The 130189-nt window shown below is 55.2% G+C and overlaps 17 protein-coding genes and 1 long non-coding RNA gene across 49 annotated transcripts in view; 7 read left to right on the top strand and 11 right to left on the bottom strand.

Moving 5' to 3' along the window:
• Positions 1-10190: 10190 nt before the first annotated feature.
• Positions 10191-12281, top strand: MARCKSL1 (MARCKS like 1). The gene is made up of 2 exons (XM_040535413.1): positions 10191-10355; positions 10921-12281. Exons 1-2 carry the CDS (start codon positions 10260-10262, stop codon positions 11545-11547), a joined length of 723 nt encoding a protein of 240 aa, XP_040391347.1. The 5' UTR covers positions 10191-10259; the 3' UTR covers positions 11548-12281.
• Positions 12282-14364: 2083 nt separating this feature from the next.
• Positions 14365-28942, bottom strand: HDAC1 (histone deacetylase 1). The gene is made up of 14 exons (XM_040535388.1): positions 28792-28942; positions 25196-25308; positions 24660-24777; positions 21952-22026; positions 20703-20841; positions 19974-20115; positions 19079-19171; positions 18667-18775; positions 18349-18489; positions 17749-17857; positions 17513-17643; positions 16603-16749; positions 16448-16496; positions 14365-16071 (listed from the first exon to the last, which is right to left on the bottom strand). The coding sequence occupies exons 1-14, from the start codon at positions 28838-28840 to the stop codon at positions 16044-16046; spliced, it is 1443 nt and encodes a 480-aa protein (XP_040391322.1). The 5' UTR covers positions 28841-28942; the 3' UTR covers positions 14365-16043.
• Positions 28943-29225: 283 nt separating this feature from the next.
• LCK (LCK proto-oncogene, Src family tyrosine kinase) lies at positions 29226-37150 on the bottom strand. 2 transcript variants are annotated; one of them, XM_040535399.1, is made up of 13 exons: positions 36913-37150; positions 34409-34515; positions 34232-34310; positions 34066-34156; positions 33853-33951; positions 33611-33714; positions 33366-33515; positions 32999-33151; positions 31766-31945; positions 31272-31348; positions 31038-31191; positions 30498-30629; positions 29226-30198 (listed from the first exon to the last, which is right to left on the bottom strand). In XM_040535399.1, the coding sequence occupies exons 2-13, from the start codon at positions 34508-34510 to the stop codon at positions 29996-29998; spliced, it is 1524 nt and encodes a 507-aa protein (XP_040391333.1). In that variant the 5' UTR covers positions 34511-34515; positions 36913-37150; the 3' UTR covers positions 29226-29995. The 2 variants fall into 2 exon arrangements, with proteins under 2 accessions (XP_040391333.1, XP_040391332.1); XM_040535398.1 differs by having other exon boundaries at positions 29227-30198; positions 34232-34313.
• A 1394-nt stretch (positions 37151-38544) lies between these two features.
• On the bottom strand, positions 38545-40083 carry FAM167B (family with sequence similarity 167 member B). The gene is made up of 2 exons (XM_040535414.1): positions 39606-40083; positions 38545-39073 (listed from the first exon to the last, which is right to left on the bottom strand). Exons 1-2 carry the CDS (start codon positions 39885-39887, stop codon positions 38810-38812), a joined length of 546 nt encoding a protein of 181 aa, XP_040391348.1. The 5' UTR covers positions 39888-40083; the 3' UTR covers positions 38545-38809.
• On the top strand, positions 39841-44860 carry LOC121059042 (myotubularin-related protein 9-like). Of its 8 annotated transcripts, none has more exons than XM_040535392.1 (12): positions 39841-40038; positions 41248-41490; positions 41682-41741; positions 42054-42162; positions 42432-42557; positions 42650-42823; positions 42910-43127; positions 43259-43420; positions 43524-43665; positions 43767-43987; positions 44143-44294; positions 44452-44860. In XM_040535392.1, the coding sequence occupies exons 2-12, from the start codon at positions 41294-41296 to the stop codon at positions 44613-44615; spliced, it is 1725 nt and encodes a 574-aa protein (XP_040391326.1). In that variant the 5' UTR covers positions 39841-40038; positions 41248-41293; the 3' UTR covers positions 44616-44860. The 8 variants fall into 8 exon arrangements, with proteins under 8 accessions (XP_040391326.1, XP_040391324.1, XP_040391329.1 ...); XM_040535390.1 differs by lacking the exon at positions 39841-40038 and adding an exon at positions 40234-40348; XM_040535391.1 differs by lacking the exon at positions 39841-40038 and adding an exon at positions 40524-40794.
• A 790-nt stretch (positions 44861-45650) lies between these two features.
• On the bottom strand, positions 45651-50061 carry EIF3I (eukaryotic translation initiation factor 3 subunit I). Its single transcript, XM_040535410.1, has 11 exons — positions 49951-50061; positions 49312-49404; positions 49108-49195; positions 48476-48541; positions 48058-48207; positions 47823-47950; positions 47443-47553; positions 46942-47031; positions 46651-46724; positions 46401-46493; positions 45651-46069 (listed from the first exon to the last, which is right to left on the bottom strand). Exons 1-11 carry the CDS (start codon positions 49951-49953, stop codon positions 45988-45990), a joined length of 978 nt encoding a protein of 325 aa, XP_040391344.1. The 5' UTR covers positions 49954-50061; the 3' UTR covers positions 45651-45987.
• LOC121059051 lies at positions 50004-52117 on the top strand. Its single transcript, XR_005814419.1, has 4 exons — positions 50004-50069; positions 51035-51101; positions 51232-51324; positions 51763-52117. It is a non-coding gene; the product is annotated as an uncharacterized LOC121059051 (long non-coding RNA).
• Positions 52118-52252: 135 nt separating this feature from the next.
• On the bottom strand, positions 52253-58743 carry DCDC2B (doublecortin domain containing 2B). 11 transcript variants are annotated; one of them, XM_040535404.1, is made up of 10 exons: positions 58079-58743; positions 57485-57542; positions 56988-57058; positions 56431-56562; positions 55743-55889; positions 55552-55588; positions 55055-55123; positions 54641-54830; positions 54270-54370; positions 52253-54054 (listed from the first exon to the last, which is right to left on the bottom strand). In XM_040535404.1, the coding sequence occupies exons 1-10, from the start codon at positions 58354-58356 to the stop codon at positions 54046-54048; spliced, it is 1092 nt and encodes a 363-aa protein (XP_040391338.1). In that variant the 5' UTR covers positions 58357-58743; the 3' UTR covers positions 52253-54045. The 11 variants fall into 11 exon arrangements, 10 of the variants coding, with proteins under 10 accessions (XP_040391338.1, XP_040391334.1, XP_040391336.1 ...); XM_040535400.1 differs by having other exon boundaries at positions 52253-53002; XM_040535402.1 differs by having other exon boundaries at positions 52253-52904.
• A 168-nt stretch (positions 58744-58911) lies between these two features.
• On the bottom strand, positions 58912-61959 carry IQCC (IQ motif containing C). The gene is made up of 5 exons (XM_040535412.1): positions 61723-61959; positions 61383-61526; positions 60498-60837; positions 60165-60283; positions 58912-59938 (listed from the first exon to the last, which is right to left on the bottom strand). The coding sequence occupies exons 1-5, from the start codon at positions 61957-61959 to the stop codon at positions 59897-59899; spliced, it is 882 nt and encodes a 293-aa protein (XP_040391346.1). The 3' UTR covers positions 58912-59896.
• Positions 61960-61997: 38 nt separating this feature from the next.
• On the bottom strand, positions 61998-63700 carry CCDC28B (coiled-coil domain containing 28B). The gene is made up of 6 exons (XM_040535415.1): positions 63622-63700; positions 62844-63298; positions 62584-62741; positions 62357-62511; positions 62226-62248; positions 61998-62137 (listed from the first exon to the last, which is right to left on the bottom strand). Exons 2-6 carry the CDS (start codon positions 62987-62989, stop codon positions 62086-62088), a joined length of 534 nt encoding a protein of 177 aa, XP_040391349.1. The 5' UTR covers positions 62990-63298; positions 63622-63700; the 3' UTR covers positions 61998-62085.
• Positions 63701-65466: 1766 nt separating this feature from the next.
• TXLNA (taxilin alpha) lies at positions 65467-73461 on the bottom strand. Of its 2 annotated transcripts, none has more exons than XM_040535044.1 (11): positions 73269-73461; positions 72683-72832; positions 71293-71631; positions 70695-70786; positions 69529-69699; positions 68619-68813; positions 68310-68429; positions 67935-68009; positions 67293-67385; positions 66806-66901; positions 65467-66663 (listed from the first exon to the last, which is right to left on the bottom strand). In XM_040535044.1, the coding sequence occupies exons 2-11, from the start codon at positions 72798-72800 to the stop codon at positions 66313-66315; spliced, it is 1650 nt and encodes a 549-aa protein (XP_040390978.1). In that variant the 5' UTR covers positions 72801-72832; positions 73269-73461; the 3' UTR covers positions 65467-66312. The 2 variants fall into 2 exon arrangements, with proteins under 2 accessions (XP_040390978.1, XP_040390979.1); XM_040535045.1 differs by lacking the exon at positions 73269-73461 and adding an exon at positions 73145-73164.
• Positions 73462-74492: 1031 nt separating this feature from the next.
• Positions 74493-92394, bottom strand: KPNA6 (karyopherin subunit alpha 6). Of its 8 annotated transcripts, none has more exons than XM_040535002.1 (14): positions 92253-92394; positions 83814-83947; positions 82989-83084; positions 82593-82692; positions 82192-82286; positions 81110-81241; positions 80795-80883; positions 79674-79773; positions 78508-78671; positions 78043-78121; positions 77514-77639; positions 76790-76917; positions 76104-76282; positions 74493-75144 (listed from the first exon to the last, which is right to left on the bottom strand). In XM_040535002.1, the coding sequence occupies exons 1-14, from the start codon at positions 92254-92256 to the stop codon at positions 74960-74962; spliced, it is 1611 nt and encodes a 536-aa protein (XP_040390936.1). In that variant the 5' UTR covers positions 92257-92394; the 3' UTR covers positions 74493-74959. The 8 variants fall into 8 exon arrangements, with proteins under 8 accessions (XP_040390936.1, XP_040390941.1, XP_040390937.1 ...); XM_040535007.1 differs by lacking the exon at positions 92253-92394 and adding an exon at positions 87746-87764; XM_040535003.1 differs by lacking the exon at positions 92253-92394 and adding an exon at positions 86700-86782.
• A 721-nt stretch (positions 92395-93115) lies between these two features.
• On the bottom strand, positions 93116-94114 carry FAM229A (family with sequence similarity 229 member A). The gene is made up of 3 exons (XM_040534671.1): positions 94010-94114; positions 93439-93564; positions 93116-93317 (listed from the first exon to the last, which is right to left on the bottom strand). Exons 2-3 carry the CDS (start codon positions 93543-93545, stop codon positions 93203-93205), a joined length of 222 nt encoding a protein of 73 aa, XP_040390605.1. The 5' UTR covers positions 93546-93564; positions 94010-94114; the 3' UTR covers positions 93116-93202.
• Positions 94115-94157: 43 nt separating this feature from the next.
• TSSK3 (testis specific serine kinase 3) lies at positions 94158-95886 on the top strand. The gene is made up of 2 exons (XM_040534669.1): positions 94158-94452; positions 94851-95886. Exons 1-2 carry the CDS (start codon positions 94308-94310, stop codon positions 95510-95512), a joined length of 807 nt encoding a protein of 268 aa, XP_040390603.1. The 5' UTR covers positions 94158-94307; the 3' UTR covers positions 95513-95886.
• A 96-nt stretch (positions 95887-95982) lies between these two features.
• BSDC1 (BSD domain containing 1) lies at positions 95983-103865 on the bottom strand. 2 transcript variants are annotated; one of them, XM_040534667.1, is made up of 11 exons: positions 103749-103865; positions 103360-103420; positions 102792-102908; positions 102017-102187; positions 101859-101913; positions 101029-101144; positions 100679-100747; positions 100398-100479; positions 99670-100209; positions 98549-98652; positions 95983-97964 (listed from the first exon to the last, which is right to left on the bottom strand). In XM_040534667.1, the coding sequence occupies exons 1-11, from the start codon at positions 103757-103759 to the stop codon at positions 97932-97934; spliced, it is 1359 nt and encodes a 452-aa protein (XP_040390601.1). In that variant the 5' UTR covers positions 103760-103865; the 3' UTR covers positions 95983-97931. The 2 variants fall into 2 exon arrangements, with proteins under 2 accessions (XP_040390601.1, XP_040390602.1); XM_040534668.1 differs by lacking the exon at positions 102792-102908 and having other exon boundaries at positions 103749-103782.
• On the top strand, positions 102915-112923 carry ZBTB8B (zinc finger and BTB domain containing 8B). 3 transcript variants are annotated; one of them, XM_040534665.1, is made up of 5 exons: positions 103360-103419; positions 103748-103872; positions 104114-105069; positions 107616-107794; positions 108104-112923. In XM_040534665.1, the coding sequence occupies exons 3-5, from the start codon at positions 104124-104126 to the stop codon at positions 108419-108421; spliced, it is 1443 nt and encodes a 480-aa protein (XP_040390599.1). In that variant the 5' UTR covers positions 103360-103419; positions 103748-103872; positions 104114-104123; the 3' UTR covers positions 108422-112923. The 3 variants fall into 3 exon arrangements, with proteins under 3 accessions (XP_040390597.1, XP_040390599.1, XP_040390598.1); XM_040534663.1 differs by lacking the exons at positions 103360-103419; positions 103748-103872 and adding an exon at positions 102915-103252; XM_040534664.1 differs by lacking the exons at positions 103360-103419; positions 103748-103872; positions 107616-107794; positions 108104-112923 and adding an exon at positions 105646-107603 and having other exon boundaries at positions 103956-105069.
• Positions 112924-119559: 6636 nt separating this feature from the next.
• ZBTB8A (zinc finger and BTB domain containing 8A) lies at positions 119560-125728 on the top strand. Its single transcript, XM_040534666.1, is given in 5 exon segments — positions 119560-119609; positions 119611-119960; positions 119963-120493; positions 120993-121162; positions 121566-125728. Coding segments are annotated over 5 exon segments (1434 nt in total). The 3' UTR covers positions 121899-125728.
• Positions 125729-127844: 2116 nt separating this feature from the next.
• Positions 127845-130189, top strand: part of LOC121058741 (zinc finger and BTB domain-containing protein 8A-like) — a 4080-nt gene continuing 1735 nt past the window's right edge. The window contains exons 1-2 of one of the 3 annotated variants that reach the window (XM_040534659.1): positions 127845-128182; positions 129171-130158. In XM_040534659.1, the coding sequence (XP_040390593.1) occupies positions 129201-130158 (958 nt within the window). In that variant the 5' untranslated portion in view covers positions 127845-128182; positions 129171-129200. Of the gene's footprint in view, positions 128183-128360; positions 128480-128785; positions 128953-129170; positions 130159-130189 lie in introns of those variants that run through there. The other 2 variants (XM_040534661.1, XM_040534660.1) reach the window with 2 other exon arrangements.

Here is a 130189-nt window from a genome sequence, read left to right as displayed (position 1 = left end):
CGAGGGCTGTGGGATGGGGATGGGGACGCCAATGGGGACAGGGACAGGGACTGGGGTGGGGACAGGGACAGGGGTGCTCTGGGAGGCCAGGGGTGGCCGGTGCCAGCTCCGTGCGGCTGCGGAGCTCCCACCCGCCCCACCAGGCAGCGAGGGCTCGGCTGCCTGCTGTTCCCAGAGATGCAGCACGCAGGCTCTAATGAGCTGGGACGGCTAATTAGTCAGTGTCAATTTATGTTAATTAGCTGGAGGAGCCGAGAGACTGATCCCTCTGCCACCTGGCTGGCACCGGGAAGTGCAGAGCCCAGCTGGGGGCACAGGCACGTGCGCACGGGGGTGCACGTGGGGGTGCAGAGGTGTGCGCGCACCTGGGGGGCGTGCACGTGTGTGTGCACATGGACGTGTGTGTGCGCATGCACAACGGGAGCAGGACCGGGACAACTGAGGAGGCTGTGAAGCGGTGCTGGGCTCCGGCCTCTGTCTGCCTGCTGCTGGAGGGAGCTGCCGGGCCTCTGCTCACACCGTGAGCTGGAAACTCACTCTTCCTCTTCTCACCCACATGTGCACCCACACACTTGTGCACCCATGCACAGGCGCACCCGTGCACCCAAGCACCCGTGCACCCATGTGCACCCATGTGCACCCCTGCGCCCCCGCAGCCCCGCACCGCAGCAAGCTGAGCCCACCCCGACACCGTGGCCCCGGTGACGTGGGACGGGGCAGCCACGTCCCGGGGAGGACAGGAGGGCACGGTGCGGTAAGCCCGGGCGAGCGCGCAGGCAGGGATGAGCGGTGCGCGGCTTCCTGCGGTGATTCACGCTCTTCCTCGGCTTTGCTGCCGTACGAGCAAGAGTTGAAACCACACAGGAAGCCGCAGGGATTTCCAAAAGGGCTCAGTGAATGCTCCCTCCCCCCGGCCCCGCTGCCATTTCCTCTCCGTGTCTCGGACCCACCGAGACCCTCACCCGACCCCCCCCGGTGCCGCAGGATCCGGCCCTGGCAGCCCTCGGTGGAAGCCCCCGGCTGCCCCTGCCCGGCCCCGCACCTTGCGCTGCTTTCCCACGGCTCCCGCCCGCTGCTGCCAGCCAAACAAATCCCCTCTCGGGGCTTTTCGGTTTCTTTTATTTTGTTTTTCTCCCCTCCCCTACAAATCACACGATTTGCTATCACGGAAGCACCTCCGCGGGCTGCCCGAGCACAGCCACCAGCATCGCCCCGTGCGCAGCTGCCCCCAGATCCCAAGAGCCTGGGGGGGCCCCGGCCGCGTGCACCCATGGGGGTGTTCAGCACAGCACCGGGCTGTGCTCAGCTCTTCAGCCTTTCCAAAAAGCTCTGTCCCTTGGGAGCTGCGCACACCGAAGGGACGGGGACCCTGGGACACCGGCTGCTGCTGGCGGCGCTGTGCCGGCGGGGCTCTGTGCGGGGGCTTTGCTTCGTTTTGGAGGAAAGGGTTGTGCCGCCACGGGTGGAAACGCAGCCGCTTCGGGGGCAGAGGAGCAACGTGAAGAGGTTGCAGCAGGAGCAGGCAGCGAGGGGAGCAAAGCTGGGCTCTGGCTGCGGGGAAGGAAGAGGACGGGAAATGCGGTGCGGCCGCATCCAGCCCGGGGAGCGATTCCCTCTGTGCTGGCAGGGGGAAGCTGCTTCGTCTCGCGCCGTGCCGCAGTGCATTTAGTCCAGGCCAGCAGGCACTGGGAGGTTGGCTGCTGTTGGCTTTTTTTTTCTTTTCTTTTCTTTTTTTTTTTTTTTTTTTTCAAAAAAAAAAAAAAGGATTGCAACCACAAAAGGAAGGCAGAACCTCGATCCCCGCAGCCCTGCAAATCCCCTGCTGCTCCCACTGAGAGCCGTGGTGCTGGTGTGGGCTGGATGTGCCCGTTCGTTCCCTGAGGGGCCCCCCGGGCACCCCCCAGGCACCCTCCGTGGGGCCGGATCCGGACGCTGTCCTGGGCCACCCAGCAGTGAACATCCTGCCGGTGTCTCTAGCACACCAGCTGAGGTGTTGCAGCCACGAAATCAGCTATGCAAATGCGACCAAAATTCACTCAGCCGACCAAGGCACAAACCCGTTAACCCCTGGCGGGGCGGCGCCAGTAGCGCCCAGCCCCAGGAGCTCCCTGCAGGGAGGGGGGCACCCTGGGGCAGCCCGGTGGGGCTGGGGGCAGCAGCAGCAGCAGCAGCAGCAGCAGCAGAGCCCTGAGCTGCAGCCCCCCCGCAGCCCCTGGCCCCCCTCGTGCTGGGGAGGCACCGCCGGGAGCCCCCGGCTCGCAGCCATCTGGCCGGGGTGTATTAAAGGAATGGAGAAGCCGGAGAGAAATGAGGTCAGGGCTGCGACGCCAGGGCTGCAGTGGTGGCCGGGGCGAGCTGGTGCCCTTCTCCCCTCCCCGGCAGCGGGATCCAGCCCTGCTCAGCCCCAGCCTCAGCCTCCAGCTCGCTGGCACAGCTGGGGACGGCGGCGTGGACTTTGCGCAGCCGTGACGTTATCGCAGCCGAGCGGAGAGCAGCGGGGCCAGCCCCGGCTGCTGCAGCAACCTGCCGTGCCCTCGCGTGGGCTGGGGATGTGCAGGGCACCGAGCAGCAGCAGCAGCAGCAGAGGGGGAGCAAGTAGACATTGCTCATACCCCAAAATCTGGAGCAAGGCGAGCGCAGCGCTCGCCCCCAGCCCAGTGCACCCCAGCCCTGCTGGGGGTCTCCAGTGCCGCCGCCTGGCCCAGCCATGGGGGGTACGGTGACGAAAATCTGCCCCCACATGCGTGAGCAGCAGCGTGAGTGCGCGAGTCCCCGTAGGCAGCAGCCTGCATTTCATGCATTTTTCAGAAGAACAGGGTTAGTGGGTCACTCCAGCGCCAGAGGCTTTGCTCCAGCTGAGCTGCTGTGCTGCCAAACCCACCGGGGCTGGCGGTGAGGGGCCGGGCGCGGCGGTGAGGGGCTGCCCTCTGCTCCCAGGCTGCGGCTCCCAGGGCTGCAATGTCCCCGCTGGCCCCACCAGCCCTGGGAATTCACCGCCGGAGGCAGCAGCCAAAAGCCACGCACCCGCAGGGAGGCGAGGAGCAGCGGCAGCGGGACGCAGCCGGACAAATCCCCAGCGGGCAGGGAGCGGTGCACAATGTGCGGGGGGAACCAGAGCCCCCCAGCGGGGTGGCAAGGTGTGGGGGTCCCCGATGCGAGGGGTCCACGCACAGCCCTAAGCAATGGGAGCCCCGGTGCACGATGCCGGCAGGGCGCGGCACGGGAAGGCGGCCGCGGTTAAAAGTTAACGCGGAGACAAAGCGCGGTGGCGACGGCAGCCCCAGCCCGCGCCTCTGCAAACAGCCCGGCTTTATGGCAGCCCAGCCCTGATAACGGGGGAGTGTGCCCCAGCCACCCCCCCCCCCCCGCGCTGACGCCCTGCTTGCACACGCGTGTGCACGGCTGCACGCATGCACGGGTGTGCCCCAGCCCTGCGCGTGAGCTCTGCGTCGGCGGCGCTGCTGGGAACGGGCTGTGCCCGGGGGGGGGGACACGGTGCAGCGCCACGACCCCATCCCCGTCCCCGTCCCCGTCCCCGTCCCCGTCCCCGTCCCCGTCCCCGTGCCCGTGCCCGTGCCCGTGCCGCGCATCCCGCCGCCCCCAGCCCCGCGGGGATCCCGCTGCCGCCGAGCAGCCGTTGCCATGGTTACGGCCATGCAAGTCTGGGCGAAATGCAGCTGCGGCGGCGGTGGGGGCGGGGAGGGCCCCCGCTGCCAGGGGATGGCGGCCACCGCACGGCCACCGCACGGCCACCGCACGGCCACGGCACCGCCGGCCCGCAGCCGCTGCCAGCCTTCTCCTCGCACCTCTGCCCAGGGCGAGAGCCGTGGCAGGAGAGTGGGGGGCACGCGGGGGGGTACTGGGAGTGTTGTCCCATCCCTGTCCCCCCCCCCCCCCCCCCCCCAAACAGGGGCTGCATCCCCGTGGGACGCGGTCACGGCGAGGTCCCACCGCGCTCCCACGGCCCTGAAAGCTGAGGTTTGGTGGCGCCGGGTGGTGCTGGGGGGCCGGGGAGCTGCGCCCACCTCCAGCACGCACACAGCCCTGCTGCTCGTGCCCAGTGCGGGGGCTCCGCAGCAGGACCCCCCACGGCACATCCCCACGGACCGAAGCAGCCGAAGTCTGGGGGCACGGCGCGGGTGCTCCCCATCACCCCCGAGGGGAGCAGCCCCCAAAGCCCTCGCCAGGGTCTCGGGGCTCCGCCGGCACCCAGGCAGAGCCCGGTGGGCGTCCTGCCGAGCCCTGAGCCGCGCTGCGTGGCCCCGGGGACACTTTCGGTTTTGCTCTGCGGCGGAGGGGAATTCTGCTCCCGGCGGTTGGGCAATCCAGGCCAGGACAGCAGGGGACAGGGAAGGAGGGGATTTCTGGTGGAAAGTTGCAGACAATCCCGGCGCTGACGTGTGAGTTCCCCGCCGAGCTCCGGGGCCCCCGCTCCCCCCTGCAGCCCACCCGGGGGCTCGAGCCCCTGCCCTGGTGCTGCCCGTCCCCATCTGCCCGCAGCCTGTGGGGGTCACGGGGGGGGGGGGCCTGGCAGTGCTCCTGGCCTCGCCCCCCCCGGATTTATTGAGGACACAGCCCAGTCTGGTGCTGTGCAGAAACAGGGGATGCACACGCACACACACACACACCCATCGCCCCACAAACTAGCTGGGATTTCTGGCAGAGGACAATGGTGAGGTTAACGGCACGGCACCCACAGCCTCCTAGCGAGGCCGTAACATTAGGACGAGCGAGGCTGGATAGGATGAGCGAGACTGGAGGCTCGTCCCCCCCCCCCAGGGCTGGGTCCCAGAAGCCCACCGGCCGGAGCAGAGGCTCCCAGCACTCCTTCCCGGTCCCGGTCCCTCGAGCAGAGGCTCGGCGGCCTCCCGGCCTCCCTTCCCCCACGGCCTCCCCATGTCCCCCCCCCGCGCACACTGGCCTCTCTCTGCCCAGGCCGTCAGATGTTGCTGAAAGGGAACAATGCGACGTATTGTCTGCCCTGCTCGCAGGCATCAAAACCCAGCAGCGCAACAAAAAGACACATTGACTGCCCGGGAGAAAGGGGCCCATGCAGCCCGGCGGCGGGGGGCTGGGACCGCTGCAGCCCAGCGCCGCTTTCCTGTCCCGGGTCTGGCCGCCACCGGCCCCGGGGGGCTCGGGCACAGGCGGTCACCCCGCCGGGCTGTCGGGAGACGGCGGAGGTCGTGGGGCTGCATCCAGCCCCTGTGCCCAGCGGTGTCCTTGGGGTCTGCGTCGCTCCTGGACGTGCACGAGGGGAGGCTGCACGGGAGGGGAGGCTGCAGGTGTGCAGGATGCGCAGGACCTGCTCTGGTGCACCCACGGCCGGGTCCCCTCCAGCCGCACCCCAAGGAGACGCAGGGCTCGGGTGCCCTCCATGAGCAGCGGTGGCCCCACACAGCCCCAGAAGGGACATGCTGTCCCCATCCCATCCCCACCTGCAGCAGAGGCCAAGGCGAGCTGCTGTTGTGCGGCCCCATCAGGGCATTGCCCTGCTGAGGGGCAAGGGATGACCCCAAACCGTGTCCCCCGATCACACAGCTCCGCTCCGGGCACAGGCAGGTCCGGAGGTGGAGGGAGCTGAGCCCTCCCTGGGGACAGCTAGAGCGGGAAAACGCCGTGCTGCCCACGGTGAGGCACGCACCCGGCCCCAGCTTCCTCGCCACGCTGCGGCCGTGGCGGTGCGCGGCGCGTGGGCACGCTCCCGTGGCACCTCCGCAGGCGGCTCCGGAGGAAACGGGATGGGAAAAGCTGCACTTGGACGGAGAGCCGCTTTTGTTTCCATTATAAACTTCCCTTCCAGCGAGGAAGGAGGCTCGGAACGCTCCCCGCTCAGCCCCCAGCTGCAGGACCCTGCCAGCAGCCCCGGCCAAGGCAGGAGGGAGCCCAGCAGCACCCAGCCGCTCTCCCGTCCCCGCTGCCAGCTGGACGCTGCGGCCCCTTTTCTCTCCGGACAACGTCTGGCAGCCGTCCTGCACTCGTAACGTGACCGAACCGGCAGCACACGGCTTGGTCAGGGTCAGGGAGCCCTTTATCAGTGCTGAAATGTAGCCTATGGCGGGAGGCAGGAGATACAGTGTGGGGGACGCGCGTCCCGCCAGGGCACAGATGCTGAGGCCGGTTCCTGTTCTCCCACCCGCCGTGGGGATGCGGTGCGGGGCACGGGGAGGCACCCGGGGGCCCTCGCTCCCCATCCTGGGGTGAAGCAGAGCCAGGGCTGTCCTCTGGGCCAGCCAGCCCCAGCAAATGCTCCAGCTCCTGGCCAAAAAGCAGGGCAGATGGCCTGCGAGGGAGGAGAGGAGAGGAGGTGCAGTGCTCGCCCTGCTCCAGCTGCCAGCCTCTGCCCGCAGCCGCCCGGGGCCGAGCAGATTGGGGTGCCGGGGGTGCGAGCAGTGGGGAGTGCATCTCGGCCCTGGCTGTATCACAGCACCCGTCCCGTGCCCGTTCTGGCTGAGCAGAGCTGGTGCTGCCCCTGCGCAGGACGGGGGGATGTGAGAAGGATGTTACCGAAGTGAAAAGCAGTCCCAGAAATAGAAAATGCAGTTACACAAGGCACTGGTTGCCATGGGATCTTCACAACCAAAAATGATGGGCCTCTGGCAAATACAAGAACGGGCCCTTTTATGTGTTTCTATGGGAAGTCAGCGCCTTGCTGCAGCCTCCGGGCTGGAGCCTTTCCCAGGGCAGGACGGATTCGGAGCCGCTGGTTGCGGCACCGGCCCCAGCCCCGCGGCTCTGCCCCTGAGCCTGGCAGGGAGCAGGGGCTGGGGCTGAAATCCCCCAGCGCAGCGCGTTCCCACCTGCCCACGAGTGGAAGCAAGAAACCGCGAGGAGAACGGGGCCCGGCTAACCCAGCACAGGACAAGAGCCAAGAGAAAGCCTCCGAGGGTGCCCAGGACCCCTCTTTGCGGCACAGATCTGGGCGGGCGCTCGGCAGCGACCCACCAGGCCCAGCAGTGGCGGCACGGCGTTGGAGGTGACTTCTGCTTGCACGAGGGACTGGAAAAGCCCCCTCCATCACCACGAGGCCCTCATCTTCCTCCTGCGCCCGGCCAGACCTCTTCCCCCCAAAATCCCCTGGCATGTGGCTGGAGGTTTTCCTCCTGTACGCGGGGGTGGCCCCAGTCAGCCCCACAGCCTCAAGCCTTCAGTCTCCCAGTGCAGCACGGGCAGGGTGCTCTCACCCAGGGACTGGGCAGGGAGCAGCAGGGGACAAGGGGATGGGGGGGGCATGGCGGAGGCAGACCCCAGCCATACCCCACAGCCGCTCCATTCAGCCGAGGGCTGTTTGCAGGAGCTGCTCGGTGCCGGAGCTGCCGCGGTGTCAGGAGCTGTCGCCATCCGCCCGTCCCTCTGCGTGCAGCCCAGCCCCGCACTCTCCCTGCTGGAATTCTCTCCCTGGAGAGCTCTAATTAGCTAATTCCTTTGCTATTTATAAATCAATATGGAAATCCCTCTGCTTTATTCCCAGCGCCATTGGCTGCCCTGGCTGGGCCCCTGCTAACTCGGTTAAGATCCTGGAGCAGATGATGCGAGGCTGCTGAGTGGCTCCAGAGACATGAATAAATAATTGCAGCAGTTCCTCACCGGGGGAACGACGTGGGAGGCAGAGGCAGGGCACGGGCAGGGGCCTGCATCCTCCTGCCCTGGCTCCAGTGCAGGCGGGGGCTGCCGTCGCTGCTGCGTCCTGCGGGCTGTCAGCGCTTAACACCTAATAAATTAATAATCAGCAAGCAGTTTAAGTAGGTCTGGAAAGTGGAAAATAACATCAGCAGAGATGTCTCATCCCCGAGGCCCTTTAGGCAGGAGTGGCGCACAGAAAGGCAGACAGATTTGTCTGCCTGTCCATCTGCTGGAGAGGCAGACAGCCCCGTAATCTGTCCGTCTGCCTGCACCCTGCAAATCCCCACTGCTTCCCGAGTGGCCCAAGCCCTGGGAGCCAGCAGAGCCCTCACGGGGTTCAGGTTTTGGGTTGTGCTGTGAATTCTGGTGCTGTGCACCGCAGCCGGCTCCTGCCCCCACCCAGCTGTGTGCACACCCCCGGTAGCGTCACCCTGCGTGGCACGGCGTGCTCCGTGCCACCAACGCACCCGAGAGCAGCCTGGTGACAGCACGAGGGCTGCTGGCTGCACCCCAGGGCTCTGGAGCACAAAGCACCACACCAGAGCCCACCGAGAGCTTCTGACCCTGCTGCCATCAGCACGGGCAGGGCAGGCATCGCGGGGAAGGTGGCCCTGGGAGGGGGAGGCACGTTGGAAACCCACGGGGAAGGCATCTATTTATAAACACATCCCCTGCGCAGCCTTGCAGGAGAAGGAGGCTTTCAAGAAAAGCTGGGATCAGGAGCGATGTGGCAAGCAGGGATGTCGCTGAGATGAAAGCCACTAAAAAAGCACACGTGAGCTTTGCGGCACTGCTGCTGATGCCAAGAGGGGGGCTGCCCCCCCAGCAGGGCTGCATCTTGACCTGTCTAATCATGCTAAAGTTTGCCCTTTAGAAACATCACATCTGCCTCCCTTCACTTCAGCTCGGCCCTCCGATCGCTGTGGCAGGGGAGCAGCGGGGTGTGAAGCACTTTCTCCCCTCCAGCAAAGCGTGGAAGAGACCCGGGCTTTGCGTGGGGGCTGAGCTGAGCCGAGTGAGCAGCACAGAGCGTGGCAGCAGAGGCAGCCCCAACAGCCCCGACCCTGTCCCCATCCCTCCCACCTCGCACAGGGACCCTGCCACTCCTCCGGCCGTCCCTGATGGGAGCAGGGCAGCCAGGCCGTGCTCGTGCCTGGGACGTGGGGAGAGGAGTGGGGCTTGGCTCGGATGCTGCCCAACACCAGGCGGCCACAGGGGCAGAGGCCGGGGCTTGCCACCCGCGGCTCTGCCGGGTTTTGGACCCAGCAGGTACCAGCGGGGGCACTGGGCACCAAGTGGCGGAGACACGGTGTGTTTATCGTGTTTATCGACTGATTTAATGGACTCGCTTGGGCTGTTTGTCTCGCCAAAGCAAACAGCCTCGCTGTGCTCTGAAAACCGAGTGCTTTTCGACCCAGGACATCCTCCACGGCCCTTCTGCAGCCCTGACGGCCGCTGCCCACCTCGCAGGCAGCTCGAGGAGCGGGCGGGCAAACCAGCAGCCGGGCAAAGGCTTTATCAACTGGCAACCAAAAGTCAATAAGGAAGATGCCGCCTGTTTTAATTAACAGCGCAATTTCTCTCCAATGGGGGTGAGATGATGTGCGCTGGGGGGGGGGGGGGGGGAGGGAGGACGGAGACAAAACATGACCTTGTTGGCGGAGCGCACACAGCCAAGCGTTGTTTCCCCCCCCCACCCCGGAGACGCTGGCCTTGATGCTGCACGGCCGCTGCGGCGCGCAGCTGGGTGCTGGGTGCTGGGTGTCGGGTGCTGGGTGCTGCCTGGAGCTGTGGTGGCATTGGCAGGAGGGGGCTGCAGACCCCGGCATGGTGCTTGAAGGCACGGGGGCCATGCCGGGTTTGGGGCTCAGGCCCCCATTCTCGGAGCGTGGATGCTGCTGGTGGGGTGCGGGCTGGTCAGGGAGCGCTGCCAGCACCCACTGGCACAAGGGGGGGGGGGGGGGGGGGGGTCTCGCTCTTGGGACCCTCCTGGGGGGGGTGCCAGGAGGGCTGACCCCAGGACACTCTCCCACAGCCACTGCTGGCTCCCTGCTGCAGCTGTGGCCTTGGGAGCGCGGGCAAGCCGCACGTCCCTCCTGCTTGGCATCGGCCTCGCGTTAGTCCCACTTTCCTTTCTCCTACACTCTTCCTTTCCAGGAAAGCAAAGGGCTGCGGGGCAAAGCTAACGAGCTGCGTGCCGGGGGGGGGGGTGTGGGGGGGGTGTGTGCCACAGCGAGGCGGGGAGCTGGGTGCAGCCCAAGTGCCACCGGCCTGCCCCAGAGGGACCTTCCCGGGGGTGAGCGGCACCCTAGGGTGAGCGGCACCCCAGGGTGGGCGACACCCCAGGGTGCCGGGGCTGGGGGCAGAAGCGTCTTGGGGTGCCGGGGGCGGCACCGCTCCCCGTCCGCCTCCTCCCCATCCCCAGCGGGGGCTCCCCGGCCGTCGGGGGAGGGGGAAAACGGCAGAAGGCCCCCGGCCCCGACGGGGCGTTGGCTGCAGCCCGGTCCCCCCGCCCCGGGGGCGGTCTCGGCGCCGTCCCGCCCCGTCCCCGCGCCTTATCAGCGCCCCGCCGGGGGGCTCTGCCCACTGCCTCTCGGCGCCGAGCGCAGCCGCCGCGGCGGGGTGGGCGCCGCACCATGGGCAGCCAGGGCTCCAAGGCGGCCAAGGCGGAGGGGGGAGCCCCCCCGGCCGGCCACGCCGCCGCCACCGAGCCCGCCAAGGCCAACGGGCAGGTGGGTACCGGGCACCGGGAGGCGCCGGGCGCCCCGCCGGAGCGGGCGGACAAAGGCGGCGGCCGCTGCTCGGAGGGGAGGGGGCGGCCGAAACCCCGTGGCGGGGGAGAGGAGGGAAGGGTGGGACGGGGGGGGTCCCGCCCGGGGGCTCCGGGATGCGGAACCGACCGGCACCGGGCCGCGCCCCGGGCCCCCCTCCCGGCACTGGGCGCGGAGCGCGGGCGCCGCCCGGTGGCAGCGCGGGGATTCCCCCCCCCTTCCCCGCCCGGTGCGAACGCCCCCGCCCCGGTGGCCCCCCCTTTTCCCGGCTCGGTGCCCCCCGCATGGCTGCGGGTTGATTTGGGGGGACTTGGGGTTTTGGTGTCCCCGTCCTAGCAGATTACGGGTTTGGGGGGATTTGGGGTTTTGGTGCCCCCGCCCCACCTGGCTGCGGGTTTGGAGGGATTTAGGGTTTTGGGGTCCCCACCCCAGCTGGTGGTGGGCTTGGAGGGTTTTGGGGGGATTTGGGGTTTTGGGGAGCGGGTGCCGGATCTTGGGCATGCATAACGCGGAGCTGCTCCCGCAGGAGAACGGCCACCTGCGGCTCAACGGGGACATGACGCCCAAGGCGGGGGGTGAGGCGGCGCCCCTCAACGGCAACGGCTCGGCTGAGCCCCCCCAGGAGGACAGCAAGGGCGAGCCGGGCGCCGAGGATGCCATCGAGCCAGCCCCCGCAGCCGAAGGTGGGGATGCGAAGCCCGAAGGCGCCGCAGCCCCCAAGGACACCCCCAAGAAGAAGAAGAAGTTCTCGTTCAAGAAGTCCTTCAAGCTGAGCGGGATCTCCTTTAGGAAGAACAAGAAAGAAGCCGGGGACTCCTCCGCGTCCTCTCCTACGGAGGACCAAGGCAAAGCAGAGGCCAAGGGAGAGGAGACCCCCCCTGGCTCCGGCAGCGGGACGGAGCCCTCGGCCCCCCCCCAGGAGGGGCAGGCGGAGGAGCGGGGCAGCGCGGGGCCGAGCGGGGCCGGGGCCGCTGCCGAGGGGCAGCAGGAAGCCGAGCCCAAGAGGGAGGATGCAGAAGCAGGGGAGAGCAAGGAGGAGGAGAAGCAGCAGCCGGGGGACCCCCAGGGGGATACAGCCAAACCAGAGGAGCCCTCGAAACCCGCGGGGCCTGAGCCCACAGCTCCTGCAGCAGCGGAGCAGAAGGAAGAGTAGAGCCTGCTTGGCATCCACCTAACTTGAGACTCTTGCGCCATCCTCTCCACCCCAGTAACACCACGGACTCGCTGCCTTGCCCACACACCTCCCCTCTCCGGTGTAGAACTGACAGCGCTTTCTAAAACCCAGCCCTGAATTATTATTTCTACCCCACTCCTGTTAGGAAGCTGGTTTGGATTCCCACCACCATCACAACTCGGAGTAGTTTTACCTGAATCCTTTAAAACTGTGGAGGAAGACTATCCTGGACATAACTGGAATTTACAGTTTGTAAGACCCCAGAGCCCACGTCCTGCTCTGGTCTCTGCTGGCCTCCCGACCGTCCCTGCGCTCCTATGAGCCCAGCAAGCCAGTGACTGTTCAATGGATTCTTTTTCTCAGTTTACATTCCTGGTTCTGACTTCATTTAAAGTATTTTGTGCTTTTTATAGAAACCAGTGGTTTAAAAGCTAATCTGGTTAGTTTTTTTTATAAAGTCTTACTATTGGCTTAAAACCGTAAAGCTTGTAAGTCCGCTGTGTTTAATTCTGCTTCTAGGGGATAACTTTTAGGGTCTGGGGTGGAGGGAGGGGGCCTGCCAGCTGTATAATGTGAAGCAACATTGTTTTCTCTGTAAATAATTTTTTAATGGCCAAAACACTTGATTTGCAATTTTCTAACTTCTAAAAAAAAAAAAAAAGCTGTATGGGTTTTATTGTAACATTTGAAAGGAATAAACGGTGACCCCTTTATGGGTGAGCTTGAGTCCTTCTTGTCCTGGATGCCAGACAAGGGCCAGTGAAGATAGCAGTTGCTTATTTAGTTCAACAGCTGCTGCATTTAATCACCCCAGCCCTGGCTCTGCTCGCAGTTAATTGACTTGCAGCAGATGTAGAGCTACAGCCACAAAGGACTTTCTCACACCAGCCTCTTGTCGCTGCTGCCTCAGGATGCCCATTGGCTCTTTACCTGATTTTGGGAGACCTAACCACAATACCTGGGGGGGGTGGAGGGGGGACTTCTCACCAGGGATGCCCAAGCAGACCCAGTGTAATTTTGATTTAATGTTTTTGTGGCTTTAGGAAGGAGCTGATCCTGCATTATGGAGATGTGCCTGATTGTAAGAGCTAGCACCTGGGAGCAAGGATTTTTCCTTCCAAAGAGAAAATGAAGGCATTTTGGATGCCTCCGTCATTTCTCCTGTGGTCTGCCTGGGGACAGAGCTGTGTCTTCCTGGGGCAGGCCTGCAGAAGGCAGGAGCAAGCACTGCCCACCTTAGAGAAGCTGCAGAGCACAAAGGCAGCAGCCTCCAGCAGCTCATCCTGCCCCCTCAGGCTGTAGGACAGCACAGGGCCCCCTGCAGCTAATGGCCTGCTCCTAATCCCCCTTTAATCACCTGCCCCTGCTGTTTTGGCTGGCAAAGGGGAGCCCGGAGAAAAGCAAGGACCAAGGGCTGCTGGGGCACCACCCTGCCAAGGTAGGGCCTGGGGCAAGGCCACCAGAGCTCCTCTGTGGTCCTTTGATAGAAACATGAATGCTGGGCTTTATGCAGCCCATCCTCCTATCAATAACGGGAAACTAAAAGCAAATAACCTGCTTCCAACTGCAGAAGGTATTTATTATCATCAATAATGGAAAACTAAAGCAAGTAACCCGCTTCCAACTGCAGCAGGCATTCATCCCCATTAACCTGGGGCAAAAAAAAAAAAATCGAATGCAGGCACTGCAATCTACAAATTATTTCTGAGCTGGAAGATGGCTCCTGTGTGCCCCGCAAGGCACAGCTGCAGCAGGCCCAGCTGAGAGGTGCTGGGCTCAAGGCATCTGCTGGAGCCGCGGCTGCGGCAGCCATTTTAAGACAGGCTGGAAGGGAGGAAGGCTGCAGTTGCACATTGGCATGCATGATATAGTAGGGGTGACTTGAATTGTACGGTTGTTTTTGTTCGAGGAGAAGAGGATTTTAATTGTGTGCTAGGGTGAGAAGGATAGCTAAGTTTCCTGGAGTATTATTACAGCAATGAAAGGCAACTGAGCCACTCAAAGCTTTTCTTTAACTACCTAAACAACAGATTTGGCTTGGGAACCTTCCATGTGCATTTCAGCTGTGATCAGCACTCAATGCAAAATTACCCTGCTCCTAATTTTATTTTTTTTCAAGTGAATACCAGATTAAAACCACTTAAACTCATGCAAAAAAATACATAATATACTCCCTTCCTGTAACTTTTTTTTCCCCTTTCCAGACTAACATTGCTTTCAGACCAAGAGTCAGTGCATGAAGCACTGTACCCCACCAAGCTGCAACCTCAATTAGCATCAGCAATGCTGCTGGAGGAGAACCTGGCTGCAATTTCAGGAGGACAAGAACTACCCCTGTGATCCTCAGAAGAGGTGTGAGCACACAAAATGTACAGCATTTCAACTTACCTTTTCCAGAGAGAAGGGGTCCATGAGAATTTCAAGGCTATTTTGTAAAATGCAGGGGAACAAAAAAAATAAATCAAGGAAATTTCAACATCTACCAAGGGAACTGAAGTGTTCTTTTACATGCAGCACGGAGCATGTTCCATATACAATGCTACAGGCTTCAGTAGATGCATTTGAACCAATATACCTAGCCACCACCCCCCCAAAAAGAGGGGGAAAAAAAATCATGCCTTACCTTTTCAAAACCTTATTACAGCTGTCATTTTTTGTTGTAGGGCTCTACACTACACCATGATCGTGACCAAGCCACTGCAACATTTTCCAGTAGCGACTCTGAAAACCAACCACACTCCCACTCTAACCAAGTATTTCCTCTCAGCAGAAAGCAGTACAAACTCAGGCCAACCATAGAAATGTACCAGTTTTATTACAAAGGTTCTCAAAATTCAAAATAAAAGCATCTTTAAAAAACCACAATATATTTCCCCCCCCAGACACAAAGATACATTGATCTCTCTCGCTTCACATACAAACACTGAAAAGCGGGAGTGAGACGTCACTCAGATTCCAAGAGACTAAAAAACTTACGGTGGAAAAGGGAAAAAAAGTATTTAAAAAAATAAAACATTTTAAAAATAACCTGTGTTAAGTTAGCAGCATTATTAGAGTTGAAACCATCAGCAGCACTCCGTGGGAGGTACAAATCCTCTTATGGACAGAGGAATCCCCCTGAGAAAGGAGAGCAGCGAGTCAAAACTGCCTGCAAAACTTCTGCAAAGTTGGAGCTCAGCAACGCATTTCACAGAAAGCTCATCTAACAATCAGCTGTACAAAACGAGATGCAAGAGAAAGGCCAGTTCTGATCACAAAAGACCTTCGGGTGTGAGATAATGTGTGGGAGTAGGAAGAGGAGTAGTTATAAAAATGTACAGAGCCCCATCTGCTGTTCCCTTGTACAGATAACAGCTCAGACTGCTGATAAAAAGTTCTCCATATTTACTGGCCTTGAGAGCAAAGAGAGGAGAGGTTCAACCTGAAAACATTTGTATGCTTCACTTCAGAGAAGTTTTTCAGTGAGCGACACATGTCGACAAGACGCTTCAGCTGGGCTCGGTTTGTCTGGTCTTTACACGACTTGGGAATTTCTGCCATGCTTTCAGCTAAGATACAGATCAGGACCGAGAAAGCACATTACAGCAAACGTAGCTGAGGGCAGAACAAGCTGGAAAAGCGAAGCAGGCGGCCAGACGGGCAGTAACTCACTTCCCCCCTGCAAAGAGGGGCATAAGTATAGAAAAAAATGTATAAAAATTTCATCCCTTCTCTTACTCGAGATGCATAATGCTGCCACACTAACTGGATCTGCAAGATCTTGGAAAATGTTAACCACCACATTAGGGTGATTTTTGTTTTGCATTTTCCAGATCTGCACCTGCAGGGCTCTTGGGCAGATTCACTCAAGCAATTTTCAGATCTGCTTTTAAGCTGCTTCATCTCTTTCCACAAGTTTGCTGCAGGGAGGTAGCCAACTCTATTCAAGAACTGCACTATTTGACCCTGAGAAGTGGCACCAGCTTGCAGTTACTTGCCATGGTGGAATCAGACTGAAGACCAAAGGAATAGTCAGTCTCTCACAGGCTTCGTTTGGGAATTCATATCTCCCATCAAAAAAAAAAAAAAAAAGAGAAAGAAAAAAAAGTTTCATGGCCATCTTTCCACCTAACCTGAAATGCAGATACTACTTCTACTTAAATTATTCTTTTCCAAGGGTGGTTACTTCAGAGGAGAGTAAAGAAAGGAAGTGATTTTTTTAAAAGACACACTAAGGAGGCAGTGGAAGGCAAGAGTGAAACTTCCCAGTCACCAATCCTGGGCAGTGCAGGTCTCTCTACTCCGCAGAATCCTCCCTATCTGCTCCCAGAGGAGTGCAGCAAGGAATAATTTACAGTTCTCATGTCATTTATATATTTATATAGAAATATATACAGAAACATATATAAAATATAAATCCTGTGGAATGGGAGGCAACCGGAGAAGCTAACCTATGGTAACTATGCACTGACAGGTACTGTCCAGCTGCAGCCATCTTAGGTAGATTTCGTCTCTTCCTTCACCCTGTGGAAGGAAATAGTGAAGAATTTGGTTTAAAAAAGTACCTCAGGCTGTACCCAAGCTAGAGCTGCAGCCTTAAAAAGGCTTCTTAGATGGCCCATCTTAAAAACACTTACCGTACTCTGATGTCGATCTCCCCCTAAAACTAGTAATGCTGTACTGAATACACAGTATTTTTGAGCCCTTTTCTTTGAGGGCTTTCACAGCGCTTTATCAGGTGCCCTGTTCTACCTATGCAAACTTCTCCCCATGACAAAGCCATCCAAACTACCACATCTCCCTTCCAACCCCACAAGTTACACAATAACCCATCGGGGGAATGCACAAGGAAGTACAAACACAGCCAGTTAATTGCCAAGCCAAGAGACATGGGGCTCACCCTTTGGGTTCTGGTTTCTCCTCTTTTGGTTTTTCCTCTTCTTTTTCCTCTAGAAAGGAGGAAAAAAAAAAGACATGGCAGAACAGTAGGAAAGCACACACCAGGCAAAGTTCCATACAGTTGGGAGGGCTTCCAGTCCTAGCTTTCATTGTTACCTTTCTTCTCCTCTTCCTCCTTTTCCTCTTCTGTTTTCACACGCTTCGCTTTCTTAAAGTTGGCGACGTTTTTGCGCCCTCCTTCCCCTTCATCTTCGGAGTCAGAGAATTCTTCATCACATGATATTCTCTTATCAGAATTGCGAACTGAGAGTGAAGGGGAGAAGAGGTTGTTTCAGCAGAGTTAAAAGTCAGAAGACACCAAGCACTAACTTCTCCAAGGGCATCTACACACGTAGGAAGGAACTAATAAACCTACCTAAGTCACAATTAGGCCACAGCGAAAACACTTCATCTTTCTACCTGCCATCTCTTTTAACTGATCACTTCTGACTGCTCATGCTTAAGATCTAAGATCACATGTAGGACTTGGATTAGATACAGCGTGATGTCTAGACTTGACAGCATAAGCAGGTTAACCAACTTCACACTGAGAAAATCTGACTGCCAGATCTAAAGGCCATCAGCCAATCTGGATAAAAACTAGCATTTTCACTGAGGCAGGCAACTTCTGGGATCAAACCCGATAGAATACTTTCTGGGAGACTGTCATAGCACCTACATCACAGGAACTGTTTAAATTCTCACATTAAGGCCTAAGTTCTTTCTTTATGGAAATTGTCTCCCAGGGAGACATTTCTCCCAGGGAGAAGAAATCTACCAGCCCCGCAGTACTCAGCTTCATTGCTTCCTTACAAAATCAATCAGAACACTGGAAAGATTCAAACTGAATGACTCCAGAATTAAAATAAATCTGAATCATATATCCTCCTGTCTTTAATAAGGTAATTTGGTTTAGTGCCTGCACAGTTCTCCAGCTAACTGATCCCGTTCAGCTTTGGCACCCACAGGCCCTGAACTGTACACTTCCCAGCAAGGCAACGCCGCTATGCCAGAGGCAAGTGCCTACTTGAAATGCGTTTCTCAGGATCTTCTTCCTCTTCATCTCCACTGTCTTCCTGAACAGCATCTTCGGGAATTGGCTGCATCTGGACACCAGGGGCATGAGGCAGCATGCGCAGATTCTCAAAGAGACGTTGCCTAGAGCCAGCCAGAAAAGGAATACCTCCGTCAGCAAGAAGCCACCCACGGCTCTGAAGCCCCCAGTAGAAGGTGTCAGTCTTGTGAAGAGGAGCAAACACTTACTTGATCTTCTCGAGATACTCGTTGGTATTCTGGTTAGTCATGTTGGAGGGACTGATGTGCAGCTTAAAGTCTGGTCCAAAGTACTCAAAATAGTCGTTATATGGAAGTTCTGCAGGCAAGTTAAAATAGGACAAAAGCACAAATTAACAGTGGACCGGTACTGAAATACCTCATACACAGTGGGCTTCAGTGCTACATAAGAGCACAACTGCATTTTCCTAGGGGTAGGAGCTGACGCTTTCGTAGCCCAAACTCAGATCAAAGCAGATAGCTTAGCAACAACAGAGCCTAAGCTTACTTGGCAGTTAAACACTATCAGTGCACACAAAAGTTTTCAGTCGAAGGTCATCTCATTTCGGTACGACAGCAAGCCTGCTGGGTACCTTTTGATGGAGGGGAGACCTACAGAACTGTAACGCAAACAGGAACAGCTACTGCAAATCAGAGAATCAAAAAGCTCCTCCCAAGTAATAATCAAGAGCTAATGAAACATCTTAGGGTTCCTGCCTCTCCTACAGCAACGTTACTTCCCTGAGCTCTGTTACCAGATAGTCATTGTCCCTTTGTCTTGCCTCAAACATTTCAGGGGAGAATTATTACCATTTGGGATTTCAGTGTCCAAAGCCACAGCAGTTTCGTAGGTCCAGCATCTAGCCACGTTGCGGATCGTATAGCCACCTCCTCCCAGCATCAGCATAGGCAAATTAAAACTTTTTACAAACTCCACACACTTGGCATGACCTGAAGCAAAGGCAGTGGGGAAAAAGGTCGTAGCTTCATGGCATAAGGACAAACTTCTCAGTGAAAATTAATTAGATTATTTGTGCCAGTTTAACACAGGCACTGTACCATACAGTTCTGGCCTCTCAGGATCACAGACCCGGCCTTGCTATTTTGATGGAAACACTGTACTCTTACCTTTGATGGTCAGATTAAAACAACCCAGCCTGTCCCCTGACAGAGAATCCGACCCGCACTGCAAGACAACTGCGCTAGGCTGGAACGTCTCCATCACTTTAGATATCACCTAAACAAGAAACCCATTGTTACGCTTTCTCCACAGGACAGTGTCACAACAACACAGTAATGTCCATGTCAGCAAGCGACAAGAAGACATTCCTAGTGTTCCCACAGCTGTTGGCTCCCCTGTACTGGTAACACTGGGGCTCTTGCAACGAAAAGCTTACTGATGACAGGCTGCGATTGTTAGGGAGAAATATAACCCCTGAAGAATCTCATAACTGCAGTCTGAGTCTCCCCGAAGAATGGCTCCACAAGTACCCAACGACAAAGTATGATACACAAAGAATCACCCAGCAAAGACACTCACCGGCTTGAATATCGCCTCATAGGACTCATCATCGATTCCATCACGGAGGGGGTAGTTGACAGCATAGTACTTGCCTTTGCCTGCACCAATGTCCTGTTAAAGACAGGAGAAACCATAAGGTCACCAGAGAATCAGCTGCAACACACAAACTGCACCACAATTATGAAGGGAAGTCTGGGATTTCATCAGCATAATCTGACTATAAGCCTAAACTCTCATGGAAGAATACTGTCCTGGCATCAGAAGGCAAGAGCCAGTTGACCCCAACAGCAGGGTATTTAGCCTAAGTGGGTGCATTTAGCCCTCTGCTCAGGGAACAAGAATCTACTACTGTCACCTTAATGTTATTCTGAGCACACAGCCTCCCACTCCACTGGCAAAAGCCACTCTCTTACACAGCAGTAAAACTGGTGGTCAAAATTCTAGTTCCAACCAGATACCACACCTGTATCTGACTTGAAAGAGTGCCACCGTGAACACCACGCGATTTCTTAACACGCAGAACTGACTCAGAGGAAGAAATGCCAGCAAGATGCACCAACACACACAAAGGCACTCCCCGATAAACTTTCACAAAAAGCTTGCGTGACCAAACTGAGCTTGGAAGAAGCTGCAGGTGACCAAGACGCCATCTTCAGTCACTTTTCTGAGAATAATTCCACCAGAAGGCTGCTAAACGACCAATATCACAGCCTTGTTTTTATGGCTATATAGACCATGATCACAGGAACAAAGCACCCACTCCAAGAGCCAAGCCAGCTGCCTCACATATACACCTTTTCTCTCACTAAAAGGATGCTACTTTGAGAGCATTATTTAAAGCAGGAAAACCCAGGAGAGCAGTGATTTTAGTTAAGAATTTCAGGAGAATTTTCTGCTAAGCCTTCGTTCTCACCCGTAGGTCCCCCGTTCCCGGGAAGTATTCTCCGTACTTATGAAAGGACACGGTCATCACACGGTCTGTCGTATAGAAGGCTTCCTCCACACCATCCCCATGGTGAATATCAATGTCAATGTACAGCACTCTCTGGTGATACCTAGGATCAGAAAGGAGTCAAAATGCTGCGTTTCTTCCGAGCAGAAAGTGCCCTTCCCAGCAGAGTATGTGGGGAGAGGACAAAGAAGCTGATCCCGAGGCTGCACAGCTACCAAGCAGCTGTCTCTCTGGTGTCTACAGGCACAAGAAGTGTGGAGAATGGGCACGTGCCTCAGTCAGCAGTGGAGCAGAATCACCAAGGAAAACAAAGTGGCTTTTACTGCTGCAGCTGATCTTTGAAGGCAGACTTGACTCAGTTTATTCAGATTCAGCCAATGGACTCTGCATTTTTATGGCCAAGCCTCCCACTGAGGTTTGCCTTGAGCCAAAAGCTGTCAGGGTGGTAACCAGCAGACACATCTTACAGCTGTGCCCCCTTTCTCTCGGGGGAAGGAGGAGGGCCTAAGAGCAACCACACAATGCTCCAAGCCTTCTGCTTCCCGCACAGAGCCACAATGGGACACAGCCCTTCTGCAGAGAGGGCACCGCATCCCGAAGAGGTAGCTCAATAAAACCCCCCTGGAAAACACAGTTGAAAAAGCAACAAAGAGTGGTAAGGGCTTAAAGAGTGGTAAGGAATCCACCTACTTCAGGAGCTCCAAGATGGCTAGGACAATATCGTTGACGTAACAGAAGCCAGAAGCCTCCGACTTCTTAGCGTGGTGAAGGCCCCCTGCCCAATTCACAGCGATATCTGTCTGCTGCTTGTTCAGCTTCACAGCACTGGCTGTTGGGAGAAGAATTACAAAACGTTAGCACGAGGGCAGAGTACCCATGGCAGGGACGCAGGGATAAAGCACAGGTCCCCTGCCATCACCTCGTTGTTTCTGTGTGCTTTTGGGCACAAGCCCAAGCCAAGGGTTTGAACAGTGGCTGGCTCAACAAGCTAACAAAGACAAGGGAAGAGCAACGCAGCCACTACTGTGCCTGCACACACTTTTGACCGCTTCCCACTTACGCCTCAGAGCACAAAATCTGCACAAACAAGTCCGCAGCATTTAGCTTGGGGCAGAGTTGAAGACAGTGGAGATTTCTCAGGGCCACAAGCAAGAGACTTTAACGAACGGTTTTATCTGATACATACTTGGGTCAATATGCATTTAGACAAAGTTCTCTCCCCCCAGCTCCTTCCTAAACTTTCTGCAATTTTGCAAGTCTCCAAGGATGGAAACAAATGCTACATTCTGTGGAACGTACAACCTTGGGACCACAGAGCACAGTCACTTAAAAAAAGCTGCAGTCAGTCCTTGTAGGTACTGCTGAGCCCTGTTACAGGAAACAAAGATTTCTAGATGTCACTGCGGGAGTAGCGGCCACAGAGCTTTAACGCCTTTGCACAGCAACACAGTTTGGGTAATACCAATAGTTTCTGCAACAAAGTATTTGAAAACAGAGAAAGCATTTTCAATGTTCCAGCTTTCGATCCCATTTTGCCTCAGGGCCTGAGCCAGTGGCTTTAAGTAACCGCTTTCTGCTTTCCAGGCTACACCTACTCAGAGCAATATTTTTACAACTTTTCTTCCTGTAAAGCTCACATCGATTTTTTTTTTAAATTAAATCCCTGTTGCAGCTGGGGTTTTGTCTATCACATGCAACGCTGTTCTATCACTCACAGGTTCCTTCACACAGTCACTGAAGTAACTCCAACTCGTGAAGCTATGCTTCACAAACGTAAAGGGATCTGTCAGTGTGCAAGGCTTGAATTGTAACATAACAAGAAATCTGGGTCTAATTATTAAAGAAATCAGAAAGAGTCCCAGGGCTTCCCCACCACCACCTACAACGATTACATACATCTGCTGAGGAGAAGAAAAGAACAGATGAGGTGCAAGCTTACCAACGGAGCCTCCAGCAGAGAGCTGACAAAACTCAAATAACCCATCAAACACAGGGCAGTCTTCCCCAACGTTGACTTGAAAAGAATACACAAGAATTAGTAAGACAAAGCCACAAATAAATGGTAAAGCTTACGCTACCGATCTGATTTTAAAAACTAACCAGATATGCATTTTAATCAACAGAAAAATAACCACAAAGAAAGCATTATACACGAGTGCAATCAGCCTGAGGTTGCCTGATGAGCCAAAAAGGTTGCTGCTGCCGGGAAGGTGCTCCTGACCCTCGTGCACGTTGTAGGAGCACAGGACAGCAGGTGCCAGGGGCTGTGCTGAGAGAGGCACGCCATCTGCTGGGGCGTGCCACGAAGGGATGCAGAACCCAGCCCATCACCTTGGAAGACGAGTGGGCAGCGGGGAGATGCTATCGACCAGAGCTGCGTAATACCAGCACACGTCCTTAGCAGAAACTCCCGTGCCCCTCGTGAGGCAGCACATTTACAGTATTTGGCTCTGCTCTGGCAGCGTGTGCTGGTCAGCACAGCCTGTGCGAAATGGAGGCCAGCAGCCCTCACGATTATACATAAAGACAGTAACAGCAGGCTTGGATCCAAGCGAGATTTTGCAAGGTTTGCTTTCACAAGCAAAAAGAAAATCTGTATTTTTGTGGCAATATCTCTAAAATGTTTTTTTTTTCTGTGCTTAATGGGAAAGGCACAAGCTGCAGATCTCAGCATTAGAAACGCAACAGTACGCAGTCTTTTCACAAAGACGATGCAATAAGGGGATCTGGATGGTCTCCGTTCAGGACACAGACCTCTGAAAAGGACAATGCCCATCAGGACACTCAAAGGAAGTAATTGTTCCCCCTTTCCAATTGTTTCAGCAGGGCATAGCAAATAGCCGAATTTGAATAATTAACTCAAAGAAGCTTTTCCTGTGAAGTGAGGAGAATTTAAGTCATCAATTTCTGCATGCTTCCCATTGCAGCAAATTAAACGCTTTGTTTTTCAGGCTACGGAGTAGTCTTCTCAAGTCCTCAGACAGGCAACATGGCATTACCAAATTAAATTAGAAACCGTTCATTACCTTTGCTGCCCCTCAGAACTTTGTGGGCAGCACTGACAGTATCTGAGGGTTTTCCTCTGCTATCCTGGCAAAGACAGGAGGAGCTGCTGTATAACAGAAGCCTGGGAGGCTTTTCCTACCATGAGATTCGAAGCAGCCAGGACTACCAGGGAGGGAGGGATATTAATAATGGGGGTCAATCACTTGGCTAGAGGCATAAAGCGAGACAAGCGGTGCAGATGCTCTTTCCTCCTTACAGCGGGTGGGTGAGGATCTTTGTATCCGAGACAGAGTCCAGTATTGACGTGGAAACATCCTTGAGGACATCACAGCCCCTACCCTTTCCTGAAAGGAAAGCTAAAGCAGGCTACAGAGAGCTGTCACTGTACCGAGGAGCAGTGACCTTGTCTCCTGTACCACTAATCCGTTCTGAGCCTCTCGTGCTAGCTCTTTAGCTAGGCAGAGGCTTGCACCTTACAGGTCTTGTTGAAGAAAAGATCTGTCCTATGCGCGTTTGAGATTAATTTTCGTATTTTGCCTCCTTCAGGTAAATATAGTTCTGTGGAAATGCAGTACAGAAAATGTGGACTACCAGAGAGCAGAGTGGGTGTTTATGAGCCATATCAGCTCCAGGGGTAAACAGCTCACTGTGTAAATATGTACTTTGGTATATTAAGACATATTATTTACTGTAGGAAGTCTTTCAGTATATATTAGTCATGTCTCTTACCGTGCCCATGCCTAAATATCTATTTCAGCCGTGAATATTTCAGCTCATACCAGATTTCCAAGTGCCCCTACTTCAGACGTGAGACCCGTATTTCTTTTAATTTGGAAATTACGCTTACTTCACATAAATGAATCCCATGGGCTTTTTTTCTGCTCTCGAGGAATGCAGCGTGCATCATCAAAACACTTTAAATGAACCCCAAGCCTTCCCCATCTATTTGTCCTTACTAGCTAGAAACCTAGACAGTCATTGCCAAAGGACATCAGCTCAGAGCTGCGCATAAACCGAAAAAAGATTTCGTTAAAGTTGCCAAGACGTTTTACTGCTTTCATGGACTGCAGAGGTTAGAAGAAGAGAATGGAGAATATCTCAAGAAAAAAAAACAAAAGAAGCAGCATTCCAACACAAAGTGGACAGGTACTGTTGTGCATCTCAAACTTTCCCCACTTTCAAACTGCTGTTGCTCTGAAAATCCTTCAGAATAACTGCAGATTTTGGACATGATTGATGAGCTTTTTTTTAAAAAAAATAAAAATATGTAACTCTTTCCCACCCCAAGACCTTTGGTTAAAGTTAAACAATTACACAAAATGCATGTAGCTCATAAATAGCATAGTTCAGTCATCTCTGAGCCAGGAAGGTAATTTAGAAGAATTTCCATTAAAACATAAGATCAAAAAAGACCACCAGGCCAAAGGGTTCTCCTCAGCTCTTTTGGCATACTGCCTTGAGAGAGGGACCCATTTTTAAAATGCTTGATTTACCAGCTAAAGAAAAAACTAAGTCAGGAGGAAGACAGCCTCCAAGGGTTCCTCCTGCTCTGTTTATCACAACCTTCTAAAGCTCGCCCAGGAATCCCAGACGCACAAATTTAGCACTGTCAGGAACTACAGCACTGCACACGCAGCTTACATCTTTGCATCTGCTTGCTGTACTCAGACATGTTATCCGGGCGGATAGACCTCAGAAACTTGATGTAGTCGTCGCTGTGGTACTTGGTCATTTCTTCTGCGTTTGCCTTGTGAGGGCGCTGCAAGGACAAAGAAGAGCAAGGCTTGTTTTGAAATACGTCTCTCCCCTGAAGCCCATTTCCAGTCTCAGATTTACTCCCAGGGAAAAAAAAAAAACAAAAAACAAAAAACAACAATCAAACCAGCAGCAATAGACAAGAGGAACTTATTCTCAAAGGCAAGAATGCCATTACCACAGACTGGAACATATTGCATATCTAGACAAAGAAAATATTTAAGTTACAGAGAGAAAACCAATTTTCCAGTCTCCAAAGCTTATCTGATGCAAAGAACATCTCAGTGAAATAGAAATGGAAGAAAGGAGAAATACATCAGAACAACCATTTAAGTTTTTCTTTTCTTTCATTAAACTAAAAGCTGACAGTTGAACTAACACCTCCCATACACATTTCTCTTCACGACCAGGCCCACGCTTACATAGATCTCCATCTTCCTGTAGAGACCATAGTTCAGCAGCAGGTTGTGGGTCATCCGGATCCTGTGGGGCTTCATCGGGTGCCCTTGGCCATAATAATAGTTTCCAACATCACCTGGGGACAGAAAGGATTTTGTTACGGCAGGGAAAAACATGAATTCCTCCAGACACGACCACAGTGAAGCCGCAGGGCCGTCAGTCGTCTGTGGGTTTATCCCAGGCCACCTCCCCACCCCGATATTCCCCTGCCTCGTAAAGCTGAACTCACGCTGCTCTCTCTCACAGTAGGCGCCGCTGTTTTCCCCCTCCTCTCCCAGGGTACTTATTTTCATGAAATTTTTCACAAGGTTTAACTTTCGGATTTTGCCATTTGGCTGCGGGACGCACAGACCGAGAGCTGCCAGGAGCAGGGGACGGCACGCGCGGCAGCAGCACCTCCCAGCCCTCGGTGTGTTGGGAAATCACGCCGGGCTGTGCACGTAGTTTTACAACTCGCAATCAGTTTAGGAAGCAGGAGACCCGATCCGGTCTGGCTGGTGACTCAGCTGGGAGCATTAAAATTTCATCACCGGTCTCAGCGCTCAGGAGAAACTGCCACTTCCTCACAGCACGGCTCTAAGTTCTCCCCGGCGGACACGGCACTGCTTGCTGCTGAATTACACGTGAACGGCGCAAATCCCAAACCCAAACAATTCGGCTGGTCCTACAGCGAAACCGGGCGTCCTTTGTCTGCACCGAGGTGTTTCACTCGGGTGACGATTCCTACAGCAAAATCGGGTTAAATCAAGCTCTGGGGAACTCGGTAAGAGATGCTCGAAAGCCCATCTAGAAGATACAAACGCGAAGCTTTGGAAAGCGACCCCCTGCCTTCTCTACCCTCAGCTCGCAATGCTCTGAGCCCCCCACACTGCCGGGGGGGGGTCTCTGCTGGGGACACCCCCCCCCCGAGCCCTGCAGCCCAGCCCGCAGACCTAGCGGCTCGCCGGCGCGCGGAGGCGGGTGTGCGATAACCGTGTGGATTACCGGGCGCCTCTTCCTGTCTGCTGGGGTTCTGCAAGACCCCGCTAATAAAGGAGAAGTCACCGTCGGTGCAGTTCTAACCCTTACACACCCGCCGTGCACCTCGGGGTCCCCAGGAAAGACCCCCGTGGTTCCCAGCTGCTTTATCCCAGCCTCTCCCCTGTGCCCTGACCCTTCCCAGCAGCTCAGTGATGACCCCCACTGCGGTTTCCTTCCGCCATCGGAGTTTTACAGCTCAGGGAAGGGCCCCAGGCGCTGCCCAAACAGCTCCCAGGGACCTCGCTTTGGGGCATTACCGCGCCGCATTGCCCGGCCCTGAGCTCCCTGCGTGGCACACCAAGGACCCGACCAAGCCGGCCCCCCCCAAGTGCAGACTACGCCTTCCCCGGCAAAGAAAAGCACACTTTCACCCTAGGACGCGCTGTGGACGTTTGCCAGCCCCTCATAAAAGAGCAGAAACAAGGCACTAAAACCTCCCCACGGAGTAAATTAGGGGGGACAGCGCCAGCCAGGAGGGCACGGCGCTCATTTCACGGAGCCACCGCGCAACGGAAACGCCAAGGGCAACCTCTGCTCAGCATTTTACAGCGCGACGGCTGTTTTGCGTTCCGGACATCACCTCGTGCCTCTGAAGGCTCGAGGTCGTTCACGACCCGAGCGGCTTTCCTCGCGGCCACGTTACGTTCTCGGGGCAGGAAGAAGTTTGGAGGTGGTTTTGGTTCGTGGCGCAGGCTGCTCGCACCCGGCCGGCGCGCTGGTGCTTCCTGCGAGTGCTCCTGCAGCGCCCAGGGCCCCAGCACCCCGCTGGTTTTGACACGGCGGGTGTCACACAGCGGGGCACAGCCAGAGACCCCCCCCGCCACCCCGCCGCGACTCCTCGGAAGCAATTAAAGCCCTCGCTGCCCGCCTGACACACAAAACACCCCGCTCGGAGGCGAAGCGCGTCCGCTTATGAGGGAAAAACAGCGATGAAAAGTTTTTATTTGACCTCACGGACTGAAAGCCTCCGCGGAAGGGGGGGGGGGGGGACCCCGCAGCACCCCCACAGCTCGCCCACCGCCCCCAGAGGGCAGGGGGCTGCAAACGGGCCCCGAGAGGTGGGACAGCCCCGGTTTCTGCCGAGCAGCAGAACGTGGGGAAAGCGCCCGAGGAACCCAGCGGGGGCTCCGGGCAGCTCCTGCACCCCGTTACTCCCCTGTCCCACCGGGGGGGGGGATTACAGAGCCAGAAACCAGTGCCTGCCCCCCCCCCCCAGCCTTGGAAAAGAGAGAAGAAAGAAAACCGCCAGCCTGCAGCCCAGCCAGCACCGAACAACACTCTGGGACGTTGGAACCCCCCCAAAAAACCACACCGTGGCCCCGTCGGTTGTCCTTGGCTCCACGGGGCCGCCCCCGACCCAAGCAGGAGTTCCCGGAGAGCCTCTTTGCCCCCCTAACGGAGGCTCGCCCCCCCCCCCCGGGCCCCCCCGAGCCCTTCGTCGTGGCTCCCCCGGCCTTCCCCAGCCCCTCCTGCCCCCTCCTCCCCACCCCAAAGCCCTGGGATCACCCCCGGCCCCTTCTCCCTCCTGCTCCCCCTAGGGCTGCCCCCCTGCCTTCCCCTTACCCCCAGCCCTTCTCAATTCCCCCCCCCCCAGCACCCCCTGGCCCTGCTGTGCCCCACACCCATCCTAACCCCCCCCCCCAGTGCCCCCCACCTTCCCCTCACCCCCACCCTTCCTAACCCCCCCAGCACCCCCCCTTTCCCAATCCCTCTCTCCAGTACCCCCCTCCCTTCCCCTCACCCCCCCACTTTTCCCAACCCCCCATCACTGCCCCCCACCCCTCCTACCCCCCCCCAGCACCCCCCAGCCCTGCTGTGCCCCCACTCCCCAACCCCCCCATGCCCCCTACCTTCCCCTCGCCCCCCACCCTTCCTAACCCCCCTCCCCCACTGCCCCCTGGCCCTGCCATGCACCCCCTTCCCCACCCCCCAGTGCCCCCCACCCTTCCCCTCACTCCCCCCTCTTCCCAGTACCCCCCCAGTGCCCCCCCACTATTCCTAACCCCCCCCCTCAGCGTCCCCAGCCCCCCCCAGTGCCCCCCCACCCTTCCTACCCCCCCCAGTGCCCCCCCCCCATTCCTACCTCCCCCAGTACCCCCCCACACACCATTCCTACCTCCCCCCAGTGTCCCCCCCCCCTCCTAACCCCCCCACCCCAGTGCCCCCGGCCCCCCCATGCCCCCCCCGGCCGTTCTTAGTACCCCCCCAGGGCCCCCCCCCCCATTCCTGCCCCCCCCCAGTGCCCTCCCTCCAATTCCTAGACCCCCCCAGTACCCCCCCCCAATACCCGCCCCCCCCCCACAGTTCCCCCCCCAATTCCTAACCCCCCCCCCTCAGTGCCCCCGGCCCCTCCCAAGCCCCCCACCCTTCCTAACCCCCCCCGATCCCCCTCAAACCCCCCCACTGCCCCCCCAAACCCCCCTCACGCCCCCCCAACCCCCCCGTTACCCCCCGTTACCCTCCGCCCCCCGCCCCCCCGGCCCCTCCCGACCCCCCCCCGTTACCCCCAGCCCCCCGCGAGCCCCCCCCCCCCCCTCACCGTCGTAGTAGTAGCACACTTTCCGCTTGGTGCCCTGCGTCAGCGCCATTTTCCTGCCCCTGCCCCTGCCCCTGCCGCCGCCGACCCCGCCGCCGCCGCCGCCGCCGCGCAACCCAACCCGCCCCGCCGCCGGGGCCTCGAAGCCCCGCCCCCCCGCGCGGCCTCCGGGCCAATCGGCACTCGGGGATCCGCCCCCTCCCGCCCGCCGGCCAATGGGGAGCCGCGACGGCGGAGGGGGAGCGGGTGCCAGCAGGCTAGGCGGAGCGGGGGGGCGGGGGCGGGAGGGGGGGGGGCGCCTGGGCCGTACCATTATTGGGGGGGGGGCTCGCGGGACGAACCATCGCTGGAGAAGGGGGGGGAAAGCGCCGTCGGATGAACGGGCGGGGGGCAGGTGGGCGGGACGGAACCATTGTGGAGAGGGGAGGGGGGGAGGCAGGTGGGGATGAACCATGCGTGAAGGCGGGGGGGGGGGGGGGCCCGGTGCGGGACCCCCGGTGGGGGCGGGGGGGGCACGGCCAGGGCTCCGGGGCCGCTCTGCCCGGTCCCGGTGGGGCTGGCGGCGGGCCCAGGGTCCTGTATTGCCCGGGGCAGGCGCGCTGCGGGCGCGGGGGGGGCCGAGGCCGAAGCCCTGAGCCCCTGCGGCCCTGCCCGGGGCGGTGCTGGGCTCCCCGGCTGCTGCCCCCCGGGGAACCGGGGGCTCCGCGCTCCCCAGGGGCACCCCTGTCCTGAAGTCTCCCCGGTCCTGAAGCCCCTTGGGGTCCCCGCACTGTCCCCAGGACCCCACAGCCACCCCAGGGGCTCCCCGGTCCCAAAGCATCCCCAGCCCTGAAGCCCTTTGGGGTCCCCAAACAGTCCTCGGGGCCCCGCAGCCACCCCAGGGGCTCCCCGTCCTAAAGCCTCCCCAGCCCTGAAGCCCTTTGGGGGGCCCCACACGGTCCCCAGGACCTCACAGCCACCATCGGGGCGGACGGCAGAGGTGGCGTGCAGCTGGGTGGGCACGGCGGTGCATGGCATGTCCCCTGGGCCCGCGGGCCCTTTGCCTTCTGGGGGGCGATGTGTGCCTTCAGGTGCACCCCGAGTCTGTGCTGCTTCCCCCCCAGGTCCAGGCGGTGCCCGCCGGGGGGTGCAGAAGGAGTCTGCGGGGACCCACAGCACGGGGAGCAGAGCGGTGCCCCCCGCCGCGCCCCCGAGGCTGCTCGGGCCCTCAGGGCTGCTGCTGGTACTGGCCCTCGGTGGCGGTGAAGAAGTCCTCCAGCACGCTCTTCATGTAGTCAAAGGTGGGCCGCTCCTCGGGCCGCTCCTTCCAGCACTGCATCATGAGTTCGTACAGCTCCTCTGGGCAGTTGTCGGGCTGCGGCATGCGGTAGCCGCGCTCCAGGTTCTGGATCACCTCGGGGTTGGTCATCCCTGCGAGGACAAAGCGTGTGGCACTGAATTTGGGCCACCCCCTTGCTGCGGGAAGCCCCCTACATTAGCAAACCCCATGGAAAACCTTCCTCCCCCCCCCCCCAAACTCCAAACTCCCCCCTGATTTTTGGGCCCGGCTGGCCACGTGCGCTGGGAAGAGGTCGAAACCATCGCGGGCTGGCAGGGAGCGGGGCCAGGCGGAGCGTGTGTGCGTGCGGGAGTGCATGCACACACTCACACGTGTGCGCCTGCGTGCGTGTGCGAGCCCGTCCGCCCCGCAGCTGCTGGGAAATCCTGACCTGGATACGGGATCCGGCCGTAGGTGACAATCTCGGTGAGCAGGATGCCGAAGGACCAGACGTCCGACTTGATGGTGAACGTCCCGTAATTAATCGCCTCCGGCGCCGTCCACTTAATGGGGAATTTAGCCCCTGAAAAAAACAGCGGGAGGGGAAAAAATAAAGTGCTACGGCCGAGCTTTACACCCCTCTCTGTTTAACCTGATGTGACAGCCTCGAGTGAGCCTTTGTCCCTGCCGCAGGCCTGGGGACGGGCTGGGTTTGGTGGCTGCCACCCCCCGGCCCCCCATGCTCGGCTGCCCACGTATGCCGGCAGGGACCCCGCAGTGGGGCTGCACGCCTGTTCCTGCAGCAGCCACCAGATAGGGCTGTCAGCCCACCGAAAGCAGGGCTGGGTGGGCTTGTGGGCTCTGGCAGCCCCCTCCGGCTGGGGGGAGCGAGATGAGGGAGGAGATGGGGTGTGAGGGGTCCTGGCGGAGGACGGGGTTTCTTCCTCCAGCAGCCCCAGAGGGGATGCGCGTGGGGCCGCGACAGGCGCACCCTCGCGAGCCGTGTACTCGTTGTCCTCGATGAGGCGAGCCAGCCCGAAGTCGGCGATTTTGCAGCACAGGGTGTCCGACACGAGGATGTTGGCAGCCCGCAGGTCGCGGTGGATGTAGTTCTTGGCCTCGATGAAGGCCATGCCTTCGGCGATCTGCAGGTTGGATTAATCGCATTAATAGGAGGAGTGGGAAAGCCTCATCAGATGCCCCCCGTGGCTCCGTGCCCCCTGACCTGCGCAGCCATGTCCAGCAGCTTGTTGATGCTGAGCTTCACTCCCTCCGAGGTCTTGAGGAAATCCACCAGGCTGCCTGCAACGAAGGCGCAGGTCTCAGCGGCTGCCTCCCGCTGGCTGCCATCGTGGCAGCGGCTTTGACGGGGCACCGACCCCTTCAGTGCAATGTCCAGCATGAGACTGGGGGGCTCACAGCGCCCGGGAGGGGGGCAGGAGCAGAGGGGCAGGACACCACGCTGCCTGCAAGGTCCTTGCCCCCCCGGCTCCAAGCCAGCACAGTGCCATGGTGTGAAAGCTCAGCACAGGGAGGAAAAAGTCCCCCGGAACAGCTCAAAACACAAAAGCCAGCACCGACACGTGGTGCCCTGGTGGGTTTCCTGCACCTGCACTGATGGGGACGGCGGTGGGAGAGGAAAGGACCCCGGCTCCGCACGGCCCCGAGCCGCCCCTCTGGGTGCCAGCCCCACAGCGGGCAGCACCCTGGCGCCCTCACCCTTCTCCATGTACTCGGTGATGATGTAGATGGGCTCCTTCGTCACCACGGCGTACAGCCGCACCAGCCGCGGGTGCTGCAGGTTCTTCATGAGGTTGGCCTCCGCCAGGAAGGCGCTGGGCGACATGCTGCCCTGCTTCAGGTTCTTGATGGCCACCTTGGTGTGGCCGTTGTAGAAGCCTGCGGAGAGAAGGGGCACAGCGTGACGGGGAGAGGGAGGGTGACCGGCAGGGGAGGCAGGGCTGGGGGCTACGTCTGTCAATTCAGGGCATCCCAACCCAAAAGAACACAAGGAAGGTGTTTGGGCTGTAAAGGCTGGATGAAGCCTGGCCCCAGGGGCACTGGGAACAGCAAAGGCCAGCAAGGGACCCTCTGGCCCCAGGCTCTTGCAGCAGGGCCAGGCCATGTGGGGACAGTCACAGCCCCGTGTGTGCTCTGGCCACCTCCTTGGCAGAAGTCTGTAGCCACATTTTAACCCACCAGGCGGAGATTTTTACGTGTGGCTTTTAGCCACCGAGAGGAAAGGAAACTTGGTGCTGGGCTTTTAACCCTCCAAGCGGCTCCCAGCAGGGCAGCTGGCGGAGCCGGGCAGCGCTGCCACAGCCCAGCCCCTGCCAGGCACCCGGAGGGGATTTTTGGATGCTGCCAGCACCCATGGGAGCAAGGGCAGGGACCCCGCTCAGGGCCGGATGGAGGCAGCGGGGCAGCGCTGCGCCCTCCCCACCACGGCACCGGGACAGCAGGAGGAGCTTTTGTGGCTCAGCCCTAGCGTGCTGGAAGCCGCACGCAGCCACCGAGCCCTGGGTGCTCCCAGCGTGGCAGCAGCAGCCACCACGAGCTCTGCTTCCCCCGCAGAGCCACGCACGGTGCTTCTGTTCTGGTGCCAAGCCCCAGATGTACATAGGGCGAGTGGAGCCGAGGGCGCAGCCCCCGTGCACAAATGCCTGCAGCCACGTCCTGGCGGCGGGTGCCTGCCCGGGGAGCAGTGCAGGGGTTGGGATGGCTGCGGATGGGAGAAAGGGGAAGTTTGGGCTGCTCTGGTTTATCTTCTCTCGCTGCTGGTTTTCTCCCTTCTTCCAGAGCCCTTTGAAAAGCCCATGTCCCACAGCTGGGCAGGTGCCGGCTGCGCCGTGCGGGGCCCCGGTTTCCCCCTGCAGCCCCGGGCCTGTGCTGACGCCACCCGCAGCAGTGCCCTCGTGCAGGAGGAAGCGCCCCGCTTTCGCCCTGACTCACCCATCCAGACTTCTCCAAACTGCCCCGCTCCCAGCTTCTCCACCAGTTTCAGCGACTCCCGCGGCACCTCCCACTCGTCCTGCCACCACGGCTTCTGCGGCTTCTGGGTCCGGCAGGGCTTGCCGAGGCGGGTGCACAGCCCGTCCGAGCTGCCTGCGGCACAGGGGGAGGCAGAACCAGCATCAGCGTGCACAGGGTGCCTGGGTGTCCTGCTGGTCCTGACCCCCATCCCACCCCATCCCATCCCATCCCATCCCATCCCATCCCATCCCATCCCATCCCATCCCATCCCATCCCATCCCACCCCATCCCATCCCCATCCCCATCCCCATCCCCATCCCACCCCACCCCTCAGGCCAGCACATACGTGTGTAATACTCCACCAGCTCGTGCAGGCTGCTGAAGGTGACGCGGGGGGAGATGTAGTACCCCCCGTTGTCCATGTTGCGGATCTTGTAGTGCTTCACCGTCTCGCCCTGGTTCTGATCGAAGTCCCTCACTGACAGCGAGTAGGAGCCTGGGGAGGGGGGGCGCGGTGTGGGCACGGGCCCCCAGCACTCCTGGTGCACTTCCCGGCGCAGGAGGTGCCGGCGGGGCCGGTGGCACCGGTACCTTTGGAGGTCTCGCTCTCCCGGATGAGGAAGGAGCCGTGCGTGTTGCCCGAGGCCAGGAGCTGCCGCTCAGCATCCTTGCGGCTGAGGTTTTTGAAGAACCACCTGGGGACACAGGGCAGGGTGAGGGCTGGGGGGGGGGTGTGCAGGTCACATCCATCCCCCTGTGCTGAAGCCCTTGCGTCTTTCCCCTGTGCCGGCACAGCTCCGTGCCCGCACGGCTGCTCCCCGGCCCCTACTCACGGCTCGGGCTCCAGGCTGTTCACCATGGCCACGAAGTTGTAGGGGATCAAACCCTCCTGGCCCGTGGTGAGCGACTGCGCCCTCCACCACTCCCCGCTCCTGCAAGGACACGGCCACGTGAGTCCCCCCCCCACTGCCGGGACCACCGGTGGCACCGGGGCACCGACCGGGGGGGGACGTGGGGACACGGGGACCCCCTCAGCGCTCGCTCACTCTTCCAGGATGCGCAGCTTCTCGCCCTTCTGCAGCCCCAGGTCCCCGTCGTGGGTGGGCTCGTAGTCGTACAGGGCCACCACCAGCTTGTCTGGGGGAACAGGGGCAGGGTGGAGGCGGCGATGGGGGCAACCGCAGACACCCCCCCTCCGCGGCCAGGCCTTACCTTGCAGGGGGGAGCACGGCGGAGACGTGGCCTCGTAGGACACCAGGGGATCGCGCACCTCGGAGCCATTGCGGATCAGCTGCTGTGCAGGGACAGGGGGGGCCCGTCAGCGCAGCCCCCCTCAGAGCCCCACGCCACCCATGGGGGTTTTTTTGGCCGCTCTCCCCCCCCCCTCACCTGGCGCTTGCTGTCGGGGTCGATGGGGTAGTTGCAGTGCTCGCAGATGTCGATGTTCTCGATCCAGTCGTCGTCGTAGTCCGAGCTGCAGCAGCAGCCCATGGTGGCTGCACGGGGCGCGGGGCAGTGAGCGCAGCCGTCACCCCCCCAGCCCCTCCAGCCCCATCTTTGCACCCACCCACCCCAGCCCCGCACCCATCCGTCCCACCGCCCACATCACTGGGCCCTTCCTGCACGCCCCTGAGGGCATCCCCCAGCTCTGTCCCCAGCCCTGTTTCCTCCTGGTGCTGTTCTGGCTTTGGTAAGCACGGAGGGCGATTACTCTCGAGACACCCCCACCTCGAGCACCAGCCCCAGTGCCCTGTGTGGGCAGAGGGGGCCTTCGTGTCACTTTTGCCTTCCTGCAAAAGCCGGCGGAGCCCGGCACTGCGTCACATGGAAATGGCAGCCCACAGCCCTGGAAAAAGCTCTTCTGCAGAATCCCCCACACCCACGCTGCCAGGATCTGCCCCCCTCCCAGGTCTAGCCCCAAACCCATTTCCCCAGGCTCTGCCGGGGAACTCGGGGGCTTCGGGGGCCCCGTGCGGTTTCTGCAGGCGCCAAGCTCTCGGAGCCTCTGCCAGGAGCCACCCAGGTGTCCCTGCCCAGGAACCAGTGGCTGCTTTTACAGGCGCTGGGGGGGAGAGCTCTGGCCTGCGGGCAGGCGGTGCAGCAGTGGGGATCCCCAGGGATGGCTGAGCCCAGAGCTGCCTGGCTGGGGGCGATGACCACCAGCGCTGCCGTCACTTTTTCCTCCTCGGTTTCCCAGCTGGGAGTCACAGCACAGCTGTATTTTCACAGGCACTCATTAAAATCTGGGGTGCTGCTGGGGAGGGCAGCGCTGCAGCTGTGCACGGTGCTTCCAAGGGGCACGCGCCCACCGTGCAGCTGGGGACACAAGGAATGTCCTCTGTCAGGACAAGGAAGGCCCTGAAGGGGTCCCTGGGGGGGTGGCTCGGTGTCCCCTGGGTGCCACCAGCCCCAGCCACCGGAGCCAGCTGCCACCGGGAGAGGCACAGCCCCGTGTTCGGAGACCGGGAGCACCCTGTGCTCACCTCCCCATGGCGGGGGCAGCAGGACAGGGGCAGTGCCACCCGCTTGCCATGCCTGGGGGGACACAGGGGACATCGTCGCCATCGCCACGGTGCTACCTTGGGGTGCCCACCACCACGGTGGCTGATGGGAGCCGGAGACGAGTGATTGTGGCAAGGAGAGGGTGGACGAGCGAGCCCACCCGCACAGTGTCTGGGGCCTAGAAGCCGCCCTGGTGCCTTCGGCTTCCGCCGCCGCCTCTTTGGGAGCGCTCTCACAGAAGCTCGGCCGCCCGCAGGGTCTGGGTCATGCAGGGCACGGGCAAGGCCCCGGCGATGCCCCAGGACACAGTCCGGACCCGGACCCGAGCCTGAGCCTGGCCCCATGGAAGAAAAGCCCCCACGCTCCCAACCTGCACGTAGCACTTCAAACGCCCATCTACCGAAGGCGAGTGGGGCCGGGAGGTGTTTTTTCCTTTCTGCAAGAAGCCGGGGTTCAGAGGGAGGTGCTGCTATCGTCGTTTTTTTTTTCTTATGTGCTCAAGCCACAGCGTAATTTCCACCGAGCAACCGTTTCACCTGCTCGGCGCGAGGGCTGTGCCGCATCTCGGGGCGTTTGAAGTCAGGTTTTGTGCCTGCATCTGTGCAAACGAATTTCTGCTGCGAAGGTTGCTCGAGAGCGCTGTGGCGGTGCCCCTGCCCTGTGCCTCGCCGTGTCCCCCGGTGCGTGGCTGCGTGTGCACGGGGCTACACGAGCAGCCCCCGGCCTCCTCCTGCCTGTGCTGGCCCTTCCGCGTGTGCCTGTCCGGCCAGGGCTGGCTGCTTTGGTCACGAGCGTGGGCGGGCGCCAGCAGGGCTGAGGCTGGGCTGGCCCCGAAGCTGGGTGTCCCCAAGTCATCTGTGACCCAGCTGGATGCTGGCCCCGTGCCTCGCTGAGCGCGGGGAGCTGGCCCCGACGCACCATCACGGCGGGCAAGGAGGCGTTTGATCCAAAACAGCACCGAAACCGGACACATCACTGCCTGAAACTGTCCTTAATGGGGCCATGATGGACCGGGACTAACCCGCTGCTCTTCCCGCAGCTGGGCGGACAGGGCCTGGCGCTGGGGACAAGTCGCTCGTTTTGCCCCGTAGATGGGGGCTCGGGGCCAGCACTCCCAGGGGGCAGCGCTCGCATCCCGGGTGGGCACAGGGCAGCGGGGCGGCCGCTGTCACCCTGGCTGGGTGGCTGCAGCAGGACGGGGAACACGGGGCTGCTCCCCGTGTCCCCTCCTGACCCCCTGGGGAACCAGTGCTCCCAGCCCCGCAGTGGTGAGCCCCCATTAACACCCCTCCACGGGACCACGTTGGAGGGCGCAACACCCCCTGCTCCAGGCACCCCGCGGGTCCCAGCGCCCATCCAGGGGCGCAGACCCCTGCCCCGGCCCCCATTACCTGTTGGCAGCAAGGTGAGGACCAGCCGCTCTCAGACTCCCATGGCCGGGCAGCAGCAGTGACGGCACCGTCCCCGCTCACGTCCTCCCCATCACCAGCGGGCACGCGGTGACCGGCTGGCAGCGCAGCCACGACCCCGCACGCGGGCGCGCGCTCCCTGCTGCTGCCGCCGCCGCTGCTCGCTCTTGCTCGCTGCCTGCCCTGGTTTCCTGCCTCATGAGCAAACTCTAGAGAAGCTGGTTCGCAGCTCGCACACAACCGCAAAGAGCTAGTGACAAACCCTGAAGCTTCCTGCCAGCCCCAGCTGGGCTGCGCGCGGGGGGTCCCTGCTCCGGGCGCCCCCAGCCCCAGGTGGGCGAGGGGACACGGAGGGACACGGAGCCGTTTGGTCAGGGGGAGCGGGGTCCCACGAGCTGGGCATTGTCAGTGTGGTGCCAGCAACGGCTGGGATTTTGTCACCCACTGCCCAGACGGCCCAGGCTGCGTGAGCCCCCCCCCCCCGTCCCCTCTGCAGCCCCCTCCCCAGTGCTCGGTGCCTGCAGGCTCAGCGCTGGCTTGGGCCGTGCTGGACCCCGTGTGGGCTGTGTGACACCGCTCGCACCCGCAGCCCCCGCTTTGGCTGTCACCACTGCATCACCCAAGGCCTCAGCACCCCGAGAGCCATGGTGCCGGCCAGGCTGGGGACAAAGCCGAGGGGACACCTCGTGCCCAGGCTGTGCCACGCTACCAGCCCTGGGTTTTTGGAAACAGCTCAGAGCAGAGCAACCACAAAGCTATTGTCTTGGCTTCTGCGATCAGACATGAAGCCGCAGGTACCTGCCGGCTGCTCTGCGGAGGCATGGGCAGGAAGCCCAGCCTGTGCTGGGGGGGAGCTGCGTCAGCGGGGGGAGCACTGCGGTGGCAGCACCAAACGCAGCACCCACCCTCAGGGACATTTCCCAGGGGCAGCCGAGCCCCATTGTGCTCGCCAAAACCAGGGGTGCCCCAGGCAAGGGCTGGTGTGCCGCAGCCTCGGGGGGCATGTGCAGCTCTCCCCGTGTCCTGCTGCTACCCCAGGAAGGGGAAGCAGCACCCAAAAAGGTCCCTGAGGCACCCCCCATCTTCCCTGCGCCATCCCGCGTCTCCCCTGACACTGCTTGCGAAAAGCATTCTGTGAAAGTCGCACCCCAGCTGTGACAACTTCTCCTGCAAAGGGTTTGGCATGGATGGAGGAAGGGAACAAGCAAAAGCAAAGCCCTCCAGCCCAGCCAGCACCACCCAGGGCCCCTCTCCTACACTAGGGGCTGGGGTTGGGGCAGGACAGGGTCGTGGGGGCCCTGAGCGCAGCCCCCAGCACCTCCTGGCCTCAAGACCCAGCTGCTGGCCCACAAGCAGCCCGGTGACGAGCATTTCCTGCGGTGGCACAGCCCCAGCACCCATCGCAGCTGGTGCCTGGGGAGGGGCTGGCAGCGGGGTGCCCGGAGCAGAGCCCCATCCCTCCGGCATGGGGTGAGAAAAGTGGTGAGAAGCCCCCCAGCCTGTGGGACAGCACTGGGAGCACGGCCCCTCCGGCCACCCCACCGCAAAGGGCCGGGAGCCACATCTGGAGGCGCAGGCAGGCGCCTGGGTGCACACAACAGAAACCACTGGCTCTTACCACCGCCTCCTTTTATTCCTCCTCAAAGAGCTGCCCCCACATCGTTCACCTTGCTGACCCCGACATCCCCAGGGACAGGGCTGCGGGTGCCCCAGGACACCCTGTGTCCCACGGGGACAGTGGCATTTCCCACAGCACTGAGCACCTCCTGCAAGAGGGAGCTCAGCCCCAGCCCTGCCATCCCCACGGTGCTTCAGGAGGCACCCGCGAGCCCCACCGAGCCTGGGTGCACCCATGGGTGCCCGCGGGGCCCCGCCACGCTCAGCAGAGGGAGAACCGCCGGGAGTTGATGTTCATGCGGGTGACGCCGATGTGCTTCAGCGGCATGGAGAGCAGGAAGGCGGCCTTGGGTGGGATGTTGCAGAGCAGGTCCGAGTCCTCCTCGCAGCCCTCGAGGCCGAAGGTGGCGTCGTCCAGCATCTCCTTGTGCTGGTGGCAGGCCTGCTCCACCTTCAGCCGGTGCAGCTGCGCCCGCAGGCGCATCAGCTGCTGCGCCAGGCGCTGGTCCGCAGCCTGCAGCTCCTGCTGCGGGGACACGGGGCCGTCAGCACCGCAGCCCCCATGGGGCTCAGCCATGGGGCACGGCCGGAGGGGGCTCAGCAGGGTGCTGGGGTGGCGGGGCTGGGGCTTGGCCGGGGCACAGACCCACTGGGCACTGGGAACGTGTGGTCCCGGGGTCAGCGCGGAGCCCACGCACAGAGCCCCGGGCTGGCGCGGGGGTGCACACACACACACACACACAGCCTGGGGGGGCTCAGGAAGGTTTGTGCCCACACGGCTGCTGCCTCTGCTGCACCAGCGAAGGTCACGCAGCCGTGCCCCAGCAGGGAAGCAGGAGGGGGTGGCAAGCGCGGGGCCATGACTCAGAGAACTGGGCAGGGGAGATGGGCAGAGCCCCAAGCACCTGGCAAAAATCCACATCCAGCAGCCGTCCTGGCAAAGAAGGGGCGAAGCTGGGGGCTGCGGCTGGAGCCGCCGTTATCCCCTCGCCCTCCCCCTCCTATGCCAGGGCTGGGCACGACCCCGTGCACCCCACGTCCCCCCAGCTGCTACTCACCAGCTCCGTCCTGAGCCACTCCAGAGCCGCCCCCACGGTGGGGAAGCCGCAGACGCCGCCATCCCGCTCGCCCCTGGGGTGCCCCGGGGTCCCCTCCGCCCCGCTGGGGGCCCGGCTGCCCCAGGGCTGCCCCCGCACCCTGGCCTCCCACTCGAGGTAGGAAGGGCGCCGCGTCTGCAGCTTCAGCTTGGCCGTCAGCGCCTTGAGGCCCGCCAGGCTCTCCTCGCCCATGGGTGGCTCCTCGGCGCCCAGCTCGCTGAAGCTCAGCTGCCCCAGGGCCATGGCTCAGCCTCCGGGGGGGGGGCACCGGCCCCAGCCCCAGAAGGCGCCCAGCCGCTGCCCTTTATCCACCCCCGGAGCTGGAGCTGGAACGCCCGGGGACACCAGGATGATGATAACGGGCAGGAACTTTGCCGAGCCAGAGTGCAAAGAGGTGGGTGTGCTTCGTATTTTATTTTTATTTTTTCCTTTTCGGGTCCAGCATCATCGCCTCCGGCTGGGAGGAGGCTCCCCGAGCTGCGGGCCGAGGACTCAGCCCGGTTATCGGCACGGGCTGACCCCGGCTTCCCGGCCCGGGCTGGGCGCGGGGGGGGGGAGGTTGCTAAAAAAAGGGGAAAGGAAGGAAAACGAGCGGCTCCGCGTGCAGCGGGAGGGGGGGGGGGGGGGCGCGGGGCTGAGCTGCGGTGGGCGCCCGGCTCCTGGCACAGCTGGGCACCGCTGGGCACCGCTGGGGGGCCCTTAAGGTGGGACCCTCGGGGGGGTACAGCGATCCCGGCCCCCCCGGGGCAGCATTCGGCCGTTCCCCGCCCCCCCCTTTTTCTCCCTCCCGGGGCCTTGGGAGCGCTGCCCGGCCCCTCAGACCCCCCCCCCCCCCCCGCCTTGGGGCCACCTTAAACCCGCCGCCCCCCCCCGCCCAGCCCTGCGCGCAGCGGCTCCGTTCCTGCGCTGCGCGGCCCCGCGCCCTCCGCGCCCCCGGCCCCCGGGGCTGTGAGGGCACCCCCAGCCCCCCCATTTCCCCCCTCCCATGCACCCCGAGGTCCCTGCTGGCACCCTGATGTGCCCCGCTCGCAGCCTGAGCTCCCCGGCTGCTGCCCCGTTCCCCCCCGCCCGGTCGCCCCCCGCTGCCCCCTGCTCGCCCCCCGCTGCCCCCCGCTCGCCCCCCGCCACAGAGGGCCGCGGACCGGAGCAGGTAAGCCCGGGGGGGCCGTGACGGGCACCGCTGCGAGCCGCTCACCGCCCCCTCCTCCTCCTCTTCCTCCCCCCTTCTTCCTCCTCCTCCTCCTCCTCCTCCTCCCCGCCCGGCAGCGCCCTGCAGCCGCCCCCGCCCCGTGCCGCGGGGAGCCGGGGGGGCCCCAGGACCCCGCACCGCCGCCAGCCGCCCCAAATCCCCCCCCTGCAGCCGGTACCGGCGCTGCTGGAGTGCCTGCAGGCTGCTCAGCCCCTCGGCCCCGTGCCTCAGTTTCCCCACCTGCGGTGACAGCACTGCGGGGAGGAAACGAGCGAGGCTCCCCGCGGGGAGGAAGCTGCACAGGCTGTAGGTGACAAGCAGAGGCTGACGGGCCCAGCGTGGCTCGGGGAGGGAAGAAGAGGGGGGTTTCCAGGCCTTGCTGCGCCGCTCACGATTTCCCCTTTCTCCCTCCAGCCCTGCCGGAGGCAGCCGCAGCGGGACCTGGAGCCCAGCCGCCGCCATGGAGTTCTCCGAGCTGATCAAGACGGCGACGGTGGAGAGCGTGCTGCTGTCGTGCGTGGGGCTGCCGCCGGTGAGGGGCACGCTGTGCATCACCAGCCACCACCTGCTCCTCTCCTCCTGCCCCGGGGGGGACGGCCAGCCCGGCACCGTGGAGCTCTGGCTGCTCATCCGCAACGTGGACGCCGTGGAGAAGAGGTGGGTGCCCCCCGCTGCCGGCCCCGAGACCCCCTTCGTGGCGTCACCCCATGTCGGCGGGGGGAAATTCCACCCCTGCTGCCCTCCCAGCGGCTGCGGCCGCGGAGCCTCTTCCCTCCTCTTCCCCACGGCCCACGCTGGGGATGCTTGCAGCGCCGGGCATTGACCTCTTCTTCTCCTCCATGCCTCAGAGTGCAGAATTTAGGCTGGTACCAGCCCCCTCGGACTAACGACTCCCCACGAGACACCAGGTTTGGCTTTTAGCGCTCTCGGCTCTGCTAAACCCGCCCAGCAGCGCCCGGCTTTGTGCTAACCACAGCGGCTCCGCGGGGCAGGGGCAGCTGCTCTGAGGAGGGGAGATGATGGAAATCGCACCTCCAGGCACACGTGCAACCGGTGCCGGATGAGAACCAACGGGATCCCGGTCACCTCGGCACAGCGCTTTGCCCTGCTCCATCCTCCCGGGGAGCGGGGGCAGCTCCCTGCTGCTGTCTGTCTGTGTGCGCAGCCCCCTCCTGCCCACGCAACCCCGCTGCCAGCCCTGACCCCGCTGCCTTCCCCAGGCTCGCCGGCTCCTCCGGCACCATCACGCTGCGGTGCAAAGACCTGAAGGTGCTGCAGCTGGAGATCCCAGGCATGGAGGAGTGCCTGAACATCGCCAGCTCCATCGAGGTGAGCCCTGGGCCGGAGCCGCTCCGGGCTGCAAAGGGTTGGCAGGAGAAGGTGGCTGCCTGCAGTGTTTGCTCTGGGTCCGTCATTAACGTGGGTAAACACTCAGCTCCTGGTCTGTGTTTGCACGGGCACTTTGTGATGCCAGCCCTTGCTTGCAGCTGGGACGTGGCCACAAGGAGGGAACAGGGATGGGGGCTGCAGGGGGGGGGCGGTGGGGACGTTCCCAGATGTCCCCATGTGCCCCAGCTCCAATCTTCGCTCTGCTCCAGGCCCTCTCCTCGGTGGACTCCGTGATGATGATGTACCCGTTCTTCTACAGACCCCAGGACCTGCGGCTCGAGGAGGGGTGGCACCTCTTCCCCCTCGAGCAATACTTCCAGCAAATTGCTGCGCAGGTGAGGCGGGGGGGGGAGACCCAGCTGGCGGGGGGGGGAGAAGCGACTCCCCCAACCCACACCCTGCTGCCCCCATCCCGCTTCTCCCCCAGACGAGCCAGTGGCGGCTGAGCGACTTGAACAGGGATTTCACCACCTGCCCCACGTACCCTGCGGACGTCATCGTGCCGGCGGCCGTGAGCGATGACACCTTGCGGAGGGCGGCCCGATTCCGGCAGGGCGGGCGCTTCCCCGTCCTCAGCTATTACCACCCCAGGAACGGGACCGTGAGTCCGTCTCCCCAGCCCTCTCCCACCGCCATCCCGCCCCGCCGTGCCCCGGCTCCGGCTGCCCGTAGCCCCTCGCCCTGCAGGTGATGCTCCGCAGCAGCCAGCCGCTGACGGGCCCCAACCGAAAGCGCTGCCCCGAGGACGAGGTGCTGCTGGGGACGGTCCTGGACGAGGGGGAGCGGGGCTTCATCATCGACACACGGTCGGCCCAGGCGGCGAAGCAGGCGCGGATGACGGGGGGGGGCACGGAGCCCAAGTCCTCCTACCCGCAGTGGAAGCGGCTGCACCGGCCCCTGGAGCGGTGAGGGGCTGTGCCGAAGCCTGGCTCCTGTAACTGGGGCGATTGCGCTGCCCTGCAGCCAGCACAGCAGCCCCAGCCCCCCAAAACCAGACCCCCCCCAAGCCCCTCACCCCGTTTTCCTTCCCGCCCAGAGGCCGCCCGCTGCAGGAGAGCTTCATTAAGCTGGTGGAAGCCTGCAACGACGCCTCGCTCAGCATGGACCGCTGGCTGAGCCGGCTGGAGAGCTGCCGCTGGCTGAGCCACGTCAAGGCGGCCCTGAGCACGGCCTGCCTGGCCGCACAGTGCCTCGACAGGTAGGGCTGCTGCCACCCCACGGCCCCTCGCTGCGGCCAAAGCACCGTGGCACCAACCACGGGCACGGCCAGCAGCGCCCCAACCACCCGTGCTTGCCTGCAGGGAAGAGGCCAGCGTGCTGGTGCACGGCGCGGAGGGCACGGACACAACGCTGCTGGTGACGGCGTTGGCGCAGGTGATCCTGGACCCGGGCTGCCGCACGGTGGTGGGCTTCCAGGGGCTGCTGGAGCGGGAGTGGATCGAGGTGAGAGCGGCAGAAGTGAGGGGTGGGGGCCCCCAGCCTGTCTGGGCACTGCTGGTCGCCTTCACCCCTGTTATCTCCCCCACTTTTTCGGGGTCCCGCAGGCCGGCCACCCCTTCCACCACCGCTGCGCCCGCTCTGCCTACTCCCACGCCCGGCTGAAGCAGGAGGCGCCGCTGTTCCTCCTCTTCCTCGACTGCGTGTGGCAGCTGAGCCGCCAGTTCCCCTTCTCCCTGGAGTTCGGCGAGAGCCTCCTCCTCGCCCTCTTCGACAACGCCTACGCCTCCGACTACGGCACCTTCCTCTGCAACAACGAGAAGGAGAGGCGAGTGCTGGGAGGTGGGGATGGCAGCGCCCCGTAGGAGCAGTGCCACGGCCACCTCCCTGTCCCTGGGCAGGGCCAAACCCTCACGGTAACAACTGGGGTCAGCCCCAGCCCCGCGGCCCCAGGGACTGAGACGCTTCTCAACGCTCCCGTAGGTGCCTGTGTAAAGTGAAGGAGAACACGCACTCCCTCTGGGCCTGGCTGAACCAGCCCGAGGAGAAGAAGAAGTACCTGAACCCCCTCTACTCGCACAACCCGCTGGTCATCTGGCCCTCCGTGGAGCCCCAGAGCATCCAGCTGTGGCAGGGTGAGCTGGGGCCAGCCCTCAGGCAGCTGCCTTTTTCCAAACCCAAGGCCGGAGCCGTGCTCGCTCGCAGACACCACCTCAGCTGGGTCGCATGCGGTGGCTTAGGGAAAGCTGCTCTGCTTTTCCCTCACGTGACACACAACCCCTTGTCTCCTAGGCTTATTCTTCCGATGGATCCGTCCCTCCCAGTACCTAGATGAGGCCCGGGCAGAGATGCAGCGGTTGGTGGAGGGCAACGAGGCGCCTGCCAAGGAGAGCGCAGGGAGCAGGCTGAGCCGGTCGCTCTCTGACCCCGCTGCTCGGACGGAGAACGAAAGATGAGCAGCAGCACGGGCACTTCGGTCCTGGCAATCACATCCCGCTCACCCCATCACCATGGGCTGAGGGGTCAAGGCGATGCAGCAGTTTTCCACGGGACGTGTGCAGGACACGCGGCCTGTGGAGCCCAGGGAAGCCTGCGCGTACCAGGAAGGTGGAGGACATCCCAGGGAGAGGGGGGACAGATGCACTTGAGCAGCCTCTCAGCCACGCAGACTGAACGTGGCGCAGTAAAGTGGTCTCTCGCAGTCTGCTCCTGCGTTGTGTGGTGTTCCTCGGGCAGGAGCTGGGCAGCGCAGGGCTCTGCAGCGCCAGGAGCAGCCCTGCTCCCTCAGGCAGGTTCCTGCTCTGTTCCCCAGGGGGATCGCAGCAGCTCTCGGACCTGGACCACCCGTGGAGTAGAGGGCAGGAGGCCGACGTGCCCAGCAGCTCCCCTGCAGCATGCCGGCCCTGCTCCGTGACCGAGGCGTGGTTGGCACAGCTTCTAAGCAGCAGAACACGCTAAACTCACACCAGCCTCTCCACAACAGGCACGCTGGCTGCAGCGTAAGCGTTGCATCAGTCACTTCAAGCTGGGAGCCAGCCTAGGAAATGGGTCCTTGAACCCAGTTTCAAGGAAGGAAAGAGATAGGAGCCACCCTCCCAAGCAGGCAGACACAGGGACAGAGGGCTAGGAGGAGGATTTGCAACACAACCTTCCTAGCGCAGGAAATAACTGTTCCATGAGGAAAGTTGGCTCAGGGTCAAGCCAGCAAATAAACAAAGCACTACAACTGAGCGCGCATCATCTGGAAAACAATGACTGGCTACCGCGCTTCCAGCCCGTTCACGGATCCAGCACTGCTAGGGCTGGACCCCAGCAGCTGCAGATCGTTGCTGGGAAAGAGTTAACCTGGGCCTGGGCGAGGACAGAGGCGCGGGGAGCAGCAGCACCGCTGCCTGCCGAGGGGCGGAGAGCGAGGCACTGCCAGCAGAGCCGGGAGAGCAAAGCAGCCAGGTTAATTTTGTCCCAGAGCACAAGAATAGAGGCACTTTTTCTGGCGTTTAGAAAAGATTTTTTATTTATTTCCTGCCGATTTTTTTTCTCCACTGATATATAAATATGCCCTGCAGGCCAGGAAGTTAGCATCCACAGGGGCAGGCAGGCAGCCAGCCCAACTCCTTTCCTCACCCTCACTCTACCTCCTGAGAAAGCCACAGGTTGTGCCATTCTGAGCTGGCTGGGGTTCTATATCCCCCCCCTCCATACAGCCCCTGAGTTTGCTGCTGCCTCCTGCGGAGCAGACCAACTTCAGGCCTTACAACAGTTCTGCTCAGGAGCCAATGGGCTGGGCAACGGATAGGAAGAGGGAAGAAGAGGAGAGGACGTCCTCCTTTAGGCTTCAAACTCAAACTCGAAGTACTGGGGATCAAAGTAGTGGATGCGAACGTAGCCATCCTCACCACCACTGCTGTAACTGTGCGGGAGAAAAGATGAGAAAGTCATCAGTCCTGTCAGGAGCTCAGCTTTGTATCAGCAAGAGACAGAATCTGTTCTCAGAACACCCTCCAAAAGCTAAGAAATAGTCACAAGATGAAAAAAATATCAGTAACACAGCAAAACGTGCAGCAGGGCGTAAATGACCCCCAGAGCCAGCCTGACGGGAGGCAGCAGGGTTGGAATGGGGGAACTGGGGAAGGTGCTGGCTTCATTCCCACTGCAGAGCTCCTGTGAGCCCAGCCATATCCTAACCAAAGCACAGGCTAGGTTTGATTTGAGCATGCTGGAAGATCTGCAAAAATCCTTACCTCTTTCCATCGGGGTGAAAAGCGACACTATTTATCGGACCAAAATGACCCTTCACTCTGCCAAACTCTTCTTCAAAAGCCAAGTGGAAGAACCTGGGAGAAGGAAGACGTCAGGAGCCCGGTTAGGGACACAATCAGGGTCTCCTCAGAAAAGCTCTGCAGTTGTAATGACTCCTCCAAACGCTGCCTGGGGCAAGATGTCAGGAGTACTCTGGGTGAGGACTCAGCCCTGCCAGAGGAAAGCACCAACCTCGCCTCAAATTTGCCAATCCTGGTGGAGGTCGTGGTCACATCCATGGCCTCTTGCCCACCGCCAAGCACAACCTGCAAAGAGCAGAGGCCACAACACTGCAGGACTGCGCGCACCACGCGCGCAGCAGCAGGCAGGGAAGTGCTCCCGTACTAGAGAGCGGCGAAGCTCCCTGGGCCCATCCCACAGCCATGTTTATATCACAGGCTGGTCTGGTGATGCCGTGCCTTCCAGCCACCTGGGACAAGGCAGGAGTCGCAGTAAGACCATTACGAGTGGGATCATTCTTACGTGATCAAAAATGGGGGAGAGGGCGGCAGAGTTCACTGGTCGCTCTGTCCGGAAGGTCTTCAAGTGTTCCAGTGTCGTGCAGTCAAAGAGCTAAGAGGCAAAAGGGAGAGAGTTAGAGAGTTGTGCTGCAGAAGGACGTGCAGCCCAATTAACTCATGCAAACCCCAGCCCCAGGCTGCCAGTCCTCACACAAGTGGATATTAGCACTGAAGCTGCTCAGGGGCACCCAAAACCCAAAGACGTTTCTCCAGAATCCCCAAATACCTGCCCAAGGTGAACGTCACCTTTACACCTTCTGCAGGTAGCACGCCGCAGCCTTCATTTTGGTGTTGCTGCTAATTTAATGTTGCGATGCCTCCCCGTTCCCACTGAAGTCTCCCACCCAGCTTTGACTTTACACCCACTCAAATTTCCAAGGAGCAAACCCCTGCGGTAGTCTCTGAGCAGAGGCGCTACGAGCAGACACCAGCGGACCGCTGCGTTACCAACAGGAGGCCTCACCTTGGCTGTGTTGTCCTTGGAGGCGGTGATGAACATGGTCATGTCCCTGGAGGTCTGAATGTCATTGATTTGCTTGGTGTGCTCCTTGATGTTTGAAAGCTGCTCCCCGGACTGAAGGGTCAAACAAGGCAGTTTCAGTGAGCAAACAAAGTGAGCACGCTTCCCCGATAAAAACAGCGTAGGAGATATCACTGTCAGCAGTAGGACGGGCCTTTCTGCGTCAGCCTGGCTAAAGGGAACCACATATTTTCACTATCCTTCCACGAGGCTGCTGGTTCGAGCCAAGAAGCCCACGTTCTGCCCCGTGACCACCGAGGAATGCTGCAGCCTCCTCCCCACGCGCTGCTGCCAGAGGAGATGCTGCCCCTTATCGCACTGACCTTGGCGCTGAACTGGTTGAGCTCCCCACTTTCGTGCCCTGCGATGATGAACTCCCCCAGGGGGCCCCACACAGCACTGGTGATTTTAGAGTCACTGCAGGGGATTTTCATGTAAGGCTCGTTGTTCTCTGCAGGAAGGAAGGAAGGAGACGGACAGACAGACAGCATGGCACCAGCTCTGGCCGCCAGTGCTTCCCCTTATTCCCTGCTGCAGGCACAGGCTCAGAGTCCTCACCGATCTGGCTGGGGTCCCGCAGGTCAAAGAAGCTCACGAAACACTGGTAGCCCATCTGCTTGTCCGTGGAAAACATGATGATGTTTCCTCCGAAGTCAAAGCCACACGTCCTCACCGCCGAGCTGGTCTTCACCAGGGCAAGCTGCTTTCCTGCACACAGAGCAGAAACCGTCACTCACTGGGGCCTGCACTGCAAAATTAACGAACGTGACCGAGTGGGCAGGATACCAGGCAGAAGTGAGGAGATGAGCAGGCCAGTACGCTTGGACTAAATAGGAGGTGAGTAAATTGGCCCCGAGTGTTCACTAGAAACTGGGCACACACACACACACCCCCGTTAGGATTCAGACCTCTCACAAACTCCAGAGCAGGACAGCGCCGGGAGTCAGAGCTGGCGGCGGGGAGCCGGGAGCCGTACCTGTTTCACAGTCCCAGAGCCGACAGCTGTTATCTGCAGAGCCAGTGAGCACGTGTCGGGTGTCCCCTAGGTCACCAGTTAAGGAACATCAGCGTGTTTGTAGCCCCCAGAAGCTGTTTAGATACCCAGAAAGTATTTATACACAAGGTCAGAAGGGTGCATTGCAGCGAGAAATTGCTGAGACTGAGCAAATTCCGTTATAGGAGTGGCAATACTCCAGTACAGACAACGAGTCCAAGCGCTCCTACTATAAAACCCACAACTTGCCTCCTGAAATGGTGAGAAAAAGGCTACAGTTCTTGCCTTAACACAACCTTTGTACATTTTCACCTCTGCTACGTCCTACCCACATTGGAGAGGGAAGATCTTGTTCAACTTGGACGCCTTCCTCGAGCTGCCTGGGCCACCTCAGTCACAAATGTGGGCAGGTGTCACTGCACACGTTATCCCAAACAACACCCCCAGAAAGAAAAAGAAACAAAAATATCCAAGAGATGGAGTAAGGGAAAGTTAAAAGCACCACGTGGCCTCCCCGCCTGTCACACGGCAGCAGCTGAAAGGAACGGCTGAGCTGAATCACTCTAAATAATAAGCAGAGCACAGACAAACTGGTTTTGCCGACCAAAAGATACAGTCTGCGTCCACGCACCAGACGGCTCCCGTGTGGCCATTGTACGTGCCGAGCCGCTCCCCGTTCACTGAATACCAAACGTTGACGATCTAGGAGAAGGGGAGAAGCCCTCACCACGCAGACCTCCTCAGGAGGCTCCGCTAACCCACCGCCGCCCCTTCCCTGCTGCCCAAGGAGGACAGGGGCCGATTTACGCCGCACTCACGGGGTCCTTGGCCACAGTGAAGAGCAGGTCTCCCTCGCGGTTGTACTTGATCTGCGTGATGGAGCGCTCGTGGCCCTGCAGCAGGATCGGCTTCTGCAGGGGGAGAGGTGACAGCTGGGGTCAGAAAGGGCCGAGGGACCCGGCCGGGATCCCCCACACGGCTGTCATGGCCCGGGAGCCCCCACCCGGGCCTGCACCGCCTGAATAAGCCCTCACAGCCCCTCAGAGCCCCCTCAGAGCCCCCCATAACCCCTCACCAACCCCTCGCCGGCCCTTGCAGCTCCCTCACAGCCCCCCAGAGCCCCCTCGCCACCCGAACAACCCCTCACCAACCCCTCGCAAACCCCTCGCAAACCCCTCACAGCCCCCCACAACCCCTCACTGCCCCTCGCCGCTCCCTCACAGCCCCTCACCAACCCCTCACAGCCCCTCACCAACCTCTCACAGCCCCCCATAGCCCCCCACAACTCCTCGCAAACCCCTCACAGCCCCTCACCAACCCCTCAGAGCCCCCCACAGCCCCCCACAACCCCTCACTGCCCCTCGCCGCTCCCTCACAGCCCCCCACAGGGCCCCCACCACCCGAACAACCCCTCACCAACCCCCCGTAGCCCCCCACCGCCCGCTCCCCGCTCCCACCATGGCGGCGGCGGTGCCGAAGCCGAGGCCCGACAGACAGCGAGGCCCTCGCCACCGCTTCCGGGTCAGAGGGCGCGCGGCCGGCGGAAGTTCCGGCGCCGTTGCTATGGCGACCGCGGGTGCGCTTCCGGGATGGGGGACGAGGGAGCCGGGATGGCGGCGGGCGGCTCGGGCCTGCGGCCCCCGGCAGGGCCGGGCCGGGGCTCGGGGGGAGGCGGGAGAGGGGCACGGGGGGGCTGCGGGAAGGCGGCGGGGGGGGGGACGCGGCCGTGGGTTCGGGGCTTTGGGGCCTTCGCCGAGGGGGACGCAGCCTCAGGCCCCGGTGGCCGCGGGCAGGGCCCTGAAGGGGCCGGCCCCGGGGGGCTGGGGGCAGCCGGCCCGGCCCGGGGCTTCCCCTGAGGGGAGGCTGCGGAGAGCTGGGGTCGGTCGGGGCCCCCCTGGGCAGGGCAGGCCCCGTGCGGGGGGAGAGGCTGAGCCGGGGCGGGCCTCGGGGCCGCGTCCCCCGGGGCTGCTGAGCTGAGGCCGTGGCGCAGGGGAGGCGGCGGCGCTGGTGCTGGTGGCCGCGCTGTGGGGCAGCACCGGGCCCTTCCTGCGGACGGGCGCGGCGGGGCTGGAGGAGCTGCGGCACCGGGGCCGCCTGCGGCAGCTGCTGGCTGAGATCAGCTTCCTGGGCCTCAACTACAAGGTGCGGCCCCGAGCCGGGGGGGTCACGGGCTCGTTCCTGTGTGCTTCTGCACTAGATACCGTTATTTAAACTGTTAAACATCCCTTCTGTTGGAAGAATTAGTTATCCTCTGTAATATTTCATTTACTTGCCTATAGTGCTGTTCTTCCCGTGCAGAATTCAGACCGCTCTGTAGAAAGCAGGTCGTTAATCCTCACATTTTACACGAAGTAAGCCCCGCCTGCCACCTGCAGACCGGGGAACCAAGGCACCGAACAGCTCGTGACTGGCAGCAGTGAGCGGCGGGCTGCATTTCCACTCCCAAACATGGCACAGAACAAGGGGGTCGGGGCTCCTTCGCTGCTGCTCACTGCGGGGTGGTTTCCGTGCCGTGACTGACCGGCTGTGCTCTTCCTGCAGTACATGGTGCCCTTCCTGCTCAATCAGTGCGGATCGCTCCTCTTCTACCTCACCTTGGCATCTGCAGGTCAGCTGTCGTCGCTTTTGTGGAGCGGGATTTTGGGGAGGAGCCATGTTACTGATTAGTTCGGTGACCTGCTCGACGTTTAGTCAGATGTCTTGTAATAAGCTGTTTGTGTTACACTGTTCATTTTCAGACCTGTCCCTGGCGGTACCGCTCTGTAACTCCCTGGCTTTGATTTTCACTCTGGTGACTGGGAGGATTCTGGGAGAGGATATCGGCGGTAAAAGTAAGTTGCACTTAAAGCATTTTGGCGTACCGTCTCCTGCATCTGTTTGCTAACTTAGAGTTGTGTGCTCCCCTCCGCTCTCCTGAAAACCAGCAAACGTGGACACAAGCACTGAAACTGGTTAAGTGGTAGTTCTGGCTAGGAAGCTGGAAAGGAAGTGAGAGTGACTTGTACGTGAGTAGGGCAAGTGAATTTGAATTGGCCTTTCTAAGCTAGCAGAATTTACAGGCCTGAGCCTTTACCTAACTATTTAACTGTAAGAGAAACATTAAGGAATATGCCTGCTTTGAAACAGGATGCCCCGTAAGCCCAAGAACGTGACCACTCATACCCCTTCCCATCCCTCACTCCATACTATAACGTCATCCTGCTCAGAAAGTCAGAAAATGGCAGGAAACTGAAAACTTAAAACCCCAGAGCCTGGCAAAATAGCTGTAGGCCCACACTGCGCTTTGTCTCTGCAGGGGCCGTGGCAGGAATGGCGCTCACCCTCCTGGGTGTCACTCTCTGCGTAGCTGGTTCGTGACCAAGGCGCAGCGAGCAGAGGAAGAGAACGCCTTTAAACGCGACCCCGTGGCGTGAGGGGAGCTTCTGGCTCAGCAGCCGACCGCTGGGCTCTCATTCTGACACCCGGCTGCCTGGAAGCAGGGATTGGATTCCCCAAGCACCAGGGTGGAGCAAGGCATATCGCAAGGACATCCTGTTTAGTGTCTTAAGGAATCTTTTCCTGTGGGTGTTTCAAAGCAGGGGTGGGAGGAGGGGTAATAAACGGTTAATAAATAATTCAACTGGATCTTCTGGGATCGACTGACTTTGTGTGGAAGGAACCTATGTAGGGACCTGGGCAGTAACACCACTGCAGTTCGTTGCCATGGAAGGAAGGGGCTTCTTCTTTTCAGTGAACTCATCAGTCCACAGTACCAGGTAGGTCACAGGAAGAAAAATCGTTGTCACCCTTGTCATTTATCAGGAGCACGGGGGAAAGAAATACAGAAAGCCTTGTGCTAACGGGGATAATACGACAGCGCTTTATTACTGCGACTATTCCTAAGTCACGCAGGAAAACAAGTTAACAGAAACAAAAAGTATTTTTGAGAGCAGGTTTGATTGCTACAAACATTATCCAAGCATTCCAAATCAGAGGACCAATGATGCTGTGAATCCCTTTATGCGAAGTGTCTGACACAGAACAAACTTCCTGGCAGACGTTTTGTTAGGAGTATATTCTATGCGGTAATTCTTACTTCCCAAGTTCAGACACAAACTGCTTTTTAAATTAAAGCCCAGAAAAGCAGCCCTGTTCTCTGCCATGTCATCATCCACAGAGCTGAGGAAAGGAGGAATGTTTTTAATTTTTTAATAAAAACGTGCATCGATCTGGTTCATTGTTCACTGGTAGTCTTTCTCAAGCGCAGAGAGTTAGGGTGCTCGCTAAGATTCTGTTAATTGATCAAAAAGCTCGGCCAGTCTATAAACGTTACACAGACCTCAGACTTGCACACTTTTGTTATCTGCAGCTAGTGGCATACCTCACTGTCCTCCCATCACGGTCCCTCTGCGAGCTCTTCAGAGCAGGATTGCTGCCAAGGGAAAACATCATTCAGCGATCCTCACCCTCAGAAGCGCTGCCGTCCCTTTTCCCTGCCGCGGGCTTTTGTGCTGTGCCTGCAGCCCTCGCCTTTTTGTAGAGAGAAGAAAAAAATACAGTTATCAGTGCGGCACTTTGCTGTTACAGAAAGCTTCCGGGACTAAATTCATGGATTGTTTCTGGTCTTACACAGGCTTTGGTGTGCAAACCTGGGTCTCTACATTAAATTCAAAGGTGGTTGTTGTAAGAAGGCCTAATAATCCCTCCCAGTGCAGAGCAGAGCCACAGCACTCAGATAACTATGACTGTATAGCACAGCTCCTAAAGCAAATCGGAGCATCAGGCCCCCCGCTGAGCCCAGACGTCACTACCTGGTAGCTAATTCTCTACTAGGGCTTTCTCTAACTTCAGTTCAAAGGAGCTGTGTTCCTTTGAAGTTCTAATTAGTCTAATGAGACTACCTAGGCAGAACGGTGAATCAGCTATAATATGACGCACGTCATCCCATTATATCAATTCTCAATGTGCTTATGACAAGTTTAAGACACAGATGCCCCACAAACGCTGAGCATCTTTCAGACATTTTAAAACAAAATTCTGTAAGATGAAAACGAAGATTTTTCCCTTTTTAAAAAGGTGTAAAGCTCGTTATTATTTAACAAATATGTTCAGGCATTTTAGGAATTACATGTTTATTCCGTGCCAGCTTCAAAGCTTCACCTAGCTACAGGCAAGTTCTAATTAACAAGTCGTATCTGGGGGTACTGAATTTTAGTGTAAGAAATCTGAACACAGCCACAAGGGACCTAACACACTGCACAGAAACATTAAGTGGAATAAATACTTCTGTAAACTGTTCGGCTTTTGGTGTGAGTTGTTCTTCCACAGTCTCTGCAACTCTCTGGAAGAGGAGTAAGGATAGAAACAGGACACACACACACCAAAAAAATAAAAATTAAAAAAAAATCCAAGAAAGCCTTTTATATCGTTACTGTCATGGGGAGCGATAACTCACGCTTCAGAAGGGAAATGTTCATGACCCAGATGACAATCTCTTGGCTTTCTAAAATGCAGAGCGCTGTAGCTACGCTTCCTCTGGTGTCTGAAGTTCCCCCTGGTGGTTACTTTCATCTTTACACATTCTAGGGGGAAGCACAGTGCTGTGCAAACTTCATGAACAGGACTAAGAACAAGGGAGAAAACTTTCCCAAGCAATTGCTACAACCTGTTCTTAACGTGGTCACACAAGGCTGGCTCTTGGAACTGTGCAAAACTGGAGCAGGGGTAGACTCTAGGGGGACAATGAATGCCTTGCAGCAGTGAGAGACACCTAACGGCAGGAAATTATTTCTTATACCTGATCAGTGGGTGCCTCCACCCTTGTGTGTTCATGCTCTCTTACTCCCCAAGCACCTTGCATCTCCTTCCTAGGATCTTTGGCTTTATAGACACTTTCTTCTGCAAGGAGGGGGAAAAAAAAAAAAAAAAAAAAAAAAAAAGGTTTTCACTGGGTATAGCAGATTGCCATGGTCTAGTCTTATTGAGGCTCCAGAAAATTCTTTATATGTGCCCAGATGCGGAGAGGAAGAAGCAGAAATAGAGCAGTTATTTGATGCATTGCTGATTTGTGTTTTTTTTTTTTTTTTTTTTTTGTGCATCTAAAGCTATTTTGTCCCTTAGCATCAAAGTAAAGCTAGACTTCTCTACATTTATAGCAGAATCTGTTACCTTGATGAGGCCAGTGCTGCACACTCCTGTAACTCCTCCTGTTCTGTCCTGCACGGACAGGTTTAGCATGGAAAATGGGCTCTTCCTCCCTGAGGTGAGACCTCCTGACTTGCCTGTGCAGTGGTGGAAAAGCAACCGGGCTCCTGTCGGTCTCTGCAGCTCCTGGGGTCTGCACCCTGCAACTGTCCAGCTGAAAGTATTCATCACATGCTTCTGGTAGGCTTTCTTGATAAAGCAACTTATAAAACAAGAGCAGTTTTGCACAGTACTCCACTAAAGACTGTAACTTTCCCCTACAAGCTTTGATCCTGCACCCTCTGCTGTCATACTGCACTCTCTGTCTGGGGTTTTAAGTTGGTACTAAAAGCAAGCCAGATATAGGGAACACACAACAATACTTTCTGCAGTCCCTACCTGTTGGGGTGGTTCAGCAAGAGCAGAGGCAGCAGCACTGTCCTGGGAGGTGGCATCACGCTTGCTAAACTGAAAACAAAAGAAAGGAAATTTTAGTCCTTTAAGTGAGCACAGGTAGTACAGATCCACGTGTCAGTGGACAACCCAGGACAGCCCAGCTGCTGTATCTGCAGTCTCCACTTGGCATTTTCACCACACAACGACCAGAAAAGAGCTCTCTGCTCCAGGATGAGTTCTCCCTGTCCAACATCCAAAAAGGAGAAGTAGTCAGTGAGGCCACCTTAAGGAGATCTTCAGGCAGCGAGATTTAATTCGAGTCCGACGTGGCCACAGCTATCCCCAGATGCTGCTTTGGGGGTGGTGCCATGGAAGGATGCCGTAACCATGGCAGTTGCGGAGGGAGACTGCTGTACACATCCACAGCTTCTGTATGGATGTCTACACAGGAGCAGCTGTGATCGTAGCACACGCAGTCCTGTGCCAGCCGAGCCACCCACCTTTCTGCTGTACTTTTTGCGTCTATCTGGATGGTTCCTAAAACAAAGGAGAAGCAGGTTCTCAGCATCAGGCAGAAGTGAGCTGCAGGACCCTTGAGGCAGGCAGCACGGAATGAGAGGGCTAAGGATAGCTGTAGCCAAAGAGCACCGTGGAGATAACCCTTTAAACCTCTCAGGCACAGCCTACGTACCGTGGTGTCCTGCATGCAGAATCCTGGGGCACCAGAAGCTCAAAGTAAGGCAGTTTTTTGTACTCCTCAGTCCCCACAGCCACGTAGTAACCGTCATTCACCAGCTCCTCCTCACCAAACACCTGCGTGCCATCCAGCCTGCAGAGCCTCGGGAAAAGACAGCAAAGGGTTTGACACCGGGGAAAGTCAGAGGACAGTGAGCAGCCCCTCGGTGTGGAAGCACACAGGTGTTAAACAGGATCAAGATAAGTCAGAGAAGAACAACCATTCTTTGTATTACTCCAAGGAAGCACATGAAAATACCACGCTTGGGGCGCAGTGAGATGCAGTAGTTCTCAGCTTTCTCGTTGGGTACCAGTAAATAGATGTGTGAGAAGGCAGGCTGCATTTGTTGCATGAAAGTCCCTTCCCTCTGCCCTTCCTTCTAGACATAAGCTCCCTTTGTGTGCCACGCTATTGTTTGCTTATTGCTCTTTCACCTGACTACCACCAACGTCAGCCCTCCTCACACAACACTTAGGACATTGATGTTGTCACCAATTTAAAGAGGGGAAAACCTGAAAAGCAGATGAGATTGCCAAAGCAGGCTGGAAGCGCCTGAGCTCCCAGTCCTGCATGCTATTAAGTGCTGCTTATGTTCCTGGATGTAAAGAGGGAAGATGGAGCAGTGCCTTGTCCAGACACCCACCTGTTAACAGCTCCGCTGCGCAGATCAGCTTTCACTGTCAGCATAGCCAGGAGCGTGTCCCACTGCAGCGGGGCGCTCTGAGAGAACAGCAGTCGGAAAGGAGGGCTCAGCAAATCCCCATTCCGGAAAACACTGCAGCAGAAGTAGCCCAGAGCATGCCATGAAACTGTGTTCCTACAGCTCCCATGAACACAGCACTCACTGTCCCAAGACTTTTCACACATCTCAGCCTCACAGCTGCTGACAGCCCCTTACAATCAACAGATCACACGCACCATCCCGTGGGTCACAACCAGCCAGAAGGCTACAACCAAGAGTGAGCAGAAATGTTCTATTAACAGCTATGAAGACATCAACTCTCCCCGCCCCTGGCAGCTCCTCATCTAAGACCATCACTGGACACTGACATCTGTGCCACCAGCATCTCTGTTCAATTTCCCAAAGGAGACAGTATGTGGAAGGGAAGGGAAACAGGCAGATGCCTGACAATATTTACAACAAATTCCCTCCAGAAGCATTCCCAAAGACCCCCCAAGGAGAAACACTGAGGCACTTACTGGATTGTAAGGTGGGTGTGCTTCTGCCGTCGTGTTGCGATGTTTGACTTCCAGGGAGCTACGGTGTGGGACTGGAGACAAGGTCAGTGCACAAAAACAGCGCAGCCCTGGCACTGAGCCTCCCAGGGCTGTTCCCTTTCCTCCACCAGGAGCTGTCTGCCCTGCCTTCATATTTTGCTGCTGCTAGGTGGGGTTTGTTGTCAGCAACATCAAGGCCTGGAGAGGCTCTTCACAGAGCTGAGAGTGTTCCAGAATTACCAGAGAACCTCTGTGCACAGATCCTTTCCCTGCACGGCTGAGATGGGAGGAAGGTACCCAGCAGCAGCCCCTCGCATACACATCGGCCTACTGATTCCTGTGGCATTTTTACCTGATCTCCACTGGGCACCTTGCAGCCTTAAACCTCACCTTTTGATTGATCAGTGCCAGCCTTCTTCATGTCTCTCATACCTCCCCCCTTCTGCACTCCTGCCCATCCTCACTCAGCTCAGACTCACCTGCACACCGCTGCTGTTACTTGTCCCTCGGAGCTCCTTCCTTCCCTGGTTTAAATAGCTGTGGGAACAAGAAGATGACATTCCACATACCAACTGGGCCATGACTGACTAAGGAGCAGGGAGAAAATGGCCAGCTGCTTTGACCTGGAGCATCGTCACCAGATGTGTTCATTATTTAGGTCACTTTAGAAACAATCCTCTATGTGCCTTGTCTCATGGACTTACAGAATTTCACTCTAAAGTCTGATATTTTTAATAATTTCCCAGTCGATCAAAGACCATTTCAAATATCCATGGTAAAGACATCCAGAACACTGTATTCCTTTGAGCTAACCACAGGTCAAGGCTCCAAGGACTGACTGCTGTTAAATACAGCTCGGACCCCCTCCTCAGCAGGATGCAACATGCACTCAGGGAGCTAAATTCACCCAACACACACATCCCACACATCCCCTCAAGATTCAAGCAATGCCACAAGTCTCTTCAGCCTTCTACATTTCAGGATGAACCAGAACAGCTCTACTTCATGCAGGATTAGAAAACAAAAACACCTCCACTAAACCAAACCCCAGGACCGAAGGACCACCTACTCACTTGAGCCTTTTGAACTTTTCAAACCCCGCAGCCACGTACTGGTACCCGTCCTGCAGGTCCACCAGCTCAGCGATGCGGTGGCCGTGCCTGGGGGTGTAGAGATTCCTCACAGCCAGGGGCGCATGAATGCTCCTGGTCACCTCCTTCAGAAACGCCTCAAAGGTCAGGAACCGCCGCTGGTTCACCACAAACTTCTTCCCGTGGAAAAAGGGGTCACCATTGCGATACACCACCACGTTCTTCGCTGGAGGTGCCAGAGCTAAGCCTCTGGAGCTCATCCCTGTGGGTCAAAGCCCCACAGACCGCCGCAGAGCACGGAGGAGAGCTCTGGTCAGCCTCCTACCCAGCCCAAAGCCGTCTTCGTGTTTTGCTGTCCCTCCGCAGCAGTCCCCTGAGCAACTGGCCGTCTCCACGGCTGCAGGCCCAGCAGAAGGAAGTTGTGGGCCAGTCCAGAGGCCACATCAAACAACCTGCAAACACCTTGCTAGCTGAGAACCAGGAACCACAGGGCTCTTCAACCTCACCCTCACTGCACATCGAGTACTGTGGCCACTGGACTCTGATTAACAGCATAGAGGTGCAGTGCCATCATCTCACACCCCATCCACAGCAGCAATATCCAGAAGTTGTTAGCCCTTGCCATCACTCGCTACTGCATGGGAAGTGCAGTGGGTTTCGGCCCTATGCGTTTTGGACAAAGGTCCACAGCAGAGCAGACACACCGCCCCTTGCACTGAACAGGCCGCATGGGTCAGAACAGGCCACGGACCCGCTTGGCTCTGGCCAGGAGCAGAAGGCAGGGCAGGCAGGAATAGGCAGATTCACAAACAAGCTGCAGAAATGCTTTTTATTCACATACAAGTCAGTGTCATCAGGAACAGAAGGATATCTCTGCCACACAATAACAGCACCCACTCAGGGCATACAAACAGAGTGTTTGCACATAAGACTCAGGGTCCCCGTAAGGAACCAGAGCAACATGCAGGAAGTCCCCTTCTGAGGGACGTTTAATATCCCTGAACTAGTGCTAAAGTAAAAAAATAAAAAAATATCTCTATAAACAAAGTACTCTCAAAGCACAGCACCAACCCCTTAACTCCTTACTTGCTCCCTGAAGCGTGAGACGTTCTCTCCAAGTGACCGTGCCGCACACACCCGTATTACCACGGCCAGAAACGTGCATGTCAGGAACCAAGCCTCATCTCCTGAAGGTCAGGTTAGATATTCTATCCCCAACAGCCGCACAGGAAAGTTAGGAAACTTTCCTCCTTAACTTAGTATTTCAACTAGGTGTTCCTACCACGAGCACCTGGAGACTCCAGAGCTGTAACATATGAAAACACCCCAAAAATACAGTACAGATACTGGCAGGGGTCACCCACAATTCAGTGGAGAAGAGCTTATTCCTACAAATTGAAAGCACCTGTTGCCTTCAGGCATTTCAGGTCCACCACAAGCAATCAGCTGGCCAAAGAGTACCTTCTGCAAGAGACAGTCTTCCCAGCCTCAATTTACCCCAGAACCACCCAGCTCTGCCAACAGAAATAAGGTTTTTGTGGAAGGAGGCCTCCCTGGGACTCTTTCCAGGGCACACAATCTCCTTAGCTGCAGTGACAATTAACCCCTGCTTTAACCAATTATTCAAATTTAAAAGAAATAAAATGTCTTTCTTGCCACACGCATCTAACATGGAGAACATCAGCCCATGGAGCCGGAGTCCCCTCAGGCTACTGCTGTCCCTGAGGTCATGCCATGGTGCTGCAGCTCCACTGCTTCTCCACAACAGTACAAATGTCCCCCACACTCGGGAATGCCTTCCTATGGGTCAGGGGTCCCCAGCCTCTGTTTCAGCATCAGGTACTGCAAGAGAAAGAAAATCAGGTGTTAACAATTAAATCCCAGAGACAGAGAAGCAGGAAAGCACCTGCCTTTGCAGATTAGCCAGCAAAGTCATCACACTCAGCCAGAATCATAGAATCATAGAAATAGATTCCATATATGGAATAATGAAAAAATTCTGTGATTCTATAGAATCATAGAATCATTCCTGATTCTATGATTCTAAGAGGCAGGGCCAGGCCCTTACGTTTTTACGGCTGACGATAGCTTGTTGCAACCACAGCAGCTCCATGATCAAGTGATTTCTGTAGGACTGGAGGCCAGCTCGAGTTCGGGGAAGTTCCTTTATATCCTCAAGTGGAATTTCTGCAGAGAAATGGAAGAAACTATTACCAGAACACTCACACTGCATCTACCATCTGTCCTGCAATGAGTTTCTCTAACCTCTCCAGTACAGTCTTGAGGTTTTGATTCTCCAAGGATCTACACTTTGCCACCCACACTCATCACCAGGTCATTCAAAGCATGTGGGCAGAGGGCACAGCCCTGGCCACGGTACACAGGGGCTCCCGTCCCTTACCCAGGCAGGCTTCGAGGGACTCCGACTCCTGGACAGTGCTGTCCCACACGGATGACACACTGCTGTTCTGCCACTCCTCGCTCTCTGCTAGGGCACCGCACCCCTTTGCAGTGCTTTTATCTGTGTCACTCCCTGGATTTGGGGGTCTCGCTACATCACATTCACCCAGGGAGCTCGGGTCTTCCTCGCTTTGCAGCTGGGCTGTAGGTTTCACGCTGCTGCTGCAGCCCCAGTCCCGCTCCGGTTCGGAAGCATCCAGGTCCTGCTCTGTTTTTTCCGTGCTGGCCTTGTCACTCGGTACAGACTCTCGTATAGCCGAACACTTTCCTTGCAGTGACTTCTAGAGAAGCAACATGCGACAAACTGAACAAACAGACATAAAGGAAAACAGAAAGATCTGAAGGGGGCCTGTGCTGTGGGCCAGGGCTCTGTCCCAGCCAGGCACCTGCCCTTACCAGCGATCCTGCCCCGATACTGACATGCTCTGGTTGGGCCACACAGATTTTTAAAGGGCCTCTCTTCCAGAGGCAGCGAATGCATTAAATAGCAGCACTCAGCCACCACAGGAGTGGGTCTGACTGTTTGCTAGGAATGGCTGAGGTAGGCGCACGGAGGGGAGGTCTGCAGAAACCCCCGTGCAGGCCGGGTGTTTGAACCCTCGGATGGGGACTCGGTGACAAGACGGGATGAGCCAGAGCCTTGGCTCCGTAACTGTCACTTTCCTCAGGTAGAAATAGAGCGCAGGGTCGACAGAGACAGTTCCTGGGCAGCGCAGCGCGAGCAGCACCCGAGGCGCCCACCCTCCAGGCCACGCTCCCCCCAAGAGCTGCCGAGCCCCCGGCCCACCCTCCCACCCTCCCGGTGGCCACGGGCACAGGCACGGACCTTGGGGACAAAGACGGGCCTCAGCAGGTACTGTCCCGTCCACTGCAGCTCGCTCAGGTCTCCTTCGATCTCCCTCACCACCTCCTCGTACTCCTGCTGCAAGCTCCTGAAGCGCCGCCGCAGCAGCCAGCCCCTGACGCAGGCCTGCGGGCAGAGGCACCACAGGAGCCCCGCGCCCCCCGACACCCCCAAAGCCACCCCCTGACCCCCGAGAGCCGCCCCCGGCCACCCCCGGCCCCCTGTGGTTAAGAAACGATCGCGGCCGAGCCTGGAGGCAAGTCAGTTTAATGGCAGCGCGCCCCGGCCCGGCCCTCCCGCCGTGCCCCCCTCGGACCCCCACCTGCAGGTGGGTCACGGCACCCAGCAGCCGCCGCCACTGCTCAGCCTCCGCCTGCGGGCCCGGCGCCGCCACCGCCGCCATCACCACGGGGCACCGGGCACCGGCCGATGGCGTCACCCGCCCGGCCATGGGGGCCCACAAGATGGCGGCGGGGCTGGGGAGGGGGGGAAGGGGGGAGGGCCCGGTCCCGGTCCCCGCTGTTTTCTCCCAGGCGGGTGCCCGAGGTGTCGCCGCCATCGGCCCTGCAGTGGGGGCACGGGGGGGGGGGTCCTCCCCGTGCGGGGCTGTGGCTGCTGCTCCGTCCCGTCCCACGGGGCCTCTTCCTCGCAGCAGCCTCCTCCTCGCAGCAAGGACGGCACCGGGTCAGGCTGCAGCCTCCTCGGGGCCGGGGCTCTCCGCCAGGTGCAGCTTCTGTCTGTGCCCGCGTCAAGGGAAAGCACCGGAGGCTGTGCCATCCCCTGCCACCTGCCACCACCGCCACTGCCACCCCATGCCAAGGATACATGGAGCTGCTCAGCTCCTCCAGCTGCGGGAGGCAAAGGGAGAGGCTGCAGCACCGGTGGGGAGGCTGGGGGCCGGCGGGGACCCCACCAGCACTGCAGGGCTGGGCACGGAGCGCGGAGGTGCCACTCACGTGCACCAGCAGCTGGTCCAGGTTCCTGTCGGCCACCGCCTTCTTCTGCTCCTCGGGGAGCTCCTCCACGCAGACGTCGAGGCCAAAGTGCAGCCGCGCCAGCTTCTCCTGCATCTCCCGCACATGCTCCAGCTGCTCGAAGGAGCACTCCTTCCCTGCGCCCACGGGTGGGAGCCGTCACAGCCCGCCAGCGCAGCCCCCGCACCCCCCGGCCCCCAGCCCCTCACCGAAAGCCTGCAGCTTGCCCGAGTGGAAGTCGCTGAGGAGGCTGAGCAGCCCCCCCTCCATCTCGCACACGTCGGAGACCTCAGTGAGGAAGCTGTGCTGCAGCGGAGCCCCCCGTGCCGCCCCCGTGCCACCTGCCCGCACTCTCTCCTTGCTCGCCCTGCGCAGAACACGCAGGTGGTGGCACCGCCAGACCCCCCCCCCGGCCCCCCAGCTCCTGAGGGGGCCGCAGGGACCGAGGGTCCCCCACACCAGCACTGACCGCCGGGGCCTGGCGCGCTGCTGGGCTGAGGGCAGGGCGGGCAGCGGCAGCGCGAAGGACGCGCTCTTGCTGACGGGCAGCGGCCGTGGGGCCCCGGCAGGCACCGGCTGGGCCCTGGGGCTCCGCTTCTTCCTCCGTTCCTCCATCCTGGAGGGGCTCCCGGAGCTGCGGGACAGGCACCCGTGCGGGATGGACGCACGGCTCTTGGCAGCCCCTTCTCTGTGCGGGGCCTCTTCGTCCTCACAACCCCAGCGAGGCGCCGCGGTGGGGCTCGGTGGGCTGCAGCAGGGCTCCACAAGTTGTGGTGGGGCTCGGTGGGTTGCAGCGAGGTTCGGCAGCAGCAGGAGGGCCGAGGCCAGGCGCTCTCCCCGCACTTGCTGGGATCCACGGCCGGGCTCGGGCTGCGTTATCTCGGTCTGTGCTGCAGCATCACGGCGCAGGGCAGAGCCTGGGACCTGAAAAACAGCCAGGGAGCTCCCAGCCAGGGATTACTTCACAGCGTCATCTCCCAGAGCCGCAGAAAAGAGGATTTCAGCCCCAGCGGCGCAGGGCAAGCCCCCGGATGCCCTAACGGAGAGCTGGAGCTGAGACCACCGGAGGGACCCGACACCCCCCGAGCCCTCCCAGGAATATTTCGACACCCCCCCCCCCCCCAAGCTCCTCCTGGGCCCTCGGCGGTGGCAGGACGGGGCTGAGGGAGCCCCTTGCTTTGTGGCAGGCTCCGGCTGCCCCCCCCGAGCAGCGGGACGGGGACGGGGACGGGGACGGGGACACCGACCTGCGCCAGGCCCCCCCGCTCCGTCCCGTCCCGTCCCGTCCCGTCCCGCGGAGCCGCCCGGCCGCCTCCCCAGCCCCGCAGGACGGCCGCAGCCCCGGGGCCGGGATTTGCATTTAAAGGGAACGGGAACTTCCTCCGGGCTCCGCGCAGCCCCGGGGCGCTGCTGCCGCCGGGCCGGACACCGCCGGCATCGGCATCGCGCTGGGGAGGGCAGGATGCGGCCCCCGGTCCCGGGCAGCCGCACACACAGCGGGCCCCGAGCGGGTAACGGGGGCTGCACCCCAGCGCCTTCCCCACGAGCACCCCAGCAAAACCGGGGGGGTGTCACAAATGCTGACCCCTCAGCGGGCTGACGGCACCGGTGCCAGGAGGGTCCCCGGCTGGGCCGTGCCTGCAGGACCCCAGGGTGGGTGCACTGCGGGGCCCCAGGGGCTCCCCCAGCTCCCAGGGGAGAGCAGCACGAGCCGCCCCGTGCCGGGGGTCCTGGGCACAGACCCCCACCCATTCCCCTCAGGCAGGGATGTGCCAGCAGCTTTGCACCTGAAGTCCCCCTCCCAGCCTCCCCACTCCCACCCCACAAGCCAGTGTCCCCCATTTCGCTCCCAAACACGGCCCTAACGCCCGAGAAATAACACAGACAGCAGCAGTGAGTTTGTGTGCACTTCTATTGGGTACCAAGATACATACACCAGCCCCCCACGGAGGTTATCTGTACCATAACAGAAAAAAAAAAAAAGGTGGTGGTGACTTTCTGTGAGATTTTTCTTTGACTGAAAGAGCAAGAAGAGAAGTCCAGAGCCAGGCTGCAGCCCTCGCCCAACCCTGCTGCCGGGGAACTGGGGGCTCCCGCTGGGCCAGAGCTACGTTCACTCACTCCGGAAGGCCCCTGGCAGAGGCAGATGCGTCCCCATGCAGGAGGAAGCGATGCTGGCGGTGCAGGGCTAGAAGAAAAAGCCCCACGGAACTCCAGGGAACGTATCCTAGTGGCTGTTCAAGACTGTGGCTCTACAGAGGCTTATTGGGCTCCGTAGACAACCGCAGTCATTAAGCCTGAACTCGCTGGACTTCCCTTGGAGGAAAGGGGGATGCAGAGGCACCTACTGCAGGCTGCTCCCAGGGCAGGTCCTTCGCAAGGGCACTGTACAATTGCAGAGAGAAGATGCAAGAGCAGCTGCATCACCAGAAAAGAAACCAAGGCTGTTCCACTGAATGCAGCCACCGCAAGGAACGGCTCAGGCCAGCTCACTTCAGCTTCAAGCAAGAAGGAAGGCAATGCTGAAAATAAAGTCTGCTGTAGAGAAGCTGCAGGAAGGGTTTCAAGGAAGCAGAGGTCTCCCAAAACAACAGTGAAAAGAGGAAGTCTTGAGAAGCCAAGGAGAAATCCCCCAAGCCCCGTGCCAGCAAGCCTCACGTGTCTCTCAACGCCCTCCCGGCACAAGCGGGTCCTGTGGGTGAGCGCTTGGTCCTGCGGGCAGAGGCTGCGGCTCGCACCCAGACACAGCGGCGGCAGCTGGCACCCGGGAGCTGCTCTTCTGACCGAGCAGAGGGCAAGGAGGGGGCCGGGCAGCGCCAGTGCAGGCTGGAGGGCCCGCGGGGGGCTGACTGCAGGAGGGACCAGCCCGCAGCACGGTCCTGTGCTGGTCCCAGCGGTTCAGCTTCAGCAGGTCGCGGAGCAGACGCGGGTTGGATCCTCCTGGAGCCCCAGCTCCGTGAACGCCTCCAGGACCACCCCGCTCAGCGCCAAGGGGTGGTCCTGAGGCAGGGCAGAGCTCAGCTGGAAGGACCTCCCCGTCCCCTTGCACAACTGATCACACGTGCTTGTGCAAAACACTTCGGAGTTAGACCTTTGGATTAACTGTTTAATACACTTGTGCACATGTGCGTATAGCAAAGAGGCAACTGTGAATCATAAGGCTATCGAGACATTGGCAGGTTCTGGGAAGAGCAAAGACCCTGCAGGAGGCCTGGGTGAACCAGGCGTCCACAGTTTGCTTCTTTTTGTCCCCATTCAATACACAAAACCCACACAGAGGGGAAACGGCCTCTCTCGTCCTCGTTTGCTCAGCTCATACTCAAGAGAGCTGCCAGCCAGAGCATGAGAAAGCAATAACAAGTCCAGGAGCTCCCTCCTGCCTGTTGCAGAGGAGGGAGGGAGAATCCAGAGCTGGGAAACGCTTCTGCTCTCCCTCACTCAACTCTTTCGCTGTCACTCAACGTGAGAGTGTCGCCGTGAAGGCAGAGGAAGCAACATGCCCAGCTGTCCCCGTGCCACGAGCCGGAGGAGGGCTGGGGCCGATCCATGCACCTGCTTTCCTGAGCTGCACTAGATTTTGGGGGAGTCACAGCCTGCCAATGACAAGGTCTTTTAGTGAAAGGGACAATCAGTTGAGTCTCCATATATTAGTTATTCACGCACACGCAGGGAGGTGGGTCGTTCTAGGTTCCATATATATTCGTATATAAAGTGTACGTTGCCCTGCACAGATTTTATATACCATATATATATATGTCTCACACATATATATATATATAAAAATTTTAAAAACCCTCCAAAAACCTACGCTAGGAAATCTCGAAGCCCAGGGAGGGCTGTCCTCTTGCACCTGTCCAAGGACCAGGAGAGGGGCATCGGAGTCTGGAAACATTCACGCTACCCTCCCTCGCCCTACCTCTGCCTACCGCACGGCGGGCTCAGTCAGCGCCCTGAGTGCCTTCCTCAGTCCCACTCTGCCCCAGGCCTCCTATGCTCAGTTCTCCAAGCGTCTCCGCAGGATCTGTGCCGTGTGTTGGCTTTCCCGAGTGAAGGCAATCCTCAGCCAGGCGCTGTTCTGCTGGTGCACCTCCTGCCACCGCCTCGGAGCCCTCCCGGGCTGGGTCCTTCAGGGGCTCCGACAGGTCCATGTCTGCCCGGGGCGCGTGGGCACACAGGTCCTGAACCTTCTTGTTGAGGTCGTTGCGCTCCGTCTGCAGGGCTCGGCACAGTTTCTCCAGGCGCTGGATTTTCACCTGAAGCCCCTCTAGCTCTTTATCCCGTAGGGTTTTCTGCAAATAGAGAGGCAGCTTTCAGACTACCACACTGGGGACGAAGGCAGAAAGGGAGAGAGACAAAACCCCAAAGGGAAGTTCAGGGGAAAAAGACCACGCAAGTTGCCTGCCTCAGCACAGAAAGCCAGAGCCTCCTTACCTCTTCAGCCATTTCCAAGAGAGCCTTGTTGCTGCTCTCCCAGCGAGAACGGTACATAGTGGTCTCTTTCTCCAGCTTCTTAATTTTCTTAGTCATCTAAGTGACAAAAAGGGAACAAATGAGCCAGTGATACAGTGGGGCACACCTCGTGTATCCACAAATGGCAACCTGCTTTCAGACACCGAGATCCTGCTGTCCTGCACAACGTCTCCTTGCCTTGTTGCTGTCGGCGTCAAGTGGGAAACACCAAGCAGGTAACACAAACCAGGAGACGGGGGTAGCGCTGCTTTTTGCGATTCAGGAGGGGTGCAGCAGCCACCCCGCAAGTCCAGTATCCACCTTCTATCAGCAGCCAGCTCGTGGCTGGTTTAATGCCAGCAGAACTCAACAAAACAGAGCTGCAGCTTATCCCGCTGACAGATGCAGCGAGGAGACAGGCAGTGCCTCCAGCCCACACGCTCTGCCAGGCAGCGACAGCGTTACCCACCTTCTCCATCTCCTGTTTAAATGTCGTGAACACTTCGCTGCTTTTGGAAAGGGTGTTCTGGAATTCTTCAAACTTCTCTGTGTAGAGAGCAAGCTGCAGGGAGAGACAGGGTTACAGCTCCTCGCCATGGCACCTCCCGACAGCCTTCCCCGGGAGAGGGGAGATTTTAGCCAAGAAGTGAGCTAGTTATCTTGTGACTGAACTTTATGACAAACAACCTAGCAGCATGGGGCTGCTCTGCCAACTTTAGGTACTGGCAAATGTGGAACAGTATTTCTTCTTTCTTAGGGAAACATCCTCAGAGAGTGATGTGCTCTGCAAACACCTCCTGGCCTTGGCAGGAAGCACTTGCTGGGTCTGATTCAGCAGAGCATGATCACGCAACTGCTCCCAGCACTGGGAAACGTGCTGGTAAAACCAAGGCCCCTTTCTCCCACAAGGCAGAAGAGCTGAAAGAGGTCTCAGCAAACTCTGCGCTGCCACAGACACACCGATACCAAACTCAGGAACAGTCCTGCCCTTGTGTTTTCCAGATTAAGCAACTTCAGGTTGTTCCCCGCTGAGGGAGAAAGGAAGAGAAAACAAACAAACTAGCAGGCAAACGAACAAGCAGGCTGAGTGCGCACAGACCAGGTAGCTCACCTGCTGCTTCAGATGGGTCTCCTGCTGCTTCATCAGCTCACACATCCTCTGCGACTCCACAGCTTCCTTCAGCAGCTAGGGAAGAACAAAAGCAGTTACCTCGCTGCCACCAGGGGAAGTTCCTGATACGCGCTGCACAGCTGGTGCTTGGCCTGGAGACAGCAGAGGGCTGGGAGAAACGCCAAGAGCAGAGCGGGGGCTCCAGCCACGCTCCTGAGGCAGCTGGGGGCACGGTCACTGCCGGGCAAACAGCGGGCCTGGGATGGCCTCATCCGACTTGGGCTCTGCGCGTAGGAACCCAGCAGCAACAAACCTCCACGAGCAAGGCAAAAGGCTAACTGCTTGCAACCGTTACAGACTCGCTGCGAGACTTACAAAGTCCTTCTCCCGCTGGTGTCTCTCCTCTGCCTCCTTCAGCATCTCCTGTGCCTGCTGGAGCTTGGCGTCCACGAGCTGCTGCTGCAGGTCCTTGTGTTTGAACACCTTCTCAATGTGCTGCCAAGGAAACGCCACCAGTCACTGACACGCTCGGCCAGGGCCCTGCTCCCCTGGTGGCAGAGATCCCGAGGGAAGACCCCAGAGCCCCGAGGCCCCTTTTCGCACCGGTCCCTGCCCAGAAACACGCTCCCCGGGGCAGAATGGGCGCACCCCAGCAGGCTGCCCCAGGCCCCCGCCCCAACCCACCTCCTCCCGCAGCTCGTACTGCTCGATGAGCTTCTTGAGCCGCTCCGCCAGCTCCATGTTCTCCTGGCGCAGCTTGGAGTTCCTCTCGTTGTGCTGCTCCATCTGGAGCTGGATGTCGTTCAGCGTCACCTGGAAGTGGGAGGTGACCTCCTTCCGCTTCTCCTCTTCCTCCCGGGCACGCTGGACACCCTCCTCCTGCACGAGCAGGGCAGAGACAGCAGGGCCACGTCAGGCTCCGTGCGGGCAGGCAGGCGAGCGAAGCTGCCCACGCCGTGCTGCTCCGAGCCCAGCCAGCCTCCCGCTAACGTTGGTATCAATCAGGAAGGGACCACGGGCCACTGCCTGAGCACCCCTTCCTCAGCCTGCCCTGGGCCTTTCCCCGGCATTTCTGCAGGGAACACAGCCCAGAACAACACCTGGGCACGGCGGATAAGTCATGCCCCTTCCTCCTGGGTGCCTCCTTGAGTTACCCCAAGGGCAGAAGCGGGCAGCACCGCAGAGCACAAGGACGCGCAGGCAATTTGCTGACCCCGGAGAACTCCCTCGCACAGCAGCGGCTCCACTGAGCGGCAGGATCAAGCAGCTGGTGCTCCTGGTCACGGCTGGCGCAGTCACCAAGGGGCACGCTGCATCCCGGGCACTGCCCACTCTCCTTCCCTACGAGAGCTGCGCCAGCCCACAAAGCTCCCTGCTTTTCTCCACACGAGACCACGCGGGTCAGCCCCCTGCCCTGCCCTCCCTCGCAAGGCGAAGGCTTAACAGCAGAACTAAACGCCTGCTCTGGACACCACCAGGCTGTGGGCAACCACGGGCAGAGGTCAGCTTGCCAGAGAGGCTCCCAGCCCCGCAGCAAGCGATCCGAGGGCCCGGGAGGAAGCAGCTCCTGGAGCAGCGCCCGGGAGACACTTGCCTTGAGGGTGCGGTTGTGTCTCTGGAGCTCGCGGCACAGACTCTCCAGCTTGCTGCGGGCCAGGATGGCCTTGCTGTGCTCGCTCTGCAGGTGGTCCTTCTCTTGCACCAGCTGCGTCTGCTTCTTCTGCAAGATCTTCATCTGCTTCTGGGAGTTACGGTGCTCTTCCAGCTAGGGCAGGAGAGCAAAGGGCACAGATGTAGCAAAACAGACCAGGGCAAAGCTGTGCCTGTATGAGGGAACAGGGGGACCAAAGAAGTGCCCTGCGTACCGTAAGAGGATAACAAGAGTTTTATAACACAGAAGGTGCTGGGTTTGAGCAGAGCAGAACTGATGCAGAGCCCAAAGTCCCCTGGACAGGGCCTTTCTCCTTCCTGAATCGGGATCCTACCAGAACCCGACAGACTCGCGCGTTTCTCCAGCAGCTCCGTGCACCCGTTGCTCACGCGGAGCAGAGCTCTGAGCACACGGCCAGCCGCAGGGAAACCTGAACGCGACCCCTTGGGATGCACACGGACAGTCCCAGGTCTCCTCTGCCCTGAATACAGCACGTGCTCAGGTTAAACGTGGACCGTGAGAAATATGTGCGTACTCAGCTCTACATCACGCTCCTAGCAGTGCGCCGGCTCTGCCAAACACGTTTCTTGCTAAGAAATCATCAACAGAAACACAGCGACTGAGTGGCGGAGACAGGAGATGTACCCGCACGGTCCTGTCACAGCTGGGCCTGCCAGCGCACAGCTCAGCCCTGCCTGCAGAGATGAGGAACGCAGGCTCAGCAGAACCGGCCGCGTATGCCACCAGGACAAGATGGGCACGAGATGCAGCTTCCACTTACAGGGACAGACAGGAAGCGTATCTGAAGCCCTCTTACATGCTGACCTGCCAAAAATGCTCCTGTCCCTGCTTACACCTCCACGGAATGTCAAACCAACAATGCCCAGCCAGACCGAGCAACGCCTGCCCTCTGGCGTCTGGATATCCAGCACCACAGAGACCCCGGAACATACACGACAAAGCTACAGGAGTGTTCCCGGACCGTCCCTCCCAACACCGAGAGCAAAATAATCTGCAGCCACCGTCTGCCTCACCGCGCAGTTCCGGTGCTCGCTGCAGCAGCGTCCTCCCTCTGCCCCAGCACCTGGCACGCGGACACAAGGACTCACCAGCTCAGCGTACTTCTTGCACAGTGCTGCCAGTTTCTCCTCTGGAGTGCTCAGGGTGTTCAGCGTCTGCATCAGCAAAGTGATTTCCTTGCCTGGAGCGAGACACGGCATGAAAAAAAAAAAAAAAACCAAAGTAAACATCGCTCACGCAGAATTCTGGCTCCTAAAGGCAAGGACAGCAGAGACAAAGCAGGCCTCGCAGCCGTGAATGCCCTGGGCCAGAGCTCCCAACGCCAGCGCCTCCCCAGGGCTCTGTCCCACGGCCTGCACTGCGCGCAGCAGGCGAGCGATCAGAGCAGCCAGGGAGAGACTTGGTTCTCAGAGCAGGGAACCACCACCACCGGGCTGGCCAGACGGAGCTGTGTCCCGCAGAGGGGAAACGTGCAGAACTCAGAGGCTGGGGCAGCACCCAGGACCTGTCAGCGCCTTTGCAGCTCTCCGTTTCCTCCCACACCGCGAGAAGGAGACGCTGTACCGTTCCCAGACCCTGCTGGGCATCACACGCCCAAGGTGCTCGCTGCGCTAAGGGCAGCACAAAACCCACCTCTGCTCCAAGGTTCTCGGGCTGGCGGCACCACCGCCGCAGGGCACCTCTTACCTAGGCCCTTGGCTTTCTTCTTTTCCTGAGCCTTCTTCTGATCCCGCTCCCCGCACTCCTCGCCGGGCCGGAACTCCTCCGTCCCCTTCGTGCCCTCCTTCTCCCCGTTCATCTCGGGGCCACCCGGCTCCTGGTCGCCGTTCCTCGGGGACTCGCTGCGACACTTCTCCGCCTCCTCCGGCTCCGCAGGCTCGCTCTGCCCGCCGTCCTCGCCCGGACCCTCCTGGCTGGCATCCACGCAGTACGTGTTCAAGATGTCCTCAAGCTGTCTGCTTAGCTCCTCCGAGACGTCACGCACAGCAGGCCGGGAGGACTTGGTGTCCTCCTGCGTGAGAGGAGCTGTGGGAGACGCGAACACAGCGCGTGATGCTTCCCCCACGCAGCCTATTCTCTGCTCCCCAGAGACACGCAGCCAGGGAGAGGTTTCCCCGAGCACCCCACGGCACGGGGCAGGCTGAACTTCCACCAACACAAGCCGCTTTGTTCAGGCGGCGTCTCCAGGCGCTGCCCTGACAATGGAGGTGCATTCCTGGCAGCCTCTCCTTTGATCACCAGAGCACGACCAAGCCCCTGACATCTGTCAAGAGCAAGAACTGCCCCCTACCCGCCAGCCTTTAGCACGAGCAGGTTGTGCACGAGTTTGCCCTCGGGGGAGCAGCCTGCAGATACCCCCAGCGCCGAGCTTTGGGTTATTCCCTCTTCTCACACGCAGGAGCAGCTGCACTGGCTCAGACCAAACGCGTCTCGTCCCCAGCAGCAGACGCGCGGGGAAGAGCAGGCAGCGCATCCTTCGGCACGCTTCTGTGCTTCCAAAGTTCCCCCAAAGGGGAGATTTACAGCAGCGGGTTATTAAACTAGCTCCGTTAACTCTATTATTAAACTACCTCTATTCACCGGGCACTTCCTACATCACACGGTAACGAGGCGTGAGCACCCCAGGGGAGGTTAACGTTAACCAAGCACCCCCGTGATTACCCGCTTTTTGTCTCCCAGAGAATTATTTTTACCAAGTGCTAACGACGGAGCAGATCGCTCACCGCTACCCCCAGGAGGGTTGGCTGAGACGTTCCGTGTGGAACCCTGGAGGTTTAAGCCCTACGAACAGCCCATCGTTTCCACACCAGACTCAACTCCGAGCCTCGGAAAAGGAGCAGTAACTACTTCAGACCCGCGTACGCGCAGGAGTCGCAGGAAAGCGGGATTTTCTGCCCCTGAAACCACAGCTGCTCTCGCCCAAGCACCAGGGGGTGAGCACAGCACCCCGCCCTCGCCCAGCAGCAGCAGCAGCCCCGCTACCCCCAGGCCTGGAACCCTCCCTCGGGGCTTCCCCGCGCCTCCTGCCCGTGCCGCCAGCCGCAGGCAGCGGGCGCACGCCCCGGCACCTCCCCACCTTCCAGCGCCGCCGTGGCCTCGGCCGGGTCGCCCTCCTCCAGCAGCAGGGCGCCGCCGGCCGCAGAGGAGCCCGCGGGGCGCGGGGCTGCCTTGGCTTCCCCGCCTTGGTTCTTCATCGCCGCCTGCGCCCGCTCGGTGTCGGCGAGCCCTGGTGGAAGAGAAACGGGGGGGGGGGGGGAGAAGCCCCGGGGTTTAACGGGGGTGAAACTGGGGGTTAACGGGGACAAGACCCGGGGGTTTAACGGGGGTGAAACCGTGGGGTTTAACGGGGCGAAGCCCCGGAGTTTACCAGGGGCGAAACCCGGGGGTTTAACGGGAGCCAAGCCCCGGGGGTTTAACGGGGGCCAAGCCCCGGGGGTTTAACGGACGGCAGACGCCCCCCCCCCCGCCTCCGGGCAGCTCCGGGGCACCCCGGGGCGCGGGGACGCAGCCGGTTCTCGCCGCCCCTCCCCCGTTTTGCCGTGGGGCCGCAGCTCCCGGGGGCCCCGGCCCCCGCCCGTGCTGGGGGACGCCGGGGGGGAGGGGGGCGAAAGCAGCGCCCCCGGTGCCCCCCCCCCGGCACCGCAATGACGTCACGCACGTACCCCGGTGGCGTCAGCGGCGTGACGTAGTCGCCCCTCTCTCCTTCAGCCAATCAGCGGTCAGGAGCCGGCGGCGCTCCGGTGCACCGGCGGGGAGGGGGAGGGGAGGAGAACGGCCCCGCCGCCGCTCCCGGCCCCGCCGCTCCCGGCCCCAGCCCCGCTCCCGGTCCCGGCCCCGCCGCCCCGCGCCCGCCGGGCCCCGCGCTGCAGGAAGCGGCTCCGGCCCGGGCCCCTCGCCGTGCGCGCACCACGCATGCGCCCTCCCGCTCCGCCGCCCAATCAGCGTCGAGCGCCGCGGGGCCCGCCGGGAAACGCCGGCAAGAAGCGGCAGCCGCGGCGGGCAGCCCCGCGGACTACAACTCCCGGCGTGCCCCGCGCGGGGCTCTCCGCAACCCCCCGCGCACTACAACTCCCGGCGTGCCCCGCGCGGGGCTCTCCGCAACCCCCCGCGCACTACAACTCCCGGCGTGCCCCGCGCCCCCCCCCCCCTCAGCGGCCCTCCCGCCGCCCCCCGCAGAGGGCTCGGGCCCGGCCCGGCGGCGGCCGTTATCCAGTCAGCAGCACAGCCCCGGGCGCGGCCGCCTCACAGCCGTTACACGCCTCACGTACCGCTCTCTGTGCGGCCCCTGTAGACAAATCTCTACCCCTATGTGATATAAAAAAATACAGAGATGTGGATTCTTTTCCTGAAGTAAATGTACATGACGTGACTGGGGTAGACCCCAAACCGAGGCGCGGTGCCGCCGCAGTCAGCACCACACGCAGCCCTTAAACCATCCCCCCCAGCCCAGGTCAGGAAAAAAAAAGAAAGAAAATCCAGAACTCAGAACACAATTTTTCTCACAGGAGGAAGAAAAGCTTTCAAGTAAAGATGAGGATGGGTTTTCACCATTTCAACAGTTCTGTGACTCCAAGCAGCAGCAATGCAAACAAAGCCTGTGCAGCGGCAGCTGTGCTTCCTCTCAGAAACCACCCCAGCATCCCGCCCTCTTCAGGTACCAGCCTTGGGGTCGTGGTGCTTTTCTCTTTGTAAATGCTACTAGCAGTTCTTCAGGAACAAAATCTAGGCCAAGGGAAGAATCCTTCCCCCAGAAAACTCTTCCCAGGAGAGGGAGAACGTCCCGCTTCGTTGTCCATTTACAGCATGTATCAGGGGAACTTGGCCCAGCTCTGTCAGGACTGTCCACTGAAGGAGGGTCGCAGAAAGGCCAGGGCTAAACTTTGCTCTTGGCAAATTAGAGTCTTTAATAAGAGTAATATGTGCAAAAAATTAAATAGATCAACCCAGGTTTCCAGAATTATTGTTGTCAGAATGCTTACTTTCTATTTGTGTTCTTACCCAACCCAATGCTGAAATCTCAATTAAGTACCCGAGGTAAGAAGTGACATTTGGGAGAGATCACCACAAAGAAAAAAACCCCAAGAGGTACAATCTGTTACCTCAGTGTTCTTCCTCCACCCAGATGCCTGCATTAAAGACACATATGCAGCAGCAAAAAGAAAAAATGTGCAAGATATCCCCTCCTTTCCACGAGGACAAAGCACTGTTTCTAGTTGTTTGAAGGAAGAATTGTTTCCTAACAGGTGGAGTGGGTGTTCAGCCTTCCATTTGCAAGGAGGAATGGGACAATCAGCTGCTCCCAGTTGCTTTCTGGCAAGTTTGTGGTGTTTTTTTTTCCCCCCCCCCGGACACATTATAGCTGGAAACCTTCCATGGGGGCTTCAGCTTGCTGGAAGATGAATTGCTGCTGGTTCTCATCTACCTGGGGAGCTAGGGTGGAGTCATCCTCTACTCCAAAATAGTGCTCAATCAGGTCAAAGGCCTTCTGGTAGATCTCTTGGTTCTCATGGCTCTGCAGGAACTCTATCTTATCCAAGCCTTAGAGAAGAAAAAGTGAAATGCAATGAAACAAGGAGGTCCTATTGTTCACGCTGTCCCAAATCCATCCTCCACCCTTCCCTCTATTCACTGCAAGACCCTTGTCTGTGTTAGAATAGCATTTTGTGAGCAGCACTAGCAGCTAAAGCTAACTATTCCTGTTTCTCTAGAGCTGCTTGTGGATTTAATCTGTACCGGAAAGCATTAATGCCTTTCCAATTGTAGGTTTAGCTGATTCAGCTAAAGCAGACTGTCTCCAGCAGAGAGCTGCGAGCACAAAACTGATCATCAATGAAATTAATATCACTGTCTGTGAAAAGTTTGGCAGTTGCATGGGGAAGGAGGTAGGGCCTGTCCCAGTAATCTCCAGCAGAAGGGCAGCAACAGCTTTAGCTGTCCCAATTAAATCCACTGCTGAACAGGAAGCATCCAAGCATTACATATTCAAGAATTTCAAGAATTATTCTTACTGGGACACACGATGTAACAGTGAGAGGGCAAAAAAGACACTGGCAGTATACAGGGCATTTCAGACCAAAATAGGAACTGTTCCTCAAAGCATTAGGAGCAGGACAAGAAACACCAAATTAGGCCTCTCCAGGGAAGAGCTATGTCTCTCTGGATTTCCATCATACAACTGCAGCAAGAAGTGTCACGGACTTCTTACTTAGCTCAGCTTATTTTGATTAATATTCCCAACAGTGCGAGCCACAATTATCCGGTTGGCATCCAGCTCTAAGAAACCCAGGTAAGTGTGACAGTTTTTGCCTCCTAGTGTTTTGTCTTACGCTGTATCGTAAGACTCTAAAAAAGACAGCATGATCTATTATTGGAGCAAATACTGACTAATTTAGAATATATCAAATCCCTTCACTAGTCGGAAAAGCAACCAAAAACCACCTAGCATCAGACCTTTCAATATAATCTATTGTTTTCAAAGACCACCAGCCACAACCTACCATACGCCTCTTCGATCAAGCTACAGTAAGGGTTGATGCCTGTCCCACTCTGGTTGGCTTCTTGCTCTCCAAGCCTCAGTATGTTCTCCAGGCCATTCAGCGCCACCTGAACAATCTTGGAGTCCATGACGGTCAGCAGGTCACAAAGAGGCTTGATGCAACCCAAATTTACCAGGTATCTAAAGAGAGCACCAAGAACATACATTCACTTTCAGGATAGCTAGCATCCCCTTTGCTCAGTTATAAAGAACAGGAGAAGTGAGTCAAGCTAAAATATATTGCTTTATTTTAAGGTAAGATTTCTATTTTGCAAGGCTAATTTTTAGCTACTTATTTGCATTTGTATACAACCCCTCCCCTTTTTTTAAAATAAAATTTCTTGAAATGCAGGTGCTATTCAAATTAGATCCACGCTATTTTAATCTGTCACCAAGTCTGGACATTTAGCCTAGTCTAAGCTATGTAAATGGGATGGGAGGGAGTAGTTTGGACTGGCTTATCCTTAATTCAGAAGGAAACTACAATTTACAGCACAGCATGTGATCTGTATAGCTTGGCCTGTGTCTCAGGTACTCTCCCTGAGGTTCTCCAAATTAGTCCCTTGTTACTTGTTCTCGCAGTTCCCATAAAGACGAAGCTACCATACATTCAGACAGATTTCCCTTAAGAGGAGTCACAGCGAGTACCTGATCTGTTCAGGAGTTCCTCCTGACGTTGCATTTGTAATTGCCCATGCTGCTTCTTTCCTCGTACGGAATTCTGCTTTCTGCAAGATTTCTATCAGTACCGGGAAAATGTTTGCATCTATGACTGCCTGGGGAGAGAGAATAGTAAGTGTTTGAATTGACAACACGGTTTCTAAAGAGGCTATTAAGAAACCTGAACAAAATCTCTACTTCCATTTTCCAATTCAGAAAGAACTTTCCAAGCTATTCCCTTCAGTGATTCCTCCATTTCATTCTTCAGCCAGATCGTAGTAATGCAAGATATTCAATTCTGCAACTAGCACAGTAGATCTTTATTATTACATCAATACTGTAGGAATGCTTTCATCATTTATCTGCCTTTGTACACAGGTCATTGAAAGGATAATTAAAACTCAACAAGCTACAGCTTTTCAAAGGGGCATTTCTAATTGCATATAGAGAAACTGGGGCCGTGTCTCTCATTACTCCAATGATCCCAACCTGTGGGACTCATTTCAGCCCAGTCTTTGTAGGTACAGTTAGCACTTTTGTTTCAAGCTTTTGTTTGGCAGATGGCTAGGTGCAGAAGTCTGCAAATAACTTCCAAATAAAGGATATGGAAAAAACAGCCTCAAGGCATCAGATATGAAAAAAATGCAAGTTCTTAATGCTGAGCTTGGAGTCTAGGATTTTTACAGGTGTACTAGAGAAGACAATGCTGTACCTGTATTTGTGCTCTGTTTCCTGCTGTGATGTTAGATATAGTCCAGCAGGCTTCTTTCCTGATTGACTCCTTGGGACTACTTAATAAGTGAAGGAGACATGGCAAGGCTGAACAGTTCAGAATCACCTTTAGGGAAAGAAAGCAGCAGTTAGATCACCAGTATCAGGCAGAAAGCTAAGTGCTTTCAATTTTCACACCGTGAATATGCTGTATGGGCACTGCAATTCCCTTCCTGACCTTGTAGAGAAGAGGGGAGCAATGGCACTTCTACATTATGTAGTAAAGAAATGTATTCCACCCCACCTCCCATATATCCCAAAAACAGAGTTTGAGTTTCTGAAATTGCACTAAAAATACACTCTTCAGAGTAGCAAAAAAAAAAAACCACACGAGAAAAGCAAATGGTGCACCTCGATCCTAAGAAAACTTGCTGCAGACATACAAGACCATACTTCCCAATTTCCATACATATTATTAAGAGCTGCATTCCTCTTTAGCTGCATCTGTAAAACATTCCTATCCCCCTCACCTGGGTCTGGATGTCGTCTCCTGTCACGATGTTGCCAACCGCTCGCAAAGCGGGGGAGGCCACTTTGTAGTCATTGTGCCTGCAGGAAAGACGGTGCAAGGACAACAACTACATCACTGCACCTGGATATTTAGGCAATCCTCCCCCCAGCCTCCCATCTGCATTACTTAGTATTCCATTCCCTAGCATACAGTCTCAGTCCAAACCTCTGTTTAGTAAGTTCTCCTTGGCGTACAGCATTAACTAGTACTCCAGCACTAGAAAATGCTCTGCCTCTCTCGGAAAGAAGAGGCCAATAACCTACAGCTCCCACCCTGCTTCAGACCCTCTTTTGTAACTGCCCCAGCAGAGCTGGTTAAGGCAGTGCCTGGATCCTGCCCCCACAAGGTGGGGAGCGCTCTGACGATTTGGGTATGAACTGCTGCCCAGTCTCACCAGGCTGAAGCAGTGAGGCAAGATACTTACATTAACAGCTCCACCAGTCGCCGACACACCCCCGAGTCAATAACTGCTTGAATTTTCTCATTGGGGCCATCTGATAAATAGGAAAGAGCCCAGCATGCATCTGCCAGCAAGTCAGAGTCACTGTTGAATAATAGTCGGGACAACACTGGCAGGCAGGGAGATACCTACAACAACAGCCACCGCCCCGCATTAGTCACAGCCTGTCAAGGACCACCACATTTGCATACCAACACCACACGGCCACGCTGACTGACAAGATAACAATATTGATGTCCACAGCTTCCTTCCCCAAAGTCAGCAGCTTCCTTGCTGGCTTACATACCTCGTAATCACGGTTTAAAGTTACCTCAACAGCTTTACTACTAAACTAAAATTACATCCCTTCCTCTTGGATCAAGTGCAGACTCCTGAGACAAGTGCTACCATGCACGCTGCAGTTTGGAAGCTCCTTGCATTTCTTATGCAAGAGTGCCGGTCCATTTCTTGTTCTCACTAACCCTAAAAAACTCAGTATTCAGAACAGCAACAGTTACACTTCCAAGTGCTTCAAGTATTTGTTTTTATATTTACACTGAATTTGGATTTCACCCCTCACTGCAGGCTTCCCAGCTTTGATAAGCAAGCTTTCATTTTAAAAACACAAAACAAAAACACGCTGATCTAAAACCGTTTCAGATTTACCAAACAAAAAAGGATGAGACAGATCTGAACGACCAGCAGAACCTTCTGTTAGTGCCACTGGCATACCAGGGAAGAGCAAGAAGAAAGCTACCGCAGCTGTAATGTAGCTGGTCCTGTTCTGTAAAATCTGGATGCCTCAGAATTGAGTTTTCAGTCTCAATTTCAAAGTTGCAGGCTTCCAGCATACACAACAAAAAAATTCAGGGTAGCCCAGAGTATGTGCTACTTACACAGAAGTCTGGGTTTGCTCCTTACTCGAGGGGCTAAGCTGATGGGCTGCCAACAGAGCCATGCAGCAAGGCTGGCAGAATATTAAACAGGCACTCGAATATCTGCTGAACAGTAAGATCCACCTCAGCGGGAAGAACCTCACCCCATTCCCTCCCAGAACATCTTACAGAAGTCCAACGGCCAAAATTAATTTAGACAAACATCTTGGCTGGGTGTCTCCCCATCACATCTGCCAACAAGGCACTTACTCTCACCTTATCGAATTCAGGTGGCGGACTCTTTCCTCTGCATAAGTTCGACAAGGCCCAGACAGCATTTCGTGTCATTGTCAACCTGGTGGACTTTGTAAGGAGCCTGAAGAGACAATTACCATGCATTATCCTTGGTGTAGAACGTAAGTTGCTGGAAACCAGCAAGGGAATCAAAAAAAAATAAAATAAAACAATTGTACAACTGTGAGGAAGTCAAACCACTATTCCACTTGCTGTAGCTCAAGCCATGCTCTTTGTCACTTGAGCCTCTCAATGAGCAAGAAGAGGAGTGAAACGCAACTACTTCTAGAACAAACAGCTATTTTCCTAACACTACAGTGACATGGAACAGGCAAGCTCCATGCTAGACAAGTTGCAGAAGGAAGTGTAAGTTAGTCAAATGCAGTTCCAAGATCAAACTCAGCCCAGACGCTCGCACCAGAGGTGAGATGGCCTCTCAGTGACCAGCTGACAAACTGCTGTCTCTACTCTGCAGTGGAGACAGTAAGTCCTGGGGGCTGAGGAAGGCTTCAGTCAGTTATCGCTGAGAGAGGGGACTGACAGGAGGACCAGTATAGCAAACCAGGTCATTTGTGACAAAGCATCAGTTTGCCAAGGACAGGACACAGTAAACAATCGCTTCCAAAGCGGCGAGTGGTACTGGAGAGCACACTCTTGACAGACAGATCTTCTGACCGTGGTGGGATGTACCGCACCAGAGAGCTCAGAGGCAAGGTGGTGTGCAGAGACCTGCTTCCCTTTCCTCAGTCCTAGAGAAGCCCACTCAGACAAGCACCTGAAATCCACAGCATAAGCACAAGAACAGGCATTTGGAGGGACACAGTGAAACAGCAAGGCCTATGACTTCAGAGAGGCAAGCACACTGCAACAGCACCCGCTGCAGATTCAGGGCAGTGTAAAGGTTTGTGAGAAGGCATGTTATCTACCAAGTCCCACTAGTTATCAGATACTTGTCTGAGCTGCCAGTTTATCATCTGGTACCAATGGTTTGATTCCCATCAACACACATTGCTAGGGAATCTATTCATCCAGCTCAAATATTGCTCTGCTGCAGTACAGTGGGACTTCACAAAGTGTATTGGCAAGTATTCATGGCTACTCACATTAACAAGGGAGGAAGAATAGCGCAGTTAAGGACATAATCTCTACACACAGAGCTGTCTCCAGCAATGTTCCCCAATGCCCAGACAGCCTGAAAGGAAACAGCAACAGTTTTAGCATTCACGCAGTTTCCAAACAGAGAAAGAAAAGGGTAGTGTGCTAAGAAAGCATTTTCCTGTAACTCCAGGTAACAGACACTTCAGTTTGTGGTCTGAAGCTAGCTCTCAGACTAGTCACTTATTTTAAACATTGTATTTTAATTGTGTGCGATCCGCTGTGGTTCTTTCCCTAACCCCAAAGTAAGAAGTGAACCTTACCTGTTCTTGAACATCCTCAAAGTCAGAGTTTAACAGCTCTATAAAGATAGGAACTGCCCCGGCCTCAATTACTATTTTTGTTTGTTGGGAAGTTCCCGACGCAATATTCGTCAGTGCCCACGCTGCTTCAAACTGAAACAAGTAGAAATGACAGAAGTGTGAATAAAATAACCCTGATGTAGCAAGGTATTTGCTATTAAATTTCAGCCAGAATTCTTTCATCTTCTCTTAAAACACTTGAGAGAAAGCATTCCCCAACAAAACACCTCAATACCCTTAAGAAAAAGATTTTTCTTGAACAGTAAGAAAAACCCACACCTGCCTTCTCATAGGCTCAGCTTAACGAGTGAAGACATTTACCTCTACAACCACTTTCCTGTACGAAAGTGAAGGGGCATACCCCAGAAATACACGGAACAGGAAGCTTTCTCTACTCAGTGCAAGCAGTTCTAGCCCACCCTCTCATCTGGCTAACACTACAAAGATGCCTCATGATACGTGGCCCTGGGCCAGAGGGAAGATAGAAAATTACGAAGGCAGCCATCAGCTCTGAGATCCAACTCCATGTATGGAAGTATCTTTAACTCCTACAAGATAACTATAGTTATTACCAAGCTGGAAGGAATCTCAAAAAGCCATCTAGTCCATCCCTCTGCCCCACGGCAGGGTCAGTACTACCTATGTCACTTCTAACAGCCACTTAGCCCGTTCTTAAAAGCCTCCAATAATGGAGGTTTTTCCTTACACAATGGCTCCCTACGCGCTTCCTCTGTGGCTCCACTAGCTTCCAGCAGCAACATCAGACACAGGAATGATAAATTCCCCCTCTGCTGCAACTGAAATACAGTTTTTCATTATTTTTGCCAGTATTCTTCCAAGAACTGAATTTGTAGCAATCTATAACTTTTCTGTTGCCCCTTTCCAAGCACTAAAGCTATCTTTATCTTCTCCCATACGTCATACAACCTGCATCTTTTGGGTTCAAGACCACTTTTCTCTAATAGCACCAGCGGGTTCATGCTGCTCAGCTGCAAAGATTTAACAGCTACAAGCCATGAAGAATTCCTAACAGTCTGCTTTACCTGTAACGTGCAATTTTCACTTCTTTTCAGGAATTCAACAAATCTGTCCACCACTCCTTGAGTGTTTATCACTTCATCTATTGGAGGATTTGGCTCTGAAATAGCAACGCAGCGTCAAAATAGTATATGGGTCTAATACAGGGCAATAATAAGCATGAACTATTATTGACATGAATGGTTTCAAGCTGTACTGAACTTGGCAGGACAACTCCTCAGAATCACTTTCAGTAAGATTTATTCAATTATAAATAGTTAGTAAATTTACTAGACTATCAAGTTTCTAGATTATAGCCTTCCCCAAACTCAAAGCTGGAAAAACTTCTGTACAACACTTCAAGTGCACAAATACTCCTGAAATAAAGCCAATGTCGGACCCTTGGGCAGGGACGAGTGACTTTTACCTTTGGAAAGTAGCTTCCTGAATTTCTGTGTGGTTGCTAGCTGTAGGTCAGGGTCATCTGAAAAAAGCATCTCTACCATCTCTCTTGTGATCACTCCCTCCTGAAAGGATGCAAAGGAACAAAGAGCAACAGTTCCATGTCACGTTAAGCTTATTTAAGGTATCACAGTCCAGACAGCCTACCACAATTTTGTGCTTGCTATTAATCCAGAGATGCGCTGTCTGAGATTACAGCACGCTATTTGCTTCCTGGCAGACTTCTCCAGTTTGTTGTAGTAGTACTAGCAACATTCCCCGAACCAGGGAAAAACAAACAGGTTGTGGTTTATCAGTGTCATGCAGTCCACAGCATTAAATCTATCTGAAGGCATGATTACAACAAGGAGAGGCACCTTACCCCACATGTTGTAGAACTAACATAGGAATCCACGAGGAGGCTGTCAAACATGGAGGCATCTTCACTGATCAGTTCCACATTTCTTCTTTTAAAGAGCTGACAGGGAACAAAACACGGGAGTCGTTATTAGAAAGCAATGATTAACAGTCTTCGTAAGTAGACATTCTTGTTCCTCAAACTAGATACCGTCAGCTATAGACGAAGCGTAACCTGAATAGAAAAGTAGTCATTAATAACAGCTCTGCACACTGAAGACTAGCTTGGCATCCAAACCCTGATAATAAAACATGCTAAGTCTTGCTCTCAGATATGCAAATGCCCAAGTCACTGAAGCACTGGTATAGACAAGTGCAGAATTTGGCCTAACAAGTTAGGGAAAACAGGGAGAAGGCAGCTTGTAGATGATGCAATCATTTAGTCTGAGCCACACATATCACCTGAGAATCACCTTTCACTTTCACAGACCTCCCAGCAAAAAAAAAAAAAAAATACAGCTCAGAGTTAAGAAACGCACGCAGCCCATACTTTCACTTACTCTCCCTGCTTCTTGAAGCAACTCCATTCACTAATTAATAACAAAAAAATGTAAAAACAAGGATCTGTGAACAAAAACCTTCAGTACCGTAAAGACAAAGTGCTTGGAGAGCCCTTGGTATGAGCGACACTCTGTACTAGGTACAAAGGAAAAGCAAAGATCTCAGAACGGGAAAAATAAGAGGACTGCCAACAAACCTTAATGCACAGATCCTTGAAGATTCCCGTTTGGCAGCAGCACAATCTTGGTTGTGTTAAGGCTGTACACAAGCTAGTCAAGATGAGAGTTACCTGTTGCTCTCGTTTCTGTTTGCGCAGTTGAATTCCTTCCTCTTCTCTTCTCCGACGCATTTCCTCAGGATTTAGGGCTTTGTTCTTGTAACTCTTCATTCGATAGTTATCCTTTCCAGGACTCGCCATGGTTTCTGTGAAGAGGAAAAAAAGGCCTCAGATTTCTGGTCACTCTCTGCTCCTTTACCAGCGTATCATTTTCAACAAGAATGTCGGTGCACATAAAAAAGCAAAGAACAGCCAGATTAAATAGCCCTTTAATGTAAAAAGGGAGAGCCGGTCTCTTACACACTAAAGTAAAAGCTTCAAGCTGGAATATGATCCTGAGATTAGTTCAGGCGATGTGCTGTTGTGGCAAGAATGTTGTTAAGTTTGTAGGAAGCAGAGCAGATTTACTGTTCTGAAAGGAACCCGGATCCAACGTCACAACGTTGAAGCACGTTACCCATATGAAAAGCTTCTCCTCAAAGAGCTTCACCGTCCTCAGGAGGTGTGTAACTAAGTTCTAGCTTGGTATTAGCAGAACTTATTTCCCTTGTACCATCAGGGAATAATCCACACCTCGACATTCCTTCCCCTCCAGACATCTGCTGAAGGCCGTTCTGATTGTCAGTCGGTGACTGCGTCAACTTCAGCATTTCGGAGCAGCCCGTGGAAGTACCAAGCCACATCTGCATGGCAAAAACCCAACAGAGCTCACAATAAACTGCAGCCTTGATTTTACAACTCCACTAAAAACGCTGCAAAGAGACAAGCTGCACATATCACAGGCCATGTTTGCCCTGCCAGCTTACTGCAAGCGTTCAGTACCTGACCTACTTATTTTGCTGCTTCACATCTGACTAACGCAGTACTTCAAACCTGATTACTTGTGTATTTGCCTCCCAGTCAGGGAAGTGACACTCCACTATTTGGCGCAGTAAAAACAACCAGGGCCAAGCAGTAGCCTGAGCACAGGAGGATATCAATTCCTCAGCTGCACCCAGCTACAACCCCCTGCTTCGACCACATCACCTCCTTTCGTCATCTTCCCAAACGCTCCCTTTCTCCTGTTTATGAGACAGATCGCTTGGCCTCACGTCTGTGCCCTTCCCAGGACAGGGAGGAAGCAGCGACAATGCAGAGCAGCAAACTGCCCGTTAGCCCTCAGACCAGACGACGATGCCCTGGCAGCCTGCTGGGCACCGGTATCTGTGTTTTGTCCACCTGCCCCTAGCAGCTGGAAGAAGCACCCTGTGAAAGTCGGCAGCTATCTCCTCATACCTCCTCCTTCAACCTTTAAGCGCTCCTCAGGCACGTTGCTTACAGAAAGTCCACGTCTGACTTATCAGCTGCCTCCAGCCACTCTGGAAGCCCTCCAAGATCAGCTAGAGAAGTTTCAGACCTTACTGCCCTCCTGCTAGCAGGGCCCACAGCCGAGCCGAAGACAGGCGGGTACAGTGTACAGACATCCAGCGGCTCACTGCTATGGAAGGAGGAAACAAGCAGAAGAGTTCACGTTAACATGAGGAAACAAAATACTTTCAGTTATAGGATTTCAAGACAATACCTAGAGACACTAAACATTAGGAGAGTCACACTCCTCCTCGCAGTATCTGCTTTCTGAGAGGGCATTCCCTTCCCTGGCCAAATCAGCAAGGACGTTCTTGTGAAAGGCAACAGATAAAGCAAAAACACCACCAAAAAAATCAAGTTCCTCTGGTCACTTACACTGCAACAAACACCCATGCCCCTGGCAAACGGTCCTGAGCCTGTTCTGAAGCTCAGCTGACCCCAGAGACATGCCAAGGCTTGAGGAGGTGTAGCACAGCGGGCTGTGAGTTTTTTGGCACCTCTGAGGCTGAGAAGAAACCACCAGCTCTTCATCAATAAGAAGCAGTATTCCAGTGCTGTATTAGAAAGCCCTTCAGTAGTTGTTTAGGGCACAGCAGTTCTATGAAAAAGGGACTGCATCGTACTTGAGCACCACCGAGGAAAACACACAGAGCCTCCAGAGAGCGGAGGGCTGAAACAAGTCAGAGCAGGGCTCCTTTTTTCCTGAGCTCTCTTCTCGCAAGGAAGAGGTTCAGAGGAATAACTGGCACGTTTGTAAAGGCATTTGACACACCCACCTTGTCCTAGAGGACCACTGACATAGCAAGGAAGCAGCCTGAAGCTCTCAGAAGCCAGGCCCCTGCTCCCCCTTGGCCATCCCCCTTCCTACAGGGCTGTACGCCAGGGTGGAGGGGAAAATCTTCATTATTTTTGACCGAGTAGCAGCTACTTCAGGAGACAGAAGACAAAGTGTACAGGGGGTTGTTTATAGCCGATCTTACAGGAGCGAGGCATCATCTACACACAGATCTTAATTCAGGAATTAATTTCACCGCTGCCATTTGTTCTGTAGGCGAAGCATCCATGTGACTACCCAGCACTAACGGCCGATACGGGCACGTAAAGGAGTAACAGCTTAATTCGGAAAGATTACAACAGAATCCCTAACAGAGACAAATTTGCTACCTCCCTTCGGAAGGCGAAGTCCCCAGTTAAGAGGTAGTTTTTAAGAAAGGGAGGAAGAAAAAGTGATTAAGTGGCTCAGCAGTGTGCCCGGGATTACCAGCCAGTTCGTCACACGAATAGCTGAGCGGCACGTGACAGTCGGGCTGCCCGGGGACTTGCACAACCCCGCTCCGCCGGCACACCCCGGCAGCCTGGAGCTGGCTGTCAGCGCAGAGAGGGAAGCCGGCCAGGCAGCAAGGTCTCACACACTCGGTGTACGCTGTGCCGTGCAGCGTAAGGCTCCTGATTTCAGGAGCTTTGAGCACCACCGTGACGCTGCAGGGAACCCCCACGGAGGCAGCCAGCCCCTGCAGGGTGACTTTCTGTGCCGGCTGGACAACCACACACCTCTGCGCAACCGCCACTGGTCTTCTACTTTATTTCGCACACCTACGCCTCCTCAGGTCCTTTCCCTTGACTTTCTTACAGCCCATCCTGTCCCAACATTTTGACGTGGGAATGCCAATTTGTTACCTTACCTCCCATTTCTATGGCAGCGACGTCACGGGTGCAAGATTCTGACTCCGTGGTGAGCTCAGCTGATGCTGTCAGCACCGGGCTGCAGCAAGCGCGAACACGTGGAACAGAACTGACAGCAGGAGGCCAAGCACATACAAATTCTCTGCACAAAACATCTGGCTCATCCAGTATATCCGCAAGCCAGGCTTCGGCAGCGTTAACTATTAACTGAAATTCTACCCACACGGCGATCCCACTAAGTCAGGCCGGAGGGGCAGTCTGATCCCCTGACCAGGAAAAGCACTCATCCACAGTCATCTACGAGTGACGTGCAGACAACGCTCAAGCCACACGTTTTCACTTTGCAACTTCACGTAAATTGTCGCTCCGAGAAGTTTCTGCTTTTATAGAAAAGCTCTTGACTAAGAGGCACTGGAAACCTAACTAGAGCACGTTTCTTTTAGCTGCTCGAAGTTTCGGCGGCCACCCAAACCTCCACAAAGCGCTAGGACAGTGCCTTGCACTGCGCCTCTGCTAGGAGAGTTTTCTTCTCTAACAACCAACTAGGCCCTGCCTTGTATCAAGATAGCATCAGCTCACGCCCCGGAATTACAGAATCGTTCTGATGTTGCGCCTGGAACGAGTCCTGGGCTCCGGGCTTCCCTGCAGCGCCCCACGGAAGCGGGGCACTCGGGCTGCTTCCCCCTGCACCGCAGCGCTCAGCCCGCCGGCAGCTCCCCCAGCAGCTCGAGCAGGCTGCAGCTGCCCCGGGTACCCCGTTCCACGCACGGCAGCTGCGATGTAAATGTAAATCAAAGACAGGCTTCATCGAGTTAATTCACTCTGGGAATGCTTTCAGGTGGTCTGCGAGCTGAGAATTCTCTTGCAGGAACTACAGGAACAAACCTAGGGGGTGAAGCTTAGCCGAACAATACCTTTTCGGTTCCCTGCGTAAAGGAAACCCCTTCGGGAGGCCGGAGAAGTGTGGCTCCTGCTGTAGGTTTGCTGGCAATGGTCGGCTTCAGTGAGGAGAAATCCTCGCGTTGTCACCTAAGCCAAAGAGCGATAGAACAGAACGCCACCCTCCTCCTTACCCTACATTGAACGATGAGAAAGTTTTTACCACGTAAATGAAAAAACAGGGTGAAAGTTGGACTTTGAAGGCTCACCAGAGCCCTCAGGCCCCGCAGCCACCCAGATAAAAGCCAACAAAGCCACAGCACTCGGCCAGAAAGGCAATTCCAGGGTCATTGCTACCACGCCAAGACTATAACGGCTTCTTAACATTACTGAATCAGAAACCCAGCCTTGCTTCTTTCCAGCTGACGCTCTCCCCACCGCTCTGCCTTACAGAAAGCTGCTTACTGCTTCCAGCAGTTTTTCAGCTGCTGCTTAGAGCCTCTGAGCTGAGTCACTGCAGGGGCTCGCACGTCTAAATCGGGACTTGTGCTGCTGAGTCAGACTGGAGGGACAGAACAGAGGAACAGTTACACTCACAGATCTAACCAGGCTTTTTTTTTTTTTAAGCCAAAACACCCTTTCACAAAGGTAATCTTTGTACGGTATCTATTACAGTCCTGCTGCTGGCCACTAGACATGGACCTAAGGCAACACCTGGCCAGCAAGGAGGGCTGACGGCCGCGTGTTTGGAGTTCAATACAGCGGCAGAATTACGCAAGGGCAAATTAACGCATTTGATGAACTAAAAAGCACTGATCTCGGTCAATTGGCAGCCCCTTGGTACCTCTCAAAGCTAGCCCAACTGAGCAAGCAGCAGGCCAGAAAGGCCTCTTCCAGCCCAAGCCTTCCCTGCCACAGCATGAACTCGGTCAGTTCCGAGGAAAGAAAAATCCCTAAGCTCCGCAAATCAGAGCCAAACGCAATCGACGACCTAAAAAGTCGCATTTGACAACCTTGCTGCTTACATCCTTCGCATCTCTTCTCCCCGGCAGAAAGCTTCTCCAGCCCATAAACTCGCCTGAAAAGCCTGAGGAACCCCCTGCCACCTGCCTCCCTGCAGGCCCTGACCCCAGAAATCAGTGCAACAGCAACAAATGAAACAGCATTACGCGTTTCTGAAGTGTCTCAAAACCTGAACCCTCTCTCCACGTAGCCAAGTATTAACCACCAATTTCTTTGTAAGCGTAGTGCGGCTCTGAAGACCACAGCTGATGCCTTGCAGCTGTAACAGGGGTAGCAGCCAATAAGTCAATGCTTGAAATAAGTTTGTAAACCCTCTCTACGTTTACTTGATAATTAGCAGTGCTTGTGTGAATTTTCTGTTTCTTCTGTCTTATTTGTGAAAGTTCCTGAAGTCTGAGAAGCAACAGAAACAAAAGTTCTTCTGAAACTCAGATACGTAATGCATTATACGTCACTACAGGCATGTCTTCAGTCAATTCTCCAATGGATGTTTAAAGCACTTGCTTGTTGTAAAACATAGCATAAAGGTTCTTGGTAACAGCAGCTACAGCACAGACCTAACTTCTTTAGAGGAGCGCGTCCAGGACAACTTAATGGTTTAGTTGAGAATGTAGAAAGCGAAGCCTAAATAATCAGTACTTCCTGAACGCAAACTAAGTGAAGTTGGTTATGGTGAACATACACAAACAGTTGAATTATCAGCGTGCACCGCATGAAGAGGCGGCTCCGAACTGCTGGCAGACGTGAGCCCAGGACAGGTTCCCATGCTGAGCCTGTCATTTTATACCGAACCTGTCATTTTGATAGTTTTGTAGTGAAAAGTAAATTGGGAATCAAATCACTTCATCGCTCAGAAGGTGACGGCGGGAAAAGGAAACCAAAGAGTTGTGCCTACAGGAAACCAAACAACTACATAAGGAGTGCTGCCAAGCAAGCAGCAACTCGAGGCTTTTCCTCCACAGCCCTGGAGTGACCCAGCCGCTGCTAACCCTGGAGGAGAGGCCAAGTGCTGTGCTCTGTCACTCGCACAGATCTGGCTTGCTCCTTTCGTTCTCCTGCTTTTACGTCCTCCTGCAGGTTCTCCGAGTGCCTGCTCCAAGCAAGCAGAGGCAGCAGTCTCGCAGGGTGGTCTCAAACACAGGCTGCTGCCACCCGGGTGCTTCTCCCGGAGTACATCGTGTGCTCGCAGAGCGCTTATCCACGCAGTTATTTGGCTGTCTGGTGCAGCAGTCGCCGTTGGCTCATTCCCGTCGGTTTTCGCTGCGAGAGCCAGGGCCGTGATATCACTGCAGGAATGTGCAACAGCCTAGCTGCTGCCTGCGGAGGGGGAGGGGAGCACAAAAATTCTCTTCGGAGGAATTAAGAGCCCTGCACCATACTTGTCTTTCACCACGGTCAGCCCGAGATTAGGCCTCCCTCTGGCTGTCCGTGCCCGACGTAAGGGGAACTCGCTGTCCTTGAGCCTGGTTCTCTGAACACGAACTTCAACTCTACTTCCTCCTGACCTTTTCACCCCAAAAGTCTGGGGTTTGGCACCTATAAATCCCCTTCAGCCTGATTTACATGTCCCAAGACCTTCAGACTTCCTTAAGAGTGTATTGATGATCTGAGAAGTGTAACTCCCTCTCACCTGAGGTCAGGGAGCCCTTTGTAACAGTTCCTAAACCAAGGATCAACTCAAACTTGACCCACAAGAGATACAGGAGTCCTACAGCAGCCTGAAATAGAGTTGCAGGGAGCTACAAAATTCCAAAAAGCTCATCCCTCCCAGCACGTGCTTTTCCACAGAAACAAGCAGCATTGTGCTTTGATAAGCATGTTTATCTGGACTTCAAAAGTACAATAGCTTAAAAGTGAAAGGCTGGAGGAATTAGTGCTTTCCCTATTACACCCACCACTTTGATGATCAAGCTCCCCTTTACAAAGTTCATGTTTGCTCTCCCGAACTCAAGCAAACAAAGCAAAATAGCCAAGTGACTAGTTAAATTCATCAGCCACAAGAGTTTTGTTGAGAGCCTAACCTTACTGCTGCATGGGCTGAGCAGCGCAGCAAAGACACTCGGACATTTGTAGTCTGCACGGTGAATGAAGAAAGAACTGACGGGCGTTTCTAGGGGGTGAGACCAACGCTCTACAGCTACCTACAAACCACAGCACCCCCGACCCACGCCCTGCGAAGGATAGCAGCGTTCTGCCACAGTTTAGACCTATTAACCCAGAGCGCTGAAAAAGCAGTCTTAGCTTATTTTAAAAGCTACTTTTAAAAAGTTTAAGTGGGAAGCATTGAATGGCTGCTGTCAGAAACGTGTCCGCTTCAAGCTCCAGCAAGAAGCCGCAAAGCAGAGGGGGGAAGGATGGGAAAGCTCCTTCGAATATCCTCAGCCACAGAAAGCGCACGCAGTTTCCAGACGTGCTCCAACAGGCCCAAGGACGTTTTTCTATTCAAAGTTGCCAGTCAAGGTTTTACATCAAGCTGCACATTAAGTTTCAGAAGCTGCTCTAGACAGGGAGGTTCTGCAGCCGGGGCAGCCGCAGACTCGGAGCCGCTCACTTCTGAGCCCCGCAGGAGGCGGCTGAAGACAGCACAGGAGCTCCTGACACCTTGGTCAGGCCGCATCCCTCCATAAAGGGCATTTTTAAGACCTCTAAGGGCAACTCTGGTTAAAAACTGCGGCAGTTGAAAATTGATAAGACCTTAATTTTTGCCTCAGAGACGAAGCTCACGTGGAACAGGCCTACTGAGCGCTTCCCCGCTCACCTCACCCCTCCAAACCCCCCTCGCTCCGTCAGGCCTCACGGAAGCGCCACGGCCCCGAGCGGGGAGCTTCGGTCTCAGACCACGTCCAGGATGACAGAAACCTCCCGGCACCGCGGGACCTGCTGAGGGGCAACGCTCAGCGGTTATTTGCTTGTGTCTAACGAGAGGGCTGCTCCTCCGGGCCCTGCAGCATCTCCAGCTTTATGCTCACGAACACAAATCCCCCCCCGTACGCTCGCTGCCTGCAGGGTGTCCGGGAGCCGTTCCCTCATCCCGGTGACGGGGCGCGGGGACAGCCCCGGGGGGCTCTCGGCGCCGCCGGGACCCGCCGGCTGTGGCTGGGCTTTGGGGGCGGTTTAGCTGGGAATTGGGAGATACGGGGGGGATTTCCGTGAGGTGAGGCGACGAGCCGTGCTCTGCTGGGTCACGGGCAGGAACTGCCGGTCGGTCGGTCGGTCGGTCTGTCAGTCTGTCCGTCCGTCCGTCCGTCCGTCCGCAGGTCTGTCCCCGCCCGTCCCCCCGCAACCCGCCCCGGGTGAGGCCGAGCTCCGCGGCCCCGCACCGAGCCCCGGCCGGCCCAGCCGCCGCCGCACCGGCTGCCCCCGCCCGGGAAAGGCCCCACCGGGGCCGCGCTTGCTGAGCCCTACCCGCAGCTCCCGGCCCGGTGAGGGGCACGGGCGGCCCCGGGCAGAGCCGCGGCCCCCGGCGGGCCGGCGTCCCCCCACCCGGTCCCACCCGGTCCCGTCCCGCGCCGCCCTCACCCATCGCGGCTCCTGAGGCGGCGGCTCCCGGCGGCGGCCACAATATGGCGGGAGGGCGGCGGGGGGCGGGCGGCGAGCGGCGAACGGCGGCCGAGAGGAGCCAAACGGCCCCGCGCCGCGCGGCCCCGCCCCGGGGCGGGACGGGACCGGAGGAGGGACTCGCCCCGCCCCAACGGCGTTCCCTCAGCCGTGTGCCCTCGCGCTCTGTCCCCTCACATCCCCTCAGCCCCAGCCCCTCACGTCCCCTCATGTCCCCTCACATCCCATCCCCTCAGGTCCCCTCATGTCTGTCGCCCCACATCCCCTCAGCTCCATCCCCTCACATCCCATCCCCTCAGCCCTGTCCCCTCATGTTCTGTCCCCTCATGTCCCCCCAGCCCCTCACATCCCCTCAGGTCCTCTCACATTCTGTCCCCTCATGCCTGTCCCCTCACATCCCCTCATACTCCATCCCCTCACATCCCCTCAGCCCCATCCCCTCACACCCCTCATACTTAACCCCCTCAGCTCTGTCCCCTCAGCCCCATCCCCTCACATCCCATCCCTTCAGCCCCTGTCCCCTCAGCCCTGTCCCCTAGCATCCTGTCCCCTCACGTCCCCTCACATCCCATCCCCTCACGTCCCTCCAGGTCCCGTCCCCTCAGCTGTCACCCCTCACGTCCCCTCAGCCCTGTCCCCTCACACCCTGCTGTCCCCCATCCTCCCGCACCCCAAGCCCCGCCATGTCCCCACACCACCCTCAGCCTGCCGAGCCGGGGGCAGGCAGCTCCGGGCCCCCCAGGGGAGGCACTGAGGGAACACGGGCCCGATCCTGCTCCACATGCAGCTCGGAGCAGGACAGCACGCACAGCAACGCTCTAAGATGTCCTTTCATTATAAAGTGTTTAAAGGATCTGTGTCCTTCGCAGCTCCACAGCCTCCTGCAGCAGGGGCTGAGCGGCGCGGGGGCATCAGGTGGCGCGTCGCCGGCAATTCCCTCCCATGGCAATGAAGACGTCAATGGGGACGTGGGGCAGGGTCAGGCAGTGGCTCCCGGGGCATCGCCGCAGCTGCCTGTGGGGAGAGAGCAGGGTGACGGCAGTGGCACGGCGTGGCACGGCACGGCACGGCACGGCACACCAGGGCCAGACCTTGCACCCCACAGGAGTCCTGGCGGGGCTCAGCACCCCCTTACCTTCCCGCAGGCTGCTCAGCACCCACCGGCTCCTGAGCCTCTGGAGCTGCGGCCAGGCTGGGACAGTCACCTGCCTCGATGGGGAACCTCCGGGCCTGTGGTGTTTCCTGGGAGCTCATGTCCGGGCCCTGGACGTGGCTGACCGGGGAGAAGGAGCCGTGAGATGGCAGCACAGGGCCTGGCCCCAGCGATCCCCAGCCCCACACAAGGGGGCCCAAGGCTCGCCGGGGCCGGGTCTAGCCCTGCCGAAGGGCAGGAGGCGCTGCCCGCTCTGGTTCCAGCTGCCAGAGCTGGCTGGATGTGCCCAGCTCGGAAGCATGACTGCGAGGCAGCAGCAGGAGGAGGCTGGCACAGGGCACGGCCACTGCCTGCCCTCGGCGTCCCCTTGCTGGAGGTGCAGGATGGCACCGAGCAGCAAAGCGTTCCCAGCACGCCAGCTCTGAATCCCCTACTGCCGCCCCCCAGCCTGCTCTGGGGAAAGAGGGGAAGGGACACAGAGGGGCAGCAACGGCAAAAGGAGGGGGAGCACGTGTGGCCAGCCCCGCATCCCCCGCGTTCCCCACCCCGTGAGCCCCCTACTCACGGTGCCCACTGAGCGGGCGTTCTAGCACAGCCCTATCCCCCCTGCCCGGCCGAGTGGCCACCCACTTTGATGCACATCCGTCATCTCCGATTCACGCAGCATCAGCTGCATCATAATAGCACACCCGGGTTTAATAGGTCCCCCTGTGCTCCCCTTCACACAGCACCAGGGCACAATCAGGGCCTTGGGGTGCTGTGCATGCCAGCGGGGGGCACGGGGAGCCCCTGGCTGCTGAGATGCTGTTGTGTAGCTGCTGGGGGTTGACCTGAGACTGAGCGGTCCCAGCTTGTAGGAGGACATGGAGGCGTTTTTGCTTGCCAATGGCTACCAGCTTGGCAAGACCATTGGGGAGGGAACTTACTCCAAAGTGAAGGAGGCCTTATCCCTAAAGCATCGGAAGAAAGTGGCAATTAAAATAATTGATAAGAGGGAAGGCCCGGAAGGTAAGAGGTGGCCCCGAAGGGACTCCAGGCTGAGGCACCATCCCTCCTTGAAGACTTTTCATTCCTGCCAGAAAATAAGCTTCCCAAACTTTCCACCTAAGAGCAGTTTGGCCGGATGCTGACCCCCAGCGGAGCAGCCAGGGGCCATGACCCAAAGGTTATTTAGCTGGCTGCTCCTCCAACTGCAGGGAGCCCCAAGTGCTGGCAGAGCCCAGCACCCCCTCTGGACGAGCATTCCAGGGGGAAGGCTTGGTGCCAGCCCACAAGGCACTGAGCGCCCACGGTGCGCCCTTCCCTCCCTCTACCCATCCCCGTGGTCCCAGCCAGGAGAGGTGCAGGGCATCAGCAGCTCAGGGACGGCCCTGGCCCCACTCTGTGAGTAAATTTTCTCCTGGCAGAATTTATTCAGAGATTCCTGCCCCGGGAGCTCCAGATCGTCGGGCGCTTGGACCACAAGAACATCACCCGGGTGTACGAGATGCTGGAGTCTGCAGAGGGGAAGATCTACCTCGTGATGGAGCTGGCGGAGGACGGGGACATCTTCGACTGCGTGCTGCGCGAGGGTCCCCTGCCCGAGCACCGCGCCAGGGCGCTCTTTCGTCAGCTGGTCGAGGCCATCCGGTACTGCCACGGCTGCGGGGTGGCTCACCGCGACCTCAAGTGCGAGAACGCCCTGCTGCAGGGCTGCACCGTGAAGCTGACGGACTTTGGCTTCGCCAAGCTGCTCCCCAGGGGCCGCCAGGAGCTGAGCCGCACCTTCTGCGGCAGCACGGCCTACGCGGCGCCTGAGGTGCTGCAGGGGGTGCCCCACGACAGCCGCAAGGGCGACATCTGGAGCTTGGGCGTCATCCTCTACGTCCTGCTGTGCGCCTGCCTGCCCTTCGATGACACCAACATCCCCCAGATGCTGTGCCAGCAGCAGAAAGGCGTCTCCCTGCCCAGGCACCTTGGGGTCTCCAGGGAGTGCCAGGACCTCCTGAAAAGGCTCCTGGAGCCAGACATGGTCCTGAGGCCCTCCGTGGAGGGGGTCAGCAGGCACCCCTGGCTGGCGAACCCCTGAGAAGTGCTCGTTCCACTCTCCCCCCATGGGACAGATTGCTTCTAAAATGACGATAAATTTGGATGTCAGTGTTTACCATCTATACAGCCTCCTGGGTGCCCTGCCAGGCCTCTGGCTGACAGAGACAGGGCCTGGTTCATATCTGGACGCTTCTACCTGCTCCCTCAAAGCCCTCGGCCTTCAGTGGCAGGGAGCAGGACAGACACAGCAAACTTCACGCAAGTTCCACGCAGCCTGGGGCAGCGCTTGGACGTGGGGCCACTGGGATACACAACAGGGCACGCTGGCTGTGAGCATCCCAGCTGACCGGACACCTCTGCTTGTCCTCGTCCCTCTCCCCTCATCCTCCCAGCTAAGTGAACCTCCCTTGGGGTAGGTGGGAGGAAAGGGAAAAGAAATTTAAAGCAGTTGGCTCTCCAGGCAGCTCTCCCCACCCCACAGGCAAAGGAAAGGAGGACACAGGTAGCAACTCTGTAGAATTCCTTTAATTGCTGTTAACTGCAAGTCTGTAAAAGGTTTGGAGAAAGTCATTGTTACAAAACTACCAGCTGTTAGAAGTGTTCCTGGTTTTTGCCCCAGCTAGAAAAGGCTCAGGGAGATGCGGAATAGTTCAGAACAGAGAATATTGCACAGACAACCCAATGGTTAATTTGACAAAAGAAAAAAAAAAAACAAAAAACAAATGACACAGATGAGAGCACTGCACCCTGAAGCTCTGCTGCTGGGCCAGGGATGCTGCTGAGACTCACGCCCTCAGACTGCTGCCCCAGCCCCAACCCCTCGGCAGAAACCTCCCACTACAAGGGTTTCTGCTACAGCTCAACTTGAGCCCACCCCAGGGCGAAGCTGCAGCACGTTTCAGAGGCTCTGTGGTGCACCAAGCAGGAACTGAGCTGCAGCTCAGGCCCTGGACCCCACACACAGGTTCTGCAGCACAGACAAGAGCTCGTGTAAGGGCCTGAAGTCGGTGCTGCCACCAATCCACCCAGGCGAGCAGCTGCATTTGAGAACCTCCCCAACGGCGAGGAGAAAAAAAATTAAAAAAAAAATCAAGTCTTCCAAGCGTACCTAGGCTAATGCTATCCAGAAACAGAAGGAAAGCCCCAGCTCCCATGGAGCAGCCCTGCAAGGGGCAGAAGGACAATGGTAGCACATATAAAACCACCACCCAAAAGGCCAAAAAAACCAGCAGCGTGGGCTCTGCCCCTTTAGGATAACTTTATGTTAGCGGAGCACCTCACGGCACTACGAGGGAGCTGCCTGCAGAGGCCGTGGGTCCGAAGGAAGCGTTGCAAGCAGTCGCGAGGGGGTTAGGTGAGGAAAACCAAGTGAGCGCAGGGAGGTTTGTGGCCCTGGTGCGGCCGGGACGCAAGGAGGGCAGACACCAAGAGAAGCCATCCGAGCTTGGACACTTCTGTCTCCCCCCGGGCTGGGAGAAGGCTGAGCCTTGGCACCGCAGCGGCGTTGAAGCGGTCAGTGGCCCACACCGGGGCTTTGCAAGGGCACCGCAGCAGAGGGTTCCGCTCCCAAGCTGACCCAAATCACTGCCTGCCCAGAAGGGCTCAGAAAGAGCAAGCCACAAAACTCTGCTTGGAGAATTTAACGAGAAGTACCTAGAATGCAGTAGAGGAGGGCAGTACAGCTGGTCTAGCTGCGAAGGGGAAAGCATCGAGCCCTGGCTCTTAGAGGAGCTGTTGCTCTTGCCGCAGGAAAGAGGAGTTCCCATCAGAAAAGGCTTCCAAGACAAAAAGCCAGGCAGAAGCTCAGGGTTTGGCAGGGAGTTTGGCTCCTTCCAGAACGGCCCAGCTTTGGGCCAAAGCCACAAGCCACCCGCCTTTCTTTGCAGCAACGACTGGAAAAGCAAATGGGGCTTCTCCTGCAGCATCTCCAGCCCCTGGCCATTCCCCACGCGGGGGCTTTCTCTGGGGACAGCCTGACCAGCAGCACAGAGCAGTGAGCGAGTGGGAGCAGCACCCAAGATCCTTTGAACTGCTGTACCATAGATTACACACACACACACACACACACACACAAGCAAACAGCCAACAGGCAATTTGGCAGCACCAAGCAATCCTGCCAGGTGCCCAAGTGCCTGCTCACCACCAGGGACCCCTCACTGCATCGCATCTGCCTCCACCCGACACTTTTGGGGCAGTCAGTTTTGGCCTCACCAGCCTCTAGGACCTACCGAGAAGATGAACTCCCTAGCAGCTACGTGTACGAGCAAATTCCTGCTTCCTTCTCCTCCTCCAGGTCTGAAGGGGTCATTTGAGATGCCCACAGGATTTAGAAGGAATGAAGTTCCTCCAGCCAGGAACTGCGATCCCCAGCACAGTTACACACAAAGGAATAGCCGGTCCGTGATTTAATTCACATTCGATGGTGGAAATGAGCCTGTGACACACTGGAAGAAGTTGGTTTATTCCCAGTCTTCCCACTCTTCATCTTCAAGCTGCAAACAAGAAGAACATCTCTGTTGTTCCTGTAACTCAACAGACGTCTATTGACAAATCCTCCTGCCCAGGGCACCCGAGTTAGTGCAAAGCCTGACGTATCCACTCACTCCCACACCCACACAACAGAGATTTGCTTGCTGTGCTCCGCCTGCAGAACCTGCACACTCAGCCCTCTTTAAGCACGTCCATCCTTCTTTAAGCACGAAAACCCGTTCTCTGCTCTAGCTAATCCCCACGGCTCCCATGCTGAGATCCCAAGCAAAGCCCGTGTCCTCAAAGAGGGAGCGACACCTTGAGAAGCCGCCTGCGAGCTGCTCGAGGCAGGCACCTGCCTGCTGCGGCGCCGTCCTCCCAGGCCAGCAGCAGCCACATCTGCACAGCCGTGGCTCCTGCAGCGGGGCTGACGCCGAGGGCCTGGCCCTCTCGCTCTGCGGTCTCTCCCCACCCAGCTTCGGGCCCAGGGGAAGCACCCAGCAAGGGCAGAGCGCGCGCAGCATCACCCCAAGGAGCTGATGAAATGCCGACGCCTTCCCCGAGCAGCCTTCTCGCTCGGCTGAGCGAGCGCCTCCCCTGCGCTCACCTCCCCAGACACTTCCACCTTGGACAGGACCAGCTGCACCTCCTCTTCAGTCATGTCCAGATCGAAGTCCTTCTCCCAGTCCTCGCTGATATCAGTGCTGGAGCCTGTAAGCACAAGCACCACGACAGAGCCGTCAGAGCTGCGCGTGCTTTCCAGACCCTCCGGCCAAAGCAAGAGCTGCCCGAGCAGGCCCACGAAGCACTCACGGGGCTCAGCTCCAACACGCACTGTCCGAGGAGTGAGAACCTCCCCCGCTCCCAGCAGCGGGCCACCAGCTCACTGACAGGCGTGGGATGCGCTGAGCTGCGTTTCTGTGCCAGCAAGGACTGTTCCCCCGGGCGCAGGACAAGTGGGAGAGGCGGGTGCTAGAACACGTTCTCCTCCGTCCCGGACGAACAGGGACGTGTCACGCCTCACTCACACACAAAACACGGCAGGTAAGGAGTGACAGAATGACAGATATGGGGACTGTCACAGCCCCAACAGCAGGCACAACCTCCCGGGGCAGGGGGATGCTCCTCTGGGTGACAGGCAGAGGGAAGGAAACCCACTCCCTGCACAGAGCACAGCCTCGGCACCGCCATCCAGCAGGCCGGGGACCAAAGGCTGCTCTGCTCACAGACCCCTGATTGCTTTGTCTAATTTGAGCCAGTTTGCGACACCGAGCTGCCTTCCCTCAGCTCGGGTTACTCCCAGCAGCTTTACACCCCTAAAGCTAACACAGACGTTGCGGTGGGACACTACAGAGGCTCTGCTGCAGGCGGCATTCCCTGCAGTGAGAGGCGTGTGAACAGCATCAGAGCTGCAGCACTTCCCCGCTACGGGCCGTGGAGGAGCCTCCCCCTCTGCTCTCCTCCCCTATCACAAAACCAAGATCCGGGCTTGTCTTTTGGTACGTTCTAAACAGCAATTCAGGAAGGATGGGTCAGGACAGGGCAGAGATCTTCTGCACTGCAGAAAGTTTATCATTACCTACCCGACCCCATCACCTACCTGACCAGGAGCCACAACTCCGAGCCCGAGAAGGCTGCGCCCAGGTTTCTGCTCTGACTCTAAGCCCTTCCCCAAAAGCTGCCACCCCCAGGGGGTTTCCAGGCCCGGTGCCGGCCCCACACACGCACCTTTCTTGCCGTTGTTGGAGGGGGTGGACTTCCCACTATCCGAGTTCAGCTCAAAGATCCGTAGATCTGTCGGTCCCTCCTCTTTCAGAGTCTCTGTCCTGCCCTGGGCTCTGCTCTCCACCTCTCTGAGCTCTGTAACAGCCGGCTGCTCCGAGGACGCTGCGGGCTCCCGGGCAGGTGCAGAAGGATGCCCAGGTTCTGGGGGCTTTGGCAGAGAGCTCGGCTCTTCCGAAGTGGCTTCCAGCAGCCTCTGGGAGAGGTCTCTGGTCCCGTCTGGTTGTGCTCCAGTCTGTAGCTGTGCAGCAGGCACAGAGGCAGGGTTTGCAATCTGAGTCACAAGGGAGACGCTCTCACTGCTCTCGGAGGGGCTCCCCTCTGCTGGGGCCGGCTCAGGAGGGAGGACAGCCCAGCCTTCCTCTGAGGGACCCTTGTGAGAAGCCGGGTGGCTTCCCTCCGGGGCTGCAGGGGCAGCTGCTTTCTCTGCTGCTTCTGGAAATTTCACGTTAGCGCAAGGCAGGGGTGACATCCCCAAGAGCTCCTCTGTAGGAAGGCAGAAGAGAAGCAAGAGATGTTTCAGCAAGCGCGGCAGCAGCTGACAGTGCAGCGACGCTGGCTGCAGCTGGGCCAGGAGCTGGATGTGGGGGAGCGAGGAGCAGTCACCGCCCTCCCTACCTCAGGCTGCCGAGGTCTGCACGAGCCCACCCCCGGCCCCCCGCCCTCTGACCCACCTTCATCCTCTTCCCAGCCTGGCTCCTCTCGGTGAATGCTCTGCTCCGCACGCTGCTTCAGAGCCTCCCTCCGGGCTTCGTCCTGCAGGGAGCTCAGCATCAGCAGCTGCTCACGTCCCCCGTCCCTTCATCCCCCAGGCACACCGAGGACAAGGACCCAGGAAAGGCAGCCCGGAGCCCTGCCCTTCCAGGAAAGGGAACCTTCTGCTTCTCCAGCCTGCCTCACGGGGCTCCTTGGCTGGAGTGCCCACCCGCTGGGGGAACACCCACCCCTGACCTACCTGCTCCAGGCGATGCACTTTGTAGAAGTAGCGCTGCCAGAACTCAGAGTGGGAAACAGCCACGGGGACCTGGGAGCAATACAGGGATCACGGTGTGAGGGGGGGCTGTGGCTGCTGCCTCACCCCTCTCTCCCCCCGAGCCTCACAGGCACCACTGTAACCTGTGCAAGGCAACAGCGTTTTTGGGTGCACAGACTTGGGACCAAGCACCAGGATCACGCTGCCAGGTGCTCACACACATCAAACAGCTACAGAGAAAATTCTGTTCCAGGCCCGTGACAAACAAGTGAGGGTAGAATCAAACGCTGCCTTGCACCACTGTGCCGGTTTGCCATAAACCAGCTCCTTACCATTTTAGTGTAGAGAGCCCGTATGGAAGGGCTGGTTGCCAGCAGCTCCGCGATCTCCCCTTTCTTCTCCTCCAGGTGAAACTGGGAGAGCCAGGCCTCGAGGAGTTCAGCAGGGCCTGAAAAGGACAGGCACTGAGATAATTTTCGGCACAAGCAAGGCACAAACAGTTTCAGGAAGTTTCCTTGGAAAGATGCTCCAGAGCAGACCAGCTGGGGTGAGCAAGGGGCAGGCAAGGGAAGGCAGGAGCCCAGCAAGACACAGCCCTGACGAGCAGGCCTCCTCCTCAAGGCCTCAAACCCCACACGACAGGCAGGAGGGGATTTGCAAGCAGGACGCAGTCAAAGCAGGGAAACCTGGGAGGGGAGGAGCAGCAGCTTCAAGCCACGAGCAGCCAAGGCCCCGAGGGGTGCCTGCATTCCGCCCACCCGCCGCACGCTCCCCTTCCCCAGAGGGAGCTGCTCCTCGCTGCTGCGAGGGAAAACCCAAAGCCCCACGCGAGGCCCGTCAGGCAGCACCCGGAGGTCACAGGCCGAGGGATGGACACAGCCCACAGCAACGGCTGCGAGGGAGACACGGGGCCCTGAGCCCACCCTGGGGGCTGGGTCCTCTGCCAGCAAAGGGCGAGGCAGCGCCAGCTGTAGGGGTGGTGGAACCCACAGCAGGCTCACAGCCCAACCTGGTCCCGACGGCAGCAGGGGGCCCGGCTCCCTCCCGCTGGTGCCCCCGCCCCAGGCAGGGCAGGGCTGCTGGTGACAGGCTCTAGGTGAGAGGGGACACCCCACAGCCCCCGCACGCCCCCAGGCTCTCGGCAGCACTGCCGAGCCCATACCGTCGGGTTCGTTGCAGTAGGTGGCTGGGTCTGACTGGAGGCTGTAGAGGCGAGCCTGGAGGAGAACACACGGGGAAGAGGCGTCAGTGGAGGGGCAGCAGCAGGGCCGGGAAGACGAGGCGCAGCGCTGGGGAGAAGCTCCGAGACGGGGCACTCACCTTCGCGCTGTCGTAGGGTTCTGTGGTCCCCGTGGGGGTTGCCATCAGCGTTATGACATCGCAGTCAATGGTTTTGTCCGGCGAGGGAGCAAACGTGTCCGAGATGACGCCCAGGAAGTCAGAAATCCCTTTCCTCACCTTTTCAGTCGCACCTGAGGAACCTTCTGCCCTCTTGAAGAAGAGAAGCAGCATGGTGTAAGTAACAGTACCTGAAGCAACAGGACAAAGCTGTCTTTTCTGGGCGCGTTCTTCTCAGGAAGAAGGATTTTTCTTCCTTCAAAGTGTGCTAACAACGCAACCGCGTGGCCAGGCTGTGCACAGGGTGTGGTGTCACTCACTGGCCCCACACTGGCAGCCCTTCATGAGAGGTTGGTTGGGAACGGAGCCGAGGCTTTGAGGGGAAAAGCAGCCAGGCTCAAGGCCTGGCCCAGCAACAGTTGTGTGGGGCTAAAGAGGGCAGCTCGGGCAAAGGTCCGATACGATGCGACGGTGACACGGCCAGGAGCCTGCCTACACAGCACACAGGCAGCAGAAAAGCACTGGTCACCTTCCCACGCTTATTCCCAGAGGTTCCTCACCACTGCAACACGGAAATCCCACACAGTGCTCAGAATCGGATCTGCACAGGAACAAAGTCTGAACCCCGCAGCCCCTGTTCCCATCTCGGGGTCTGTTTGAGGGATCGTGCCCTCAGAGGCAGGACCAACGTGCCAGCTGCAGGCGTGTCCCACTCGCCCCGTCCTGCAGCGCCCAGCTCTCCCACTCCTCTACTCACTGCCAGTTTGTCCTTGACCACGCTGGCCGTAGCGGCGATCGTGCAGGCTGTGTCATGCTGCACTACTTGAGTGAACTCAGCCAGGTCCCGCTTCATGAACTCCAAAGCTTCTGAGGACTGCAAGAAGACGACGGACAGCTCGCCTAACCTTTGGGGCTCCAAAGCCACGGTCGCTCTGGGAACGCCTGACGTTTACACAGATGACAGCGCAGGAGCCTTCACCCCAAGAGCCCTCGCCACAGCTGGCGCAACGGGCAGGGCTGCAGTGGGCAGGGTAACAGCGGGACACAGCCGTACCCAAAACACGTTATGGCGTTTTTTTTTTTATGTTGAGAACCAAAACAGCCGTGTTTTGAGAAGCCCTGTTTCGAGCCTTACGCATCACCGCCACGAGCAGCGCTGTCACGCAGGAAGTTACACACCACCGGGCAATGCTGCGGGCACCTGCCCTCCCCGCTCGGGTGCGTCTCCCCGGCTCCCGGCCCCCCGATCCCAGCTCCCCGCTCCCCCGGTGCCCCCCGGTTCCCCCCCCGCTCCCCCGCCGCCCAGCCCCGCGTGCGGCCCGTACCTTGTCCCTGACGGCCTGGAAGCTCTGCTGCAGCCAGCCCCGCCACCAGCCCGCCTCCTCCCTGCCGGGGAGGGACGAGCGTCAGGGGGGGCGGGGGGGGCCGGGCCGGGCCCCGCCGCACGGTACCGGTGCGGCACGGAGCCCCCCGGGGCCCAGCCCGATCCCCGGAGCTCAGCCCGACACCGAATCCCAGCCCGGTTCTCGGATCCCGAATCCCAGCCCGGTCCCGAATGCCCGGTCCCGGTGCCGGTCCACGAATCCCAGCCCGGTACCGACGCCCGGATCCCGGCCTGGTGCCCGGTTCCCGGCCCCCAACCCATCCTAGCCCGGTCCCGACCCCAAGATCCCGAATCCCGGCCCCGGCCCCGGTCCCCGGCCCCGCCGCTCACCCGTCCGCCATCTCGGCGGCGTGACGTCACCACTATTTACCGACCCCTCACCCCGCAGCCCCGGCCCCGGTCCGGGCGGGGCTCCCGGCTTCGTCACTTCCTGCTGCCGGGCGGGCGGCCGGCGGTACGGCGGCCGGGAGGGGGGGGGGGGGCGGGACCGGCACCGGGAGCGGGCGGCGGGGCCGGGCGGGGCCGGGCCGGGAGGAGCCGGGCGGGGCGGGGCGGGGGCTCGGGCTCTGCCTGCGGCCGCTCCCGGGGTGAGGAAGCCGCGGGGGGGTGTGGGGGGGGAGCCGGGCGGCGGCGGCTCCCGGTGCCCCCGGTGCCCCCCGGTGACGGCGCCGTCCCCGTCCCCGTCCCGCCCGCAGCGCCGCGGCCATGGAGGTGCAGTCGTACTACGCCAAGCTGCTGGGGGAGCTGAACGAGCAGCGCAAGCGGGACTTCTTCTGCGACTGCAGCATCATCGTGGAGGGGCGCATCTTCAAGGCGCACAAGAACATCCTCTTCGCCAACAGCGGCTACTTCCGAGCGCTGCTCATCCACTACATCCAGGACAGCGGGCGGCACAGCACCGCGTCCCTCGACATCGTCACCTCCGAGGCCTTCTCCGTCATCCTGGATTTCCTCTACTCGGGGAAGCTGGATCTCTGCGGGGAGAACGTCATCGAGGTCATGTCCGCGGCCAGCTACCTGCAGATGACCGACGTGGTGAACTTCTGCAAGACCTACATCAGGTCGTCCTTGGATATCTGCAGGAAGATAGAGAGGGAGGCCGCCTTCTACCAGGCCGACAGCGGGAGCGGGAGCTCCGCGAGGGAGGGCCCCTCGTACGGCTCCAAGAGCCAGGGCTCTGCCCCCGTCTCGTCCCTGCAGGAAAAGGAGAGGGTGGCGGGTTGTCAGCGAGACCCCCCCTGCGGGGACTGTAGCAGCTGCCACCCCCTGGAGCTCGTGGTGAGGGACCCGGTGAGCAGCGACTCCCCGGGGGACGTTAATTCCTCCCTGCCCAAGGGGGTGGAACCCAAGGTGGAGTTCGACTCGGATGAGGTGGAGGTAGAGGTGGGCGAGCGGCTGCAGCAGTACCCGACTCCGCTGTCCCTGGAGCAGATGGAAGAGGGGCTGCACAGCGGGCAGGCGATGGACCTGGCCTGCAACAACTACCACATGAAGCAGTTCCTCGAGGCCCTGCTGCGCAACAGCTCGGCTCAGAGGAAGGATGACGTGGTTCATCACTTTGTCCGGGGCTTTGAGGGTAGGCCAGAGGATGCGGGGGTAGCCATGAGCTCCATGATGGACATTCACAGCGACTGGTATGGTGAGGACGCAGGTGAGAGGACTCGAGGGTGTAGTCAGGGTGCTTGGTGAGGAAACCGCCTAGTTGTGCGACCTCCTTTGTTACTTTCTTGTTGAGGCGTGTGTTGCTGAATATTATGCCGTAGCAAAATAAACGATTGTTGTGGACTTCCAAAGAAAGCTGTACTCGTTTATTCAGTGCAGCCCCTGGAAGGTAAGTATTTCTATAGGTTTTACAGCCTGAAACTGATCCTGGAGCTTGGTGTTGGTGACGCTGCTTTAATAAAAAATCTCATTGGGGATCCTGTTGAATGGCAGGTGAATTTAAAACACTAAAATCATGAGAGGAAGTTTCTTTTTTAAAAGTGCAATTGGAAAGTTAAGTTGGGCTGCTCCAAGAGGGATGTACACACCAGAATTAGCTTATTCCACTGGAGCTCCTACCAGCTAGTCGGCTGCAGGATCATAGTCTGTTTGCCATTACTTTGACCTTCAGAAAGGCAGAACTCAGTGTTGTTCAATACTGTGATGCCTAGAATGTCCTTAAGAATGTGGAAAGCTTTTAACTCTGTGGTATTGCATAAAGACGAGACTTAACTTTTACTTCCAGAGGCAGACTTGTTTTTCATCTGCTGGTCACCAGAGGTGCTGCTGCTTTCGCAAGCCCTGTGCCTGTTGGGATGTCTCGCGCTGGCAGGAATGTCTCCCAGCAGCAGTGTCAGGGACCTGGAGCAGGAGGTGCTCATGTCCACGTGCATTTCTCCTGAAATGGACACGAAGGCTTTTTTATCCACTTACAGTAATGTTGGCGCACAGCTTACCTCGTCCAAACTGCCTTATGAAGAAGGGAGGCAACCGATACACACTGCAAGTGATGTAACGTGAGGACGTGACAAATGGCATAACGGTGCGGGCAGCAGAAAGGAAATCTTCCATGAAGTATTCTTCTCTAGATAGCAAGCTTACATTCGTGTTATTTCCTGCTCAAATATGCAAGTGTGATCTTAAAGCCAATAAAAACAGTACTTTCTCTCACTGTTCTTAGATAACAAATCTGGTAAAATCAATATTCCACGCCTACAGTCACCAAAGGACTAAAGCTACCAGAACAGAGTACCATCACCAGCTCATGTCTATGATTTCTGACATGTAGCGAGGCGAGAGCATCTAATACCCAAACTTTGCTTACCTTTTTCCCCTCTTAAGATCTTTGGATTGTTAACGTTTCATTAAAAAGGAAATGCTTCTAGGATTTGATAGAGAACATCAGGTGTTAGTGACAACATATTACAAATGTTAACGCTAGATGTGCTTTAAATAGGAGGAGGGGGAAAAATCCATCTTGCATTCAGCTATGTTTCTCTGCTTAAACCGAACATTGTAAGCAGTTGGTAGGATGGAGATGCCTCTTCTCAGCTTTCAGTGCTCCTGCTACCTTCAGCATTTTCACAGGACACCAGGGCTGACAAAGCCTTGATGAAAGAATGGCGTGCTCATGAATTCAAGTTGACGGATGAGAAATGCCACCTCCTTCTGAGTGTCTGTATGTGTTCCAGTCATCCTGGTCCCCCTCAGCTGATGGAGGGTCGACACCACCCCTAGAGTCTGGAAGCAAGGCAGGTCCAGCTGCTTTTCTTTCTGTAAATGGAGGTCTCGATGCCCAGGAGGGACCAGCAGTACCTCGCGGAGGTACAAAGCTGGACAAGTGAATTTCACTTGATGGCTACATGTCGATACTAAACACGCTTTTTTTTTTTTTTTTTTCGGAGACTGAGTGGGGCAAACCTCAGTAAGAGGAATGTTCTACAGTCTTACCTAAATTGGTATAACTATTAAAGAGTTCAAGGCTGAATATGCAAAGACTTTTTGAATCAGTACCTGAAACATCAGAGAAACCTAATCCTTTAAGATAACATCTAAGCCTCTATGCTGCAAAGGCAGCTCGTATCTGGGCTGACACTGAAAAAATTGGCAATACCCATGTTTATGTAAAACAGGATCTTCAAGTTTAATTCTCTATTTTGCATCTGACTTGATAAATTATATATTCGTGTGCATGTGGTCTGATTTTAGTAAAATTTCATCAGCAAGAATATTGGAAACTTTCATCTTGTTATTTCTGATAGGCTAACGTGAATGGCAGGAGAAACAAACGTATTTTCAGATGGGTCCCCCGTACCTAAATTTGTGCATTGTAAAAGTGTATGGGAAACAGTGCACTGCTACCTGTAATTTGTGATACGATTTCAGTTTCCAATGGTGTTTAATGATAAGGGTATATATATATATATATATAAAAAAAAAAAGACTTTCTATGGCTGAGACAGTGCAGTGCACTAAAATCAACTTAACTCACTTAGCCATGTAAATATAAGCAAGCTGATTTTCAAGGGACTCAGTCATCTCCAGCTGCGTTAATGGCTTTTGAAATTGCACAACTACAGAAATTCCAGGTAAGCCAAATGCAAAAAGAGTGGAAAATGCAATTAATTTGACTCAGATTTGCAGCAAGGACAAGAAGCCGACATACCTAACGTTGCTGAGCTGCCTAACCTAATGCATTGTGTTCTTTTTCAAAAGGTGATGTGTTAGTTGTGCCCATCAAGCTTCACAAATGTCCGTTCTGTCCCTACACGGCTAAGCAGAAAGGAATACTGAAGCGGCACATACGCTCTCACACAGGTGAGAGACCCTACCCCTGTGAGACGTGTGGGAAGCGTTTCACCCGGCAGGAACACCTTCGGAGTCACGCTTTAAGTGTAAGTTTGAAAGATTATCATGAAATTTTAAAAGCAGGCTGTTTTATTGTTTCCTGATTGTATTTCCCAAAATATCTTGCACACAGTGATTGTTGCCAACTCTGATAAACTTTGCTAATAATAAGTTTAAGCAACTGGTATTTGGTTCAGCAGTAGTTACGTAGTCCCAAATCTTTGTCTCTGGCAGCGTGGCGGGGTCACCTGCCCCTTAGCTTAGATGTTCTACCTGTGCCAACCAGCACCCCAGAAACAGCTAAAGCTATGAAGGCAGATTGCCTTTTTATCACAATATTTTATTTTTAACCTCAGGTGCATCGATCGAACAAGCCAATTATCTGCAAAGGTTGCAGGAGAACATTCACGAGTAGCCTGTCTCAAGGATTGCGACGCTTTGGCTTGTGTGACAGCTGCACTTGTGTGACCACTACGCACGACGACTCGATGCCCATTAACCTCAGCCTGATGGAACCTTCCTCAGAGGGCCAGGAGAAGGGTGATACGGATAACGACTGGCCCATATACGTGGAGTCCGGGGAGGAAAACGATCCAGCTGATGATGATGATGCTGATGGTGATGACAAGCAGGAGATCCACAGGAGTTTATCGGATCGAGAAACACTTATGTAGCAGTGGGAGGAGAGGGGGAGGACTGAAGGTCTCTCTCTGCCAGTGGCTGGTTTGCAACAGAAAATTGTGTTAGTAAGGCTGTTTTTTTTTATTATTATTTTTTATTTTTTTTAATTGAAGAATGGGGAGAAATAGAGTTTTTAATACTTTTAAGTTTTCAGTGCTGTGCACCAGAATTCTGTGAAGAATCTTCTGTCTGGGCTTCACAGAGGTTTTACTTGAGCAATCTCCAGTTGTGTCTCTGCTTCCTAGTTTTGAGGAAGAGACAACATTTTGTAGGCGGAACATCTCTGTTGTTTTGATAACAGATTTCTTCAAATAACGTTGTTGTGGTCCTTAATCCCTGATCTGGAAGGGGCACCGTCTTCTCTCTGAAGATTAGATTTGAAGAAATGTAGTTTTCATCCATTATCTTGGACTTTTCTAAACTAGGTTGTGATCCTTCTGTGTTAGGATGGTATTATCTAAACTGTAAACTTTAAGTGTTTTCATAGACTTGCGTTGACCTGGAAACCAGGGCAAACAAACCAGAATAACAAAAACATGCTGCTGCTGAAAGTGTAGAAAGTAAGAATAAATATATTTCACATGTCCTTAATTGCAGGTATTTAGAGAACGAGTTTCTCTTTCTGAATTGTTTTTGCTACATCTTCCTCTTTCAAGAGCTTGGACTACAGATTTTCAGACGTATCCTCAATGTCATTTAGACATTAGTAGTCTGTGCTTAAGAAACGTTAAGCACTCGTCATGGTGTCTAGTGTCCTGGTCTCTCAGTTTAGACTAAGTGAATGGCCCAATTCTCAACTTTTTACAGTAGAAGCTAAAAGCTATCAGTCAGGTTACTTGGGAATTCTAGTAGATTAAATAATCACTTGTGAATGTGAGTCCTCAGCTGATGTAGCTGAGGAGTAGTTAAATATGTATACATGAGCTATGCATATGAAACAGCCCTGTATACCCTTTTTGAAGCAATTGGGTGGGAAATCTCAGAAATTTTTACTAGCCTCTTTGTATGCAAATCCTTTCTCTTTTCCTCTATTTTCCTTTAGTCTTTGGCAGTCTTTCTCATGGTTGATATTGTTGTGCGAATTTATACAAGTATTGTCATTTTGTTTGTTTTTGTTTTTAAACTGCAGCGTAGACCTCCTGTATTATTGTTGGGGTAGATAAAAGTTGGCTTTCAAAGGAGGTGAGATTTTTACCTTTCCAGATAAAACTGAGTTGATGTAAGCTATCAAAAATCAATCTGGGAAACTTCAGAAAAAAACACAACCAACAGAAGGCCTGTTTGGTTATGGGTAACTTACTGCTCCTTAAAGAGGAGATGGAACTGAAAGATACTGTGAAGTAAGACTTTTAATGTTTCTTTACTGTGTTGTTCGTGTTTAATGAAAATGCAAATTGTACCCGAGTCTTTCTAGCTGGAGTAAGTGTAGATCTGGGATCTGGAGACTGTAGCCAGATGCAGCTGACAAAGTAGGAGCAGTTCCTCCCACTTTACACTAAAAACCTCAAGGAACACCATTGCTACATTTATTTTCTGTAACTTAAACTGATTAAGCTTTCAGTATTTCCTATTCCGTATCAACAGTAAATTTGAGTTTGTAATAGCTGAACACAGCTCACAGTGACAGGCAGAAAAATCTCACTGGGACAAGACAGAAAATCCAGGGCTCTGTAGTCCCTACTTTAGTCATATAATTTAGGACCATCAGAGAGAACTTATGTAGGTGTCAGGTTTGGACCCGAGCTCCTCTGAAAATCCAGCTGTGGTTTTGGGTCCTACGCACTTCCGAAAAACTGAACAAAATGTGGCCTTGTAAATTGTGCTGGCACGTTTGAAAATGCCACCTCTAGCCTACTGATACTAATCTTTTGGACTGCTACTCTATTTTTTGTTGCGTCCAGACAGCTTCAGAGAGTGTTTTATTCTGAATCCGATTACCTGGTATCAGGAGGACTCGTGTGTGTGAGAACACTGAAAAAGTTGCAATATCTGCATGTGTTAGGAGACTAGCTCACTAATGAGAGTGGGGTAAGAATGTAAATAGGGATCCACAATGATATTTAGTGACCAGGCATCCCGATCTAGCGTGAAGATGCCAAATTACTGTAAATATTGGTAGAGGCCACTAGACATGGAGTATCAGCTGAGCATGTTTGAGCTAATGTGCTGCAATTAAACTGTCAGAAGATTTAGTTTACCACATGGCTGAGCTGTGCTGAGGTGCAGGCTAGCTGACTCTGAACCTGTGAAGACATTCAGAGCCGGGAAAATTAAACTCGCGAAAGTCTGTAGTGAGAGCTGCAGGAATGACTGCGGAGATCTCAGCAACTTTACTTCAACCTGCTTCCTTTGGTCTTAGAGATTATTCTTGTGTGTCTTGTGCATAGAGGATGGAGCTGTGTTAAGGTCCGTGTAACGCTGGGGAGGGTGGGGGGTGTGCCATTCGCAGTCCAGATGGAAGGTGACCACCAAAATCGATGTTTCCTGTTGACCTATCATATTGTGCTACTTTGTTTTCAGTGCAGTCCTTCAGCTTTTGTACTTGGTAGAAGAGGATGTAGTTTATCCACATTCTTGTTCATGTAAATGTTTGCTGTGCTTTTCCTCCTAGTTTTTGATGTTTTTCCTGAAATCTTCCATTGTAAATCCAGCCTCTACAAGCTTTGAGAAAATGATGTAGCTGTTATAAGATATTCACATGGTGCTTAATGAAGAATCGAAAATAATGTTTTAAGAAACTTATTTCTAATATAATCTCTTTCTCAAAGTTTTTTAAAGGCCATGCAGACTACATATTTTGAAGTCTTAGCTCTATGTAATTAACTTGTCTAGGAGTATATGTTTTAGTATACTTTTGCACATAATTGCACTGTATTTCTCTAAAGGAATACATGCTGCACTGGTATTCATAGTGCATTTAACCTCTTGGTGCAAGACCTTGTAAATCTTCCAAATGTGCTCATTTAATTTACTGATGTTTTGTAAGGCAGTTCATAACTGGAGTCCTTTAGTCTAGTTTAAGTGATGAATTCTTATAAACCCAACCTTACTTGTAGAAGTGACTTAACTATATTTGTGGATCTTAGAGCATTCTGGAGTTTTCTGACTGTCTAGAAAATAAAACTCTCTGAGAGGGTCGCTTTGATTTTTTTTTTTTTTTAACCATTCAAAAGTTGACTTGGTAAACCTGAGTGTGTCTAGATTAAGGCTCACGTTTAAACTTCTGGGAGTTAAAAATGAACACATCCATTTCTGCTAACATACACTGTGCAAGCAAAAAAGAGATTCTTGGTAGGAAAGGGTTAAAAGATGCTGTCCACTCAAAACCCAGCCAACTGGGATTTATTAGAATATCTTTTTATTATTAATATTGATTCTGTTTTCTTACCAGTTTTGTAGTTTTATAGCCATCGTGATTTTTTTTAAAACCTTTTTAAAGCTTTTTTTATGTTGGGCAAGAAAAATCCATGCAACTGGGAAGCAGTCACAGATGCTAGCTAGAAAAAAATCTTGGCAAATGCCTACAATAAAATGAATGGGGAATTTTTATTTTATTTTTTTTCCTAAATCACCTTGCAAGAATATTGGATATTTCACATATGGACTTTTTTAAACCTGCTTGTACAGACTCTATTTAAAATCTGTATTTATCTGTTGATTTAGAATATCTTGAATCAATGAAAAATGTAATAATCTCCACTTTCTTTTCACTGTTTTAATTCAAACAATGAAATCTGATCACTTTTATTTTATTGGGATCTTTTTCTGTTGTAGTTGAAGGAGTTTTTAATACAAGACAGACATCTTTTGTTGGCTGATAATAGCTATTGGTAGCTAAAACAGCCATTTCTAGTTCACAAAAAGTTTTGAATACCTCAATTTTTGGAGACTTGGAGGATTCTTCTCTGCTCTTGTGTGAAACTGTAAGCTAGAGTACACACTAAACTAAACAATAGTTAACACTTGATGAGAAAGACAAAGCCAAGGAGTGAAAGAAGGGACCAGCATCTGGTGCTCTGGTTCCACAGGTATTTGGGATCAACAGTCTATGTAGGTCTTTATAGTGTGTTACGAAGATAGCTTTGCAGTGTTCACAGACAATTCAGAGTGCAGTGCAAACCCAGAAGTCCTTTCCAGATTAATAAGTGGACATTTTTCGCACATCAGTAATAGAGAAGTTGCAATGACATTTATCAGAAGCTGCCGGATTTGCCAGCGTACCTGTCCTGCTGTTGAGCTGTCTGCCAGTGTATGTATCAGGGTGGAAGAGAGAAAAAGAAACTAAACCAAAGTTGAGAATTAATGGACACCCCCACCATATAGAAAATTTACCCTTTTTAAGGGTGGGGATCAAATCTTTAAGTGCTTTTTGTAACTTTTTTCTACAGTGGTGCATTACTGATTTGTCTTTACTGTATGTTAAATATATGTACTATATATGTTTATATTGTTGTATGTAGTCTGGTTCTTTTATAGTTAAAGAACATAAAGTATTAAATATTAATCTCATAGTAAGTGTATTTTTTCCCATTTTCCATGAAAGGGAGGACACTAGTTTAAAAATCTCACAAGATTACTATCGAGTCTTCTAACTGGAAATGTAATTTAGAGTAGATTTGGCAGAGTTTCTTTGGAGGGGAGGAGAGCAGGATCCAGCAGGGCCATGCAAACACTACATAGAAACCATTTCTACACTCACGGGATTTGCAGGTATTATTTTAAGGGATGGATACAGTGAAAGGTAACAAGTACCCATGCCATCCTAAGTGAGGGATTTCAAATACTCCTTAGTACAATCTGTCAGCTCCCCCCCTCCCCACCGCTAGGGCACCACGGGCTCCGGGGGACAGAGGGACAACGTTCAGAGCTGTGCAGGAGGCTCCTTCCCTTGCTCAGTACTAAAGCTTTGATACGCCGGGGCAGGAGGGATCCAAGTGACAAGAAAGAGGGAGGACACTGAAGCACTCATCCTGCCTTTGTCTGCCTGGCCCGAGGGCCCTGCTTGGTGAAAGGATTCTTTCACTGCTAGGCCAACCTCAGCCGTAAATTGCGTCTTTTCTGGGCAAAGGTGGGTGTGGGAGAAGGAAAGCAGCCTTGAGGGTAGGGCAATCAAGTGAGCTGAGAGGCTGCCAGTGAACTCGCTAATGAGTCGGGGAGAATTAATTGTTCAGATCAAGGTCTAAGTCATCAACATAGATGAGCTGTACGGGAATACGCTCACAACTTTAGGTGTTACGGAAAGTTGGCTTGAAGGTAGAATACACCCAACAAGTATTTCTAAGTTATTGGTACAGAAGTTGGGTTTCCAGCATAGATGACGCCACTGACACGTTAGGCTGAGATGCTGGTGGAGCTGCAGCCTCTGCTAACATCGCAGTCGAATCTGGGGCTTTTCCAAGCTGAGAACTTTGGTTAGAGGACAGCCTGCTCAGACAACGTTAGGCCTACTGGCAGACGGGAGATTCCTCCCCATGCTAAAACGGATTAGGAAACGTAATATGACTTCCTTAGCATTTTGAGAAATGAAGTGACGTCCTAGCGACCTGGAGGCTGCCAAGCGTTTTGTGTTTGTAGTGGAAGACAACGAGTAAGCAGCTAGGGATCTTCATGAAGAAAGCTGAACTACAGAAATCACAGAAACTGAACACAGAAATCGCTACTGGCTTTGTTACGTGGAAAGCTGGTGACAGTCAAGTGATGCTGAGGCAAGTGAACTAAAGCTAAATATTAGCTGGCAGCGTATTAAATAAAAATTGTAATCTCCTCCTTAATTCATTTCTGGTGTCTTGGCTATGGTTCCCCTATCTCCAGACCATGTCTGCGTAATTTAGAAGCTCCTTCATTACGGCTGGGACGTGGCCTTATCTGTTATCTGTATACTTTGTATTCCGCAAGGCGTTACAGCCTGGAACACTGAAAAGTTTCCTGAGATGGAATGATGAGTAACTCACCTATGAACTGAAAAGAATATATTTTTACATCACACACATTTCTCTAAAGCTTTTGAACAGGCAAATGTTCTCAGAAATGTACTTTTCCTTTAGGAGGTACAACACTACGTGACTGGTGCCCCCTGACCCTGGCAATATGGCTAGCATAACCGATGCCGTTTCATAAGGCAAACAGCTGTAACACGTAAGCGGGCCGATCCTGCATCATGCCCCAAGCACGCACTTCTCTCCCCGTTCATGCACCAGGTCGGGTTACCCCGCTGCAGAACGAGCCTCCTGCCAGCACTGGGATAAGTCCATCGGAGTTATCAAAGCCCAGGTGCTGGGTTCCCAGGGTGTGGTGACACCCAGCCCGCAACAGGAAGCGTGACAGCACACGAGATAGTGCCCATAAAAATGAGCAGCAGCAAGCGCCAAGTGGGACTTTGACTGGAACTGCAGCTGGGTTGCAAAACGTGGGGTCTGCCTTGGCCAGGGACACCTCCGCCGTCATCTGCTTCCTCCGAGGGCTGAACAAGTAAGCTGTTCTTGCTGCTAGAAACTGTAGATAGTAATAAGCCATGCTGATTGCTAATTTTTTAAGGTGATAATAAAGCTCTAATTATAACCACAGTCCTGTGACCGGTCCTTATTCTACCAGGCATCCCTAAAAGAACCTGCTCGTTGGGTGATACACTGTTTTTAAAGCAACTATTTTTGCAAGAGGATGGATTAAAATTCCTGCTGTTCACATCTTCTCATTAAATGCATTTTACATGCAAGGAAAAAAGAGAGAGAGAGAGAGCAACTAATGAATTCCCCCAGTATGGTACATTTCTGATCGTGTAAAAAATATCCAGCTATTTCTTGCATGGTAGAAAGACGAAATAAATTGTGTTAGTTTAGCCCAAGGTTATATGTAATCTTACTTGTATTTTAAAATAAAACCTTAGTAAAGTCACATTGCTTTACTCACACACTTGAGAAAAATCCATTACCATTCCATCCCATCCAATCCAACAAGTTAATCTTGTGAATCAGTGCATGTCCCCTTAACTATGGTATTCAGATGTTCTGGTATACACTCTTGAATTTTCTTTGGCAAGAAATATCACAATATACTTAAGTCAGAAAACATACCATAACTTAAATATGTGATTTTCCAGAAATATTTGTGTTACAGAAAAAATCATTTTAACTGCTGCCACTGTTAATTATACTTTTATACTTGGTTACCAAAACCCAAATAAAACAATGTACAATTTATGTTAATAAATTTTGTATCAGCACCAACAACAATCAATTTTTAAGTCATTTCTAAGTTATTCTCTGAAATGCAGACTATCATGTCTTGTACCTGAAGCACTCCTCCTCCTGCTGCTGTGCGAAGGAACCTCCTCTGACTAGTTGCTCAGTTTATTCCATTGGATAAATAAACTCTCTGAGCAATATCTCAACTTCAAGTGGAACTTGGTTAAATACACGCATCTCTAAAATTTGGAAGTGCAAAGCACTAGATTAAACAACTAACTGCCCTTCTAGAATCAGTGTATTGTTTGTGATGTGTTATTGTGCAAAACAGGATGAAATTAGTCCTTCTGTATGACGAAACCAAGTCTGTTCCCTGGCTGTTCTTAACTGCCACAAGCAGCCTCCTTGGCAAGGTTTCTGAAGTATTCTGAGTAAAACACTTGCAACACCTTTAAAAATTCTAATTAATCTACTCCAGATATCACTGCATTTTTTTTTCTACTTTTAAAATTCTATTACCTCTTTCTAGCAGATGGAGAACCCTTGAGCTCCCACTAATATTGATACAAACTGCCAAGCTCAGCACTCTCTGGTACACAAGTGAAAGTACCTAGTACATGAAAAGTCAGCTAAGTCAAACAGAACGAATACCTACAGAGTGTTCTTTTCAGAAGAAAGTTTTCAGCAGATGAAGTATTTGAGAATAGAACTGAAAAAATACATAGGATGTTATAGATATAGTGGTGCTACTCAGCTGAACTGACAGGCAAGTAAATTATTAGTAGCTAGGAGCAAGCTTCCAGTGGCTTTGGGAAGTCAGGGCTAGCAGAGGGAGAATTAACACAAGGGCAGCTGCGTGAGCTCCTCTGACCCATTGTCTTGTTCACAAGAGCAAACGAAAGCAGTTACTCCATGGAAGAATAAGAGAAGCAAACAGCAACACTTTTACCTCCGTCTCCTCCAGCCTCCTCCAGCTTATGACTTGGCGGCTTCCAAAGGCACAGGCACTTCTGTATGGAACTCTCAAGTCTCTCTGTGACCATGTCTAGTACACCCCTGTAACACTCACCAACATTTCACATCCACAACAGCCTAGGGCAAGAAGTTCCAGTGCCTAATTGCACGTTATGTGAAGAACCACATCCTTCGGTTTGACCTGCCGGCTTCATTCGCTGTCACCTGACTCTTTTAGCAGAATAAGCAGTGAACAATCAGTCCCTATTGATCTTGCCATGATTTTAGACATTTCCATGTATCTCACCTGATTTTTTTTTCTAGTTTGGATACCTCACACTCTGTAGACATTTGTACAAAGCTGCGGCACACTTCTGTCATTTCTCCCTCTCTGAACAATTACAGGTTCCCACATACATTCTTTAAGGTGAGTGACACCAGGGTTGCAAACAGAGTCCAACATGCTCTATTAATTAATGGTAAGAATCGAGAAACTGGGTACTGGAGTTGCGTTGGGTTACCCTGAAAGGGGAACGATGAGGACAAAGAGGGCTGCTAACAATCCTCTGGGCTGGCTTTGGAATCAGTTCGGCCAATACACGGTTCTGACTCGGATGTAAAAGCAGGATGAATTGTGTGACATTTGCAGGTGACACTGATCAGAGGATGACTAAGAACCAGCAATGCAGCATGGCTGGAAAGGGCCAGTCAGTTGTAGGCACATCAGTTTCAAATGTTTCCAGTTGATAATTAACACCATTGTCCAGTGAACTGAAGAGATTCAAGCAAAAATACTGTGTAAATTCCAGACACTTTCTCATGTTCAAGAACGATTAATTTAAGCTGGTCAGCACAGAATGGAGTCTTGGACAAGCAAATGGGTCTCATGAAAGATTTTAAAAGTGTGCCTGAATATAAAAATGTGAAAGGAGATGGAGTTTACAAGATGACGGATGTTGATTAAAAAGGCAGTATTAAGCCGTGAAAAATATTGTTACAAGATAAATGGATATAATTGAATATGAATGCATGATAGATGGGGAGAACGTTTCTAACTATCAGAGGAAAAAGTCTTTAGATATCTTTCTGCTTTTTCTATAGTGGGGAAAGGAACGTAAATTGTTTCAAGATGGAATGTCTTAAGTTTATGGAAGGGAGGGCTGAAAGGACACAAAGGATACAGTGAAGGCAGAATGGCTCACATGGGAAAACAAATATTTATGACAAATAACTGGGGTGACAAGACAGAAGAGAAAAGACCCTGGCGGTAAGAAGAGGAAGGAGAAAGATACCAAACTTCCAGTGAAAGAAGTTAAGAGGTTTAAGTAGTAGGATTTCAGACATTATGCTTTTTTTTTGCCTTTTTTTTTTTCCCAGAAGGTAACTGAGATATGAAAAAATAAGATATTGCATCTCCTCTCGAGGAATCCGCAGGCACGTTACAGAAGGATTTGAGTCACCAGGGCCCCTGCTACACATAAAGATGCGAGAAGGAAGCATCTAGGGCATCGCATCCCCTCCTGGGCAGCATGTGGGTGTGGGAAGAGGAAAGCAGCCCAGACTGGGCGAGCAGGCGGAGGGAGCTGCTGGGCTGCGCCTGCAATCGGTGCGTTGCCCCTTTAATTGTGTCCCCAGCCCTCGGGCGTCTCTGTCCAACGCCCACGTCAGCAAATACCTTTTGTTTCTCTCACGTTCGGGCTGCCAGGGCTCGGGGCTGCGCGACCAGCACGGCGCCGTGAGCCGCAGCGAGCCCCGAGCGGGGGCCGGGACCCCGCATCCTCCGCCTGCTCCTCCCGGCCGAGCGGCAGCCGCCCGCGGAACCCAGCCGGTGAGCGGCGGCTGCGCAGCCCCGCGCCGGCCGCTCGGAGCGGGCGCCGGGGGGGGGAGCCTGGAGCGGGCTGCGGCGAGGGACGTCCGTCGGCTCCGCCGCCCGCCGGGGCGCCGGGAGCCGCCGGGAGCCGCCGGGAGCCGCCGGGAGCCGCCGGGAGCGGGGGGCCGCCGGGCGGCCGGGCTGCGGAGCGGCGGGGGAGCCGCGCGGGCGCCATTTGCAGCCCCGGGCGCGGCTGCAAGGAGCCGGGCGCGGCAACAAAGGGCTGCGCGGGAGGGCGGGGGGTGCGCGGCGAGAGGGGCCGCGCGGGGCGGGCTGGGGCGCTGCCAGCGCGGGGCGGCCGCGGGCAGCGGGAGCGGGGCCGCGCCGGGCGCCGGGCACCGGGCGGCGGCGCGGCGCGGAGCGCCCGAGGCGCCGACTGAGGGGAGCGGGAGCGGGGGCTCCGGGGGGGGCTGCGGGCTCCGTGCGTGCCGTGCCGTGCCGTGCCGTGCCGTGCCGCCGTGCCGTGCCGCTGGGGAGCCGCAGCCGCCGGAGCGGCGTCGTGCCCGGTGCTGCGCCCGCGCAGCCGGAGATGGCTCCGCGCCTGCCGGGGGGGGCCCTGCGCCGCCGGGCGTCCCGGGCTGCCCGGGCGCGGGTGAGCGGCGACGGCCTCTGCCGGTGCCGGCGAGCCCGGCCGGGTGCGCTGCGGCCGCCCAGGGCTCGGCCGCCGGGTGCCCGCTCGTGGCGCCTTCGGCGGCGGGGAGCCGGGCCCGGGCGGTGCGGCAGCGGCACGCCGAGGACGGGGGCAGCGTCCGAGCTCGGCGGCCGGAGGGCTCCGCGGCGCCTGGGCTCCGGTCCGAGCGCTGCGCGGCTCCCGGCGGGCTGCGCGCATCCCGCATCCCTCGCGTGTCCGAGCGCCGCGCTGGAGCACAGACGTGGCTGCGAATAACGTGGTCAGGCGTACCGGGCTCTGCCATCCCTAGGGGCTTTTCTGTTTGGAAAAGGATGAATGATCGGGGATATTGTAACTTAAACAGATTTATAATTTTAAGTCTATTTATATATTTTTTTTCAAAATATCTGTAAAACTGTTTTTTGACGTCTTTTATGGAGTTGCACAATGCTGAGATCAAGGTTCTGATTTTTAATTTTTTTAATATTTCTTAGAGTGACTTGCATCTTGTCTGGAATGGAGATTTCTTCTCACCAGTTTCACCTCTTGCAGCAACTAAATGAGCAGCAGGCAGGACTTATTCTGTGACTGCAATATCCTGGTCGAGGGAAAGGTCTTTAAAGCACACCGAAATGTGCTGTTTGCCAGCAGCGGGTATTTCAAAATGCTCCTTTCACAGAGTTCGAAGGAAACTACTCAGCCAACGACAGCCACCTTCCAGGCCTTTTCTCCTGACACATTTACAGTTATCCTAGATTTTGTGTATTCAGGCAAACTGTCCCTCACCGGTCAGAATGTCATTGAAGTCATGTCGGCTGCTAGCTATCTTCAGATGACCGACGTTATCAGCGTGTGTAAAACGTTCATTAAGTCTTCACTAGACATCAGTGAGAAGGAGAAGGATCGCTACTTCAGCCTGTCAAAGAGGTAAATTCAAATGGCGTGGACCGATCCTGCTTGTATAGCGCTGGCTGGAGAGCAGAAAGCAGCCCCCCGCATTCCCACTTAAATCCAGATCAAGGGACATGCATGATGGGTGGAAACGCTTGGAGCAATTTCAACTACTATCCAGCCTCTCAAAGAAATGCACAGCAACAGCTGTCCAAACACGACCAAAGGCAGGATTCCATAAAGAAATCCCGGCACCTGGGACTACAGCAACCTTCTGACATCCCTCACTATAAATCAAGCAAACTGGAGGACAGGGCTGCTGAGCCTGCTGGCCACATTACTCAGTCTGAGGAGCAAGTTCAGATTGAAACAGAAGTTGAATCTCCTCATGTGGGGTACCAGTACGGTCAAGGGTCTGATGTGATATCAAGAAGCTTGGCTGTGTCACAGCAGGAGCACGAATCACCCCGTTCTTCGAGTAAATCCAAGTCTTCAAAAGCAGATGAGCCGTATGCGAGCATGCCCTCAATTCTAGGTGTCATGGGAGGCTGGGCTGAAGGTAAGAGTTTGTTTTAACGCTGCAATCATCGGTTAATCATCTGGTGTCAGTGAGAAATACACATTGCTGAAAGAGCGTGCGTTTACCAGAAATACATTTCCGTTTTCCAGAAATGTAAGCTTGGAAAGCGAAGCTCTGTTTTTCAGTAATTATGAATAAATGAAGTAAATGAATAAAGGAATAATTACGAAGGAATTAAATCAAACTAGTCTTTCAAAATATATAATCTTTAGTGTCTCTACAGCTCTAGACTCATGATTATCTTGTTTTTTTAAGCTCATTTTAATATAGCTAATGGTCCACTCCTTTTCCTTTGTTGCATTCCTGTGTGATTTATAGGAAAACACAAAGTCTTTGTATTTGAAAAGACCTATATTTTTTAAAAATAGGAGTGATTTTCTATTCTGTTTCTGTTGCTTTTCGTAACTAGAATACAGTTTCCTAGAGCATGACTAGATGTGTTATGACTTTTTTTTTAAATCAAATTATTTCCTAACAGATGATCTACCCAGGATGAGGTTCAAGTGCCCGTTCTGTACTCATGTGGTGAAAAGAAAAGCAGACCTAAAGCGTCACCTTCGCTGTCACACAGGAGAGCGCCCTTACCCTTGCGAGGCATGTGGGAAAAGATTTAGCAGGCTAGATCACCTAAGTAGCCATTTTCGAACAGTATGTATTTTTAGTAACTGCATGATTTGTTTAATGTGTAAATCTGTCTCGGTATAATTAAACACAGTACAAGTGTATCTGGTTGATATATTGACTCCCATAAGAAGAGGTAGTAGATAATTAAGCTGGTTTTGTTTAAGTCAATTAGAAGCATAATTCCTATGAGAGGGGATGCATTTCTTTGTTAATTGATGGTTTGCAAAGGCAGTGTGCTACGTAAGTCCTGTAATAGAGCTTAAGTGGACAATCACAGCACTCATGATTGTTTTATTTTTAAAGTTTGATGACTTCCTTGAAAGGAGTTAATGCTACCACTTGATGCTACTCCAGCCCTACTTTTGTGATCTTAAAAAACACTTCTCTCTGGATAAAATATCAAATTTGTTAATTTCAATTTTCCCAGATTCATCAGGCTTGTAAACCTATCTGCAGAAAGTGTAAACGCCACGTGACTGAGCTAACAGGACAAGTGGTCCAAGAGGGGACAAGACGTTACAGACTCTGTAATGAGTGCTTGGCTGAAGCTGGCATAGACAGTATTCGCATTGACTTGGAGGCTGAAGCACCCCTTGAATTTCCAGCAGATGGGGATAAGGATTCCAGGTGGCACTATGGGGAAGACAACAGATCTGATGTGGAGATTGTGGAGGATGGGTCATCCGACTTGGTCATTCAGCAGGTTGATGACAGTGAGGATGAAGCAGACGAAAAGGATGTAAAACCAAGCATTAGGTAGTTGCGATGAGCGTTAGTACGTTCTCTGTTTTACATGGAATTCCTGTCCTGACCATAAGCCCTCCACCAGCCTGTTGTTATTGTACAAAGACTTATTGGTTTCTCTTGAACAGGTCCAGACTTGCATGTTTATGGACGTATCATCGGGTCCATTCTGAGTTTTGCTATTGAAATACCCATACTTTTCTTCACTAGAAATAATCCATTCTTGAATGAAATGATGGCTGAACATGGACACTGACGTACTACATGGATAAAAGCCTACTACTTTTTGTAGTAGACAATGGGTCTCTTCTCAAAACCTCTTTCATGGGGGTAGGGTCTAAATACTTTTTAAAAAAAGAAGTCGCACACCATTGTAAATTACCCAATTTTTACACTTTTAGAGATGTTGGCTTTATATGTGGTATCTCCCAGTGATGAGAAAAGTCTAAGTACCCCACCACGTCCATCTCCACTGTAGAATATAAAGGCAACTGCTCTTCAGCATTCAGAAATGAAGATAATCTTCCATGAAATTTCATGAAGTCTTCACATTATGATTAGAAAAGCCAGGCAGAGAATTAAGAAAAAGTGTATAATTTTTTTTAGCGCATATCTGGAAAAGCACTTTCTTGTAAAAATTATTCTAAGGAGAATCTTTATCAGATCATCATTCAAGACTTATTTCCTTACAGGAAAATAAATACATGAATGCTAGTCCCAGTCAATGCATCAGAGATAAAGTGGTTATGAATATGGATCAGTAATTGATGCCAGTAGATGTTTTATTCATTCTGAAAATAGGGAACTCAGACTGGAGTGTGTTTTAATAGCCATTGGTAAAAATACCTTTTTTTTTTTTTTTGATAAACATCTCAAATGTGGCAAAGCGGTGTGACTGGTAGCCCTGCATCCACAGTGTTGCCAATGCCAGCGGCATCTTCTCAATGCCAGCAAGAACGAAACAATCCTGACAAGGTTACTTTGGCTGCTGTGTTCTCTCTTTGTTCCCTGTTTTATTCACCATTAATGGAGGCAGAGCCAACTTGTATAGCGTGTATACTCTATCATTAGAAATGGAACTGATGACATTTTACATCTGAAACCATTGACTACTTGTTTGTATTGACCTACCCTCAATTTAAACTGGTGAGTTTTAAGATGGAGTCCTTATCGATTTATATATTCCCAAAGTCACCCAGTCACCAAGAGAACACGTTCCAACCTTTTTCAGTCTGTGCTGTATGCCAGTGAAAAATACGTACTGAAAGTTCTAGACATCGTATTTGTTTAACTTTACCTACAATTAGACTACAAGAGATGAGATTAATGTTGAAGAAGTTTCCTTTTAAAACAAAATTAAGTCACTTTGTTTTCTAACTTGGTGAGTTCTGCTTAACCAGCACCACAAAGAGGAGAGGAGGAGAAGTATGCTGCTGGATGGTTTTACTCAGCATTTTCTTGGACAGAAATGAGTTTTACTAGTCTTCATGTTGTGATCATTGTACTCGATGGGTACAGGCTTAGAAAGCTTTGTCTTTTTTTTTTTTAACAATTTTGTAAGCATGTTTGGCTGAAACCTGGGGTTAATTACAGAGCAATTACATATATAAACACTATATAATCTCTTCCCAGGGACAGCTAAAAAGTCACTATTTTATTTTTATTTCTGTAAAAACTGTATAGCCTTGTTATTATCGTTATCAGAGTGTGCAGCATTTTCTTACCAGGCTGCAGATGGCCAGCCTAGGTGCCTCACAACTGAGAGCTGGAGCACATCCTAAGTTGACGGTGCAAGCACTAAGCACCTCCCTCAAACATGCAGGGTGTCGAGCAGCACCCAGTCTGTTTGTTCCAAGGAGACCATTCTTTTTCCATTTGTCCAGCTGGGAAGTGATTTTTATTGCTCCTACAGAAATTACTGTCCATTGGCTTAGCCATGGGGGGAGAGGAGGAAAAAGGGGAGAATTTACCAAACTTTCTGATGAGCTGTATGAAAACATCTTTTCCAAACAAACTTGCCGTGATTTTATGTTTCCCTTTGCTCAGCAGTCCACAAAATGGACATGACATGAAAACAGCTAGTTATTTTCTTGGAGCTTATTACTCCTAAAATTCATAATATTAAATGGTTAAGAAATATTCCACAGGCAACCATAACTAAATCAAATATAGAACAAAGAAATATACAAAGGAATACAGAATAACTTCAATCAATTGCAAATTTCGAGAGAAAATGCTTGCCAAAATAGAATTTAATAGATTTTTCATTTCCCTTTAAATTAAGCAGTATGCACAATAAATGCTAGGTACCAGTGCCTGCTGTCCCAGAGTACAAAGTAACTGGGATTAGTCTCTGCCTGTGTTTGGGGACTGATTAAGGGGAAGGGGAAATACAGTGTCACTCTAGGCCTGAAATCTTAACTGCCAACTGCAAAGGTGAGACTATTAAGTGTTCTTGTATACCTGAGGGAGTTTTTAGAAGCAAAGGGATTTCTGGATCAATACTCAATTTAATTAGATTGTAAATCTAAGAATAGCGAGGACCAGAGGCTTCAGAAAAAAGATGTGAAGTGGCTATAATGGGCAAATGGAACAATCTATCCATATGAAGACATTAACCGTAGGCAAATTAATTGCTGATTTGCCTTGGCAAACAAGGGTTTTTACTGCTTTTATACGTTGTTATTCTCAAATATTCAAATATTTGTAGTCATTTTTAAAGTATCTTATTAAGCTTGGAGTTTTAGCCCAAGACTGCGATACCCACAGGTCAGTTATGTTTTATATTTTAAAAAGGTTACCATTTTTACATTTGTTGCTTTAATTTCAGTTGTTCCATTATTTTTGTATTACAAGACAAGAAACGTTAAGTGCCTTATGTTTTCTATGTCCTTCATTTTACATAGCCAGTCATGTATTTTGCTTGTTTTTCTTTAAGTGAAATTAACCCTGTTTTGTTTTCTTTTAATCTCCTTGCATTGCCTCTGATAACTGTCTTCATACTCTTGTCAGGCTCACAGGCTGCTCATTAGCAGAAGTAACGTTTTCTTTTTTTTCTCCAAGGAGGAAAGCAAAGAGCATAAAGGATTGTTCCCACAGAATTTAATTTACCTGACAATAACTGTTTTGAATGATGCTTTTAGAACTTTGTCAGGTCACTAGAAAGACACCTGATTTTATCTTTAGATGCTAGAGAAGGCTGTATAGGACTGTATTGACTTCTGCTGATATTGATCCATTCAGATTCTGTTTCCGTACTGCCGCTGTACATCCAAGTCAAAGTTTGGGAGGTTTAAATTGTAGTGCGGCATTAGAACAGGCAGTTCAGAGAGCAGCCTCCTAGATCGCTGCCCTTGAAGGTGGTCCAGACTTGGCTAGACAAAGCATGGCTGATCCAAGCCAACATTGGTGCTAGCCTTCTTCCTCTGGGAGGTGGGACTGGAGACGCTCAGAGCTCTCCTATGACCAGCAGTTCTATGATTGCTGATTTTTGCTATTATTTTCATTTTTCCTTGTACATTTTTCATCTTCATCATGACTCTTTCTGATTGCTTTGAATGCTCTTAAGTGCTACTTCTTAATGCATATTTTGATCTTCACTGGTTTTCAATATGCCATTCTCTTGTCTTCTGCTTTTCCATTCCTTGTTTACTCTGATTAGGTGGTGGGTGTCAACTTCAAGAAACATTCCTCTTATACCTCTATTTTTCTGTGCAATCCTGGGTTCCTTGTCCCTTTCCTCTGTCTGTACTTTGTCATTGAAAGACTGCCTCTGTTTGCTTGGTTTGTGTTTATTGTGTTCACAAAACCACAGTCAAGAGTAAAAGACATAGATTCATCATCCTCCATTTAGTGTCTCAGCTTTAACTTATTTTTTGGCAGCTATCTTGCTGTTCTTTAAAAAGCTGAAACATGGAATCAAAAACATTTTCCTTCTCCTGTTTCAGGTAATTCATAAGCAATTCCTCATGCCAGGTAAACCTATGATTTATGTGATACTTGATTTTGTTTTCTCCTTCAACTGCTGCATAAATATCATACCCCAAATTTTTGTTTTCCATTAAATTATCTAAAGTTATGTATTTATTATCCCCCCAAAAAAGACACTTTTTCTTAAAGGTTTGGGAAGACAGGCTTTCAGCTGTTATTTTCACAATTAATACCAAAAAAACACCCAAAAGCTCAAAATGAATGTCCCTTTCCAACCATTTGGTATATTCGATTCCAGTTCTGAAGAACTGAGATGAAAAAAAATGCAAATATATTTGTTTAGTGTGAGCTATGAAATATTTGAGAGCCCCAGAGATCTCTGTAGCAGAAAAATTGATTAGATACTGACAGCGACTGCTGCATGTATAATCCTTTCTTTACTCCTGGCTCTTCAGAAGAAATACGCCATCCTCCATGATTTTGGCACTCTTGTTCAATTTTTCAATGAAAATTATATATATATATATATAAATAATTCTGCTGGATGTACAACTATTATGGAATATATTCCATTTCCCCTGAAGCATCTGGTCACTGTCAGAGATTATTCCATTCCCTAGCTATGCCAATGTCTACATTTCTTATATTTTGGTTTCTATAGTCTGCAGAAGTACTTGGCTTTGAACTTCAGATAGCCTAAACAGGGGCTAATAGCACTATATCTTCAGCTCCATTTATTATTTAAATTGACCTTGATGAAGCTGAAAAATGCCTGACCTGCCATCTGGCTACAGCTGAATCAAGGACTGTTCCTGGATCCCTCTCTGACAGTCATTAGCATCTGTTAGCATACAACAGTGCTGTATAGCTCAGTATCTTATCTAAAATCTCAACTGCTGAGGGTTAGCAGAGTTAAGGGAGGATTATAGCTATTTTTATTTATTTTTTAACCTAAGTCTTTAGGTTAAAGTTAGCAGTCAGACTAGCATAAGCACATGTGCTCAGGGTTTATTTAATGAATTTACAACTTCATTAGAAACGATAACAGTGGACCGCTGAGGCCAGCAGTCTACATATACGATCTGGTTAAGCTGGCAGTGGGGACTTCTAATGATTTGCAAGGTAGAGAAACACGAGTTATAAACCCAGAATAGTTACTTCTACATTCCTTTTAAGTTTCTACATGGATAAGTGCAGCAGAATTGTAAGGGCAGTAGTTCCATATTCTAGTACAGACATTCCAACACCAACTTGTTGATTTTTCTGAAGTATCTCAGAGAAGTCTGAAGTTGATTTGAAGGTTGCTATTAGGAAGGCAGCATAAATGAGAACGAAAGGAGAAAAAAAAAACTAATTCTAGCAAAAAGGGCTGAGTTTTGAAACAAAGAGTCATAATCATCCAGTCCTTGCCTGCAGACATTCAGTGTAATTTTTCCATTAGGTAGCAGGGTCACTATAACATACATTTCTGTGCATCAACACACGTTTTTGCATCACAAATGTTAAACACAGGACAAAAGAAATTTTAAGGAAGAGCTGGGAAGAGTTGAAGGAAAAACATTTCTGTCTCTTGGTCTAGCTGTTGTACTAAATGAAACCCTAATGAAGTTCTATGTCACATTCCAATATGATTATTTTTTTTAACTGGGAAAATGGCAATTGTTCTTTTACCCTGTTCTAAATGAGCCTAACTGAGGAGGGTGCTATACCAGACGACCTCCAGAGGTCCCTTCTCAAAATTATTTGACGATGTCAAGCAACGAGATTGAAACAGTCTTCGAACAGGCATCCTGATTATTTTATCCACGTGGAAGAGGAAGAAAATACCTGTACTGTTGCACCCCCACTTGCAGTACGTTGGTTTTGGATGTCCTCCATTGTTTGAATACAAAACTTTCCTATTATAAAAATGCTGCTGTATTGAGTAACACAATATATCCTACTGCACAGAACTACAAATATTTCCCATTCAGGTGGCGCCTTCCTTCCACACGCAAAAGCTATCTAGCCGTGCCGTTAACAATAGCAGTGCATTGTATACGGTAAGGTAGCGGGCCTCCTGGGCAGCATGTGGGTGTGGGAAGAGGAAAGCAGCCCAGACTGCGGGGCGAGCAGGCGGAGGGAGCTGCTGGGCTGCGCCTGCAATCGGTGCGTTGCCCCTTTAATTGTGTCCCCAGCCCTCGGGCGTCTCTGTCCAACGCCCACGTCAGCAAATACCTTTTGTTTCTCTCACGTTCGGGCTGCCAGGGCTCGGGGCTGCGCGACCAGCACGGCGCCGTGAGCCGCAGCGAGCCCCGAGCGGGGGCCGGGACCCCGCATCCTCCGCCTGCTCCTCCCGGCCGAGCGGCAGCCGCCCGCGGAACCCAGCCGGTGAGCGGCGGCTGCGCAGCCCCGCGCCGGCCGCTCGGAGCGGGCGCCGGGGCCGGGGGAGCCTGGAGCGGGCTGCGGCGAGGGACGTCCGTCGGCTCCGCCGCCCGCCGGGGCGCGGGAGCCGCCGGGAGCCGCCGGGAGCCGCCGGGAGCCGCCGGGAGCCGCCGGGAGCGGGGGGCCGCCGGGCGGCCGGGCTGCGGAGCGGCGGGGGAGCCGCGCGGGCGCCATTTGCAGCCCCGGGCGCGGCTGCAAGGAGCCGGGCGCGGCAACAAAGGGCTGCGCGGGAGCGGGCGGCGGGTGCGCGGCGAGAGGGGCCGCGCGGGGCGGGCTGGGGCGCTGCCAGCGCGGGGCGGCCGCGGGCAGCGGGAGCGGGGCCGCGCCGGGCACCGGGCGGCGCGGAGCGCCCGAGGCGCCGGCTGAGCGGGGAGCGGGAGCCGGGTCTCCGGGGGGGGCTGCGGGCTCCGTGCCGTGCCGAGCCGTGCCGTGCCGTGCCGCTGGGGAGCCGCAGCCGCGCCCGGCCGGGGGGGCCCTGCACCGCCGGGCGTCTCCGGCTGCCGGGGCCGAGCGGCCGGGGCGGGGTGAGCGGCGGCAGCCTCTGCCGGGACCGGGGGAGCCCGGCCGGGTGCTGGGAGAGGCGCTGCCCGCGGCTGGCCGAGCACGGCAGGGACTCGCACCCGGAGCGCGGCAGTCCGTGCTGCTGAAGGGCTGACTGGGTTCTGTCCTGTCCGTGAATCCTTTCCGTCTTCTCGGATGCAATCTTGAACTTTCAGGTTATGCGCTATTCTTGCCGAGGCATCTTTTCACCTCTTTTAGAGTTGTTTAATGTACTCGGCTATATTATGCGGGGCGGGGGGTGGAGCTATATGGGGCATGTGATGCTGCGTACAGCTTTCATGTTTTTAAAGATAGTGCTCATCTCTTAAAATAGGATTCAGCAACATCGATTTAGTTTTAGATTGTCATGATTATGCCTTTTTTTTTTTTTTAGAGCAAGATTTCCTGTTACTCCCTCACTGGAATGGAGATTTCTTCCCATCAGTTTCACCTCCTAGAGCAGTTAAATGAGCAACGGAAGCAAGACTTATTTTGCGACTGCAGTATCCTGGTGGAGGGGAAGGTCTTCAAAGCACATCGAAATGTCCTGTTTGCCAGTAGTGGATATTTCAAAATGCTGCTTTCACAGAGTTCCAAAACGAGTCAGCCAACAATAGCTACTTTTGAGGTCTTCTCTCCAGAGACATTTATGGTTATCCTGGACTTTGTGTATTCAGGCATATTGCCTTTAACCGGTCAAAATGTGATCGAAGTCATGTCAGCTGCTAGCTATCTGCAGATGACAGATATTCTTAATGTCTGCAAGACATTCATTAAATCCTCTCTGGATATTAATGAAAAGGAAAAGGATCAATACCTTAGCCTTTCAGCCAAAAGTACCAACAGTGAACCTGCTCATCCAACTCTTTATCGGTCGAGGAGAAAAGCAAAGAGCAACCCAAGGCGTTCCTATTCAATTCCAGATGAAAAGGCTAATATGGTGAATGAAAACTCATGGAGTAGTTACAGCAGCTACCTGTCTTCGCAGGTGATTCTTCAGCGGGCAGAAACACAGCTATCAAAGAGGGGCAGAAAACAGAGCTCAACGAGAAAGCGCCGAAAGCATCTAGGATTGTCCCAGACACGTGATGTTGGGCAGTACAAATCAAACAAAGCCGAGCGGGCTGGCGAGGGTTGTAATGCAGCAGACTCTAGCCACCTCCCTCGGGCTAGAGAGGAAGCTGAATTTGATGCTGAGAACGATGTTGATCATGATGATTATGGATATAATCACGAATCAGAAGTAATACCGAAGAGGTGGTCTGTTGCTCAGCTAGAACAAGAACTTTCGCGAACTTCTCCTGAGTTCATGGAATTAAAAGCAGAAGAACTGTACACCTCAGTGCCCACAGTTTTAGGTGTTATGAGTAGTTGGAATGAAGGTAAAAAATACATACGATTTTGCAAAGTTGG

This window comes from Cygnus olor, chromosome 23, assembly GCF_009769625.2.
Source record: "Cygnus olor isolate bCygOlo1 chromosome 23, bCygOlo1.pri.v2, whole genome shotgun sequence".
NCBI lineage: Eukaryota > Metazoa > Chordata > Aves > Anseriformes > Anatidae > Cygnus > Cygnus olor.
The sequence above is the reverse complement of the archived record's forward strand: the minus strand, read 5'-3'. Positions and strand labels throughout refer to the sequence as shown.

What these genes read in the sequence shown, in the direction of transcription:
- FAM167B (XM_040535414.1), bottom strand. Translation starts at nt 39,887, where the DNA reads ATGGCCCTGGGGCAGCTGAGCTTCAGCGAGCTGGGCGCCGAGGAGCCA. An exon ending in AGTGGCTCAGGACGGAGCTG is followed by an intron (nt 39,074 to 39,605) that starts GTGAGTAGCAGC and finishes GTGTCCCCGCAG; the next exon opens with CAGGAGCTGCAGGCTGCGGA.
- TSSK3 (XM_040534669.1), top strand. Translation starts at nt 94,308, where the DNA reads ATGGAGGCGTTTTTGCTTGCCAATGGCTACCAGCTTGGCAAGACCATT. An exon ending in TAAGAGGGAAGGCCCGGAAG is followed by an intron (nt 94,453 to 94,850) that starts GTAAGAGGTGGC and finishes TTCTCCTGGCAG; the next exon opens with AATTTATTCAGAGATTCCTG.
- LOC121059042 (XM_040535392.1), top strand. Translation starts at nt 41,294, where the DNA reads ATGGAGTTCTCCGAGCTGATCAAGACGGCGACGGTGGAGAGCGTGCTG. An exon ending in ACCACCCCAGGAACGGGACC is followed by an intron (nt 42,824 to 42,909) that starts GTGAGTCCGTCT and finishes CTCGCCCTGCAG; the next exon opens with GTGATGCTCCGCAGCAGCCA. An exon ending in TGCAACAACGAGAAGGAGAG is followed by an intron (nt 43,988 to 44,142) that starts GCGAGTGCTGGG and finishes ACGCTCCCGTAG; the next exon opens with GTGCCTGTGTAAAGTGAAGG.
- ZBTB8B (XM_040534663.1), top strand. Translation starts at nt 104,124, where the DNA reads ATGGAGGTGCAGTCGTACTACGCCAAGCTGCTGGGGGAGCTGAACGAG. An exon ending in CTGGTATGGTGAGGACGCAG is followed by an intron (nt 105,070 to 107,615) that starts GTGAGAGGACTC and finishes CTTTTTCAAAAG; the next exon opens with GTGATGTGTTAGTTGTGCCC. An exon ending in TTCGGAGTCACGCTTTAAGT is followed by an intron (nt 107,795 to 108,103) that starts GTAAGTTTGAAA and finishes TTTTAACCTCAG; the next exon opens with GTGCATCGATCGAACAAGCC.
- EIF3I (XM_040535410.1), bottom strand. An exon ending in CTGGTGCGTGGACGCAGACT is followed by an intron (nt 48,542 to 49,107) that starts GTATCTTTTGGT and finishes CTGGTGACCTAG; the next exon opens with GGGACACCCGACACGTGCTC. An exon ending in TCAACCAGTTCAGCGCCAAG is followed by an intron (nt 47,554 to 47,822) that starts GTCAGTGCGATA and finishes TTGACCCTTCAG; the next exon opens with TCCGGGGAGCAGCTTTCAAA.
- KPNA6 (XM_040535002.1), bottom strand. An exon ending in TTGAGGATGTTCAAGAACAG is followed by an intron (nt 80,884 to 81,109) that starts GTAAGGTTCACT and finishes GTTTCCTTTCAG; the next exon opens with GCTGTCTGGGCATTGGGGAA. An exon ending in CTTGATCGAAGAGGCGTATG is followed by an intron (nt 75,145 to 76,103) that starts GTAGGTTGTGGC and finishes TTCTTCTCTAAG; the next exon opens with GCTTGGATAAGATAGAGTTC.
- FAM229A (XM_040534671.1), bottom strand. Translation starts at nt 93,545, where the DNA reads ATGAGCTCCCAGGAAACACCACAGGCCCGGAGGTTCCCCATCGAGGCA. An exon ending in GAGCCGGTGGGTGCTGAGCA is followed by an intron (nt 93,318 to 93,438) that starts GCCTGCGGGAAG and finishes CGTCACCCTGCT; the next exon opens with CTCTCCCCACAGGCAGCTGC.
- TXLNA (XM_040535044.1), bottom strand. Translation starts at nt 72,800, where the DNA reads ATGAAGAACCAAGGCGGGGAAGCCAAGGCAGCCCCGCGCCCCGCGGGC. An exon ending in AGTACGAGCTGCGGGAGGAG is followed by an intron (nt 68,430 to 68,618) that starts GTGGGTTGGGGC and finishes TTTCCTTGGCAG; the next exon opens with CACATTGAGAAGGTGTTCAA. An exon ending in TTAAACAGGAGATGGAGAAG is followed by an intron (nt 66,902 to 67,292) that starts GTGGGTAACGCT and finishes TTTGTCACTTAG; the next exon opens with ATGACTAAGAAAATTAAGAA.
- BSDC1 (XM_040534667.1), bottom strand. An exon ending in CTACTGCAACGAACCCGACG is followed by an intron (nt 101,145 to 101,858) that starts GTATGGGCTCGG and finishes TGTCCTTTTCAG; the next exon opens with GCCCTGCTGAACTCCTCGAG. An exon ending in AGGCTGGGAAGAGGATGAAG is followed by an intron (nt 100,210 to 100,397) that starts GTGGGTCAGAGG and finishes GCCTTCCTACAG; the next exon opens with AGGAGCTCTTGGGGATGTCA.
- HDAC1 (XM_040535388.1), bottom strand. Translation starts at nt 28,840, where the DNA reads ATGGCGCTGACGCAGGGCACCAAGCGGAAAGTGTGCTACTACTACGAC. An exon ending in ATGAGGCGATATTCAAGCCG is followed by an intron (nt 18,776 to 19,078) that starts GTGAGTGTCTTT and finishes TTTCTTGTTTAG; the next exon opens with GTGATATCTAAAGTGATGGA. An exon ending in GGAGGAAGAGGAGAAGAAAG is followed by an intron (nt 16,497 to 16,602) that starts GTAACAATGAAA and finishes CCTCCTTTCTAG; the next exon opens with AGGAAAAAGAAGAGGAAAAA.
- LCK (XM_040535398.1), bottom strand. Translation starts at nt 34,510, where the DNA reads ATGGGCTGCTGCTGCAGCTCGGACTACGACGACGACTGGATCGAGAAC. An exon ending in GCTGGTGGAGTATTACACAC is followed by an intron (nt 33,152 to 33,365) that starts GTATGTGCTGGC and finishes CCTGTGCCGCAG; the next exon opens with GCAGCTCGGACGGGCTGTGC. An exon ending in CGGCCGGATCCCGTATCCAG is followed by an intron (nt 30,199 to 30,497) that starts GTCAGGATTTCC and finishes TTGTCCTCGCAG; the next exon opens with GGATGACCAACCCCGAGGTG.
- CCDC28B (XM_040535415.1), bottom strand. Translation starts at nt 62,989, where the DNA reads ATGGAGGAACGGAGGAAGAAGCGGAGCCCCAGGGCCCAGCCGGTGCCT. An exon ending in CAGCGCGCCAGGCCCCGGCG is followed by an intron (nt 62,742 to 62,843) that starts GTCAGTGCTGGT and finishes TGTTCTGCGCAG; the next exon opens with GGCGAGCAAGGAGAGAGTGC. An exon ending in TGGACCAGCTGCTGGTGCAC is followed by an intron (nt 62,249 to 62,356) that starts GTGAGTGGCACC and finishes TGCCTCCCGCAG; the next exon opens with CTGGAGGAGCTGAGCAGCTC.
- MARCKSL1 (XM_040535413.1), top strand. Translation starts at nt 10,260, where the DNA reads ATGGGCAGCCAGGGCTCCAAGGCGGCCAAGGCGGAGGGGGGAGCCCCC. An exon ending in CCGCCAAGGCCAACGGGCAG is followed by an intron (nt 10,356 to 10,920) that starts GTGGGTACCGGG and finishes CTGCTCCCGCAG; the next exon opens with GAGAACGGCCACCTGCGGCT.
- DCDC2B (XM_040535400.1), bottom strand. Translation starts at nt 58,356, where the DNA reads ATGAGCTCCAGAGGCTTAGCTCTGGCACCTCCAGCGAAGAACGTGGTG. An exon ending in CGCAGCGGAGCTGTTAACAG is followed by an intron (nt 55,890 to 56,430) that starts GTGGGTGTCTGG and finishes TCTTTTCCCGAG; the next exon opens with GCTCTGCAGGCTGGATGGCA. An exon ending in GCAAAAAGTACAGCAGAAAG is followed by an intron (nt 55,124 to 55,551) that starts GTGGGTGGCTCG and finishes TTTTGTTTTCAG; the next exon opens with TTTAGCAAGCGTGATGCCAC.
- IQCC (XM_040535412.1), bottom strand. Translation starts at nt 61,959, where the DNA reads ATGGCGGCGACACCTCGGGCACCCGCCTGGGAGAAAACAGCGGGGACC. An exon ending in GGCCCGTCTTTGTCCCCAAG is followed by an intron (nt 60,838 to 61,382) that starts GTCCGTGCCTGT and finishes TTGCTTCTCTAG; the next exon opens with AAGTCACTGCAAGGAAAGTG. An exon ending in GTCCCTCGAAGCCTGCCTGG is followed by an intron (nt 60,284 to 60,497) that starts GTAAGGGACGGG and finishes ATTTCTCTGCAG; the next exon opens with AAATTCCACTTGAGGATATA.